The 121,896-nt window shown below is 35.2% G+C and overlaps 7 protein-coding genes and 1 long non-coding RNA gene across 18 annotated transcripts; 6 read left to right on the top strand and 2 right to left on the bottom strand.

Annotated features, from left to right (window-relative positions):
* Window positions 1–2,409: 2,409 nt before the first annotated feature.
* On the top strand, window positions 2,410–12,525 carry LOC120342714 (sodium- and chloride-dependent GABA transporter 2-like). Of its 5 annotated transcripts, none has more exons than XR_005569534.2 (15): window positions 2,410–2,618; window positions 3,082–3,188; window positions 3,637–3,767; window positions 4,494–4,620; window positions 5,390–5,555; window positions 7,298–7,433; window positions 7,564–7,698; window positions 8,739–8,842; window positions 9,172–9,296; window positions 9,555–9,667; window positions 9,911–10,045; window positions 10,908–11,111; window positions 11,203–11,267; window positions 11,532–11,699; window positions 12,020–12,525. XR_005569534.2 is itself a non-coding variant. In XM_039411672.2 (15 exons), the coding sequence occupies exons 1-15, from the start codon at window positions 2,539–2,541 to the stop codon at window positions 12,125–12,127; spliced, it is 1,812 nt and encodes a 603-aa protein (XP_039267606.2). In that variant the 5' UTR covers window positions 2,410–2,538; the 3' UTR covers window positions 12,128–12,525. The 5 variants fall into 5 exon arrangements, 4 of the variants coding, with proteins under 4 accessions (XP_039267606.2, XP_039267607.2, XP_039267605.2 ...); XM_039411672.2 differs by having other exon boundaries at window positions 10,908–10,998; window positions 11,203–11,288; XM_039411673.2 differs by having other exon boundaries at window positions 10,908–10,998.
* A 9,747-nt stretch (window positions 12,526–22,272) lies between these two features.
* LOC120341848 (GRIP and coiled-coil domain-containing protein 1-like) lies at window positions 22,273–30,929 on the top strand. 2 transcript variants are annotated; one of them, XM_078110658.1, is made up of 16 exons: window positions 22,273–22,426; window positions 22,691–22,824; window positions 23,456–23,555; window positions 23,926–24,110; window positions 25,154–25,243; window positions 25,643–25,771; window positions 25,961–26,152; window positions 26,763–26,944; window positions 27,331–27,536; window positions 27,806–27,897; window positions 28,207–28,389; window positions 28,788–28,987; window positions 29,060–29,189; window positions 29,683–29,819; window positions 30,215–30,280; window positions 30,591–30,929. In XM_078110658.1, the coding sequence occupies exons 1-16, from the start codon at window positions 22,339–22,341 to the stop codon at window positions 30,748–30,750; spliced, it is 2,274 nt and encodes a 757-aa protein (XP_077966784.1). In that variant the 5' UTR covers window positions 22,273–22,338; the 3' UTR covers window positions 30,751–30,929. The 2 variants fall into 2 exon arrangements, 1 of the variants encoding a protein (XP_077966784.1); XR_013474786.1 differs by lacking the exons at window positions 29,060–29,189; window positions 30,591–30,929.
* A 1,944-nt stretch (window positions 30,930–32,873) lies between these two features.
* On the top strand, window positions 32,874–37,318 carry LOC120342712 (methylcrotonoyl-CoA carboxylase subunit alpha, mitochondrial-like). The gene is made up of 7 exons (XM_039411669.2): window positions 32,874–33,187; window positions 33,548–33,683; window positions 34,061–34,253; window positions 34,687–34,925; window positions 35,078–35,323; window positions 35,651–35,743; window positions 36,162–37,318. The coding sequence occupies exons 1-7, from the start codon at window positions 32,985–32,987 to the stop codon at window positions 37,227–37,229; spliced, it is 2,178 nt and encodes a 725-aa protein (XP_039267603.2). The 5' UTR covers window positions 32,874–32,984; the 3' UTR covers window positions 37,230–37,318.
* A 13,804-nt stretch (window positions 37,319–51,122) lies between these two features.
* On the top strand, window positions 51,123–60,311 carry LOC144420969 (uncharacterized). 3 transcript variants are annotated; one of them, XR_013474816.1, is made up of 5 exons: window positions 51,123–51,361; window positions 55,004–55,153; window positions 56,980–57,072; window positions 58,092–58,265; window positions 58,970–60,311. It is a non-coding gene; the product is annotated as an uncharacterized LOC144420969 (long non-coding RNA). The 3 variants fall into 3 exon arrangements; XR_013474818.1 differs by lacking the exon at window positions 51,123–51,361 and adding an exon at window positions 53,062–53,153; XR_013474817.1 differs by lacking the exon at window positions 51,123–51,361 and adding an exon at window positions 54,610–54,673.
* An 11,943-nt stretch (window positions 60,312–72,254) lies between these two features.
* Window positions 72,255–77,625, top strand: LOC144421026 (solute carrier family 22 member 15-like). 4 transcript variants are annotated; one of them, XR_013474880.1, is made up of 12 exons: window positions 72,255–72,437; window positions 72,642–72,746; window positions 72,986–73,057; window positions 73,128–73,292; window positions 73,443–73,572; window positions 73,874–73,977; window positions 74,176–74,235; window positions 75,027–75,162; window positions 75,376–75,516; window positions 75,980–76,065; window positions 76,693–76,877; window positions 77,382–77,625. XR_013474880.1 is itself a non-coding variant. In XM_078111088.1 (11 exons), exons 3-11 carry the CDS (start codon window positions 72,991–72,993, stop codon window positions 76,764–76,766), a joined length of 963 nt encoding a protein of 320 aa, XP_077967214.1. In that variant the 5' UTR covers window positions 72,255–72,437; window positions 72,642–72,746; window positions 72,986–72,990; the 3' UTR covers window positions 76,767–77,207. The 4 variants fall into 4 exon arrangements, 1 of the variants encoding a protein (XP_077967214.1); XR_013474881.1 differs by lacking the exon at window positions 73,128–73,292; XM_078111088.1 differs by lacking the exon at window positions 77,382–77,625 and having other exon boundaries at window positions 76,693–77,207.
* A 3,800-nt stretch (window positions 77,626–81,425) lies between these two features.
* Window positions 81,426–86,104, top strand: LOC120342718 (transducin beta-like protein 2). Its single transcript, XM_039411680.2, has 9 exons — window positions 81,426–81,595; window positions 82,209–82,333; window positions 82,522–82,703; window positions 83,147–83,263; window positions 83,695–83,865; window positions 84,084–84,236; window positions 84,467–84,681; window positions 84,937–85,033; window positions 85,368–86,104. Exons 1-9 carry the CDS (start codon window positions 81,478–81,480, stop codon window positions 85,546–85,548), a joined length of 1,359 nt encoding a protein of 452 aa, XP_039267614.2. The 5' UTR covers window positions 81,426–81,477; the 3' UTR covers window positions 85,549–86,104.
* Window positions 86,105–90,021: 3,917 nt separating this feature from the next.
* LOC120342704 (uncharacterized) lies at window positions 90,022–103,439 on the bottom strand. The gene is made up of 18 exons (XM_039411658.2): window positions 102,914–103,439; window positions 102,638–102,705; window positions 101,186–102,559; window positions 100,927–101,011; window positions 98,242–98,327; window positions 97,870–97,983; window positions 97,569–97,675; window positions 96,371–96,520; window positions 95,634–95,714; window positions 95,302–95,380; window positions 94,666–94,818; window positions 94,403–94,515; window positions 94,154–94,238; window positions 93,641–93,730; window positions 93,061–93,192; window positions 92,798–92,928; window positions 91,636–91,738; window positions 90,022–91,203 (listed from the first exon to the last, which is right to left on the bottom strand). Exons 1-18 carry the CDS (start codon window positions 103,231–103,233, stop codon window positions 91,124–91,126), a joined length of 3,351 nt encoding a protein of 1,116 aa, XP_039267592.2. The 5' UTR covers window positions 103,234–103,439; the 3' UTR covers window positions 90,022–91,123.
* Window positions 103,440–105,683: 2,244 nt separating this feature from the next.
* Window positions 105,684–115,420, bottom strand: LOC120342709 (uncharacterized). Its single transcript, XM_039411665.2, has 16 exons — window positions 115,259–115,420; window positions 113,059–113,169; window positions 112,835–112,970; window positions 112,466–112,616; window positions 111,294–111,510; window positions 110,654–110,835; window positions 110,033–110,210; window positions 109,312–109,576; window positions 109,064–109,213; window positions 108,439–108,593; window positions 108,124–108,216; window positions 107,864–108,048; window positions 107,259–107,408; window positions 107,028–107,182; window positions 106,389–106,526; window positions 105,684–105,876 (listed from the first exon to the last, which is right to left on the bottom strand). The coding sequence occupies exons 1-16, from the start codon at window positions 115,380–115,382 to the stop codon at window positions 105,684–105,686; spliced, it is 2,583 nt and encodes an 860-aa protein (XP_039267599.2). The 5' UTR covers window positions 115,383–115,420.
* Window positions 115,421–121,896: the final 6,476 nt, after the last annotated feature.

Raw genomic sequence — 121,896 nt, forward strand, 5'->3', positions numbered from 1 at the left:
CTGAGACCGCTGTCTATTCAGCTGTGTACCTAATTATATCTGGCTAAATCTTACTGTACCATACTGTTTAATGAAGGCCGTTCGTCTGGCTGATTAATATTCAGATCAAGTTTATTGTGAGTATAGAACACCAGTCTAATCCTGACAAAAAGTTATCTTTTTTACAAACGCACTGAACTGCAATATATAAAAAATGAAACTAAGAGTGTCTTTTTAAGTGTGCAATAACTTGGAATATTACGGTACAAGTGTGCAACATATAAAATCCAATAAATGCAACAATAGCTTGAGAGCTCAAAGGTTGTTCAAATTTAGAGGAGTGGGAATAAATAATTGAGAAAATTTGACACAAAATATAGTATTAGTATTGTGTGAAGAACACTAACACGTACTACATACTATTATTAATGGAAAGGGACATTAGCTCACATACTGTTTTCATTTAAGGGCATGAACACCTCAAAAACAAGTCAATCCAAAATTGAACTATTACCATTATTCAAAATACTTGAACCAAATATCCTTTTTCATCTTCATTTTGAAAATTGAAAAATAACATTAAGGCTGGTCTAGTGTTGATTGTGGACGCTACTCTGCTTCGTTAAGTCTTTTGAGAATGCCTGTGGAAGGCAAAAACTGTGTTACTGATGCATTAATTTACAAATTTCAAGTTTATAAATATCACCTTTCGTTATCACCTGACGTTAAGCACCCTTTTGGCGCACGGGGCTTACACGTAACGAATTGTCGAAATTAAAACGATCAAAACCACGCATCCACATTCAGTAAGTACGCTACACAGCAACAACAATATCGAGAACATGCTAATTGGTGATGTTCGTGTATTATTCCGACAAACTGAGAGCAAAAACGTGACTTTTGGCTGACCGGTCGGGACGCCGGGACAAGACGTTGAAAAGTGTGACTGTCCCGTCTAAGCCGGGCCGTATGGTAAGCCTATATATATGTGTGCTTACCTGCTGCAATTTGGATAAACACCTTAAGCACACCCTGATGATACAATCAGGAAAGGTGTGAGGCAAACTGGACGTGTGCAAGACTAGCAGGACAAGGGTGGAACAAGTAGGGAAGTTTGGAACAAATAGTAAGCGTGTAGGACACCCAAGTTTGGTAGAAACAAGTCAAATGTAAGACAAGCAGAGCAAGTGTGAGACAAGCAAGACAAGTTTGGTTTAATCAGGAGAATTGTGAGAAAAGCAGGACAAGTGAGATACAAGTGTGGCACCAGCAGGAAAATGAAATACAAGCAGGACCGGTTTGAGATAAGCAGGACATGCGTGGGACGAGCGCGAGATAAGAAGAACAATTGTTGGATAAGCAGGACACATGTAAAATAAGCAAGATATCGTTGTGACCTTCAAAGTATTTATTTAAATTTTATACAGGAAGGCACCATAGTCTAACCGAATTCCGGCTGCCTTTCAAAAATCTTTGTAGTTTGATGGAGGTAGGATATAAATTAATAGATTCAAACTGGTGAGATATATAAATAGATAATCGTCTCATTGGCATTTATAATTGAATTAAAATAAGAGTGTATGATTCCAGTGGGACAATATGATTTGAGTACGATGTCATATTGTAATTCAGTACTATATATAGCACTGAAAAGACATCTTCATCAGTTATTATTGGTGTGTGTTAGACAATTGGACAAAAGTAGTCTAATCATGATAGCGATAATGTGCCAATACGTTTGAAAGTGACTTGTGTAATATAAGTGTTTAGTAAACTGGGTATTTTGAAAACTATTCAGGAAAAAAAGCAAAGAAAAAATACCCGAGCTCATATTCCACAAACCGGGTTTGAAACGAAAAATATGTCAACAAGGACCCAAATGAGTGTTTGTGAAAATTTGCTATAATAATGCTAAAAAAAATTTATCTGTTATTTATGCTTGGGTTTTAGTCAAATAAATGAGTTGACATCCAGTTTTGATAAGTTACATTACACATCCTTCGGAACACTGGAGGAAAGAAACGAACAGATACACTTTTGGTTATATTTTAGTTCAGTTTAGCCCGCGGATAGATAATGCTTATTTTAGTCGGCGATTAAAATAATAGACAACAGCGTTATGATTATACAAGTGTTCTAGACATGTTTCTATGCAAGACGTCATCATAAAAACCTTCTGATGCATTGAAAATTCAAAAATAGCCAATCATCCACGATAGGCCCACATTACGAAGAATTATTTGTTTGTTTTTTATATAATAATAATTATATTGACTTGAAAATACCAAGTTTAAAACCCGGTTCTGTTATCAGCCAAAATATAGAATACTCGAATATTATTATAAAGAGTATGAGATCGTTTTTCCGTAATATTAGCGTCTGCAATTTCATTCTTCTATTCAAATTTGTTACTATTTTTTGCACAGCAAGTCAGTTTATGATTTTACATGTCAAATTATGTTCAGGAAATTGTTTTAGCGTCACGTGAATCAGTGAAGTATTTCTGTGTTAGTATCATACAAGAAATCCAATACAGTTCTCCGAATTATCGTATTGAAAATGGATGCTAAGGTTCCGATCAGTGATTCTTCTGGATCTATGGCAGGGACTGAGAAGCCGAACGAAAATCCAGCCAAAAGGTCAGTACAACAGTGTCTAAACTAGGTGTGGTCAAGGTTTTTGAACCATGGACCAAAAATTTTGCCCACCTAGACTGGGGGCCATGTAAGTGTGACGTAAAAAGTAACATTTTTTGAACAATATTTAGAGTGTTGCAAAAGCAAAGGTGGAAAACAATATGCATCGTGCCAAATCTAAATTTAACCGCAATCTCAACAAATTCATGAGCTATTTTTTAGCTAAAATCAAAATTCGGTTTGGTTGTGGCAGCATCAGGCGGCCAGATTGAAGTACCCAGCGGGCCGGATTTGGCCCGCGGGCCGTACTTTGTCCATGTCTGGTCTAAACGTTGCTTTCATGCGATATTTAAGAAGTTGCTATAACAGTCTATCTCATATCGAGCATCTCAATTATCTAAAGTTACTTGTTTAAATGCTTGAAGAAGATATATAAAGTGCTTATATATGACTCTGTATCTTCTAGAATAACTTGGAACAACAAATACGAATTCGCATTCAACGTGATCGGATACAATGTTGGATTAGGAAATATTTGGAGATTCACTTACCTTTGCTTTAAAAATGGCGGCGGTGAGGACATTTTTGAGTAAAATGATATAATTGTATGGAAACAAACGCAATTTTGCCATCGTGGACGCTCGCAAAATTTCTATTACGGGCGTGGATGGTTTACAAAAAATAAAAAAATAACAGCCGAGAGGCGGGTAATAATGCATATGCTTACATTTATATCGTGATTAATTATATTTTTCCTCCTATGATATATTGTGATTACGTTTTATGTAATACTTTTAAATATACTGATTAATTGTTTCTATAAATTTATATATTTAAATTACAAAACGAGTTATAAAAGAAAGCATTTTTCTTAGAACAGGCGTGATTACGACCCGCGCCGTGGCTAATTCAGGGTTTCAGCAATGAGAAGAATTTTTGATTATTGGACACGAAATATATATATATATGGGTCGATTGTTTCGTTATTATGTTGTTGTTAGTATCTTATTATTATTTTCAGGAGCATTTCTCATTCCATACTTGTTGGTGGCGGCTTTTTGTGGCGTTCCCATACTGTTTATGGAGGTGGCGATGGGACAATATACAAGGAGAGGTTGTATTGCCGGATGGGACATTTTACCAATAATGAGGGTAAAATTATTACACCGTTTTTAGTATTATTTTTAACATGGGTATTATTTCCCCTAACAAACATATAAAAATATTTCTCAGCCATAAAATATATCTTATTTCCTAGCCTCCACGCCAAAGTACGCTTTTGAATTTGACTCGTACTGACAGTTTCGGATCAACTGCGGGTTATCCTATTGGACATGAAGTGGAACTATGAATCGTTTTGTTATCTTGTTGTTGTTGTACAAAAATCCCTTTTCTCTACAACTACTGGATTAATTGCTTTAAAATATTTTAGTGGTTAAATCTTGGTGGTTGTCGCTAAGAAGGCTAATTTCATTTATTTCAAAAATATATTTGGGAACTATGGGATTCGTTTTTCGCTTCGACTTTTTGTGTGATGACGTCGTCAAGATAATAAATTGCGTGCTGTGGTTCCCTAATCACATCTCAGTGATCTGGATGTCAGCCTTCCGGCACTGTAAATAGGTTAATGCTACTTTGTTTTGGACTTTGGGTCCATATATTTAAACTTTGCTCTCTTGTGTTAAATTGAACTCAATGTATTTTGATTTAGAAGTTTGAATTCCACTCTCCCTGGGGGATATTGCTTCCAAGTTATTTACAACATTGCTATCGAGTTAAAAGTACTTTACTTGCTTGTACAAATACAGTCAGATTCAAAATCCAAAACATGTATCATACGATATATTATACGTAACAAATTGCCCTTAATTTCTTCAGGGGGTTGGATATTCAGCGATGTTAATGTCAACTTATTTCCTTATTTACTTCGCGTTATCTATTGGCTGGTGCATCATCTACTTGGCAAAATCTTTCACGTTACAACCGTTACCTTGGGCAACATGCGGTGAGCCACTATACAGTATATTAAATTATGTAGTTTTTTTGCAGTTAAGTAATGAGTGAGTAATGGCAACAGGTGAACGTTTCACGATTGCTGTTTTGCTGTTACCCCAGAATATCTCTTATGAATATTGGCGGTCTTTTTCGAGTTCATTGGAAATATATCGGGCTTTCCGCTTTGAATCGTTATATCGAAAATACAAACGTCTCGTCTTTCATCGTATTAGTTCTTCATGTGTTAGTGGTTAATTTTCTGTGCCAAGTCTCGAATGGAAATTTACGGTAAATATATGTCAACACCTTGAAAAACACTCCCTTTGGAATTGAAACTAGATCTAAACTATAAATCACTCCGTTAAACTTAAACAAGTGTGATGAATAGGTACTCTCGTAGTATGTGTACCAGATTAGGGTTAAGAAATAATTTTATTACGATTTTCCTTATTTATATATTGATTCAATTTTACTTGATGTAGTAATGACGTTATGCTTTGTGAGTTTCATTGTTTTCTACGTGTGGTCGGTCACTCCGTTCCATCCCAGTCGGACTATTTCCCGTTGAATTGTAGGTTATAACAGCACACTTTTTCTGCACACTACAGCCATTGATAACTCTGTGCGGGTCGTAACATGTATGTGACTTGAATGAATTAATTGATCAACGAGTTTCCAATTGCTGTTAAGTTCCTGGCAAAAATCAGTCTGGAACAACGAAATTTATGGATTTCAAATTGTTGAGAGGCCGACATAAATATTACTTATTTTTGATAAAGATAACGAATGGAACACAGAAAACTGTGTTCCCATTACGGAACTTAAAGACTCATCTGTGCTGATCGGGCCAATTGAAAATGCAACTGAAGAATTCACAAATTCATCGCTGCACGCGATGAATGCTTCCCGAATCAACGAAACACTTTCTACGGCAGAATTTTGGAAGTAAAATATATTTTCATTTTTATTTTGCCCATTTTACGTGGAGATACCATGGTTTCTGGCCGTACATACGAAAATCTTTTTTGTTTTCCATAAGAATAATGCAAAATGATCTTATTGAGTTGCATTTTCTGAACCGATAGCTTCCAACCATTTTATGCGCCAACCATTGTCAAAGGTTCGGGTCTACAATATTTTGCTAAAGATTATTTTAATCATGCAACGCGTATTGAACAACCGCCTCGAAAACAAGAAAATATGACATGTAGTGCTAAAATGTTATTGACTAGAACAAGGTCGTCCAACCGGTGGCCCGTTGAAGGGTTCCGATTGGCCCACACGGCACTTTTCAAAATTTAATATACTAAACTTTTCCCGATGTCTCCCACAAACCTGAGCAAATATTACCACCTCCCATAAAAAAAACTATTCCTTGTTCAAACGCACGAGAAATGCTACTTTTTAAGTCTCTCTGCGGCCGTGATTTTCGGAAAGCGATATCTGGATTTCCGTTTTATCATAGTCAGATTGAAATGACAATTTTTCAATACATCGCTTTCAATTAGTGATACGAACGATTTGCCTATTTCAGTGTGGTGTATTCTACCGCCACTTTCCAATGAGCCATGAATGACAATTCAGATAAAAACATTTTATATAGGGTAGTAAGGTATGCTCCGTGATTTTGCTGTGTTTGTTTCAGCCATTTTTATCCAAATATCGGTTCGCCATATCACGCAGATATCAAGTCTTGCGCTCTGGTGGACATTGACGTTTCGGTTTTTCATATCTTGCGGAACTGCGCGATTTGTTGGACAAGCTCGAAAGCTGTTGTCCAAATGAATTTCATTCTTATTATTATCCGTATCGCCTTTGATATACCTTATCGTCGCCGTAAAATGAAAAGTGAACAATATATTTGCTACTGGGTCCGAGATTCGTTTTTTTTTTCTGTTTGTATTTTTTTAGCGTGTTCATGCTTATTTAGCGTTAAATAAAAATTCTGAAATTTAGTAACTGCGTATCCTTCTAAAAGTCTGATAACATAGACTTAATAGCATTCCTTCATATTCAGATATTTTATTTCGTCATGCATGAAACATTATCAACAAATAGTAATAATAATAAATTAAAATAAATCACAGACACAAAATGTTTCGCATTTGACGAGGAGTCGCGAAAGATTGTCGTGTCAGCGATGGTTCCATTACATTTGAACCCACGTACATTTGAACCCATGACAATTTCACCTGTATGCTATTGCACCTATGGAATTTTTTTTGTTTCACGGATAGTTAAACCCATACTAACCCTAACCCATGGGTTTTAGCACCCGCATATAGATTGAACCCGTGGATATACGCATGGGGTCAAATGTACATGGGTTCAAATGTACGGTCACCGTCAGCGATACATGTATGCTGAATTAGAGCAGCAGATATACGAAAGGAATTGGGCTTATAACATAAAATACTAAACAACATAGAAACAACAACAATAGAGTATAAATAAAACACGGAAAAGTGAAGAGGGATATCCAATATATTCGTTCGAAAATCTTAAAAACGTTGCTTTATTAGGTACTTGTATTGATGAAAACAGAACTTGGCTGGTATTTAAGTTTGGTAAAAACGTTTGTGGCCCGCAATGAATTCCTTATGTGAAAATGGCCCCCGACACTATAAAGGTTGGGCAGACCTAGACTAAAACATGTCTACGATTTGTAATTCCGTATTTTCTTTTAGCAATTACGTTTTGCAACGAAGTGATGGAATCCATGACATGGGAACGTTTACAAATTGGCCCATGTTGGCCTGTTTCATTGCCTCCTGGGTGATGAATTATCTATGTATTGTAAAAGGGATCAGAACTACCGGAAAGGTTGGTTTCTCACTGCATACAATTATTCGTTTTTAATGCGTAAGACAATTCAAGCACATCAAGTAAATGCAATGCTGGTTTATGAAACCAAATTTTCTTAACGCGTGTAACATTTCGTAATGTATTACAGGTTGCATATATCACCGTATTGGTACCATACATATTGATGATTGCATTACTAATCAGAGGACTAACTTTGGACGGTGCTGTAAACGGGATTCTTTTCTATATCACCCCAAATGCAACACGACTAGCTGATCCAGAGGTACCATAACGACGCATTACTAAAAGTGGTACTTCTGAAGTAATCGTATATATATACGATATACATATAGGGGAAGTATATCCGTTTTCGTTACTAAGTACGTGCTTCCATAAGTTTAATTAAACACTGTGAAATCAGTGCTTTAAATCGTATGTCATAAGCAATGCGATTCGATTTGTGCCACGCTCTTAATTAAGATTTTGAAGTACGACTTCAGCGATTATGAAACCATTAGATAGAGCGGTGTTTCCCAGCCTGTGGGTCGCGACGCATAACTAGGTCGCCTGAAAATCTTCTTGGGTCGCTTGCTTCTCAACAAAAACTCAGTGATTTTATGTTTTAGTAAATTTTGTTGTTTATTATATATTTGTTATGGAAGTGTTGCTCAATTTTAGATGTGTAGATCAAAGCGTAGCAACCATTCTGTGTGATGACTCGCTGATGACAAGTGCAGCCTTATCACTTTGAATTGGTTTATGGGAAAATAAATGTAAAATGATTGTTAAATATTGGTAATTCAATTTTTCAGCCTTTAGTACTACATGGCGTTTGTATTTCAGCATATTCTTGGGTCACGGGACTCAACAAAATTATTATTTAAAAAATTCGGGTCGCTTGAAAAAAGGGTTGGGAACCACTGAGATAGAGCATAAAATGAATATAGTCATCCTTAGTTACATGTCCTTGAAAATATAGTTCCAAAATTTGATGTGAATTATTTGCAAACTTGACCTATATTGCATTGCGACGTTGAACCACCAAACATAATTTGTTTAGTTTATTTTTGGTATTAAGCTTGAGCTAAACATATGTTCCTCGGGGAATAAGTTTTGCGCAATAGCAATTCACTTCAGAATTAATGATTGACATAAAGCGTTGGCCAGAGACCTCAAACGGAGGTCAACACATTGGCAGATTGCCGATTGAAGTAATGCTGCAGACTATTGGATATAAAAGCTGGCATACTATGTCGATAAAGATATGTTAATTGCAGCTGCTGCGTATATTGAAACATGTACAATACATAAATATGTTTGTAGGTATGGTTGGATGCTGGAAGTCAAGTTATGTATTCCCTTGGGTTGTGCTTTGGATGTCTAGTTGGATTTGGCAGCTATAACAAACCAAACTTTGACTGCTACAAGTATGTAACTAACTGTTCTTTCTGTTAAAACGTACATATCGAAAACAGATGACTGTTGTTTGTGATTTTATTCATTTGATGATATCTCCGATGCAATAAAGATAACTGATTATTCGATCACAACAAGTCCGGCTTACACAGAAAACCAAATTCTGTCGCAGCATGACTACTGATACAGCCTGTCATAAGGTGTTTCATTCTTTTGTGCCGAAACGCGAACAACCCATTATTATAATTGCTCTCCTTCCCATACTTTTTATGGCACTGCCGGAATAGTACATTTTTACAATAATTCCTACTTGTACTAAGCATTGATATTTTGTCGCCAGGAGCGCATATTTCTTTATCGGCACATGCTGCGGGAGCTCGTTAACATTTGGATTTGTGGTATTCAGTTTTCTGGGCCACATGGCAAAAGTACAAGGCAAACATATCAGAGACGTTGTTGAAGGGGGTAGGTTGAAGTAAATTAGCATCTATGGTAAAACATAATATTTTATCTGATAACCTACTTGACTGTCATGTGTCATTGGTTATCACTTTGTCACACGATACGAATCGGATGTTTCAATGGGATATCCGTGTTTATTACCTAAATCAGGTAGCAAAGTTACACACAGTACGACGGTAGCCTATTGATACTTTAATATTTCTGATAATAGTCTCCCAGTACACAAAATATGAGACTTAACAATCAAATTACCATTCTAAGGTCCAGGACTTGTATTCCAAGTCTTCCCAGCCGAACTCGCCTTGTTGCCGGGTTCTCAAATCTGGTCTGCAATATTTTTCCTTGCATTGCTTGGACTAGCTATAGATGGATCTGTGAGTATTTCTCAAAATATTTTAAATTTTTTATAGTCATTTCAATTTTAGTAGCATTGATATTAATCATAAATTCAATATTATTACTATTTGCATTGAACAAATAGTTTAACCTTCTTTATGTCTATTGAAGACTCTCTATGGCTTTATGCATATTTTTAAACAAAATATAACAATTTAATTGTATCTGTTCTATTTCAGGTAATGAATATCAATACAATAAATATTTTGTTTCATATTTAGTATGGAATCATTGAGGGATGTATCACAGCTCTGGCAGATTATTTTCCAAAATACTTCGGGCATAAGGGAACACACTTCTGGCGGGCGGGTTTGTGCTCCGTGCTCTTGATAGTCGGTTTACCACAGCTATTTGATGTGAGATGTATATTATTTTTCTTTGTATTGTGTAACATTATTAATGTGAGGTAGCAAGCATTACTCTTTTTTTTTTTATGAAAGCGATATTCGAAATTAATTTCTCAAGCTATATATCGTCATTATTGAACTCAACTCATTCGTATTGTAGAGCGAACTTATTATTTTTAGCTTATACACCTTTGCTTTCTGAAAATATTGTTTAAACTGAAATTTTGAATGGGTATTGTTCTCTTGGACAAACAGTTGCATTAAGATTTATTCCGAAACAACAACTTAAAACAACTTTCTGATGCAATGAATGAGGGGGCGCTTCAGAAGTATGTGTACCAATATGGAGGTACCTAATTTTGTTCGCTTACTTCACGCCAAGTTGTGCGAGGGGGCTGAAGCCTACGGGCAGGAGGTATATTCACTTGGCTAATACAGACAGTCCCCGAACCCATAATAGAACTAAAATGAGGAAAATTGTAACAACATTGTGTCCAACCCTAACCTGGTACACATACTATACGGGAGTACCGAATAATGAACATTGTTATATGTTGTAAATATTTTCTGTGGCCTGTCTACTTCACGCTATGTTATCAATGGGATTATATCGTCTTTTTTTATCGTTTTTAAGAGGCGTATATCCCGTTACATTACTCCCAAGCCAAACTCAAAACAAATGCATTTGGTAGCTTATTTTTTATCATCTAATTATAGTATTATTTAACCTATGAGTAGTTTTGAATGAATAGAATGATCGAATAATCTATTATTTTAAACTAAATTGTAATGATTTTTTTTTCTAAAAAGGAAAATAATTCCCATAATTAACTTTCCAAAAAACTCATTATGATGATTTTCTATCATCCAGGGTGGAATATACATTTTCGAGTTGCTGAATCTTTACGGTGCAAGTGGAATTTGTATCTTGTGGGTTGGGTGTTTCGAAACCATCGCGATAGGTTGGTTATATGGAATAGATCGATTTTTCGATGACGTTGAATTGATGATTGGATACAGACCTCCGATCGTTTTCAAGTATTGTCTCAAATTCGTAACACCAACAATTTGTATGGTATGTTTTCTGTGGTATAAATTCTATAGCCTACTCATTTTTTTCTTGCTATATTCTTATTTTCCCTAATCAATTGAATTTATTATTTAAGATTCGAGTTCTCCGAGTATCAGTGGGTTACGCTGGAATTTGCATGCCGGAAGAAAGCGTCCCGTGGTACAAAATATAAACACTGCAGTAATTTTATTTTATTTTGCAAATGTTTAACTTAAGTGGTACAATATCGGTTATTCCTATATTCTGATAAACATATCGGTATAAATGTTAAAACTTGATATTCCTAAATGTTTTGGGAAATAATATGCTTTGTTGTAATTATGCCAGACTAGCTCTATGTTTATTAAAATCCAACAGTATTATTTTTAGAATCCTGTGTAAATCTTCACTGTTCGTTTAATGAATGATTTATATTTTTCATAGGCCATATTCATTGCTTGTTGCATTGAGTATTCTCCTCTTAAAATGGGAAATTACGTCTATCCGTGGTGGGCGAACCTAATTGGTTGGATGCTTTCAGTTTCTGTGGTTGCAAGTATTCCGTTCATTGCAATAAAAACAATGTGGAGAGCCCCTGGATCGTTGAAACAGGTGCGCGTATTTATGAGATTGAGTTCACTATGTCAGATTCGACTACAGTATTTCTATTTTCATTCAATTTTCACAGCATAATTTGTAAATTTATATTTTGATCTCTTATCTGATGCCATCTGCTGTTGAAACTTGAAAATATTGCATGTGAAAAATGAATATCTGAACCTAAATCTGAATGAATTTTATTCAATAGAAGTCTTTCAAATCCCGAAATTAAATCCCCGCATTAGCGATCACATACCATTATTCCGGATACTGTCTTTATTACAGTCAAAAATTTATAAAATATTTGTTTAATATTTTTTTTCATCTTGTAGAAATGGCAACATAGCATCACATCGATTCACGTTAAAAGGGAGTTTGAGATACCGGATAAAAATATCGAGAACGACAGGATAGCAAACGAGTCGTCTGTCATGCTGTAACTCATCTCTTTTTATACATTTAACCAAGATATTAAATGTAGAATGGATACACATTGAATATATATGAAACTAATTTAAGAATCTTCAAATCAAATATTGAAAATTTTCGGAAATCATTGGGAAGCAAATCGTCACATAGTCGAAAATGTGTTTTCCTAATATATACTAAAAAAACGTATAAAAGCGGTTATATGTCTACACTTTTCAATTTGCTTACGGTTACCCTGAGTCGAGTGCAAAATCCTCTTATACTCAGTAGAAACATTAAAACAACGTAATTTATTAATTGGATGAATCGCATTTTGTTCCTTGCATATTTTCAATGTGCTTTTCTGTGTAAATTGTCAAAATGTGCCCAAAAATTGTAATTGGCTAATTGGTAATAAATATCAAATTTTCTTAAAAATTATGTTATTGTTTTTGGAGGTGTTAGGTTTCTAATATGCTATCCTGATACTTGGCAGGCTCATTAGAATATTATCTTTGTTATAGGTATATCCCCACCTTTACTTAAACTGAGATTCTTAAGTTAGTCAGACGGTATCACAATTACAAATATGATGAACTTCACCTCGTCCTATAACTCGTTCTCGCGCGGTGCGGACGTCTTTGAGCATAAAACCATGATACAGGCTATCTCCTTTTTTGTGGATTGAAATGGATATAACTATACATTAATAGGATGAGATCGTTTCTTTATAACCGATCTATCTGTGACCATGAAGTCGCGCACCAAGGTAAATAACAAAATTCCAGAAATACGAAAACCTTGTGATCATTCGACCTTGATTCCTGATAAACAGTTTTCTCTGATTCATCAACGGTTCTTGTGGTTGGTTCTAGAAAAGATGATAACATTCTAATATCAGCATGGGTCACCTGTTGATCTATATAGGTGTCATAATAAATTGCGAGTTTATCATGGTGCGCAACTTTATGCCATCCTGTATATTGCTGATATATAATCTAGTACACATTTTCATTTTGACGTGACTATTTATCACGGATAAAACTGTTTCATGTTATAAATTGGATTGCGAGAAATCGCCAACTTTTTCTGAGTAAAGAAGAGGGAGTTAATAGTTGTTCTAATGCTCAAGGTAAATTAAAAATCGACACATTAAGTCAAAAATGACGCCATATCGACCTTCGTTGTTGTACGGGCTACTCATAGCAAGATGAGAACGAACAATCCTATAGCTTTTCATAGGAATTTACTGAAACATTAAAATCAGTTCTTGTGGTTGATCCTGGGAAAAATTGAATATTTAAACGAAAAGCAAGTTAAACTATTGTTGGCATGCAATGATATCGGCGATAATACAATCAACATTTTAGTGGACACCAAATTATTTGTATGCAGTGACCAAAATATCAGAGTCGTAACTAGCGATGAGCCAATGACATAGCCGATAATGAATTATTGGACGCATTATCTGGAAAACGTGTTGTCTTTGTTAAAAGACTTGACAGAAAAATCGTAGGCAAGTTTGTACGAAGCAAATCAGTCTCGCTTTGTTCAGTTTCTGTTCAAGATGTATGAACTTTATTGTGGAGAAAGCCGCAGCCGACCAGCAGTTGCGTGAACCACCATACGGCGGCGAAGAGTTCAGCAATCCTCTCGCAAATATTCCGCACGGGAATCCTATCGAACATGCAGGGTAATCAGAGGTGTGGTGGTGAGCGTATTCCAAACTCTTAGCATGGTACGCCATACTGCTATATGTGAGGGGTTAATCATATTCCAATGCTTGGAACCAATGTAGTTGGGGGTTACTGCAGAATTCACATATATTGTTTGCAGAATTCACATATATGAATTTCCTAAACATGAACCAAGAAGAAAATTGTGGATCAAATAGGTCCTATTTGAGAAGACCAAATGATATTGTACGATTTTCGCGGCGGCTTTATACAGTGTTAAATCAGTGTATCGTGTTTGTGGCCAAATATACCTACTCTTAATTTTGTTATATACTCAAATATATTACAGCTTGACGTTCGATATCCACCCTCTGGCTTCATCCAAGTCTCTATAACAAGTGACTTATTTGATTCGGTACAACAACACGGAGAAAATTCCTATCAGACCTCATTGCTCCTCTTGACAAAGTTGGCACAAAATGGCGTTCATGGAGCCCTAGGTGTCTCCCAACGACTAACATATCGTCTCCATATCGTTACGCCACCTTAGGTAATGTTCTATGGTCGCGAACGTTCGCTTTCGATTGATACATTGGTCTTATGATTCATCTGTACCTTACCAAAATTGAAAAACAGCCATAATTAGCGCGGTATGGTGAGTTGGCATCTATCACCGTCTCGTACTTGATAAGAAATGAATCAAGATCAGGCGAATATGCACGACAAATCGACGTGAATAATTAATTCCTGTCAAATACCATACTGCCATGAGAAATGCATTACACGCCACGAAAGATTTGAAAGTCTGTCGTCGAAACGAGAGAACCTTCAATTGATCTCGCATAAATGAGAGAGAATCTCTTTTATATATAGCTTTGTTAAATGGGTAAGTAGTTTGCTAACTATGGTGTTATAATGGCCCGCGACAGCTGATCGTAATAACAGGAGGAATGTACTGTTGGCAACAACGACATTGAAATTCGCTGCCCAGTGACCTATTGCCCTGCCATTCTAAAAATGGCTGCTAAAATGTCTTTTGTTACGTCGCTCTTTACATCTTGCTGATTGGCAAATTTTACGGAAGTAAACAAGGAAGTCGATGTTTGGGGAAACATCCATTCCATACACAGCAATGGACTTTTCCTCGAGCATCGACTTCCTTGTTTACTTTGTGACATTGGCCAATCAGCCAGATGCAAAAAGTGACGTAACAATGCTTCCTTTCCGCATCCGCTCAGACACTTTTCTCACTCAGACAGATTTCCAAGATTGGTCGTAAACATTACCTCGTTTTTGAACTCTATTCGTTAGTTTTTAGTTGTGTTTCAGCAACTCAAATACAAATCAGATAATTCAATGATTACTCTGCCTTCCTAGGAGTTTTAATTTAATTGCAGTAATAAAAAATTAGTGTAGAAATAGCTGTGATAGACTAGGCTAAAATTCTTTATCGGTACTTTTAAAAAACAGATTGTTGTATGCGATAAATCATAATCATGGTTTGAAACACACACCCCATTTTACAGGCGCCAACTTGCAAAAGCACTCTTTAAAATAGCCCCGAAAATTTTTCAATTACCAACTTTCATAACCTTTGACCGATGGCCGATGCTGTCAGCTACGTTTTTTGTGCTATTTGAGGGTACGCTCGTTGCCGAGAACGGTGCGTCAGTTTTATACTTGCTTTGACTTGTTTGAATAGCTCGCTGTGTGTTAGCGTTTTTTCAACAGTATTTTTCTCATCATAGATTGAATACAGACTAGCTTGTATATATGTTATACATTTGAGCTGCTTTGTTACAAAGTATACTTTCACACAAATCAGACGGAGATACTTCAAAAGTGATGGTACTGGCAGACTGGATGCGTAGGCAATGGATTTTCTCATTGCACTGGAGTACACCGAGCACGATTTGCCTGATATTTGGGAAGTAAACCTACCAGAGGAGAAGGATTACATACCTAAGAGCTGTGAAATGAATTACTTTGCAAAGTAAGGGTAATAAACTGCAAAAGAATGTAATTATATGGAGGGAGGAAGCAGCTATCAGGAAAAGGAAATTTCACCCTTGAAAGTACCAATCATGTCTTAATAAGAAAGTTACAATTGAAAATTAGGATAAGAAATGAGCCCCAAAGTGTTTGGGACTCTGCAGAAATGCCCTCCTGCATGTGGAATTTGTTGACTAGATGATTGGGGTTGAAGCCTGGATAGCATTTGGATGCATTCTCGACATGCCAGACCAGAGGATGTCAAACTCACGCCCCCAGAACACTCACAATAATTGTAATATTTTTTATTTTTATTAAAAATACCAATTTACAGAAGTTGATTTATATAAATTGCAATAATGGTGATATGCAAGAAATTGATATGTGAATGGCATTTGAAATTTAAGGTAGACGCACAGCCTCCACATAAATTTTTGAAGAAAGTTATGTCTCGAGTTTACAATAAATTGGGATCTGGTTTTATTACACTGGCTTTGGATGCGACAGAAAGAAGAAACAGTTTCTTTATTCAAATTTGAACACAATAATATTTTTGCTTCATTTATAATTCCCAACATGAGTAGGTTCTAAATATATGCTCTTTTTGTGAGCGTATCATAACCATTTGAATTATTTTGAGAAAAACATACATGATAAATCAGGTGCAATGCAAATTTTTGAATATAAAACCTATGCAGAACAGCGAACGAATCATGAATTGTATGAAAATGGTGCTGATTTTAGGAATGAAAGTGATAAAAGCTTTTACAGTCGTGATGAATTGATTTGGCTTTATCAAATATGACATATCGGTACCTCAAGTAGCTTATTCTAAATTTTCTATTACTTATGTAATCACCTTTAGACTTATATAAAGCTAAAATATGTTTTTTTCCTGAATTTTTGATGACACGCAATGGCCCGGCTGACATTTGTTAGTTGGTGGCAATGAGTTAACTGAGGCTGTTTTCCTATTTCACCGTCAGATTTAAACTTCATCATAGTTCATGTTTTGGATGTGAATATTATATAGACATTATATAAAATCAAAAAAGGCAATGAACATTATATATGTTAAACAGCAATGTCATATCGGTATTTAAGAAACTTTGTGTCATTTCACCTTGCCATTAATGTACATATTGAAATTTAAACTATAATATATGGATGTTTGAAATCAACATGTTTTGTTATTTCAACACTGAAGTCTTTTGGCCCAATGCTATATTTGAAAGGTTTGTCATACTCTATTTCGTGAGGTTTCCGATTACAATTTATATTCACCTTGTGTAGTAAAGTCAGCAACAGCAAAACAGACGTCTTTCAGTCTGTGATTTTGCTCCACGAATTTGCCACCTAATGACCTAAGTTACAATCTCTTCTAATTTAGGCAATGGAGTATGGACTAGGTCTCATGTTAAGTGGATGGCTTATATTACAATATTTCTCATAATTCAGACTATGTCTTATTTTCAGTGAAACGCGGTAGTAAGCAGTGGTACGGTACCGGTAGACAGACTAACACAACTTGAAAAACTGTATGGCCTGCACTGGTACCGTACCGGACTTCAGTGCTGCCAGGTACTGGTACGCGGACATCCTGTCTAATATAGCCAACATAGTATGATACCTTACTTTAAACCTTTAAAGAGAATATTACAACATACCTGATCCAGTACACTCTCGGTGCAACATTGGCACTCAACGAAGCAAACACCACTATAGCTCAAACTCGCGAATGAAAAGCAAAATTGCCGCGTCCCCTCAAAGTAAGGTAAAAATAGTGTCTGGCAGCAGCCGTCACGCTCCGATGGTTTGTTTGAAAGTTGTTAATGCTGAAGCAGTGTTTCCCAACCCGAGTCCGCGCTCTTAAATGAGTCCGTGGAGCGCTTGAATGAGTCCGCAACCAGCCAGAAATTCACTGCGTGCCGCAAACGCTTTTGCGAAACTCAACTATCAGCAAGTTATGATTTACGTTAGAATTTACATAAAACATAAAAAGCAAGTCCATTCACATAACATTAATCAAGTCAATAAAACTGGTTACTGAGTAGAGCAGGTCATATGGTCGAAAATTCAACTATTAAAATAAAAATTTGCCATTTGAAAATTTGGTAACAGGTGACGCGACGGGCCACTTGCGCGTCGCTTAATTGAACGATCGGATTTCACGACTCACTTGCGGATTTCCGACGAAAACACGATTATGCACACGATTCGATAGATACCTAAATGGTGTTTCGCGAGTTCGAACAACGAGGAATAAATTTTTTTTTGATGCTAAGTGTCGATGGTGGCAACCCAAATTTTCTAAATTGAAAAGCGGCAATACTAAAAATAAAACGGAGCACAACTCAAGTTTTGTCTTATGATGGACGGCGACCGATTAAATACGCCCTTTTAGACGTTACGAATCGCAAAATTTCGGGTGCTACCGTAGTAACGTACCAGTGTTGTACGAACAGCTCAGATTTGTCGAATTCACAAAAATACGAATCAAAACAAAATATAATCAGGCACTTTACCACGCATTTTTGTGTCCACGCATTGTCATGATATTTTCTGAGTTTCTACACCCGCAGATTAAAATGATCGCAATTAAATTAATAATAAAGCAACGCGATGAATATTTGATTCACTGATATACTTTAAATATATTTTTATTAAGTGCTAAATCAAGTTGTACTTTCTGGAAATTTATAGCAGATAGTAGGATTTTTCTAACGGCGATAACAAATTCGCAAGATCGCAAAAAATATGTATCCAAACTAAATAAAATCGGGCAATATATTCTCACATTATTATAGTCGCAGATTGACGTGCAATTTTAAAGAAGTAATGCTTTCATCTTGTCGTACGTGAGTCGACGCAACCGCGAGTTAACATGAACAAAATTGAATTAAAATAGAAGGACATTTTAAATTCTCGTCGTTGTCATGGATTGAATATTGTGCGACAGAAAATACCATTATTCACTAAAAAATTCGGCTCATTTACCGAACGCGTAATTGCGGCGAATTGCCGATTTTGAAATTTGTTAAAATTCTGTTGTGTTTGGTTTTATTGCTTTTTCACACAGAGTACGGTTGCAATAAACGCACATTGATTCCGCAATGGTTTTCGCCGGTGAGGAAATATTCCGCGACCAAAAAAGGTTGGGAACGCTGTGCTAAAGCATAGGAAGAATTTTTCGGGCGTCAAAGGTCTACGGTCTACTCTATAGGTTGCTGTCTTTGATGTTTATAATGCCACTCGACAGCTGGTCGTTGATAACATATGTAGTATACAGCAAATCCCATGTATACCATACCGGTACAGGTGAGGTGAAAACAACGACGTCTAGTGAACTATTGTCTCTCTGGCAGTAAACTTTACAGAGTGCTTTTCTAGGACTGTAGGATGAGGCTATGAGTGCTAATGGTGTGCGGATTCGCTAAAAACAGAATCCGAATCCGTCCGAAAATATTTCTGTTATTTCAGAATTCATCCGAATCCGGATTCCTTGGAAAAATATTCCGAAAAATTCCTTTATTTCGGGTAAAGATTTACAAACCTCAGCAAATTCCTCAGTGAATCATAACATTCTGCATATTCTATTTATACGCACAATATCAAGTTTAAACTCTGTGTAACAAAGAAAATCAGGTGAAAATGTGATATCGGGAACGACACACATGCTTCTGTGGCTTGATATAAAGCAATCCTGGGATTGATGGTCAAGAAATGTAGTGCAGATGAAAGTAATATTTCTTCTATAACGATTAAATCATGTTAACCTGCCATATTTAGTTACATGGAAGGTAAGAAGTATTCTGGGGAGTAACAAATAGTAATGCAATAATATATAAAATATTCCTAAAACGCTATCAGACTCCAGTCGCGTTGTCTGTGATACGATTGGAAATCACTCGCAATATGGAAACCAACATATCTCTATCATTGCTCTGATAATACTGTAATATGCTATTACCCATGCTACCAAAACTGATTACAAGAATATTAAGGTTCATTATTTGTGTACCTACATGATATAGAGTAGACCACATTTCAGCATTTTCAGTTAAATCATGAAATATGTAAAATTAAATAAAGCAAATTATGGCTTGCATCTGTCTGTCTGTACAGCTGTATATTCTGACATTGTGGATTTGCTGTTGATTGATCAATTTGGATTATCCCAAATGAACTGTAGTCGGGTAGTGCATAGTCAGATAGTGGACAATTCTACACTACTAAGTCAAATCAGGCATGACATTTAATACTCACCACCTTAACACAAATCCAAAAGGACTAACGGTACCCACCTTCAAGAACAACTTACAGAATAAACTCTGAAACTACAAGTTCAAAATTCAGCAAGTGCAAAAGCTAAAAAGTGCTGAATTCGAAAAGGATTCTCAAAACAATCATTCAAATAATACTCACATATTTGAATTCCGAAATGAATTTGAAAACAACAACTGGTAAATTCCTAACCGAACGGACTCTTTAGTTGTTCATGATAATAAAATCCTTCAAAAATTATACCAAAACACAAGACCGAAGCTTGTTCCTTTGCTTCGAGATATAGCAAACCATGACGAATCCTTCGCCACTCAAGGGTAGCAAACTAGCGAAGCCTTCCTGCAATGCCCAAAATTAGAAACGTGTGGTGACGGCAAAGAGTAGGACGGATAGACTGAAAGTTTATATCTTCAGTCAAAATTGAAAAACATATACAAATTAAATCGATTTCTTTCAAAATCCGGATAAATCCGGCGCAGTGTCCGATTTTGGAATCCGGATTCAATCCGGTAGCGAAAAAAAAAAATCATGAAATCCGGCCGGATTTCAATCCGGCGACCGGATTCTGCACAGCAACTCGACTACAAGGACAACTCGTCTAGCAGACTACAGAGAGTCCTGGTGAGCTGTCTGTCTTTTCGCATTTTCTACGGCGGTGTTTTAGGTTTATAGAAATGTGATTTTGATATTTTTAGGGTTAAAATGTTGAGAAAAATACATAAATATTCTCTAGAAAGCATTTTTATTTGTGTAAGTGGCTTATTTTGCTCATGTTATAGACGAATACAAATACAGTCTACACCTACAGACGAAATTGGAGTAACGTTAGCGAAGTTAGACTGTTGACTTATAGGCTAGAAGAGAGAGAGAGAGATTTATTGTTTTGTCAACCAGAAAACAAACAATGGTATACGAAAAAATATATACACTATACACATATTCAATTCGGTATAGACTGGAGCAGGGGTCTCAAACTCAATTTACTTGGGGGGCCGCTGGGGCAGAGTCTGGATGAATCCGGGCCGCATCAGGTTTTTTACAATAGAAGCTTAGCAACTCGTTTAAATTGTATTCCTTGTGCACTGCAACTTTAACTGTGCAGATAAAACATGTCGGGATGCTCCTATGCTCAACAAAGAAATATTGCATTTCCTAGTTATTTGAAATTGTCTCATCACCAACCTTTCTGTTTACTGAAACTTCACTTCCAACGACACGTTTGAGGATGTGCAAAATTATAAAATTCCATCTTGTTTCAATCAAGCATTCAGCCGCTGGACAGTGATGTTTCGCCACATGGGAAACATGGTTACAATGTATCAAGATAGTGATTGTGACGTCTAAAATCATGAAACACTGTTTTTAAATTATTTCAGACGGTCCCGACTCCCGCGATCGAATATCAGGCCTACAGGTATGGTACTGGTAGGTTACCGCACCACATATTCCTTTCAGGGGATAGATGATAAAATATTTCGTTTTGCCCTACGTGAGAGTTTCCCTTTTCGGCCACGGAACACTTACACTTTTTATATCGCCTCGCGGAACACCAAAAAATGAAAGGGTGAAATTGATTGACAAACTTTCAGCATTTGAAAGTAAAACCTGGTAGAGATGGAGGAAGAACGGTTGACCTTCTGCCTTTATTCTTTAGACTTACTTGTTTGTCTTCAACAAAACCAAAAGAAGTACTGTAAACTTGATAATGAAATTGACAGTCAAAAAGATAAACCGACGGTTAACAAAAATGCCACCACCCTAACTTAGTTAGTCCACTTTAGGTCGACGGTGACGCGATCTTAAACGGTCAGTTTGGCAACAACTTCATGATTCTCACATCGCCATGGCGACCAATTTAGATGTATTTTTTATCCTTTTTCCACGCAACACTCGGGAGATGTTCGCGTAACATTAGTGTTCCGCGGAACACAGTTTGGGAAACGCTGTTATAATGAAAGCATTAATCATGCTGAGCTAAGTGACTTGCGGCCGCACTAACATTAAACTATTTTACCAAGGCAGGGGCCACAAAATATCATCTCGCGGGCCACAAGTTTGAGACCCCTAGACTGGAGGGAGCGATACGACCATAATTTTGTGGTCGCTGGCTGATTACCTAGGGTCCTAGACTATCTGTCTTTGGTCGTATCGCCAACCCTTAGTCCATCCCAAAATTATGTGGTCATTTAGTCTATTTCTTAATCAATATGATTTTATATTTCTAGTGACAAAAAATAAACCATCTGTTACTGTAACATTATTGAAACAAATTTCAGAAGCAAGTTCTGAAGATGTTTAAATTTAATAAAAACGCTGAGTTGTTGGATACAATAGAAAAACAGAAAGCACAACTTGGTCGTTATGAGAGTCGCTTGCGAGGTTTGTTGTATATATTCAATGATTTCCTTTCTTTAAGCAGTTCTACATAGAAGAAGATTAAAATGCTATATGCTGATATGAATGCTGGAATACCATAATATACAGATATTTGGAAATATGGTATCTTAGCCTGAAACTCTATATTAATCATATCTGAGTTTTTTTAACCTATTCTTTATTTACCTAAGTCTGTAAGTGTATGTTGTCGCTACAGCTATGAGCAATATCAAATTGCACAAATAAAATTAATTATTTTTATTTTAGATTTGGTTTCTGCTTACAAAAGTCTGCAAAATGAAAAGGAAGCGTTAGAAGCAAGTGTCAAAGCATTGTCATCATGTCATGCGAGTCCTAGTCTTGGAAGAAAGTCAAAGCCTAGTCTAGGATCCAAACCGTTGGTATGTAGCAAATGTTTAACAATCAATTATTTGCTAGCTCAAATAGTAAAATACAAGTGTATATTTTTTTATATTTTTCACTTAATGAATCAATTAGCTGATGGTTTATTGTTTGATAATGATATATGTTATGGCCATTCAATAAATAGGCTACAATATTTCAGTGGGTCAGTAATAGTAATGATCATGATAAATGGCATCAAAGGTAACATATGATGAAAATGTTATTAAGATTTAAATTGAATAAATAATGAAATGAAATTTTGGCCTCTATTTCCTTGGGGAAGAATTCTGCAATTTCACTTGATGAGTTTAGAATACCTATCAGTGACCTTACCCAAGCTGGTTTCAAGGGTTAAATTTTGGATATAATCGAAGTTGCATATTGGCCAATGAACAGTATGCTGTTACATACGAGTCTTAGACTAATAAAATTTGATGTAGTTCGTTTGCTCCAAAAATTTTGCTTAAAGTAATGTGTTATCACTGAAATTATGTGTGCATATGGAGAAAAAAAGGTCGTAGAAAAAAGAACAAAAAAAAAGATTATACACCGGCTTTAAAAGTTCCAAAAGGGTACATATCAATAAAACTAGAATGAAAAAAATTTCAAACTATAATTGAACCTTAGTTGGTGGGGCCAACAGGACAAAATTCACTTGATGTTGATGATCAATCAAGCGCCAAACACGATGCCACGGAGAAAGATGATGATGTTCCAGAAGAGAAAGGTTTGGTGATTGTTGTGTGAATATTTAGTTCGTTTTACTTTTAATTATCTATGTGACATGGTTTTTTGTAACTTTTGTTGGTTGGGACTCACACTTTGTACATGTTTTGTTTTGTATGCACCTATCTATATCCTGGAACAATTAACTTATTAGGTATCATTTGAACTATTAAACGAATGGGATATAATTTGCATACTATTGTAGGCTATTATGTGATAAATTTTCTGATACATATCTGAACTAGTTTATCTTCTATGATTTATGGGGTTCATATAGAATGGCTGTATAATATTATGTTTCAGATTTAATTCATATCATTGAAGTTGAAAATAAATTCATATCAATTTGATTCAAAACTGTATACCTTTAGAGAAGGAAAATTCTGCATCTGATGTGTCACACCAAGATGAGGCTGAAGGTGAAAATGATTCAACAGTTGAAGAATTGAAAAATTTGCAACATCAAATTGCAACACTAACAATGTCATTGTCTACTGTCACTGAGGAGAAATCAAAGATAGTTGCCACATACCAGGCTGAAAAACGAAAACTGAAGGTTTGCTATAAGTATAGTCTTGAAAATCCTTTGTTTTGTTTATATTTTCAACCTTTGTACATTTGACATTGTTGAGTTGTTTCATACAATTAAACAAAAATTTATTCGAAGGAATAGGAATATGTTGGCTGAATGGATGTGTGAATGAATATATCGCCACATTAAAACCAATCTAGCTTATGTCTCATTTCTCAGAAATGAATTTTTTTTTATCTTCTGTCATTATTTCCCAGCCATCTAATGGTCTGGGTTTCAAAGCTGTATCAGTTTTAGTTTTGATTTTAGATAGTAGTGCCTTTTATCCAATCATAGGTTTGGCTCTACAGATCTAAAAATGACAATAAAATCTATCTTCTTAAAATCTAAAAATGTGCTAATTTAATTCTCCTGTGTCGATATGCACAGGATTTGGGAGGCAGTTACTGAATAATAATGAATTGACGAATTGAATAATTATTACGCTTAGAAATCTTGCATTGTAGATAATATTCTATAAATTATTGGTATTTTGTTATAATTGTTCGCACACTAAACTGTGTCAATTTTAGTGTTCTGTGTCCTTTTTTCACAAAAATACAAAAGCCTTGGCATTTTTGAATTAGATTCTTCATCTAAAATTGCATGTCCAGGCCTCAGAATATTTTGTCCGGTATGGAGTAATTTGTTTATAAACATCTCTAGATAGTGGCATTTTATATAATAGAAGTGACAAAAATAAACCAGAGTGAAGCCAACTAGCATGTGAGACCATGCAGTCACTGATCCCTCAGAGTGACCACCGCTGCGACGCAAAATCTAGCTGTAAAGTCTGTAGCCCTTTCGAAATTTTCTGACATAGCATGGGAAAAGAAATACTCTTGATCATTCATCTAAACTCTGATAATGTGTAAAGCTGTGGATTTGAGATCAATGCTTTGTTGAATTGTTGCCATTCATTTGATTGGGTAAAATCTTACTAACCAGAATCTAAATACTAAAGCTACATCATGTTGGTAAATAATCGTTGTCTATTTGTGATTGTCAAAATGACCTTGTTTCAACAGCAAGAAACTGATACACAGTTATTAGAAATGAGAGAAGAGTTGGGAGATCTCAGAAAAAAGAATCAGGAATTGGAAGAGGAATTTAATATGGTAAAAAATGTTATTTATGAATTGTGATATATGAAGAATTTAAATAATTAAAAGTGTTTTACGTTATTGACAATTTTAAATATTATATATAATATACCAACTGGTTATTTGTGCCTGGAAACTTCCTGCAAAAAATTATGCCGACAGGCGACATAATAATAAACGTGTCAACCAAACCAATTATGCTCAAAATTTGTCAGACAATTGGCACTATAGGCTGGTGTTGGATACCGAAATTCTATGTGATGACTGTAGATTGGGATCATCAAGATGATAATGTTTGGGCAGAATTGATTGCCATGCAAAAATGAGTCATATATTATTAAATTTGCCTTTCAATATGTTCTGATTAAAGTAAATAGATTTTCAATAAAGGAATAATATTTATTCATATTTCAGGCAAAAGAGAAGATTAGATTACAACAAAATGAGAGAGAACAAGAACAATCAACAAATTCAATTATGTTAAGAGAACTGCAAAAAATATTAAACGATGAAAGAATAAAAAACGAACAAATTTCTGGAGATGTAAATATATGATACTGAAAAATTTAGTCAACATAAACATATATAATAATCAACAATAATAGAATCTATGCTGCAATATTTCTTGACTGTGCATTCACTTTATCCTGCATCACATAATCAGATATCATAAAAAAATCAATGCTTTCCCCATATCTTAAATTCCTTTATCAAATACCTTTTATTTTACAGCTTCAAGAAGCTCGTAAAATGGCACAAAAAGCAGCCTCAGTAAATAAAAAAACTGAAAGCAACGAGAAAGATTTGAATAGGTTAATGGATGAATTGGAGACTGCTTATGACAAACTCAGATTAGCAAAAGAAGAGGCTAAAAAACCACAACCTATTGTTGGGAGACTGCAGAAGGAAATTGCTGAAATAAAAGTAATGCATAGCCTACAACTTTCCTTTCTAGACTATTAGGATAAGCTTTGTTTCATTATTCGAATTCTTTATTGAGAGCTACGTTAAGGTTTCATTCTTTAACAACAGTTTTTCAATGAAACCTATTTAATGCAGCTGTTTTGGTATCAAAGGAAAAAATATCTGCAATTAGACCTAAACGCAACATATTGTTCAACCTCTAACTTCCACAATTTTGTACCCTCAATTTTTCTAAATGGTTCGCTATGCTCAGAGAGTTAACCTTGTGCCCACTCTGTCTGTTATAGTTTAAGCACAGTGACCTTATCACTGTAAAGTACAATTAATGTCCACCCGATTTTCATCACAAATATACAAAGTTAGAAGAAATGACCTAGTCAGCCATGTTTGCTTTTGGATCATAGTTCTGAGGCCCTGTACATGTGAATAGAATAGATTTGCTTTGAATTATATCTGTAGTCATCTCATGGTCAGAAGATGTCTGATAGACATGTTCACGGATGCTTTCAGCTCTACCCCACGCCATTGACCTTACTTTTATAGAAGTTTCATCTTATGTGAATCTAGCTTTGAATGGTTTGTTTATGTAGTTTCACAATCATGGTTACAGGCAGCCCATCGCATCCAACTTGAAAGTGAAAGAATGCAGTTTATATCAACTGAAAATCGATTAAAAAAGGTTGAAAAGGAAGCGGAAGAGCGTGTTGCATCTCTTGAAAACCGGATCACTCAATTATCAAATCAAATGGGAGGATATGAAAGGAGCAAAACTAATGACCAAGATCTAATCAGGTACAAGATAATGAAACTGCTTGCAGAGTAGAAGTGTGATTAGGATTTATGCTACTGGATCATTTTTGAAATTGCCTTGGTTCAATCAAGCATAAATTTGACGTAATTCTAATTCTAGAGTGACACATAACGAGAATTACTTCAGTGAAACATTCTGAATTAACTGATTCAGTTATTCATTGAATTGCAAAAAATACAATATGTTTGTGTATTACAAACCTATCTATAATAATGATGATATAGTTGATAATGCAAGGTATGGCTTCTTTGGATTTTTTACTATGCAATTGCCAAAGGAGTAGCGGTGAGGCATGCTGATTTTGTGGCATTGCATGTTGAGGATTTTGGATTTGAACCATGGTTAATCGGCCCACTATACACCTTAGGTCTCTGAAGGAGAGGATTGCTCAATCTGAGGCAGAAAACCGCATTCTTGCTAAACAAGCAGCTGTGTCGGCAAACAAAGATTTTGGAGGTTCAGTGGTTGATGAAAACAATATGGATGTTGAGTACTTGAAGGAACAGATCAGTAAATATAAAGGATTGCTAAAACATGCTGCAGAGAAATGCAATGACCCTTTTGCTATGTTTGGTATGTTATATTCGGATATTCTTGATTAGAATGTTTCTTTACCCTTTATCTCTCATCATAAAATAGGATACATATACTACGAAGTAACTGAGGTGCATTTTATATGCCTCACTCACATTAAATTCTTTTATGCTTTCTTTGTTCAATAAACAGTTTTTGGCATAACAATTTTTAACTGAAAAATATTTTGAGAGTTTGAACTGTGTTGCCTTTTTCACATGATATTTTTGATCTTTTCATATGATATTTCGGTTGATGTCTTGATTTAGAAGGAAAATCTGATGAAAACGAATATAATAGATTATATATGGAGTCCCAACAGGAACTTAGACAGGTCAAAGACGAATTCGAGAAGTATAAGGTAAATAAATGAATAATTTTGGGTACTCCCATAGTATGTGAACCAAAATGATAGACACCGGGACGTAGTGTGTCTACCAGGTTATGGTAGTCACTTGGCTAGTCTCCAAGCTCATAATAGAACTAAAATAAGAAAAATTGGATAAAAATTATGACCTAACCCTAACCTGGTACACATACTATATTCTGGTGTCCGCCATCTTGGTTCACATACTACATGAGCGCCTAATTTTGTCTATATATGCATTGTTCCTTGCTTGCGATTTTCTGAAGCATAAGTTAAGTGTGACGTTTCCATTTCGCATATCAGGTACGAGCCCAGAATGTCTTGAAAGCAAAGCGGGAAACTGGCATTACCAGTGGAGAGAATGTAACAAATATGTTCACACAACGACAGTTTCAAGAATTAAAAAATGAATTAGAAGAAGTTAGAGAGAGGCATTTTCATCTCCGATCACATTGCGATGGCTTGGAAGAGCAACAAAATAAATTGGTGAGGAATTATTTGAAATTGACAGTCTTTTTCATATTTAAATGCAAAGTTGTGTTACATAAATCTAGGTCGTACATTCAAAATAAATAATTTGGCAATCAATACCATACTTGTTAAACATCCGATTTAACGCCGGAGAACAAATCGCCCAATGAAGCAAATTAGCTACGTCTTTTGGTAACGAAGCAGATGCACTGAGTGCCGACGAAGAAGTAACAAAACAACCATAAATTCATTAAGCAGTCAAGTAGTTGAATGCTCAAAAAATTTGGTTATTGATTGCCACTCCTCTGCCGGATGCACAATTTTTCCTTATGGGCCGCATTTGGCCCGCGGACCACAGTTTGCACTCCTTTGGTTTAAAATATTGAAATTAGATGTCATTTATATCAATCTAGATAAAAGAGCAAGGTGAAGAATTGTTACGTTGTCATCTTTCCCATCAAAATGAATTGAAATTGGAAAAAGAAAATTATTCTGCAAGAGTACTCGATTTAGAGCAAGAAATGAGGTCACAGAGGGAAAGAACAGTTATGTTATTGGCAGAAAAAGACAAGGAAATTCAAAGTCTACAAGCCTATTCTACTGCTTGCCATAGGTGGGTGCAGATTACATCTAAAGTAACATGGGTTTCTCTCACTTTTGTCACTGTTCATATTTGGATGTTTAGAGAGTATCAGTCGGAATATGGCGGAATTGGTGAACCCAATCAAGAAACATCTACTAGTAGTGACAATACTCACTATGGACATGATAAATTAAAAGAAACACAAGATTCCGTCTTCGAAATAGTGAATCAGGTTAAAAGTATAATGGTACATTAAATTATAAATGACGTTAATACTCATTTCTGCCATCGTGGTTTGATGTTTACGTTTGGTTGACAAGCCAAAGCTTTTTGTGACACTATACTATGTCATCTAATAAGATTCAATTAAGAATCTTACTATATTCATTTTGTATCATATTTTTCAATATCAATCACCTGGCCAATTTTTTTTTTTATTCGATTAGGAAATAGAGAAAATGGACTCAGATTGATATGTAATTGATTAGTGATGATCTTTTGTAGGAAAAATTGATATTGATATGCAACAAGGTTATATATCTTTTTAATAGATTTGGTCCAATGGGGGCCCACTTTAGGATCAATAGTTTTTTTAGTGAAAGAATAAATATCCTGAAGAAGATCAGTTATTATTCATTTCATTTTTGTGCAAATATTGTAACATTCCCCTTGTTCAACAGAGAAAAAAATGTTTCGACATATATATAACATGATATTATTTCTAGGGCTCCATGCATGACACAACAATGATCCATTATGCTGAGCAGATGGCAAGAAAGGATGTTTTGATAAATGGTCTTAGACGACATAAAAAACAATTAGAGTTACAAATAAGGCAATTGCAGGATGCCATCATGACTAAGTATGCAATTAACTTGCCACCTTTGTAAATTGTAATTTCAATCATTCTATGTGTATTTTTCGAATCACATGATTACTCTTGAATAGTGTGTATTTCTTCATTAAGTCAGCTTTCTAATAATAGTATTGTTGATAAATTCTCAGGGTGTTAGTATCACACTTACTACCCTATTATATTTACAGTCTATTGGGTTCATGCTTTACTCCTTGTATGTACTTTAATGGATGTTAGCATTTTTACCTAATGTTAGGATACTAGCATGTACAAAGTTTTTACATGAGTTAGAATTTTATGAACCTGTCAACTTCAGTAGTGCAAATGAGAAAAATACAAAGTAGTCTAAATAGTAATGAAGCTAGCCGGTTTCATTTTAATCTATGATTATTAATATTCAGAGATGAGAAGAACTCAAGAGGAATTGCAGAACTTCAGGAGAAAATTGCGAATTTTGATAGAAGCAAGTATGACAAATATTAACTAAGATTTGAACATTACAGTCCTATGAAATAAATAATAAATATGTATGCCGTGCCGGAAATCATTTTTTTTTCATCAGCTAATTGATTGACCAATTTATTTTGTAGTTTTAATGATTTTTTCTCCCAATGTTTTTTTCTTTCGTACCTTACGCACCACCATGTGGCATTCTATCAGATTGTTTTGGCATATTTTCTAAAAACCAATTCTTATGGACCCAACGCGACTTGATTTAAAACATTTAGAATAGATTATTGATACCAGCAAATTTTATCTTTTGAGCTAATTTTACAGGTCCAGAGAAAATGCGAATCTGGAGTACCTTAAGAATGTCATGTACCAATACCTGACAACAAACCGGAACCAGTCAGCAAAATCGCGAATGCTAGGAGCCGTCACTACAATACTGCAATTCAGTCCAGACGAAATCAAAAACGTCCGCAAGAAATTTTGAAAAAAAAAACTTTTATGGCAGTTTTCTCATTTCTACAAAATTTTGTGTTTCAACATGTTCGGGAATCTTTCAATCATGTCTGATGATCATATATATCGATGTTCAAAGTCTGCATATCAAATATAAGGACTGAAATTATTATGGAAACTTATCTTGTGCAATAAATATCCTATATTTTATCTGTGTGTTGTCTATCTGTCGCGATTAAATTTTGTTTTCATATTTGGCAGTGAAGGTGACAAACTGGAAAAATACACGCAATTTGCTTCAAGGGTAGATAGTTTCAATAGATTGTTTGTTGCCCAATCTTTTTTCTAGGAATATTGTTGAATTAGGTTATTGACAAGGCAGAAAAATACTGAAATTGGTAGAAAAGAGCTGAAATTGTTTTTGAACAAAGTTTTAAACGTGTTTGCCTGAAATGGGTGCAAATCATAGTGCTTTTTGTGTTATAACCTGGCTTTTTTGATCACTGGGATCTGGCAAACATGGATTTCGTAGTGAGACTGTAGTTTCATTTGGATATCTATTATTATTACAGTAAGACTTTATTTAACAACTTCATGATGCCTGAACAAATGTTATTCAGTAACTTTTCCTGGGACTTCAATATCAGTCTAGCCTTTTCCAGGAAAAAGAATTGTAAATCTGACGTGTTTAAATATACCTGTGGGCATATGTTAATAAGGGCATTGGAAAATTATAAATTGATATATTTTAAAGTGAATAATGATAAAATCCTTCAATATTGTGATAATGTATGTGCAGTTACATGTGAAATACTGCTGATATTTTCAATAATTATGTTTACAGAGACTCTCAATACCTTATTTAGTCAATTCTAATGGATTAAGGTTTTTTGTCTAATTTTCAGCAAAATGATAAACAACCATCAATATAGATAAAATTGTTACCCGAGAAGTTCAATCTTGAATTTGGGAAGGTCACAAATTCGGGACTACTTCGAAGACATTATCGCTTCGAGCTACCTGTACCATGTTTCTGTGATCAACAACTCACCAGATTCAAATTGATTCTATTTATAGAACTACCGTTTTCTGTTGATACTAATTTTGCTTTTTTCTCATTGTGTACTCGAAAACGTTATATTAAATGTTACTCTGGATAATAACTTTTCAGTTATGATCATGCATGAAATAGCCAATCATTTTCCACCGATCATTCTATGAGAGACACATTTTTAACCCAAAATGAAAGCGAGAGAAATATAGGCGATCGCGATTTTAGAAGGGACATAGCCATTTCATTGGGGACAGCGGTTATAGCCATTTTAGTAGGAACCTGGAACATGTCGGGATCTCGATTTTGGAGAGGACATATCCATTTTAGTAGGAACATATCGGGGATCGCGATTTTAGAAGAGACATACCGGTAGCCATTCCATTAGGGACATTCGGTACGGTACCCGTACCGGAAATCGTTATTATAGTGGGGGCTTAGAACCTGGAACATGTCGGGATCTCGATTTTGGAGAGGACATATCCATTTTAGTAGGAACATATCGGGGATCGCGATTTTAGAAGAGACATACCGGTAGCCATTCCATTAGGGACATACGGTACCGGTAGCCTACCCGTACCGGAAATCGTTATTATAGTGGGGACTTAGCCATTTTAGTAGAAAAATATCGGGATCATGGAAGTCGAAACATAGTCTAGCTATTTTAGTAGGGAAATATCGGGATTTTAGAAAGGACATAGACTACAGACATACCGTAGCTGCATAGCGGACATCGTCATTTTAGTGAGGACATAGCCATTTTAGTATGGGCATAACCATTTTAGTAGGAACACATCGTGATTTTAGACGGGACATTGCCTTTTTAGTATGGACATATCGAGATTTTAGAAAGGACACAGTCTACCGTAATCATTGTAGTGAGGACATATCGGTACCGGTACGTGCATGGACTTCGCTGGCTTCATGAAAGTTCAGAAGTTTCTGTGTTAGGAAGAAGGCATTGTTTATTTAGCATCGCAGCAATGAATTTTCTGCAAACAACGGGATTTCACTTACGCACTTTGGTTGCACTTAGCCAGTCGGTACCGTGCATACCGGTACAGACATACGGTAATACTGTACGATACTAGAGTAAATTAAATACCGGTATTTCCTGATTTCTAGGTGTTATTTTCTATTACAGTATTATAATGTGTTTTTACACAAATATCTGAATACAATCTGCAGTACTGTGGGATGAAAGACACCTGACCATGCATCGATTTCGTGTTCGTCTAAAAAACTTTACTACCAACATCCATCGTGGTGCTTATCAGAATAAACATGGGTCTTTATGGTACTCGAGCAGTTCGAAAAATGTGCAACTGGAGAATGAAATGTCGACTCGAAATATAAGAAAACTAGTAATAGCTAATAGGGGTGAAATAGCATGTAGAGTTATGAAGACCGCAAAAAGGTAAGATAAATCAGAATGCATGGTGTCATCTTCTATATGTCTTATTATTAATGGTTAGTACAATTTACATCTACACCTGAGTACTAACAGGACTGCTAGCATTATTATCAAAGATGAAAGGTAATCTGTGTCTCAATTACGAAATTTGCCAAAGATTTGATACATTTGTTTGTTTCCTTGCTTTGATTCTATTTGAATGCAATATCACATCGTCATACCTAAAATTTACTTATTTGTTCATTATATGGACTGAGTGCAATACACCTTCAGCATAACATTTATATTATATTTTTTACAATATTGTATCAGGAATTGTTTGGAGATTTTGATTTGATGAAGCTTAGTTTCTATTTATTTTAGAATGGGAATTTCAACTGTAGCAGTTTACAGTGAGCCTGACAAACATCAACTACATGTTGAAGTGGCAGATGAAGCATATTGTATTGGACCTGCAGCCTCGCAGCTTAGCTATCTAAATACGGAAAATATATTTAATGTAAATTATTTTATTATTTGATATGTTTAATTCAATTCTATTGAAAGTGTATGGTATAGAATATATTAAATTCCTTATGATTTTACCTTTTCTGCACCACACAAGAACAGATGAATTTCTCTATAAAAAATTAATTCATATGAATTGTTTTTAGTTGTGCAACATATCTCAATTTTCACATACATCAATGGCAATGACTCTTTAATTTTGTAGATTAGAATAAAGTGTGAAATGGGGTTTGTATCATTTATATATACCGGACTTTTAGTACAATGCAATTTTGAGGATATGGATAAATGTGATTATCAAGCCAATGCAAACCCCTATTGTTGAGGTTATTTATTATTGGTAGTCTTTTAATATTAATATCTTTTCAGGTGATTCGCACAAGTGGCGCTGAGGCTGTTCATCCTGGTTATGGGTTTCTTTCAGAAAATGCTGAATTTGCTGATGCTTGTGAAAGTAAAGGTGTAATATTTGTTGGACCACCTTCATCTGCAATTAGGGACATGGGTATAAAAAGCACATCTAAGAAGATTATGTCATCTGCAGGAGTACCCATTATTGAAGGTATTTTTATTGCAATGAAATATGGAAATAATGTTCACTGATATACGTTTGTACAGGATGGACCTAGTCTTCATAACATTTCAGTCTCCTACATATCTTGTTTGTAAACGACCTAGCTAGAAGAATCTGAAAACTTATTGTATAAAGCAAATGAACTATATTTTTAATCAAGATATTTATTTTGAAAAATGAATACCCTAATTTTTTTTTTTAAATGGTAATCTGAGTCTGACATGTTTACAAGATCTTTCCGTTCTTTCATCAATTACTTCTTCCCAATATACGATTGATTATTCAACTAAATTAAACACAAAATCTCATTCAGGTATTGTAGAGTGTTCAGCTTTGTAACTAATTTCTATGCTAACATTTTTACCTTGATAACTTCCTCAGATGCAAATTTTTATTGGTATTTCATTTATTATGTATTAAGGTTATCATGGAGAAAACCAAGATGATTCTTTTTTACTGAAAAAAGCACAAGAAATTGGATTTCCTGTCATGATCAAGGCAGTTAGAGGCGGAGGTGGTAAGGGAATGAGAATTGCAGAAACAGAAAGTGAATTTCAGGAACAACTTGAGTCAGCAAGACGTGAATCCAAAAAATCTTTCAATGATGATATAGTTTTGATTGAAAAATTTGTAGAAAGACCAAGACATGTTGAAGTTCAGGTATTGCATTGTCAATGTTAACACAGTACCAAGTTCAATACTATCAAATCTATAGTAGATTACCAAAACCACAATATTGCTAGAATGTTTGTGCTGCGAATGATCTTCATGATCATGGTTTTGTTATATATTGTGTTATATATTATCAACAGGTATTCGGGGATAGTCATGGAAATGCTGTTTATTTGTTTGAAAGAGACTGCAGTGTTCAAAGGCGGCATCAAAAAATTATAGAAGAGGCTCCTGCTCCTAATATATTAGAAAAGACTCAAAAACGAATGGGTGAGGCAGCAGTGCGTGCTGCTCTGGCTGTTGGATATGTTGGAGCAGGAACGGTGGAATTTGTTATGGACCCTAATGAAAATTTTTTTTTTATGGAGATGAATACCAGATTACAGGTTGGTATAGTTTCAATGTTTAGTATTGCAAACTTCCTTTTAATGGGAATAGCATGGAAATCATTTCATTTTTGTGTAATTGGAATCGTTTTGGGATACACAATGACTTGAGAGAAAACTGGGCAGGACCAATTTGACTTATTGTTTTTTTTTAAGTATCTTATCCAGGTGTTCTCACTAATTTTATGAACATCGCAAATTTTAACAAATCCATTTACATGACATGTTTAATGAGCCAATTGAGAAAGCAATTGGACAGAATGTAACATACATTTTCAGAGTAGTAATTTTTTATTAGTTTGCCTGAGTGTTTTTCTTCCTATTCAGGTTGAACATCCTGTGACGGAAATGATATCTTCAACTGACTTAGTAGAATGGCAACTTCGAGTTGCTCAAGGTGAAAAAATCCCGATGAATCAGGTATAATAGTCGTTTAAACTTAGAATAATCCACAATTAGTTTTTTTTTCCTTCCAGTGGAAAACCCAAGAGATCATTTTAATATGCATTAGTAGCACGTTTCTCAACCAGAAAAATTTGCTTTGTAGAAGGAATTTTTGTATTTTCCATGGTATTGATTATATTCTTTAGTTATTTATTATTACTATAATGCCTATTTATGTACACAATATAAACTACTTGAGCTGTGCAAAAGTGGGAATGCAACTTCGCACTAGCTAAGGATCCATTAAAGATTGAATAAATAAAGTAGCTCTTATGCATAATGAATGAGGAATGGAGAGTTGCAATATAGGCGCAGGGGGGATTTAACGAAAAGGTCCAACCAAAGCAGTAATTTATCTGTCATGCATGCTATAGATACTTCATGCTATTTTTAGGAGCAACTCACATGCAGAGGACATTCATTTGAAGCAAGAATTTATGCCGAAGATCCTGATAACAATTTCATGCCTGGTGCTGGAAATTTGCAACATTTATCCAGTTTGACAGATATTTACTCTGATCCTGCTGTTCGACTAGAGACTGGAGTTAGACAAGGTGATGATATTTCACCTTATTACGATCCATTGATGGCTAAATTGGTCGTTTGGGGTCCTGATAGAACCAGTGCTCTTCAGAAGTTGATACAAAATCTGGATGAATATAGTGCTGTGGGTGTGCCTACTAACATAAGATTTTTGAAAAAACTTGCTACGCATCCGGAATTTGTGAAAGGCAATGTACACACCGGATTTATTGAAGAACATGATGCTGAACTATTCCCAAAAGCACTTTCAGTCGATCCAACAACGTTATGTAAAGCTGCACTAGCGGTTGTTTTGAACGAACAAAATCAAAATTTCATTTCTCCATTCGATCTGTCTACTGGATTCAAAGTCAATTTGCCATCACATCAAGTTATTCCAATTAAGGTTGATGAGGTTGAGTTGAAAGTTGATGTTGTAAAAAGAAATGGGCGTAATACGGAGTATACAATGAACGTTGACGGAAAGTGCTTTGAAGTATCTGGAAGTTTGGAGACAATTTCGGGAACGACCTGGGTGAGATCAGTCATCAATGGAGTTTCAAATAAAACAAAGTTGTTTTTTGACCAGACTGGGTCGAAAAAAAAGATAAGAGAGTCTGATACTCTCACACTGTTTTTGCGGGATGGAATCTGTCAAATACTTTTTCCTTTGGCCAAATTTTATGAATCTTTTTCACAAACAACAGGCAGTGGTGGCTCTGGAGCTATTGCACCAATGACTGGAACAGTAGAAAAAATACTAGTTTCTCATGGTGATGAGGTTTCAGCTGGGCAACCTCTCGCTGTGATGATTGCGATGAAAATGGAACATACAATACGAGCACCACATGCAGGTGTTATCCAGACTGTTCTTTTTAGTGAGGGTGACACAGTAGAACGTAATTCACCATTATTCACATTTAAAATAGGAGATGAGTGATATTATTTGTCCTTTTAGTACATTCATTTTACTTGGATATGCGTGAAATCTATTTTAGAGGTAGAATATAATATTGATCATGGAGCTAATTTGTCCTGTGAAGTTTTTTTTATGAGCTTAGCACAAACGAGGGGTCTCGCTCAATCATCCCAACCTTATCTTGTGGAGGAAAGCAATCGTTGTTCGGTCTCCCTGAGGTACAGTCAATTTATTTTCGATTCCTGCCATCAGATGCTAACTCAACTTAAAGATCATCGGCAATCTAATTCATAAGCGGGATCTGGATTGTTATAATTATTTGGTGGTATACCTTTTACAATTTTTCAATAATTTGTATACCTTACAAATACCAACATTTATTTAGGGCTTAAGTAAACATTAAATTTTAAGCACTTATTGCACTGCAATATCATCATGCAATCTAATAGGCTAGTGTCCACAAGTTATTTACTTGACTGACGGCCTTAGCGTCAACGGGAATAATGTTCAACGTAAATCAAACGAAATGCATGGCAGCCGAAATCACCAACCCAGGCACGTGACCGCACTATCTATATAATTTGTGGTGTGACAATGTGCTCACGTCGATTCTTTGCGTATACGATATTGATTACATTGAACTATTACGTATATAGTAGAATAAAACTCATCTCATGCTTGCATGTTTAAAATTCTGTACGCCGTATCGTTTCGAACGTTCTTATATCATGCCATGAAAAGTTTTGCAATACGAATTCAGTATGTCACATTTCCTTAGCTCAGGGCTTCCCAACCATTTTTCGCTGTGAACTCCTAAATTGTTATTAAAGGTCGTACGGCCCTCTAACCGCAGCCTCCCGTCCAGTTCCTAATCGATATCGGGTATGGGATTGGTTAGCCAGCGTTTTTGTGAACCACCCAACGACGGCGAAAAGAATTTTCCCGCACGGTTCCATTATCTTTGCACCCACATACAGATTGCACCCAAGACCATTTGCTCCCACGGATAATTACATATATGGACACTGCACTCACGAACTTTTGCACTCGTAAACATTTATTAGTCTTTGAAGTAAAATAGGTTATATTGCCATTTGCGCTCAAATATAGACTTCTTAATGTCATGAATAGTAATGAAGACGGACTCACTGCAAACTCGAACTCCATCCATTAACTCAGATCGGGGAAAACAACCCCCATTGGGATAGATACCTTATGACGCAATAATACAAAGAGTAGGAAAGTGCTGAGTGTGAACACCTTTTTACATATAAATCCTGCTTTCGCCAAGTCGACGTCATTTCTCGCTCTCTGTTTTTCTCTTATCTATTCTTTTTTTCTCGAAGCACCCTCCATTGTCTTGGTTTAACATTGACTTGATTAATTTATGTACGACCAATTCTCTTCGCCATCGTCTATCAACCACCCCACATTCGACCTCGTTTGCGTTATTTCATCAAAATGACCGACAAAAGTGGGATAGGATTATAACTCGCAATATCAGTAAAAACGTAGCGACCCTCACCGGGCTAAAATTTGTAATCCGCTTTCTCGAATATATATTTATTTGTCTAATACACGGTTATTCACAAACATGGCGGCGAATGCATATACGTGAAATGTCATGGATACAAATGTCCGTGAATGCAGATGTGCATTAGTGGAAGTGTAGCCTACGTAGGTGCAAGTGTCCATTAGTGAAAATGTACTTAGGTGCAAATGTACATGGGTGAAAAAGTCTATGGGTGTAAATTAGAATTCCAATACGCCAAAATTTTTCCTGACATGTCCGTGATTTTAGTGGTCAAATTAGCGTCAGGGAGAAGTGTTGAAAAGTTCTTAAATGTTAGGGATTTTCGAATACAGTAAGTCCCTGCCACAAATTCTCGAGTTTTCAGATATTGTGCATCCACGAAATTCTATTTTTAAGAGATATGTCACAACATGTCATCATATGACCACAGTTTACTGAATATATTTCGCTCACGGCCGGTTCGCTACGCATGAGTGATGCGTTATACGTCATCAGTTTGCTATATTTTGAAGCTTACGGAAGAGGATTTCCGTTTGAATTTATTTGCGTATTTGGAATGGTTTTGTTGGTTGAAATAACTGAAAAGATATACTGAGGCATTAGAATGAAGTAGGGAGTCGTGGCATCAGCTCTTCGTCGGTACCATAAGTTATCAAAGTAGAGTAAGGGCAGAGTAATTCTACCGTTCTGTGATTGCATTTATTGGATGGTAATTAAAGGTTTACACCAGAATTAGGGCCCGTTCACACTGACGCATGGGTTTGCGTTGCGCTGGGAACGTAATCCAACGCAATTGCGTTGGGGGTGTCCATACTTCGAATGCGTTAACGCAGCGTGCTACGGTTCACTTGTTACGTAACAATGGCGTGGAAATTTCGTGCCATCTACTAAATAAATTTAACTATCGCAAACGTAACTAATTAATAATTACGCAAAACCGAAAAATGGAAGTTGCAAAATTGATAGAGTTGGTGAGGGATTGTTTGGGGGCGGTTGGGGCGATAGATTACAGAAACAAGATTTTGAAGGAAAAAGCGTGGAAAGAGGTTGGCAAGGAAAAGGGAATGGGGGGTAAGTGTATCTCGCATTCCGGAAGACAGTCAATTTAGTTCAAATGTAACCGGAAATAACAGTACCAGTATTCTTGTTTTAACAGCGGAAGAATGCAAGACATGGTGGAGGTCGTTGAAAGATAGGTTTAGGAGAGAGAAAAGAGAGGAGGCGTTTGAGAGTAGGAGTGGGGCAGGGGTGGATGTAAAAAAAGATGGGAGTTTATGAGTTGCTTAGAGTTTTTAAACTCGTACTGCGAAAGCAGGACGTGGGAACAACATTTTTACCTGTACGTATGTCATTACTACAAAAGCCTTATTTTAATTTTTAAAAACACTGAATAAAACTTCATAAAATATTCCATGTCATACACTCCACTAAGAATACTGATATGTCAATAAATTGAAAGGACACTTTCATAGAAACAAAACTTTTTATTTGAAACGTATAATAAAGTATAATAATACTCTTTATTTGAAACGTATACCAATAACTGAAAACTTGCTTTTCCCAAACTGTAATCATCATTGACCTGTAAAAAACAAAGATACCTTACTAAGTGATGAGTATGAGGTAACATATGGCCCCTGCTTAATTTTAGAACATCTAGCAGTGTGCCTGAAGATGTCACCCTCGTTGTATATAAAAATGAGGGTGACATCCAAGTTCAAAGTCCACAAAGCAAAGTGCAAGAGAAGCTGGAAGAGTCTTATTCCAGCTTGGATATCGATCAGGCCATTTTATGCCTAATTAATAAAGGTCAGTAGTATTCATATTTATTGGTACTACAAAACTCTGATAGAGACAAAAGTAAAGATATCGATAATTAGAATTATTTGAAATGAACAGTATAGTTGCAGGAAAAATACACAAAGTAACGAAACAATAGCTACTACTCTAAATGCTTTTTTATGTTATTTCCAGAACAAGATGATGCTGAAATATTTGCCCAATCGCTTGTGCAGACATTTAGACGACCGCCAAATAAAAAATTTCAACAGGCAAAGATGGAAATTCAAAAAGTTTTGTTTTATTTAGAATTTAATACAGAATAGGCACATGCTCAAATATATACTGGTTTGTGGTACTTTTTATGTGTTACGAATATATTTGAGCGTTAGATGGAGGGGGGGATGACGCAACAAGATATGCAACTTCAATCTCGATATATAAGTATTGTTTATTGGGTAATGCTGTGTATAATGATGTGATCACCTTCAAACTTGGTCATTTTGCCACCCAACAGCTCCTCGACCACTAAAAAAATCAGTGTATGATTCCCGTGTAGCAATCGCTCTGGAAGTTGCACGAACCCCAATCTGGGGCAAACTTCTCAGTGAGGTAATTCTGTCAGCTTCTGAGGAAGTTGCCTGCACTCCTTCTGACTGAGTTTCTCCCTTCCGCAAGAAGTTATGGAGACAACAGGTTGCCTTCACCACCCCATCTGCATTTGTAGGCTGAAGAGGCATTACCCTATGAAACACTCTCCATTGGTTAGAAAGTATTCCAAACACACTCTCTACCATTCGGCGAGCCCTTGACAACCCCTGTAGTTGTATATTCTCTGTTTTGAGATTAGGTTGTTCCCACCATATGGTCGCATAATATTCTCTTTTAGGGGGAATGCCTCGTCAGCTACAAATGTAGTGCAGTCTCCATCACTCGTCCTTCCCAATGGCCTGGCAAAACAAAGCATGTCATGAGATGATTTCAGATAATAATTTTCTAATGTTACTATGGATTGTAGTGGATTTACTATGGATTCTCACTTATTTCAATGTATTATACTTAGTCATACCCAATGTGTAAAATAAAACAAACTGTTAGAGGCAAATCATGCCAAACTTACCTGAATTTCTAAGAATCGCACGATGCAAACATATATCTTAACTACTTGACAAAAAGGTTCCTGCACATATAACAAACACAAAAGACTCACACACGTTATACAAGGTGGTAACATATAACATACATACTATTGTGATACCAAACAAAATCTAACATGAAGTAAATTTTGGCCAATGTTAAAATTAGGCAATTAGCCTACCTAGGATTAGGAAGATTGAGGGTACCATTGGTCAATCTTCTGCCAAAACAGGAGTCTGCAAATATCCCACCATCACTGCTCCTTCCATACCCTCCGACATCAACTGCCACGAATTTATAACTGTGAAAAGATAAACATTATGAGCATTTGCCAATGATTCAAAAAAATTAATAACAAGTCATAATTTGCTTATTCTCACTTTGCATCCACCACAGCCATCAACACAATGCTGTGCGTCTTCTTGTAATTGAAGGACATGGATCCCGGATTGTTTGGGGCTTGAATGATGACATGTTTGCCATCAATGGCCCCTAAACAATTCGGGCATTGGTTGCAGTGTGTCCCAAATGGCTCTATACTATGTCAATATATATAAAATTATGACAAAATCGATAACAATAAAAAAAAACATTTCGAAAATCAAGAGAAACGAAATGCCATAATATCAAAATTGGGATTTATCAAAAATACAAAAGCTCAATATTATATTTGAAAATCATACCTGCATGTCTCTGGAACAATGAGGGAAACAGTGGAAATTCCCAAACGATAGCTGTTGTGTTGACGAATAAATGATGATTGATTGATTGATTGGCAATGGTACGATAGGAGTCCCCAGTTGCCAAGAATCTAGGAGTGACAAAATCATATTAATGAAAAAAGTCACAAAATCTAAGTCCACAACATAGAGAAAAAATGGACAAACCCTAATCAAATCATTAACTTGCCTCAATGTCACGGCCAAAAGCTCGGCAGCGGAAATTGGCCTTCTGTAAGTGGTTGTTAATTTTTGTATTTTCGGACCAACAATCTCAAATAGCTCATCCAACTGCTTTGTCGACATTCTAAAATATTCTTTAAAATAAGTCGGTCGCTGCAACCGCAACTCCTGGACCAGCGCATGGAATTCACCTGTTTTAGTTCAGAAAAAATTATAATTTAGGCAAGCAGAATGTGTCAAATATTAACTGAACACAAAGAAATGGTGAAAATCCTTCTCATACCTGCTTTCTTCCACATTTAGTTATAATTTCAATTTGTTCAAGATCATCTATGCAAATTGGATAAAATATTATAAAAAAAACAATAAAGTTCACACAAACCTGTACTTTATTCAGTGCTCGGGTTTAGGCCGGGGTCGGCAACCTTTTGTTGTTCGCGGGCTGAAATTGAGGGTTGTGGGTCTTAGCGGGCCGCACATATTTTTAGAAAGTTCAAAACCGAATGGATGGCCGATAAATCACATTTTTTCACACAGATCAGGGGATGAAATTTTTAATTTTAGGCAGCAAGCGATGACTGCGACAATTCGTGAATTCAACGTAGTCGTCTTACTTGAAGAAAAATTTTTACAAATAGACTAGCATGTAATGTGACACTTTTTGTCGCATCACCCTTATTATGTTTACGACATCACTAAATGGGAAACATTTTCTGTATGGGACACTGGATGAAAACATTTTATAAATGGGAATTCCTGATCCGAGTTCTCAGTAGGGTTAGTTCGGATACCTATAATTTTCACTATCCGGATAACGGATATATCCGGGTATTCCGTATTTTAAATATACGGTTAACCGGATAGTTACTGCTGATTTTAGAGAACCGATTTCGCAGGATTTTCGCGGTGAATTGAACGAATGCCAACACACAGTTCTATTGTAAATACTCACATATGTATTATTTTTCTTGAATATGAATTATTCTGCATTTTAATATTGCATGTGTCAATAAATAATAATTTAAGCTCAGTAGTCGTACCGATGTACAGCGGAATAATAAAATGAAACATTTTTTGAAAATATTGTGTCCTAATTTTTTTTCCCCCCAACTGCTAAGTTATTTTCCCTATTCAAATAATATGTAAAGATTTATATTATTTCTACTTTATTGTAAAGTTTTTTAAAAGTTTCTTTTTGTGTCTAGAGCCTCTTTTCTTTAGATTTTGACTCGTACTAAATTTTAGTGTCGCAGACTCACAATGATCATTTCTGATCATCCGCACCTTCCTATCAATTGCAATGAAATTTAATATTGTCATGTATAGTATTTTGTTTTCTATAATATTTGGTGATTTCTTGCACGACGAAATAAACTTTGTTAATATATACCACAAGAGCATACATATAAATGAAATCATGAACACAAAAAATCGTGCATTTCGAACATTTTATTTCGGTGAGAGAAGTATCCAAAAAATAGAATATAGGGGGAACAAATTCCGTGAAGTGTATAGGAAAATATAAGTCATTTGAACAAAAATTTTAATAACAAAGCAAATTGATGATTATGAAAAAACCGAAGTGGTCAGAAATTTCTTCTAATTTGAAAACTTCACTTATTTAACATGTCACTGCAAATATTCTCACGTTCGTACTAATTAGGCCACAACTTTAAATCTATTTCCATTTGAATACCTTTTAAACTAAATTAACAGAGCCAAAACAATGCTGCGCCAGTTTTTGAACAACTTTACTTACCACTCTAAATGAGTAAACGAAAAACATGACACGATACAGAGTCTGTCACATCAATGACATTAAACAACATGATAGGCAACTCTGACGTCACTCCGTAAGACTAGAAGCAAAAGATTGTATTTCATGATACGCTCCAATGCACATATTTCTCGTCGCCTTTCGCGACCGTTTTCAGCTCGCTTTTGCTACTCGGCGTCTTCTTTACGTGTAGTACCTGCCCTTTTGCGACTGTAACAAAAGAAAATAATCTCTATATCTAAGAAGTTTTACTCACTTGGAAAGCTGGAATGGCAGACAAGCTGTAAAGAGCAATTCTGGACATCATGGACGTTTTTTACCAGAGAAGATTACAAACGCGATAGCGGAAAGATTTGTGTGGAACATTTTGCAGATAATGACAAATTTCAAAGTTAGTAATTTTAATGTTTGCGCTTAAACATTGAAATTTCATTTGAAGAGGGTGTCATACAGGACAGCAAAACTGTTTTTACTTCTCCTAACGGTGCTGTGATACAATTCCATAACACAAAGTTTGCACCAATCGAACTTGCTTTTGTAGGTGAATTAATTAGACATATTACATATTCAGTTAATCGTAGGTAACATTGCTGGTACATAATGCCTCGTAGATAGGTTTGTTTAAATTTAGGAATTCAGCTCATAGCCCAATAATTAATATTATCTTCTGTGCAAGAGGTTGCAGAGCTGAATTCAACTTGCAGCCTTACCGATCACCTGACCATGCTCATTTAGTTTGGCTCGAGCAAGTCTTCTTGAAAGACTTGTGTGAATGGAAACTACCTATATGTTTTACCTTCCTCCGATTTTAGAAGACAAATTTATTCTGAGGGATTTCGCATATAATTCTCATTGATTATTGGCTGTTTATAATTCCTATTAATTGTGAATTCTGATTATAACAAAGAGTTAAAAAAAAAATTACGTAATTTACTGGCACCTCTTTCTTGTCAATACTCCAAGTCCAAGCTGAGGTAATAAACAAGACAATACATTTATGTCATCTGGAAGCAAAATATGCACACTAATTAATAGTTTGACACATTGAGATAATACATCATGACAGAAAATACAAGTTAAAGATATGTTTGACCGTCACATGGTAATTAAAATTAAAAAAAAAATTATTAGCGGCTATGGAGTATGAAAAGTTCAAGACAAAGAAAAGAACAAGAGTTTATAGCTCATGAACTCTCAATTTTGCCTCCATTGCTTTGTGAAGGCCAAAATATTTTGAGTGGCTGAATTGGTTTACCTTTATGATGGCAACGATTTTGTATTTAATATAGCAAGATTTTTTTCAATTTAATTAAAGTGATATTATTTCCCAGGCAATGCTTGAATCGTATAGAATAGATCAGTGGTGTCAAACTCATGGGTTTTTGAGAGCCGCATTGCGTTTTGGAAATTGTAAAAAGGGCCGCAAACAGTTTTCGATAATGTATACTTGAAAGATATTTTTAAGATAGTTTTAGTTTGTGACATATGTTGTGATGCAACTAAACAGTTGGATTAAGTTTCATTATTTTCTTTAATTTCAAATGCAATTACATATTAATATTTGCATTCCACTATTATTGCACGTTACTGTATTTATTACAAAAAATTATAAAATTCTATGTACAACCATCAAAATCATTTTTGAACAAACTTTGGATAAGGAAAGAATAATACACACTAAAAATGACTTAATTTAAATATATGAACCTAAAATTAACAAAAATACAACAGTATAAACTCAATGTTTTTTTAATTACATTTGTCCTGACGTTTGGTATCTTTTTTGTGTCACCAGCATACTAAGGCCAGGCTGAAATGATTTTATAGTACCAACTCTAACTAACGAGGTCACATGATCATGGGCTAATCTGGATCTTTGCGACTGTTTAATAAATTCCAGTAATGCAAAAAAGTTATTTTTATAATTTCATGTATAGATCAGTAAAAAAACAAATGACAGATTTTTTTGACAAGACATTTTGCACCACATTGCGTGGCATAGGATTGCTTGAAATATTATTGATATTGATTTTTAGTAACTAAGTCGTTGTATAATTATATTAATATACAAATACATGAAAATTTTCTGTTCAAAGTTGCTCTTCGAATTTGTCATATTGACTGCTGAGCTTATTGCGTTTTTTCATTGTATTGATGGAAATATGACAAATTAAACAATGTGCTTCAGAATTTTGTGAAATGCAGAAATATTGCAACTCTCCATTTTCTTTGAAAATACCACCTTCTTCATGTACTTTGCGTTTAATTTAATCACTCAAGTGTTTTATTCAAGTATTCTTTTGCTAGCTTGATGTGTATTCTTAATTGGGTGAAAATGTGAACAAAAAAAAATTAATATTTCAAAACTACTTTCAGTAAATTGTTTTCTGTGTGAATAATCAATTTCACTTTAAAAGGTTTGAAAAATCTATTACATTTAGATAGAAAAAAGCTTCCAAAATGCTATTACAATTATTGCTAAGCGTTCGAGGGCCGCACTGGAAGTTCTCTGGGGCCGCGAGTTTGACATCCCTGGTCTAGATTGAAGTTGTCCAAAATATATATAACAGTATTTTATCATGAATCATGATTATACCCTTTCCTGAATTTCTTCTATAGTACTACCAAAAGTTGATGGACCAAATATAACACAGGTGTAGTGAGTTACCCGTAATCCTCATTTTCCAAAGCTATTTTAAGTATGTCTTGCGTGTTTTGTACCTTTTTACAAATAGGACCGCTTATGCAATCTCACGCTTCAGAATTTTTAGTTATTTTCCTTAAGCCATGCAGGATGTGGGGGCCATACACAACTCTACCGGAGGGTCAAATGTCTTTGCATGCCTCCATAGGTTGTTCTTCTATTGCAAACATTTATGGAGTACTCTAATTATATTTCTTGGAATCACACGGTCACTGGTATGTCGCCAGACTTCTGATATCTTCCCTTCTGCTATAATTGTCCTGTGAATGAATGATAGGAAATTGAGATTAGACGATTAGTTGAAACTTTTGCTTTATGTCGGCTTAATTTCTTGATTGATATACGTACTATTTTAGCTATTGCCTCTTGTGCTGCAGGAGTCTCACAATGCTTAGACAGGTTTGTCCACAACATTCACATCTGAAGAAAGAGAGGAGATTTATTAATTTTCGTCAATAATAAATGAAGCAGTCTATATGATTTAGAATGGAAAAGCTAATAAATCCAATAAATCATGTTTAATGTAAAAAATGTTTTACTGAATTTGGTATATAAACCAACTAGTAAAGGGGTTTAGTCAGAAAATTACAAGCATTCGTGGCTCCATATACTTGAGAGATCAGACTATACAATATAGACCGGTATGAGTGAAATGTTAGGTGAACTTGTTAACCCTTTGATTCAATCCTCACTGATTAAAAAAAATCTAAATGGAGGTGCATGAACTATTTGAAACCATAAGGGGTAAGTAAATATGCAATTTCGGCAAATGGGCAACTACGTACCGTACTGAATTAATAACTTCGTAGTATATGACAAAAGCTGGCTTTCCCACATGTTCTTAACAGTGCGATGCCCGGGTGTGATATACAACAATAGTATTTACCTTACCTTTTTCCGATTTCTTTTTACCTCAACTTTCCAAAATATCATTAAAATCGACTGTCAAAACTGTCAAAGCAGGCACGAACACCATTTGTGCCACTGCTATGCCTTGAAAGCAGCACACATCCGCTCGTTTTCGTCTCGTCAAGTATGTGCATTGGAGCGTGCTATCGGATACGATCTTCGGCCAAAAATGCCGGAGTTGCGCATCATGTTGTTTAATGTCATTGGTCACATTAAACTTTTCTGAAATATTATAGACCATTTTGCAAACAAATTTGTTTGTGAAAGTTCCATGAAAACCATAAATGTAATAACAGCCTTTCCTCCTCATTTTGAAATTTTCGAAAACGTCACTAATAAAGGCGGTCGAATTTTACAGGCTAATTGTGTTATCATCGCCGATCGTTTTCTTCCGCATCGCGTTATTATTTGGGGAATTAACATCGGCATTATGCCAGTTTTAATTTGAAAAGAAGTTACACCCCGTGAAAAGTTACCCTTGTTGTAAATTCAGTAAATACGATTATTACGAAATTTTGGCGATTCAACAGCGCCTAAAATAGAGTCTTGTTTTATCTATCACTGGCTCATAAATCAAGAGTCGTGGTATTTTCGTTAGCATTCAATTCCTTATTGTCAGTCAAAAATGTGTGTTTCAGATCTACTCTCTTAACGATAGATAGATACGACGATAGATAACATACTGCGACCATTTCAGTTCCGGGCGAAATAAAACAATTATCGGCGTTATATACCGACGAAACTGAACCCGACTTTTCTCCCGGAAATGTTGATATATAACTATAAGCTAATTAATATCTGCATTTATTGTACTAAATAAATTATACTCATTGGAATTGCAATAATAGCTCAAATTTGATGAATTTTCAAGATAGCAAAAATAGGAAATTGGATTTGTTCGTGCAGCTTACCATTTATTTTCATATCTAGAGTAGAAATGCTTTTATTTTAAGGTAAGTCGGGCTCTTCTATACCGCAAATACGCAATAATCACATTTTTCTGCGTGTTTTGTGATGTAATACTATAGTCAAGTTCTCTCCAGCATTACACGAATGACTAAAATATGCAGAGTGGTGTGGATATAAGTGAATATTATATGCTCTGAGAGATGTCATTGGCCACTCAACAAAAAATATAAAAATCACTAATGCGCATATGCATTATTTATACTGCTCTATTATCCGGTTAACCGTTACAATAATATCCGGTTATCAGATAGCAAAATACCTCTTGGTTAATCGATTATCCGGTTAACCGCTATCCGGATAATCCAACCCTAATTATCACTCACCATCACCGAAGTGCTGTCCGCAAACAGTGAAACACAATCGAGATGACTTCTGGACTTGACACCAAGCAGTCCTGCCAATAGATGATATCTACATTGCGCGACGTTCCGGATCTTTTCAAAACAGAGGAATATAACTGAAGATCCATTTCGTTGTCTATACTATACGTACAGCCAACGGAACAATACGAAATAGCCATTTTCAACAGCCAAACAAAACGGAAACGTATAATCCGACTTGCAACTGACAGGAGCCAAATGGACGTTTTGGTTTTTTTGCCGTCCAGTAAACAAAGTCACGTGACCCGTGCAAGTCTTCTATACCAGGGGTTCTCAAACTTTTGGTGTTGCGGAGCCCTTGGAAAGTTGAATATTATTCGCGGAGCCCCAAAATAAATTTTAAAATTGTTACCTCAGATTAATATACCCGAGCAAGTTAAAAGTACTTTATTTATTTCAAATGCTGAACCTTTTTAATAGGGTTAACACAAGGCATAAATCTAAATTTTATACTAAAGCTGTAAATTTGACACTTGACGGACATATTAATAAATTAGGGATCGAATCTTTTCTTTTTTGACATTTTTGGAAGACTTAATTAAAATGCCGTTAGTAACGTGCGCTATTTCATTTTGTTACAATCGCCGATTTTTTCCGTCAGCATGGCGTGTTTTAAACATCTTTACGCCGCTGTTTATTCTCCCCAAATCAAAAATTTCACTCGGCATATACATGTATTGTTACACAATGACGACGTTAATTGCTTTTTTGTTCTCGTGGGGAATTATGAGTTCAATGTGAAAAACATGTTACCATATTATAGTCATCGGCGACAAAATGCTAAAAATAATAATCAATAAAGAGATAAATCCACAACTCAAATTTCTTGATTGAAAAACGGCATTCTAAAATATTAAAACTGAAACTTAAAATGGAAGATCACACTTCGGTTTCAGCAGACTCACCTCAGATTGAAAACGCTTCTATAGACATTGTAAATCACAAAATTTGGTGTTATGTTAGGTTTTCATCGTAGTAACTGCGAAATCGAAACACAGTCAATTGTGCGCGCGATTTACCTTTATTTTTCATCAATCAACCAATCAAATCGTTTTTTGTTAGCCATCTCGGAAAAGCATAACAAAATTGAAAACAAGTAAGATCACAAAAATATTTGTACCGGATGGCAGGATAACCGCGCATTCTGAAACTACCGACGGAGCTGAATGCAATAAAATAATTTGCAATTGTTCGTATTTTGCCCAGACATTGTGATTTTTTAAACGGCGATATCTTGCTTAAAAATAATCTCAAGTGCGAAAGAACAAATCAAGTTTGACAAATCCCAAGATCGCAAAAATACGACCCCAATTTATTTATAGTTGGCAGTTTATCACATATTTTATGTTATTTTAGAATAGTATTCTTACACTTTAGTAATCCTAATAGTAATCTCGAATCAAACGTGAGTAACGATGAGCACAACTACATTATAACGACGAGACACGTCAAATGCTCCATCGGTCATGGATTGAATATTTTACGCAACAGAAATCTCGTTATCCGTTTTTTTAATCGCGAAGAATGTTGCGCGGAAATTTCCGATTCCAATTTTGAACCACCTCCCTCTTAAGAATCCTGGCTGCGCTACTGCTCATAAATAATGTCATTTTTTAATTCCGCCCCTTTACCATATTTCGAGGCTATATTGTTGTCAGATTTTATCAAAGCTGTTATTGGTTCTTTGAACAGTTACAAAATTTTGAGTCAGTATTTTGAAGAGTAATCGTATAGCTCGCGGAGCCCCTGGGTTTCTCTCGCGGAGCCCTGGGGCTCCGTACGGAGCACTTTGAGAACCTCTGCTCTATACCTAGATTGCGCAACGATGTAAATTGGCGCCATTTTCGATCAACGTCGCCTGCGATCTTACAGCGGTTCTGCGTGATCCTCGCCCTCGGCTAGGCTGTTGCCTTCTGCTAATAAATGAAGGGTCGCTCGGCTCGGGAATGGCAAAACAGTGCAACTATTGAAGCTATCAACATACGGTATGCCGGCAGAAGAAACAAATGGGAAAATAATTGTAGGCGACGTCGAGACTGGAAATATGGATTCCCTGAGCCAGGTTAGTCAAACGAATGACCTAATATCAAGCTGATACCAGCGAAGACAAGCTAATGGTCTACAAATACCTCCAAGATGTACCGGGTCTAGTATAGTTTAGTACCACAAGTACTTCCGGTGGGCGTAGCATAACGAATTTTGCATATGCTATTCCTAACCCCCACCTGACTATGCCATCCAAAAATTACGTCACTACGACGTCACCATCACGTCATAGGGATTGCCAAAGTATAATTACGATCGCCCGAAATGTCATCTGCGCCGCCGATAACGAACTTGTTAAAGCCGGCGATCTCTCTCCTATCGTGATCGTTGTGACAAGAAAACGGGAGAAATTGCTTGCTCGATTTCGGGTGATCGTCTGCGTGTTTTGGACGACAATCCGCATACTTCGGTGGGCCTTATTACGCCACGGTGACGTAGTCAGGTGGGGGTTAGGATTGACATATGCAAAAATTGTTGAGCCAGGTCAACTAGAAGTACATGTGGTACTAAACTATACCAGACCCGATGTACCGATACTAGCACTATAGGTAGACTTACCATAATTTCTTGGGCATAATCCGGGACAAACTCAAAACTATGAATGAAATAACTGGACGAAAGGCCGGCGGCCTGAGCTTTGCAAATTTTTATTCCATATTTATATCTATAAGCTTTAATATTGCATTACTCTACAGAATCTCAAGTTCTAGATTACTTTCAGCATAATATGACTCAAACAAAACCAAATGAAAGTTATTATGCCTTCTCCAACTCCAAGCATAGTAAGGCTTCTGATGCAGCAATTGCTGTAGTTTCATTGGAGTCAATAGAATAATGACGAAATTAACGTCACTCAATATTCCCTAGCCAAAGGATTTCTCAAGATATGCGCGATATTTTACTCAACCTAATAAGCCAAAAAATTTAGATATAAGCCTCGAGTTAAAGTTATGCCTTTTGGGACGGAATTATTCATAATTTTGCATAAGGTCGGAGTTAATTTTGAAAATTTCACTAAAGTAAAATTCCGGGACATTTTGCTAACCGGGACGGGACACCGGGACAGACGTTTAAACCGGGATGTATGGTTGGTCTAACTATAGGCCCTAGTCTAATCTTACTCAAGGACATGAAGACATAAATTGCCCAATTTCTTGTGAGAATTGAATTTGAGCGGAACTTTTACACAAGCTGAATCTTCTAAAACATCCTCGCGAGACTTTTTGTCAGTTAGGTTATTGGTTTTAATAATAGGCAGAAATTACCTTCTTCTGCTTATATTTAAGCCAAGAGATTACTTCATTTTAAAACTATTGTGTTGTGCAATCACAAATAGCCTACAAATTTTATCAAATTTAGTTCACTAGATAAAATCAGGATTTATGTCAAAAGTTTCAAATGCCAAATTTGGCGTAATTTTTAATTTGTTAACTGTGAAACAGAAAGAGAACCATATTTGTTGCAATATTTTCATTTTGAAATTGTTTTTAAAATCAATGGAATAATTGTTATCCACAACCTGGCTATTTACCAGACATTTTATGTCCGCAGATTGCCCACACATTTTATATGCATTTTATATCCGTGGTATTTTGATAAAGTATGCTAGTAGGCCAAATGATTTTATTTTTTTCTATGCAGACTCAGCCATGGGTTACGTTAAACAAAATTAAATTAATATGGTAAGGCATTTTGAATGCTGGTATTGTTCTCGGATTTGAATATTTTGCGCAACAGAAAATCATCCTAGTAAAATTCGATACTTTTAACTATCATTATCAAAATTATTTGCCACGAAGCAAGAAAAGGTATAAATTATATTTATTTAGTGAAGAATAAATTTGACAGATTGCCATGTTTTGCTATACAACTTTGGAATTTGTATCTTGGAAATTGGTGTCCTAAAAGTAATAATAATATTTAATATTTGATCTAAACTAATCGCAAATAATATTGTAACATTTACCGCCTGGCTTTTGGTTTACATCATTTTTTGGGAAAACTCACAGGTCGCAAAACATAATATAATGTAAAATAAAGCAAGGCATTTCTATAAAATATTAATAAAGATTGCTGCAATCACGTTATCAGAATATCGCCACTAAGTCGCTGCTGTTCTGAATATGCCACTTGAGATTACCATGTTTGCTGATTTCACAGTTTTTTTTTTCGCAAAGGTATGCAAGTAATATTAAACCAGTGAGATTTCCACGTGGGAGAAAACGCTCATATTTGAATATTAAATTAGAAACCTGAAATAAAAAAATTGACGCGTGGTGATGAAGAGGCAGAAACCGCAACCTATTGTCAGATCCTGCTAAATTCTAATCCTCCGGATTCGGTATTCTGAATTGCCCATCCCTAACTATGATGGACATATTATTAAGCTAACCAATGTTATTAAGTATATTCAATCAATTATTATCATACTTAATTGAATGAAAAACATTTCTTGGGATTCTTCACGGATCTTTGTAGCTTATTAATAAATAATAACTTCACAGAATGGCAAAAATATGCATGAAAAATTAATTATAATCGGGCAGTTTACCACACATATTATGTCCGTAGATTGCTATGGTATTTAAAAGCAGTGGTTCTCAAACAGTTGGGTGTGCCCCGCTAGAGGTTAGTTGGAGTGCAGCTACTGTATAGCCTCACTTATGAGCCAATCTCACGTATAAGCCGACCTTCTAAAAACGACTTTATTAAAATAGTGAATTTATAAAAATTTGCGTATAAGCCGACTCTCCAAATCGTAACATGCTGTAAGCAACTATTACAGTCGATGATGTTCAATTCAAATTTAATATTCAAATATTGCTATACGCTATCTTCTAGTATCGTTTTCAGTGTTTATATTAATTGGGCATATTGCACACACATTTTGATTGAGAACATTTTTCGATTTTTATGTTTAATCGTATTCGTATTCGAAGACAGCCCCTTACGACACGACTAAATTACTGTCGACATGAGAGGATTTAAATGAGCGCCGACTTGAAGTACTTACAACACATCGAGGATGTTTTTGATTGAAAATATTTTACAATTAGTTTTGTATTTTTTACATAGTCAAGATATCATGGGTGACCACGACAATAAATTTAGAAGCAAATTGTGTCGTAATTCATTGTTTTCATCAATAGTGACCGAGCATACCGGGAAATCTTTGCATTTTCAGCCTATGAAATAGCTCTTAAATATTATTTAGTATCTATGGCCGATGTTATTTGTTAGCCTGGCGCCATTGATGATAATATCATTCAGTTTAGGTTTGCGGTATTAGTTTATGAAAAGTAACTCGGCTTATATGCAATTATATACGGTAATTAAAAATGAATATATTTGTTAGATTTCGATATTTACGTTCTATCCACATATTTTCAATGTGTTATCTTGTTATTTTTGAGTTTGACACAAGACTTGACGAATTTTATAAATGAGGTGCGATTTTAAAGGTTTGAGAACCAATGTTTTAGAGTCTTATTAATGCAAGACACGATAATGCAATACCTAGGTGCTGGTATCGGTCATATATGACAAGTGGGCAGTAGTTATCGCTTCATTTCAGAGCACTAGCTGAAAAAGTCTTCACTATTACTCAAGATCTCATTACCCTTCTACATTTTATGCTCACAGTTGATCTATTTTTTAGTACAAAGAGAGTGGGCCATTCTAACAGAAGATTAGCAGCCCAGATAGACAGAAGACCATGATCGGATGATAATAACCTCAACTCAACATTTTATGAACATCTGACTTGTTCATTACAAAATACCTTGTGTGATGATATGGCGATGGGAAGGTAATTTATATTTAGTATTTGATGACGGATTCTAGAGAGTGACATGATTTTACTGATATTGGAGTAAAGAGTCAAAATTTCAAACTTTTGGTGAAGACATGAATTTGTTATTTTTGAAAGAAACTGAAAAAGCATTGAATCCACAGTCATTATTTGATAGACAATTCAACAAATTTGTAATTGAGAGCCAAAGTAAGTTCTAATTTAATTCAAACGCGGATGGGTTCGAACCAGAGGTCTACAACCTATGGTGCCGGCATAATTAATAGAGCAATGGTTCTCCACATTAGCTCCGTGGCACTCAAAGATTCTGCCAATACAGTCCGCAAGGGTCCGCAAGTTTAATTTCAAATCCGAGAGTCTAAATTAATATATGTATCTTGCTTATAAATTATCAAATATACATTAGGTTTGCTACTACACCTCGAAGACCATTTTGTTTTGCCAGTTTTATAATTGCCTATTTACTGTTTATATCAGCGGTTTCCAAACTTTTTGTTCGTGCGGCACCAAATTTTTCAGGAAAAAACTCATGTTTTTTAGCTTACCGCACCCTTTCACAATATATGCTGATTTTAAATTAGTATGCCATACAAAAGAGAGGATGTTAAGCTTTATTGTTTTCTGCAAAATAGTTATCCTCAAATCAATTCAAATACTATCATTTATTGAATTACCCTGTTATCCCCAAAATAGAAATTGCACTATCAGTACTATTTGATGAGTACAGTATTTTCGGATATTAGGGCAATTTACAAGACCTACCGGTACCTAATTTATCAAACTGATTTACTGAAAACTGAAAATAACGGGAGTCAAAATTGACCAGAGTGGTAGCTAAAAATACGCTCATGAAAATGCATAACTCTGTACTTTCTTGTTACTCATTTCATAGAAAGTTTGCCTGACTCGATAGTAGAAGATGAACGAGAGGGCCTTTACAGTTGCGCAATTTCCATGCAACACTTGAAATTGAAAAAAAAAATGAGGAACATACTCAATTTTTGACGCTGCCATGTCTACAAAATTTTTTTGCCGCGACTGCTAAGTTTCTTGTCGAATAATACTCCAACGCACAAGTGGTAAAATGAGACACCTATCGCAATGCTTCCCAATCGGGGAAGAATTCTGCCCAAGGGAGGAAATTTGCTTTTTTATATATATAGTAAGCACTTCGAATTGTGTAGCACAAATATTCAGTTTATTATGATAAATCACCTAAACTGTACAAAAATGGGACTGGAAAGCGGCTCATTATAGATTCAATAAATAATATAGAATTCGTAGAGAGAGAGGACGGGTTCCAAAATAGGTAAATGGGGAAGTCAATGAAAGGGTACTGAACCACAAACTCATAGTCAAAATTAAAATGCATGCTGTAGTGTCAACAGATAATATATCACATTGGTAAGAGTGTTCTGAAGTGGGAGACCTTAGTTTGGAATTAGTCAACCTAAAGCTTCAAATATTGGTTTCCATTGTTCCTCGTTTATAATTTTTCCGGTTATATACAAATTTATTTTTTTCATCGAGATTTTATAGAAAAAAGTTGCACATTAAATTATGTTATCCCGCGACCCCCTCAAAAAATGCGACACCCAGGTTGGGAACCACTGACAATTATACACCAGTTAAATGTCCAATATCATCAGATATGCAACTCTTTGCCTGTAGTTCTTAATGTGTACGGATGAATAATAATGCTTTAGGAAACATTGATTTATCGTGACAAATGTTATTATAAACGGGAATCACTTTCGTACAATATAAGATTCCGTTTTGGATTTTTAAAACCTATTTAAAACTTCATTTTTTCGTATTTTTAGTGAGAACGTCTTCAGTCAGACATGATTGTCTATCCAGTAATTGCAATATTTCTGTTTGCAATACATTACAGTACAGCATTTATTGAATTACAGGTAACTAAAATAACTTTTCTTTGTTTGATTATTTATGTATTACTCTCTGTTTGATATCTGTCTAACTGATACTTCTGTGACCAAACTATTCTTCTATCCAAACATTTATAAAGCTGGAAAGTTGTTTAGGATACATTGCATCTCTTGCTTCAAAAAAGATTCTGTATGAAAAGCCACTTAAACATAGAATTATGTTTGAATTGGTGTGAATTTAATATTGATGATATAGTTTAGTCTCCAAATTTTTTACACTGCAGATAATATTTGTCTTGGACCCAAAATTTCTGGACTCTAGTATTCAATAGGGCTGTGTAGTTGACTCGTATTCTCAAAATTTTTAAACAGAGTCCGGTTTTGAATTCTCTAGAGTTGGGAGTTGGAATTTAAAATTTAAAATTTCTGACACGTGTATAATGCACTTAGTCGATTATTTTAAGCACTACTAATTAAAGGAGACTTGCATACGCCGAAGTTGATTTTCTCCTAAAATGGAGTGTTTGACTTTCAATAAGAATGTAAAAGAAGTTTTATCTCATAAGGGGCTTGAGTGATAAAAGAAAATACGTTCCAATCTCATTGGATTACAATCTACAGTTTTCTTGCATAAATGCAGCATTCGCTACTGATAGTTTCCTTCAGTCGAAGAATGAATATCAGTCTGATATATCACTATGAGGCATTTTTTCAACGCTACCACAATTGGCAAGTCTTTATTACCAACAACAAATCATGTATTTTAAATATTTCATTTTGTCTAGTTCTATTTACATATCTCAATTATACCGAATCTATACAGAAATGAGCATTATTATCAGCACTGACCAACTTCAATCAAGTATCCTAAACATGATTGAAAGTATGACTGTGGTAAATTATGTTGGTGGTGATATTAGGGGATAACAAACACAATAATATGGTTTTGACCATAAAAGCATGGCGAACTGTCTGTAAATTGACGCCTTATTGCCTTATTTCATTAATGCCTTACCAAAACAATTTATATTCGATACATATTGCAGACTCTGGTGCCAGTTACTGATAGTCATCAGCCTTAAACTTCTGAGTTCACATAACATCACATTACTCATGTATACTGTGCTCACGTTTCGACTATTTTTACAAAATATGTTGTCGGAAATGTACAAGATTCAATGTTGATGCCATATTTTCTAGTCATCATATTCATAGTAAAGGTTAGTATAGTATCTTCAGACTCTTTGAAATCAATTCATATACCTGAATAATCTACTATTTGCAATACATTCTAAATTATTATTTTCGAATATAAAATATCCAATATATTCTGAAATAAAATTAAGTAATATAATAATTAAGTAATTTGCATAAAATAAAAGCCCAAAGTCTGTAAAATCGTATTTCAACGAAAAACACCATAAAATATTTTGTGGATACGCGTATTCATTGCCGTACTCGGTCATATATTTTTGGACTAATGTGTACCGTCCACATCCACTTGCAGTCAATATACAGGAGTACTTGTAGTCTTAGATGGTATAAAAATTTGGGTCGTGTGAAAAAAGGTCCAGGAACCATTGCTATATCTGACAAGTGAGCTGTAGTTCGCCTCATATCAGAGCACTAGTGGAAAAAAGCTTCAATCAGCAATGTTTCTATAGACCCGCTCCACCAAAAAGGTGAAAAACCACTGCTCTAAACTTTTGTTTTTTCAACTACTCTACTCACTCAACTACTTAATTGAAATTTTACTTTTTTTCATGAGGTTTATCATTTTTGCGCTCTTGCTTTCAACCTAATGACAATTTGTTTTTGTCTGTTGTTTGTCTCTGTGATCCGAATCGTATTTTTGAAGAGAGTTTGATCAGTAAATCGTATAATTCAGTTCAAATTTGTAATGACTTGATTTATATTTTTTTAGATGGGGCAAACTGGTCTAACCTGGTGATTGTTTTATTATGGCATCAGATTATATGAATGCGAAAGGCGGATGAAGGATGTCATATTTCAAAAGTTCTAACTATGAAGAAAACCTTGGATCAACCTACTTTATCTGTAGATCTACTGTTCTATTCCAGGAAAGTTTGAATTTTGTGCAGCTGCTGAAAGATAATGAAAGTCATTGATGGAGTTCTATATTGGGTGTTTTATCGTCTGCACCTGTAGGAAAATCATTCTAATTGTGCTTGAAATATACAGACAACTCCATGAGTTGTGTATGAATGAACGTTACATGATGAAATTGTTTAACTGTTCAATAATGCCCCATCTGAACCCTTCGAATTTGCCAGGGATCAATCAGGAAATCTGCTGTTTGGCAGAAACGAAATTTCAATGTAACTGTCAAATCTTTGTTTTTTAATGTGGGGGATTTTGTATGGTATTTTTTATCCATGTAAGAATAGGTTGGTCAACTGGTTGGGTGAGACCCTTTAAAGTGTTATATTTTTTTTCACATTTTGTTTATTACCGGTATATCAAGAATGTTAATAATACTGGTAAACAGGGTTGTCCAAAACGATTCAAGTACCTTTCTGAATAATAGCCGCATTCAGCTGTCAGTGAGGTGTTTTGCCTCCTAAGTGAAATCTTCGAACAGTTTTCTGCGCTTTGTATTGTACTGACGATGAAATACACCTGGCACTTTGATTGTTTGTTATCTTCGGTGTGAACGTGCGCCTCATATTGTTGCACGATTGAGTGATTGACATAGCCGCTATTCCCCTGCAAGGCTTCTAATTTACACATTCATTTCGATGACGTCGAAAAATTTAAACTTACGGTATGTAATGCCACAAGTGTTACGATACCCAATAAATTGTCGCAAGTCGGAATTATTGGGAAATATAATTCATACTTTTTCTCTCTTTTCTGCAAATAATTTTGATAATGATAGAAAATAGTATAGACTTTTCACTAGGATGATTTTCTGTTGCGCAAAATGTTTAGATACCAGCATCTAAAATGCCTCGCTGTATTATTTTGATTTTGTTCAACTTATCTCATGGTTGCGTAAAATAACGAAAAATGAATGCCACGGCAATCAACATGAAAAGTTTTAAACTGCCTGATTATAATTAATTTGTATTTTCGTACCTACTACAATGTGAAAAACAAAACTACTCTAAAATATCACGGCGATGTGCGGACATAAAATGTCTGGTGAATAGCCAGGTTGTAGATAACAGTTATTCCATTGTTTATTGTATGCAAACTTCTTTATACACTAAAATATGCTTTCTTTTATTTGAATTTATTTTCGAATGTATTCGAATGAATATTCGAAAATAATAATTCCAAATGTTTTGAAAATGTGAACTATTCGCCATTCGGTATTGGCCATCTCTGGAGTGGAAAATATAGGATTACTTATGTTGATCATCTTAGATGGTATTAATTTGCTTGATTTTGGCTTTGAGAATGACAATATTGTTGATAGTAATGACATTATGGATGTAATGATATTCATATTTTAACCCTGGGGTTCGTACTAAGAGGACCAGAATAACCTGTTAAATATGACCACGGAATAATTCGTTGCTATGGCAGGTGTAGCGTAGTCCTGCCACTTGATTTATTTCCATTGTGATTTCATATTGTTTTATTTATAAGCTTATCGTGTAACTGTTTTTTGATTTTAAATATTTTATATATGATTTTTTATATTTGTACAATTGATTATAACTCCGATGGGATTTTTGTCATTTACGTGTTATATGTCTTAGCTGGGATTTATACTGTTATAGATTTGTAGTTACCGGTAGGCATTTTTTTATTTTAGAGTAAATTTTTGGGTATACTTCCTGTGAAAAATCGGGTATTGTGCCGGGACTAAATTTGGTTCTTTTTTATTGTTTCATTTATTGCAATTGTATTGTATTATGTGCGGGGGTTTGCGGAAGCTGCGGTTTGACCAATGATTTAATTTGGGTATATTTGCTCGACTCCGTCACCTCTGTCTATGTGACATTTTTTTATAATTTTTTTATTTCACTGCTTATGAGGTTGAGGTGTTTTTGTTTCTCTTTTTTATATCCGTTCAAATTTGTGCATTTCCAATGGGAAATGCACTTCCTTACCTGCTTATATCTCTGTTCAAATGAGATGAAGTATATATTTTTTTTTTTAGAAAAGTTCTTGATTATTAAAAAACTGCTTTAAAAACACATCCATTTATCTCAAATTATACCTATTTCTAGTTTTGTAGAGAAATATGTCCCATTTTATAGTTGCTTTTGTGTCGTGACGAATATTCTACATATTATTTTCAAGTACTAGTTTATTGTATATTAAGCTGCCTTTCCTTTCTCCTCGTCTATTAATCTATATTGCAGTAGCCACAAGGATACTTGGACGAGAAAGTATCATAATCTCATTCCACATTTCTTAGATTATAGTTGACCTGTATGAAATATTAACTATATACAGAAATAAGTTTTGGCTTCGACCCTTGGGCTAGAATCAAACAAAAATAAGTTTAAGCTTGACCCAACAGCAATAAGTTTTGGCTTAGACCCTTGGGCTAGGATCAAACAAAAATAAGTTTGGGCTTAGACCCTTGGGCTAGAATCAAACAAAAATAAGTTTAAGCTTGACCCAACAGCAATAAGTTTTGGCTTAGACCCTTGGGCTAGGATCAAACAAAAATAAGTCTGGGCTAGACCCAACAGCAATACGTTTTGGCTTAGACCCTTGGGCTAGGATCAAACAAAAGTAAGTTTGGGCTAGACCCAACAGCAATAAGTTTTGGCTTAGACCCTTGGGCTAGGATCAAACAAAAAAGTTTGGGCTAGACCCAACAGAAATAAGTTTTGGCTTAGACCCTTGGGCTAGGATCAAACAAAAATAAGTTTGGGCTAGACCCAACAGCAATAAGTTTTGGCTTAGACCCTTGGGCTAGGATCAAACAAAATAAGTTTGGGCTAGATCCAACAGCAATAAGTTTTGGCTTAGACCCTTGGGCTAGGATCAAACAAAAATAAGTTTGGGCTAGATCCAACAGCAATAAGTTTTGGCTTAGACCCTTGGGCTAGGATCAAACAAAAACAAGTCTGGGCTAGACCCAACAGCAATAAGTTTTGGCTTAGATCTTTGGGCTAGGATCAAACAAAAATAAGTTTGGGCTAGACCCAACAAAAATAGGGTTTTGGCTTAGACCCTTGGGCTAGGATCAAACAAAAATAAGTCTGGGCTACCCCAACAGCAATAAGTTTTGACTAAGACCCTTGGGCTAGGATCAACATAAATAAGTTGGGCTAGGATCGAACAAAAGTAAGTTTGGGCTAGACCCAACAGCAATAAGTTTGGCTTAGACCCTTGGGCTAGGATCAAACAAAAAAGTTTGGGCTAGACCCAACAGAAATAAGTTTTGGCTTTTGACCCTTGGGCTAGGATCAAACAAAAATAAGTTTGGGCTAGACCCAACAGCAATAAGTTTTGGCTTAGACCCTTGGGCTAGGATCAAACAAAATAAGTTTGGGCTAGACCCAACAGCAATAAGTTTTGGCTTAGACCCTTGGGCTAGGATCAAACAAAAATAAGTTTGGGCTAGATCCAACAGCAATAAGTTTTGGCTTAGACCCTTGGGCTAGGATCAAACAAAAATAAGTTTGGGCTAGATCCAACAGCAATAAGTTTTGGCTCAGACCCTTGGGCTAGGATCAAACAAAAATAAGTCTGGGCCAGATCCAACAGCAATAAGTTTTGGCTTAAACCCTTGGGCTAGGATCAAACAAAAATAAGTTTGGGCTAGACCCGAAATAAATAAATTTTGGCTTAGACCCCTGGGCTAGGATCAGACAAAATATGTTTGGGCTAGACCCAACAGCAATAAGTTTTGGCTTAGACCCTTGGGCTAGGATCAAACAAAAATAAGTTTGGACTAGACCCAACAGCAAGAAGTTTTGGCTTACACCCTTGGGCTAGGATCAAACAAAAATAAGTTTGGGCTAGACCCAACAGCAATAAGTTTTGGCTTAGACCCTTGGGCTAGGATCAAACAAAATAAGTTTGGGCTAGAACCAACAGAAATAAGTTTTGGCTTAGACCCTTGGGCTAGGATCAAACAAAAATAAGTTTGGGCTAGACCCAACAGCAATAAGTTTTGGCTTAGACCCTTGGGCTAGGATCAAACAAAAATAAGTTTGGGCTAGACCCAACAGCAATAAGTTTTGGCTTAGACCCTTGGGCTAGGATCAAACAAAAATAAGTTTGGGATAGACCCAACAGAAATAGGTTTTGGCTTAGACCCTTGGGCTAGAATCAAACATAAATAAGTTGGGCTAGAATCAAACAAAAGTAAGTTTGGGCTAGACCCAACAGCAATAAGTTTTGGCTTAGACCCTTGGGCTAGGATCAAACAAAAATAAATTTGGGCTAGACCCAACAGAAATAAGTTTTGGCTTAGACCCTTGGGCTAGGATCAAACAAAAATAAGTTTGGGCTAGACCCAACAGCAATAAGTTTTGGCTTAGACCCTTGGGCTAGGATCAAACAAAAATAAGTTTGGGCTAGACCCAACAGCAATAAGTTTTGGCTTAGACCCTTGGGCTAGGATCAAACAAAAATAAGTTTGGGCTAGACCCAACAGCAATAAGTTTTGGCTTAGACCCATGGGCTAGGATCAAACAAAAATAAGTTTGGGCTAGACCCGAAATAAATAAATTTTGGCTTAGACCCTTGGGCTAGGATCAAACAAAAATAAGTTTGGGCTAGATCCAACAGCAACAGGTTTTGGCTTAGACCCTTGGGCTAGGATCAAACAAAAATAAGTTTGGGCTAGATCCAACAGCAATAGGTTTTGGCTTAGACCCTTGGGCTAGGATCAAACAAAAATAAGTTTGGGCTAGATTCAACAGCAATAAGTTTTGGCTTAGACCCTTGGGCTAGGATCAAACAAAAATAAGTTTGGGCTAGATCCAACAGCAGTAAGTTTTGGCTTAGACCCTTGGGCTAGGATCAAACAAAAATAAGTTTGGGCTAGACCCAACAGCAATAGGTTTTGGCTTAAACCCTTGGGCTAGGATCAAACAAAAATAAGTTTGGGCTATACCCAACAGCAATAAGTTTTGGCTTAGACCCTTGGGCTAGGATCAAACAAAATAAGTTTGGGCTAGACCCAACAGAAATAAGTTTTGGCTTAGACCCTTGGGCTAGGATCAAACAAAAATAAGTTTGGGCTAGACCCAACAGCAATAAGTTTTGGCTTAGACCCTTGGGCTAGGATCAAACAAAAATAAGTTTGGGCTAGACCCGAAATAAATAAATTTTGGCTTAGACCCTTGGGCTAGGATCAAACAAAAATAAGTTTGGGCTAGACCCAACAGAAATAAGTTTTGGCTTAGACCCTTGGGCTAGGATCAAACAAAAATAAGTTTGGGCTAGACCCAACAGTAATAAGTTTTGGCTTAGACCCTTGGGCTAGGATCAAACAAAAATAAGTTTGGGCTAGACCCAACAGAAATAAGTTTTGGCTTAGACCCTTGGGCTAGAATCAAACATAAATAAGTTGGGCTAGAATCAAACAAAAGTAAGTTTGGGCTAGACCCAACAGCAATAAGTTTTGGCTTAGACCCTTGGGCTAGGATCAAACAAAAATAAGTTTGGGCTAGACCCAACAGCAATAAGTTTTGGCTTAGACCCTTGGGCTAGGATCAAACAAAAATAAGTTGGGCTAGAATCAAACAAAAGTAAGTTTGGGCTAGACCCAACAGCAATAAGTTTTGGCTTAGACCCTTGGGCTAGGATCAAACAAAAATAAATTTGGGCTAGACCCAACAGAAATAAGTTTTGGCTTAGACCCTTGGGCTAGGATCAAACAAAAATAAGTTTGGGCTAGACCCAACAGCAATAAGTTTTGGCTTAGACCCTTGGGCTAGGATCAAACAAAAATAAGTTTGGGCTAGATCCAACAGCAATAAGTTTTGGCTTAGACCCTTGGGCTAGGATCAAACAAAAATAAGTTTGGGCTAGACCCAACAGCAATAAGTTTTGGCTTAGACCCTTGGGCTAGGATCAAACAAAAATAAGTTTGGGCTAGACCCAACAGAAATAAGTTTTGGCTTAGACCCTTGGGCTAGGATCAAACAAAAATAGGTTTGGGCTAGACCCAACAGCAATAAGTTTTGGCTTAGACCCTTGGGCTAGGATCAAACAAAAATAAGTTTGGGCTAGACCCGAAAGAATAAATTTTGGCTTAGACCCTTGGGCTAGGATCAAACAAAAATATGTTTGGGCTAGACCCAACAGCAATAAGTTTTGGCTTAGACCCTTGGGCTAGGATCAAACAAAAATAAGTTTGGGCTAGACCCAACAGAAATAAGTTTTGGCTTAGACCCTTGGGCTAGGATCAAACAAAAATAAGTCTGGGCTAGACCTAACAGCAATAAGTTTTGGCTTAGACCCTTGGGCTAGGATCAAACAAAAATAAGTTTGGTCTAGACCCAACAGAAATAGATGCTATCAGGGGGGGGGGGGGGGGCGCGAGAGGACACAAGATGGCATCGAAAATTTTCATGCAACTTCTTCTGGAACGATCGTGTTTGTTCAAAATGCCGGCTCTTTCTAATAATAAATTTTTCTGCCCCCAAATTTTCAATCTATTAATCTCTATTTTACTACATTTGTGTTCAAGGTAACTCGCCTTTGCGGCGACTCATGACAAAATAAACTCATTACCGATCTAAAATACCACTCCAATCCGCGGACATAATAATGCGAGATCAACCGCCCAATTATATTAAGTTTTGATATGTATTGCGCTCATGCGAATTCGTTATCGTCGTTAAAAAGATCTGGTATAAAGTCACGGAAAGAATATTTAATTTAGTACAAAGAAAATAATATAAAGTATATTGGTAAATCAAAAATACATATTCTTCACACGCTCTTGAGTCAGTTGTCGAGATTACGCAACTTGTTAAAAGAGCCGACTTTTTCAACAGATATTATTATTTAATGGTTTTTCTGTCAATTCATGATCGATATACATATTTAAAATGGTTTCGTTATTATTTGTGATAAACTAAATCTGCGATTGTGTCGATAAAATATACATACGACTGTGAATGGCGAAGTCGTACTCTATAAGTTTTATGCCTAAACAATCAGAGCAATAACGCTATGAGACCAACACTCTTACAGCGCCATCTTAATATAAAGCGACATGCTCATCACAAAAGCATTTTTTCAATGCAAAAGGGAGGAGAGCGCGAAGTTTGTAAAAATTTTCAAACCACTGGCTTAGACCCTTGGGCTAACATCAAACAAAAATAGGTTTGGGTGACCCAACAGCGATAATACATCTCAAATTTGTCAAATTTGCAAGAATAGAAAGACTGGGATCCATAATTAGACTATGAGATAACAAGTGAACTTGGTATTACGTAGAATGAGATTGTGTTATTATTATTTTTTTATATTATTTTGTTATTGCACTCATATTTAGGATATATGATATTAGGTTGTGCACTGCATATAGAATCCGGGTAATAAAAATTTAAGTTAATACGAGCCTACTAAAGATTGTTTAGTCAACTTTTTTCTGTAGAAATTTCCCACTTCAATTTTCAACAACCTGAAAAGTCTGGAATTTGAAATGAAAATATGCTGAACCAAAACTCTGATTCGCAAAGTAGAATTTTTATAGTGCAATCGCCAAGTTGAGCTAGAACAAGTTTGCAAAATGCAATCAATAATATGTTGTATATTATGATATATATATATTAATGGGTGTCTTATGACTTGAAACCTAATACTGACAAAACAATATGATCTTTAATGCAGCAAGTTCAATATTAGTGACAGACCCATTAGTTATAATACATACAATAAAATAAACTCTCGGTTTTTAATGGGCACTTGCGGAACCCCAGATCACTGCAAACCCCGATTGAAAACCTCTGCGTTTAAAAAGTAGTTGACGATTACTCATCTCCATAATCTTAAAATCAATTCATTTGCCGATTCTATTTTTTCAATGCGGTAGCTTTTTTATCAATATTCACTTCACTGGTTCTCAAATTTAACACTTGTCGTTTTATTTTTTATACAGACATTCATTTCATGATGAAAATATTGTGGGCAATTTATTTGGAGCGTATATCATTCTTAGTTTGCATCTACACTTTGATGTAAGTAGAACTTTTATATTCTACTTTCCCTAAAGTCTAAAATATCTCTAGCTGTAGAAAATTAGAAATATAATTCAGGTCATCCAGAAATTATACATATATATGCTAAGGCAGTTTAGTATTCAAGATGTTTATTTGGTTGGGAAAAAAATACAACTTAATAATGGTAACCATGTGATAGATCTATCGTCACAAAAAAGCTATCCTTGATTTTGAAAATCATAAAAAATTTTTTTGGTGATTGCTGATCCTAGCATACTGAGCTTCTTTGTAAGTAAGTTACCTATTGCTAATTAAGACAGCAGTATCCGCATCGTTTTATAATATGACATTCGTGTTCATATATAGTTCGGTGCAAATAAGTAAAAAAAAAACTATATATAAAAGTTCTTAATAAAGGGTAAGCTTCAAGTATTCAAAGGCAATGCCCAAAAATGAATAATCTCTTGGAGTGACAGTAGTGAGAAGCATTTTTAAAAATATCGTATAAGTTCGTGAAACTGTATAAAAATAACGTTTCTCCAGGTTGTCAAGGATTCCTTGAAATAATAGTCTTCTATAACAGCGCTTTTCGAACTTTTTTATACCGTCGACCCCTTACAGTACCTCATACATTATCATTACCCCTCAGAAATACAATGAATTGCAAAGTTACAAACAAATTTATCGACAGTCATTTAAACACCGTAGATCTGTGGCTCTTTATCCTCGAAACTCTGGATCTCGTGATTCAAATTGGTTACAGGCTGTAACATCAGGGAAGTATTAAGATTTAAAGAAAGGGAGATCATAAAACCAACCCTGTGTATGAATATTTTGTCGAGTTTGTGCTGCAAGCCTGCGAAGCAAAATAAAAATTTTGTTTTTGAATATTTATACTAAGAATGAGTAGTTCAGGGTCTGTATTTTTCAATGTTATGAAGGCTTTTTTAGCAAATGTAGATGCAAAAGCAGGGCTTTTAAATCATCTTTTCAGACTTTTCTGCTCTGTTATAGTTATTTTGTAACCTTAGTTATGTTTATCCAACAATATGCTGCATGGCATGTCACATCTCTGTCTAAGCAAGTCGTTGGTATAAAAAGTGTTATTGGTAGGGAATAGGGATGGCCAGAACTGAATAATCTAATCTAATAATCTAAAATGATTTAGCATTTGATTTTGTGGAAACTTAAAAATATTTACTAGGTTCACCAGGTTTAGTAGACTATGTCGTTATGTCAGTCTGGACAGCGGAATGTCCATGCATCCGAAAACAAATAACTGACTATTTCCATACCTGACGTGGACTTGTAACCGGACAAGAGGCTGTGTTTTTTTTGCCATATGATTGAGCCATCTTATTCCCTTTCCTCTCTCCCGGAAAAAATATGAAAATTACTTTTATTTCAGTAGCCAAAGAGTGTGTTTGGGTGTCTTGCGGCATTGACCTAGCTCCACTCTGTTAGATTAGATCATTATACATGTAAGCTGACTGGGTAAGTGGAGCTTTTATGATTTTTATCTTATCAATTGTGTGACTTATATTTATGATTTGGATGCGCACACAATAGATAGCCTATCTGTTAGAATAGTCAATATTTATTGGGTCATCGAATCTTTCTTCGGATGACCCAATAGTGCAATTACATGTTTACACGCATTTCACATATTTACCATGGAAATACCTTTGCTGAATCGGATTCTAGTCAGTCTGGTTTTCATGACAAGTGTGCGATTTGGTAGCGCTGAAGGTAGGACAATGCATGCGAGCGAATGCAGAGAAAAATCACAATAAAAAATATTGAATAATACAGTCACTATAATAATTGAATTAAAGGAGCTAACAAATTCTAACATTACACAGTGACCAATCATAGAGAACACGCACCTTTCGAATCCTCATATAAACGCCAAAACTAAGTCTCACTGACAACTAAATGAGCCTCACTTGCAACGCTACTTTTTCGTGCCAGGATTCCGAAACTTGCATTTGTATGGCACTGCTTACACGGCGAAATTTTCTAATGGGATTCAGGAAATGGAATTCTGATTTGCCGCCCAAATTTTGTGAAAAAGGTCATGGAAGCGACTGTGGATTGGATCTGCCGCAATCGTTCAATATAATTTCGAGAGCAAGATAATTATTGAACTTATACTTGAAACAGCTAATAACAAATGCAGTAAGACAGACGCAATCCACTGTTGCTTGACGATAATCGGCGATCACACACACAAAGGAAAATAACGAATAATGATATACAGTAAGAGTTCGACGTAAAAATGTACCAATGTATCGGTATCGGCCATTTTTTCGATATCGGCTTAAAAATGAACCGATATATGCAGCTCTCTGATCTCATCCAGTATCCTTTGAACTATGAGTTATTATAGTGGGTGGACGTGGAACATGCATGCGTCATTTACTGCCCCATTCAATTCATTACAGTTAGTATAGTGGTTGGGTGATTGCCCATAGATGTTCATTGCGTGGTGCGCTTGTGCACAACGAAATGTCTGCTATAATTTGCCTAATGGGAGTGCTAATCATCTTTGCATACCTACAAAGATAAAATGCATATTACGATGCACTTGGTTCAAGTATTTTAATAAACCAATAGAAGTGAGTCTAGTGACACATTATTGATACATTTGAATAAAAAAAAGGATTTGAAGTTTTTGGGATAAGCGCTGCTTTAGAAGAAATAATGTTCACTGTAAATACTATTCGCAGACAAATATTTTGTCCCGTTTCGGCCACTCAACAAAATTGTATTTACATTGATGTAAATTACGTGTTATTAGAATATCGCTGATGTCGACAATTTCAAATATCGGTATCAGTGCCTTTTCATTGACATCGGTAGATCTCTAGTTCAAAGTGTAGAGCACTGCAACAGAAATAACTAAATTTAATTTTTGTAACACTATGAGAATCGCTGTATAGACAATAAAGACACAATGCTATTTCGAAGCCGATTATAAACAAACAACAATCTTCTTATAAGAACGTTGGTCAGATAGCGTGAGAATTAAATATGCAATTATAGTAAATAACGAAATCCACTTTATGGTATTACGCATACCTCTTCATATGAGTCCTGAACAAGTTATTGATCATTGAAAACTTTTTATATATACAAATTTTAGTGGTTAGGTGGAGATTTATTTTATTGCTGTTGTGTTTGGCCATGCTCACCCCGTTAAATTGCGCAGCCTGTGTTACTCACAAGTAAATTACTTCTTCCTACATCTAAAGGCAAAATTTATATTCCATGTAAAATTCAGCTCTTCTCCGTGGTTAACATAACTTGGAATAACAACCGCTTCAAACAAATCAGCAACGTGGAAAAACTGCGGTTTCGAAGTTCCATGATATCCCGGATCAACTTGGAAACCAAGCTATTTTGGGTTTGAAGTATATCCAGGATTGTAACCATGAAAAGATCTTGCATTGTAAATAGTTTGCTTTAAATCGGTAATAAGGCTGTAAGCTATTTGCCAATGCGAAGACCATCATAACAACACGCTCTAAAGCAGGTAATACTTGAACAAAACCCCACTTAAAATCAGTTTGTGGCGGGCTCGACAGTTCGATGAAGCGATGTTGACAAATGTCAATATTGCAATATTTTTTTCCGTGTACTCAAGGTTCGGGATGTATTTCATCAACCGGGTACCTTCCAATTCCACCCACACCCTTTTCGGCAAGACCAAGCTGTTTATCGGTTATTTACAAATGAATATAAACGATATAATTAATTACACTATGATTACACAGGAGTGTGTTCACTTGATGCGTCTTTATCTCTAAGTCCAACCCAACAGTCTGGCATTTGATATATATAGGTTAAGATCTGGAAGCTTCGCTAGCTTAAAAAATATTTTAAAACTATCGTTGAATTTTAGTTTGTTTTAGACTTAATCGTTAGTAGTTACAATTTGCCCCTGTTGCTTGTGCTGTGCCAGTGAAATATCACCTATTTGATATATAAAATGACATTGCTATGCATACATACAGAGTCATTTTTCTTTTTCATCAAACTTGAAACCCTGTCTTAATGTTTTTCCGACCAATACACATATATGAAATTAACTTACCAAAAATAGAAAACCCAACAACGATAAAATACAATAAGCTCTTTTGTAAACAGATCCAACTACATTCAGAATTTTTTCTATACTTCTCATTTTATTTACGACAACCGATCCATATACCTTGCAAGAATTGCTACTTTGGTCGTTCTGAATCGCCGTCGTCTACCTCCCTACTTTACGTCATTTCAACCGTAGCCTACTATTTAGTGCAATTATGCGTAATTTTCTAGAATACGTGTTGGAGTCGAAGGCAACGATATTTCAGGATCGAGTTTCACAACCGGTCAACAGCTTTGCTTCGTGTATTTATTTAATCGTGTAATTATCCGCCTTCTCAACTCGTTCAATCTGTCTGTTCTAATTTTGTTAGAAATAGCTAAAGCGACCGTGTCAGAAAGTTATTTCTAGATGTGACTTTAAGGCAGCAGATTTAATCAATCGACAAGACCGGAAACTACATGCACAATGTCAACAAAAAGTTGCATTGGTTAACAAGCAACGCTCCACTTCTGTGATAATAATAATTCTATGTTCGGCATAATATGCAAACAGCCATACATTAACCGAATTATCGACAGATTACGTGCGTATCGCTTCAAAATATATTTAAATTCCCCGTATAGTAATACCACGTACAAAGTTATTGGGTCGTCATATCGCCAGCGGCTTATTACAGAAAATTAATCAAAAGAATTTGTTGGCGTTATAAGAACCGAATCTAGACGAGATAGCAACTGAGAAATTATGTAAATATTTTAAATCTCCAAAATATTGAATGTGCTAAAAGGCGACCAACAAAAATCTTAACGTTTCACTGTCATTGTAATGATCAGATAAATTGATAGAGTATTCGTGGAGGTATTAGCAACTGAAGTTGAAAAGATTTTTCATACCAGCTAAGATAGCAAAAATATCATTATAGATATGTTGAAATAGTATGCAGTACAAAATTGCACTATACTATAAATGTTATCTTCATTTACCTTCAGGTTTAATTTCAAACTCTGGTGCTGAAACCTTGCCATGTATATGCAGACATAAAGGCAGTTAAGAGTGATAAAATTGATACTATAAATACTAATATATATATTTGATGAATAATATTGATGAGACTCTTAATAATGAAGTGGGGTCGGTCTCCAGTCGAGCGTATATTTTCTCTCTTCGTTGGCTTTCCTTTTTCGGTAAGAAAAATATAGTCATTTGCGAATAGCTGTAAGATTTTCAATTGAGACTTCAATAACTTAAATCTAACAAAGCATTGCATAATTAGTAGCAAGTATTGGCAAAAATATAGAATCGTATATATACTAAACAATACAAAATCGCATAGTAATGAATAATTTAAACAAAAATCTGACAAAGTATAATTATTTTTTATTATTTAGTTGTCGAAACCCCCTGATGTGATTTTATTGGTGTTTTCTGCTGCGCCGTCGACAGTCTTTGATGACAATCCACACGCTCAGGGCGCAGAAATCATTGTGTCCAAGGTAACGTAGTTTCATTTTATTAAGTGAACAATCTAGGGATTTCCCGTTTTTTTTTTATATACATTGATTTAGTAATTCACGTATTTTGGGATCATGTTATGTAAAATTTGATTTTCAACTAATATTCGAAATCACTATAGTTAGTCGTTATGCTTTCTTTATTGCAAAAATACTTTGGTGGGATTTAACTGAAGATCGCAGTTGGATACCAGGCTTCCTTCAATCAATTTTTTACGTAGGTTTTATGCCTGGGACTATCGTTTTTGGACAATTATCCGATCGCTATGGAAGAAAGAAAATTTCGGTTATAGGTGAGAAAATTTATTTGCGACTTCTGCGATTTTAAAGTAATTAAAAAGAGCATTTGAAATATATTTTCAGGATACATATTAGTTCTGATATTTCAAGTTATCAGTGGATTTTGTCAAAATTGGCAACAATTTGCAGTATGTAGAGCTATATCAGGCTTCCTTGTTGGCGGTTTAAGTGTTGTGACAACTATACTTATACAAGAAACTACGGGATCGAAGCTTTGGGTCCTGAACGGTGAGTACAAATGACTCCAATTCCGTTTACTGGTACAACAGGAATTGCTTATATGACTTTCATATGATTTTAATCCAAAATGAATAAATAATAATTGCGAAAACCAATAAGCTCGACAACAGCTATAGGACTGAATGAATCTATTTTCAGGTGCTCTCGGTGCAATAGGATTCACCGCAAATATGTTAGCGTTTCTATGGGTTGCCTATCTTTATCCTAGTTGGAGACAAATGTATTTTATTACAACGATACCTGGAATTCTTGGATTTGTTTTTTTATAGTAAGTGAAAAAATACGTTAGTGAATATATTTGAAGATATAAATTGCATTTTCTCAATATTGATAAAATATGGCAAAGTCCGAGGGAAAGCGAATGGATCTCAAGCTTTCATATCGAGGATGTTTAATTTTTTGTATTATTTAACGATGGTGAATTGGATATAGCATTGTGAAATATTTATATATCCCGTGCTAGTTCTGTCGAAATGCCAATATTTTCAATACTGCTAGTCCATACATTAGTAAAGTTTAAGTGCATATTACATGAAATTGATGCAGAAATTTAGCTTAACACCTTTCAGCATTGTCCCAGAGTCGCCGCGTTGGCTGTTGTCTCGCGGTAAACCAGACAGCGCAGAAGAAGTGATGCAAAAACTATCAAGGTGGAATGGATCGCCTCACACAGGTATTTTATATTATATATATATATATATGTGATTATGAACAAATATTTTGGATGCCCGCAAATTTGAATATCACTCAAAGATATTTGCTTACGAAAAACAAAAAGTAAATCACATGTGTAATTGCTGATACGTAAATTCTCCTATAATATGATTCTAATATTTCAATAACGCTTGATAATTATTATTAATATATTAAGAATATGCTCTTCTGCCGGGGAACGCGAAAGAACGCCAAGATGAGGGACATCAAAATGAAAGTACGTATCTATCAAACGCGGATTAAATAATTCTAGATATACGTTTTTTTTAAAACATTCTCACAAATGAAATTCACAAACACAGAATCTTCTAACCAGCTTCAGAAGATTTTAGAACAGCTATCTTGCCAATGTCGACATCAATAGAGATGAAAACGTCAATGAAGGCACGGGATGAAATTATTTTAAACTCGTTTTAAATACCGTTCCTGGATGAAGTCAGATCTAGATGAACACTTGAATGAATGTCAAGATATTATATTTTTAACTTCCCAAAAGAAACATTTACATCATAGGACAGAATTGCTGAACAGTTGCAAATGTAGGGATTAAACAGAATCCCCAGGATTGACTGACCAGAGTGTCGTTGACCTACTCTGACTCGTAATCTTAAGCCCACGCTTTACCTCTCAACACCCACGCGAATGAATAGACGTTAAAACCTCTATTTGATTTCATTCGTAGTTTTTCACGATATACAGAATACAATTTTAAAACTCCTTAAAACTAGAATCGGCTCACATTGAAAATCTATTGAACGGTATATATGTACGTTGATCAAATAACGAATTAACATTGAAAACGTGACCTCGTGATTCACGCCATGAACAGAAACTCTTATTAATTAACTCTATACGGGTAATTATGTACGTCGTGCGGATGGGATGTGTTTAAAATTTCTGAGAAAATGATATGACACAACGAAGTTGTTCTTGGAAGCTAAAGTTGTGTAACTTGTTCCTACGAAACTTAAAAGTTCCTACTAAACTTTAAAGGTTATATTTCACTAGATCGTCTAATGCTACAACAAAATTATGAATATGCACAACAAGAGCAAGATGCCTCAAGAGACGAGGAAGGCTCAATTATAAATTTGATAAGAAAACCTGTATTGCGATACAGAGCAGCCATTTTAAGTTTACAATGGTATGTATAATTTTGCATAGCTAAAATTGACATAATAACATCCGTAATGTGTATCTATACGATCAATCTAAATGAGAGTTATACCGAAATGAAATAGATTGACCAAATATTGTTCGAGTATTTATATAAAAAAATAGCCATGTGTGAAATCCGTCTTCATTGTATATCCGGTTAGGTTTGTCTATCTTGACTCAAATCACGTTGTATTTTCAGGTTCACCGCAAGTTTTGTATTTTACGGCATAACACTTGGTTCTGGATCTTTTAGTTCAAATTTTTATGTTGCATATTTAATATCGGGATTGAGTCAGCTTCCATCAATACCCTTTACGATTTATCTTATGGAGAGAAGATGGTAAGCCAATACCATAACAGGAAAAAATCTCGAACTCACCATTTGTTTTGAACTTTCCTAAAAATCACGTAGTCAAAATCTGGGACTGACAGGCTGATAACTTGAATGAGTCCACCAAAAAAAAACATCTATTCGTTCTACTGGTAAAAATTAACCTACAAAATAACCGCAAAATAAAGCGAGAATCGTTGAAAGTGAATGAACGAACAGATCATATGACCTTGAAAATGAGTAAAGGCATCGTGGTGAAATTATAAACCGGCCGCGGGATTATATTTATATACTGATATATTTGACTCCATAAAAAATGGCCACATCCATAGAAAATAAGCAGCAAATGCTATATTATTAGTATATAACGCAAGAAATTGAAGAGGTGTTGCTAAGTATACTCAGTTGATTGTATTTGTTCAATTCTTATCCCCATATATATATATAGTTTTAATCGATTTACTCAATACAGGGCTGGTAGAAGACGAACGCTGGTCTGCTTCATGGGTTTAGATGCACTGTGTATGTTCGTCATGTACATCGTTTCCTTCGGCCAAGGTAATTTCAAATATTTACCTGAGAATAGCAACCTTACAAATTTGAAAATATGTTTTTTAATGTAATTACTTGGATGCCTACTGAACAGAACAGTTTTCGTTAAGTCGAAATGATGCTTGCGGACCCACAATAAAGTGCTGTTTACGAAATTCTATAACATAAACAGAATTTCAGGCCAAATAGTCTGTCATGAAAATATACATTTAAAGATTCGAACGAAAGTAAAGTACATAATACATAAAGCGGGGCCTGGTTGGAGCAATTTAATTAACTGCTCTTCCATGGTAAATCCAGTTTTAATTGATCAAATGTATTTTAATTATATAGTGTAAATTTTGTCTCAAATGACTATAATACATACGTATTATAAATTGCTGTAACTGGAAGATAATCTGTTTAACTGGAATTAGCTATAGCCGATTGAATGAATTTTTTTATTTCTCGTTAGACATCGTAAAAATTTTTTGATCTTTCATAGAGCTTCAGCCTTCATAAACCATCCCGTTTCAGTCGACAACAAACCCGACCAAATTATTTTGGTAAAAACAATAATATTACTTTACTAAAATGTAAATCTGGAAATAAATGTAGATAAACAGAAAGATTAAATTACCGTTTTTCATTCAGATCGCTCAAACTACAAATTGACACTTTTGGTTTTCGGAAAACTGGGAATTTGCGGAGCTTTTGATCTTATTTAGATATATACTGCAGAACTCTTTCCAACAGTTGTGAGAAACGTTGGACTGGGCTCAATGTCGTTCTGGGCAAGAGTTGGTGGTGTAATTGCTCCATTTTTAGCAAATCTTGCGGTAAGTTTTTTATGAGAAGTACTATTGTGCAGCATCTGAAAGGTAACGGAACAAATATATCGTTGTCGTTATTATTGGACACGTTTAGTGGACATAACGATCGTTTTGTTGTTATGTTGTTCTTGTTCTTGTTGTTATTTGACACTTTTTGGACACCTAGTGGAAATATTAAAAAACCGCTTTTCTCTTTGATCACTGGACCAATTGCTTTGAAATTTTTAGTGGTTAAAGATGGAATTTTTCTCCAGAAGGCTATTACTTTTATTTATTTCAAATATTTCTGTTAGCTCTGTGAGATTTGTTTTTGTTTGCTATGACGTCACCGAATGTTCTGCGGGCATTGGAAGCCATTTTGTGTCCTACTGTACTGCTTCGCTTGGTGTGAATATATTTGTAGACTGTGATATGACGGAACGGAAACCGTACTGTACTGCGAACAGACGTGTCCATATATTTGGGCGTAGCTCTCTTGTTATCGTTTTGTGATTTCTTTTTCATTTGAAGGTGTTTTCTGGACCGAATGACCCATTTCTTGCCTTTGGTATTGTGGGATTATTGAGCAGTGTTTTTGCTGCTTTCCTCCCTGAAACCCGAGCCAAGTTAATTCCGAACACCTTTGAAGAAGCGGAACTACAAGAAGAAGACAACGACGAAAATAGTTGTAATTCGATAACATGCTAACATTGACTATGTCCTCTACACTAATTGAATATAGTTATTGTGTATCCTCTTGAATAAATTATTGTTTATCGTGTCTTTTCTTATTTTTGTTTTTCGGAATTGAAAAAAACGGCACGATGAACTTTGACTTGACTTTTCATGACGCAAATTAGCCGTTAGAGACAAAAATCAAGTTTTATTCTTCAAACTGCTAACAAGTGCCAACGGCCAACCAAAACAAACGAATATTTAAGGAAATGGGTCAATAACCAAGAGCAGTTGCCCAGCCTTCCCACACAAGCAGACCTGTATCATCAAATAAAACGTACAGGCGGACTACGATAGCAATTTTAATAATAACACGAAAGAAACAGAAGAATACGAAAATTAGATCAAACTGCATTTCAAAGGTCATGTCATGGCTGATTTCGCTATTGCTATGATTTTAAGCAGTACGAGCGCGGCCCCTCAATTTTTCAACTCAAATATAATAATATGGCGCGGCGTTGTGGATCATCATACGCTCGCCACCGCATCTCTGATTACTCTGCGGGATTCGCAGGTTCGAATCCCATGCGGGGATAATTGTGTGCAAGAAGATTGCTGGACTCATCGCGACTTCCTCTACCATCAAATCCATGCTACCGAAAACAAATACCGTAACTAACTAATCCCATACCCGACATGGAATGGTAACCGGACGAGAGGCCGTGGTTCGCCATATGGTTAAGCCGTCTTGTCGACTTTCCTCTCCCCAGGGATAAATATGTAAATCCTATAACAGACCTTCGGAGATCAGATTGGCGAACATTTTATTCCTCATAGACAAGCGGTCGGCAACCTGCGGTTCCTGAGCCGCATGTGGTGTGTTGTTCTTTGGCTCCCGTGAATCAAAGTGGCGGCTACAGCAGATTTTTCTTAGAAGCAGTGGGGATTAGGGTTAGTTCGGATACCTATAATTTTCACTATCCGGATAACGGATATATCCGGGTATTCCGTATTTCAAATATACGGTTAACCGGATAGTTACTGCTGATTTTAGAGAACCGATTTCGCAGGATTTTCGCGGTGAATTGAACGAATACCACCACACAGTTCTGTTGTAAATACTCAATTATACAATTTAAGCTCAGTAGTCGTACCGATGTACAGCGGAATAATAAAATGAAACATTTTTTGAAAATATTGTGTCCTAATTTTTTTTTCCCCAACTGCTAAGTTATTTTCCCTATTCAAATAATATGTAAAGATTTATATTATTTCTACTTTATTGTAAAGTTTTTTAAAAGTTTCTTTTTGTGTCTAGAGCCTCTTTTCTTTAAATTTTGACTCGTACTAAATTTTAGTGTCGCAGACTCACAATGATCATTTCTGATCATCCGCACCTTCCTATCAATTGCAATGAAATTTAATATTGTCATGTATAGTATTTTGTTTTCTATAATATTTGGTGATTTCTTGCACGCCATATTAAACTTTGTTAATATATACCACAAGAGCATACATATAAATGAAATCATGAACACAAAAAATCGTGCATTTCGAACATTTTATTTCGGTGAGAGAAGTATCCAAAAAATAGAATATAGGGGGAACAAATTCCGTGAAGTGTATAGGAAAATATAAGTCATTTGAACAAAAATTTTAATAACAAAGCAAATTGATGATTATGAAAAAACCGAAGTGGTCAGAAATTTCTTCTAATTTGAAAACTTCACTTATTTAACATGTCGCTGTAAATATTCTCACGTTTGTACTAATTAGGCAACAACTTTAAATCTATTTCCATTCGAATACCTTTTAAACTAAATTAACAGAGCCAAAACAATGCTGCGCCAGTTTTTGAACAACTTTACTTACCACCCTAAATGAGTAAACGAAAAACATGACACGATACAGAGTCTGTCACATTAATCTTTTCCGAAATATTATAGACCATTTTGCAAACAAATTTGTTTGTGAAAGTTCCATGAAAACCATAAATGTAATAACAGCCTTTCCTCCTCATTTTGAAATTTTCGAAAACGTCACTAATAAAGGCGGTCGAATTTTACAGGCTAATTGTGTTATCATCGCCGATCGTTTTCTTCCGCATCGCGTTATTGTTTGGGGAATTAACATCGGCATTATGCCAGTTTTAATTTGAAAAGAAGTTACATCCCGTGAAAAGTTACCCTTGTTGTAAATTCAGTAAATACGATTATTACGAAATTTTGGCCATTCAACAGCGCCTAAAATAGAGTCTTGTTTTATCTATCACTGGCTCATAAATCAAGAGTCGTGGTATTTTCGTTAGCATTCAATTCCTTATTGTCAGTCAAAAATGTGTGTTTCAGATCTACTCTCTTAAGTCTTAACGATAGATAGATACGACGATAGATAACATACTGCGGCCATTTCAGTTCCGGGCGAAACAAAACAATTATCGGCGTTATATACCGACGAAACTGAACCCGACTTTTCTCCCGAAAATGTTGATATATAACTATAAGCTAATTAATATCTGCATTCATTGTACTAAATAAATTATACTCATTGGAATTGCAATAATAGCTCAAATTTGATGAATTTTCAAGATAGCAAAAATAGGAAATTGGATTTGTTCGTGCAGCTTACCATTTATTTTCATATCTAGAGTAGAAATGCTTTTATTTTAAGGTAAGTCGGGCTCTTCTATACCGCAAATACGCAATAATCACATTTTTCTGCGTGTTTTGTGATGTAATACTATAGTCAAGTTCACTCCAGCATTACACGGATGACTAAAATATGCAGAGTGATGTGGATATAAGTGAATATTATATGCTCTGAGAGATGTCATTGGCCACTAAACAAAAAATATAAAAATCACTAATGCGCATATGCATTATTTATACTGCTCTATTATCCGGTTAACCGTTACAATAATATCCGGTTATCACATAACAAAATACCTCTTGGTTAATCGGTTATCCGGTTAACCGCTATCCGGATAATCCAACCCTAGTTCTCAGCTTGTTCTTTGTAATGTTCCAAACATTGATGGGAATTTTTCACATTTCCAGATATGGTAACCCTAGTGTAAATGTCCATGGGTGCAAATATGCAGATGTCCGTGGGTGCAAATGTATACGGGTGCAAATTTCCTGTGTGCAGTTTACGGGTGCAAAATGCAAATGTGCTGTCACTCTCTCGCACATAATTATCCCCGCATACAGGCATAGGATTCCAACCACACCTCAATGATTCCAACCTGCGAACACAGACGCAAGGTAATCACAGGTTCGCGGCAAGCGATGCGCCACATCACGGAGTCTTCACAGGGAAACCAGTCCAGGCTTAATTTCGTTTGAACTTATCTTCATGCTTTCCGTGCAATGATTCGCTTGAAAATCTTCCATTTTTTGCACCCCAGTTGTACATTTCTAGTCTCGTAGTCAAAATAAATTTTTGTTATCTTGTTTAAAAGTTTCAACAACAATTGTTTCTTGATACCGGCAATTCTGATTCTCGAACACACTCAATTGGCTCGAAGAGCCACGTCCGCATCGAAGGCGGTCGGAATCGGAACCAAAGCGACTACCGTACCGGTACCGTACTGTTTTTTTTTTGTAACGTGGCCACAACGAACCGCTGTATGTATTTATTTGCTTGTCCACATACAGACATATCGTGTTAGGAATTTATATTTATCAACGTATTTTCACATGACCATAAATAAATAATATTTCTACGAAAATTACGGTACAATTTTGTGAGTAAAAGATATCCTGATATCAGGAGTTTGCAAAAATACTGCAATAATCGTCTGCAGATCTGTGAATGAACCTGATGTATGCATGCGGACCGTGCCCACCGCAACCGTCATATTTATGATATTCAATATCATGAAATTAGTCTTGTAACTAGTATTATATATGTTTGTAAGTCTAAATCCTATCCTATCCTAAGTTCAGAAATTATGCAGGAACAAACCCTCAGTTCGTGGAATGTTGTGGCAGCCATAGCCCTTGTCTTTGTTTCTGCCTTTTTAATATGGTTTAAGCAGAGCAGGACTGAAGATAAGAAAGATAATTCAGGTATGAATTTATCAAAGGCTGTAAAGGCCTTTTGGTTGGGCCTACTCAGATTTAAGCCTATTTGAACGTCTGAATGTGTTTCGAGATTCATTCTGTCTTTTATGTTCATATTTATCCCTGAGGCAGAAAAGCCTATTCCTGATGTCTGCCGAAGCACTTCAGTTATACGATCCTGTTGGGGTAAGACAGTAAGAGCCTTGACCATCCAGGGCTGGTCAACCAACCACTTGTGTTATTATTATACATGTATTGTTTTACCAGAAAAAGAATGGGTTCATTGCCCAGAAATGCCCCTTAAACTGTTAAATAAGAAATACTATATAAACAATTCTGGAGATATTTTATACATAACCCCCTTGGCTTGCTTAAAACAAAGACTGAAAGACAAAATTGAAGAATCTGTTCACTATTTTACTAAGTTTCTGTAAATTATTGCATTGTGTATAATTTTATTCTATTTTAAAAAGGGGACTCTGTGCATATTTCTACCTTAGATAAGAGGATGAATAGCTTGATATTTATGTGCTTTTGGTGTTGCTTGTGGCATATTACTGTACTACTTTGTTATGAATGTATTATCTAGTCCTTGACATATTGCATATTCCTGGTTTAGAAGATGATTCGAGACAAGATGTGGGAACAAATAAGTCATCAAAACGTTCTCAGAAATCTTCAACTTCTAAGCAGTTGAAAAAAGCGTTTAACTTTACTCATGATCTTCTTCACACAAGTCTGAAGGTGACTGTTATGTTTTGACTAGTTCTGAAAGGTGACTGTTCAGATTTATTTAGTCTCAAATTTTAGTAGCATAAATATAATGTCCAAATAATAAAAAAAATATCAAATTAAAGAATATAAATAATGAATCACTTAATTTTTAAAAATGAAAGTAATACAAAAAAATATTCTTTTGGGAAATACTATAGGGTCATGCTGGAAATGTACTTGGAGTTCACTTCAGTATCAATGGAAAATATTTTGCTACTGCTGCTGCTGATAGAACTGTTAGGCTATGGAGTGTCAAAGATTTCGGTTTGGGCAACAAATGTGTTCATGTCAATGTTGAACTTGATCATGCCAAGTGTATCCAATTTAGCCCGGATTCCAGGTGGGACAAGTATTATAGCGCTTCATAGTTGAGGATATAGTATCGACGGTCTGGTAGCATTGATGTTCGGCACAGGTTTTTCGGTTTCTTGATAGTCAAAGTGCTCAAAAGTGTACTGACATTTTTACTTTCAGTAATATGGGTAACCAATGTTGTAAACTGTAATGTAATAGATCCGAATTCTCTGTCAAGCTCTGTGCATTGAAAAAAACTTGTAGGAATAAGTTCATCAAAGCTTGTGTAAATTTTGTAACAATATTTGTAAAATAATTCGTTTTATATGTGTTATTCTTGGACATTTTTCTATGGCCTGAGAAGTGTGTTCAGCCCTATTCAAAGCTGTCACTTGGACTGAATATTGCAAGGCTAACGTTTTGTGTGCTGGATGTGTTTGCTTGCATTTTGAATATTTTCAAATTAAGTTGAACGTACTATAATTTCAGGGCATTTGTTGTTGGCTTGGCCAGAGGCAACAATGTCAGAATATTCAGACTTGGTAAGAAGGACGACAGGACAACAATGTGCAATCCTTTGGAAAATGATTTCAAGGATGATTTCAAGTAATCTTAAAGTTCACAAAATTTTCATTTTGTCTTCCGTTGATTGTTTATCAATGTGTAAATGGCACTATAGATGAAAAAGATATATTAAATTACTCGGCGCTCCAGAAGGGTGTGTACCAATATGGAGGTAACTAGTTTTGTTCGCCTACTTTACATTAAGTTGTATAAAGGGACTTAAACCTATGGGCAGGGGGTTCATTCACTTGGCTAACACAGACAGTCCCCGAACTCATAATAGAACTAAAATAAGGAAATTACTACGGAAGTAGCCCACCAATCACTCACTATGCTACTGAATGCAAACAGTATGGAAAAGTCAACTAATACAGAAAGATGATGTAAATTGCAGAATTTGAGGGGATTTGGTGCCGTGTCAGCATTTGGCACTCAGAAATATTATTGTTTTAAAGAAATCATTTATTCTTCAGACAGGAATTGCTCAATATTGGTGTTGGTGCCACATCCAGTGGTGGAAGTTTTGTTATGACTGCATACAAAGACACAACAATCATTGTTCGTGATATTAAAGGAGAAGTTTTAAACACAATCAACACCAACTTGGGAACCAATAATTATGCATGTGTGTCTCCATGTGGCAGGTATATTTTGATTCTCCATATTATATAGAAAACCAAAATAGTATTTAATGCATTTTTAAACATTTACAATTTGATTACCATTTACCACCTAAATTAATGGAAAACCCAAGTAAGGCTATGAATAAATAATCAACACCGCCTCCTAACTTGATGCTATGTGTACTGTCCTCTCTAATTGTTACCAGATAATATTTTTTATTGTATAAATTAACTACTAGGTATGTTGGTGCTTGTGGATGGACTCCAGATGTCAAAGTGTGGGAGGTCAGGTTTACTAAGACTGGGACATATAAGGATGTTGTTCGGGCATTCGAGTTGAAGGGACACAAATCATCAGTATGGTCCTTTGCTTTCAACAATGATTCAACAAGGTATATCGTTATTATTATATGACTTATCGATGTAAATATAAGTTCACATTAGAGCTGCTAAGGCACTTGTCATTCTAGAAAAATTCTTTTATTTTCGTAGACTTCAAGTTGAATCTGCAATCCATATCTAATTAGGACTGGTAGAGACCCATAGTGCTGATTTATACGAATACAAAATACATTTTTAAAATAAAAGCTCATGGATTTACCCTTTTTTCTCATATTTTTAGGATGATCACTGTTTCCAAAAAAGGAATGTGGAGGTTCTATGACACTGATATAGAATATGAAAAAGGACAAGAGCCATGTTTGTTAAAGGAAGGCTTGTTCAATGTTGGCGACATTTCACCAGCCGATAATTTCTGTTTTACTTCTCTCTCATATGATGGTAATGTTGCTGCAATTGCATCATTAAATAGTTTTTGCGTTTTGTCAACTAGAACAGGTGAGTTATACATGTTTTCAAATTTTCCAAGTATGAATCTCTGGTATATATTTAATCAGTTTAATATTTTAGCAAGTCTGCCTTGATGTAGTCAAAATTTTTTATCCAATATAATTTGGCACTCATTTCATCATGTGAAATGGAAGCCTTATCATTTTAGTATGGGTTTCGCACTGTAGTCATTCCTTATCTGTGAAGTATCTAATCTCAACATCTTGAGTATACCATGTCAATATGTGCGTTATTTTAAACTAGGTGATATTGATCAGCAGTTTAAGGAAGTTCATTCTGAGTTGATAACCGCACTGGCATTCGATATTGGAGGAAAGTTTGTTATTTCTGCTGGGGACAGGTACATAATTTTCTTCCTATACATGTTCAATACTAACCAGCTGAGAGATGTAAAAAAGTAGTGAAAAAACTGGGGGTTTTATTTTTACAGCATGTTTTACAATTACTCCTTATGTCACTGGAGCTGAGCAGTCACCTGGAAAGGCTGTTACTGCTTTTCAGAAGGACTAGGAATAGATTAACCAATTCAGTGAGATGGTGGGCATGTAGATGGACTAAAAATATTTCAATTTTTCACCCAGGATGGCAACATAGGTCCAATGCTTTACCCATCACATTGCATTTTTGTTTTCCACACATAAAATGTACATTCTGTTTTTATTTATTTGTGCCAGACATGTCCGGGTATTCCATAACATCCTCGGATATAAAGAAAGTATTGAAGTGCTGAGAGAAACTCTTCGAAAACACCCGCCAAGTTCTGCAACTCGAGAGAGATTGGAGACTCAAATCAAACTTAAGCAATCTGAACTAGATAAAATTTTATTGACGACACAAGAAAAATCTGATTCTTAATGATGTGCAAGTGGATGAAGGGCGCAACCCAGGCATATAATTTTTGTTCTGATTGTTATATGAGGAAGATCATAAAATTTGATTCAGTTTTTGGTGTTGCTAGAAAGATGTATTGTCAGATTTTATGTAACTAGGTAGTTGTATTACATTAGTTCATTTCTCTTTGATTTAATACCGAAACACCACAAGCAAGGTCAATATTGACTATACTCCTGACTTTGGGTTAGTTTTATTATCAATGTGAACATTAAGCTGAACTTCTTTTGACACCGATGTGCGTCTGCCCTGAATTTATAGCTCTTAAACATTTTATTGGGCATTAGTCTGATATGGAAACTTAAAAGTTGAATACTCTGTAACTCCAATAGTATGATCAATCAATTCCTAATTACCTTATTCCTCATTAGGTTGTTTTGGTGCATTATGAACAATTGCTAGTTGCTTTCTAGAGTTAGTCTATGTGATGTTGTATTTATGTCAATCCAGTTGAAACAAAATACCTTATTAACTTTGCAAATGTTGAAGATGAAAAAGTGCAATGAAGCAACACGTGTTATTTTCAAGTATTGGTACCGGTACCGGTACCGTCTTTAAATCATTAACTTTTGCCTTTAGCTCAAAAGGTTATTGGGTAGCTTTTTGGTCATTGCTAGATGTCACTAGAGTGTTACAACTGGTCGCTAGTAATGTTACAACTGAACGGTAGAAGAGTTATCTTTGCACAATTTCTTGACCGAAGGGTAGAGGCGGTGCAGTTTAGTAACTACGGTTCCATTACATTTGAACCCACGTACATTTGAACCCATGACAATTGCACCTGTATGCTATTGCACCTATGGAATTTTTTTTGTTTCACGGATAGTTAAACCCATACTAACCCTAACCCATGGGTTTTAGCACCCGCATATAGATTGAACCCGTGGATATACGCATGGGTTCAAATGTACATGGGTTCAAATGTACGGTCACCAGTAACTACGACTTGGTAGGTAGAGCTTAGCCTTAGACAGTAAGTGTATGGTCTTCGCAGCTAGTTCAAACGAAATCTACCGTAGTTTGTTTGCTCCGGTCTCATCGCACACCAAACATTTACCGCGACTACGCCACTCGTTAAAAAAGCTGACCGTCCGTCGGATAATGTTTTTCTGTGGTTCAGAATACGATGCGATTCTATATAAATTTAATTGGGTCAATAGTTCCAACGATTTTTGCCAATATAAGATCACTGCTACTGTAAAGTATGCCAAGGCAATCTGCTAACTTGAAAATGCGTTGTAAACTGACCGATTATATTAAGTTTTGATTCGTATTCAAGAGCTGCCATAGAATAAAAAATTGATTGAATACATTTACATTAGTTATTGGGAAGGTAAACTCTGTGACTGTGGTCCAGCTTCCAACTTGGCATGATACATGGCATTGGCGCACAAAATTTCGCCGATTTAGAGTTTCTAACATAGCGTGTTTCATCTTTCCAGGGCTCCCTTAAAATGTATGGTGTTTTTTTGTTTTACCTTCAGCTTTTACTAGCACTGTTTTCACCCTGGAGTTAGAGTAGCGCAGTTTCTCCTTTAACTTTTCAGATAATCGCGTCGGTATGGAAATCCGCGTGTGAAGTAAGGGAAGTGAACAAGCGATGACTTAGTATTTTTAGCATGGTATGCAAGATATCCGTATCGGCAAACGTAGGGTATATATATATGGATCCCACTTCATTGTCCAAACTTGTATATAACTTAGCTTATCTTCTTCTCAATTTTGTCATGTAAATTGTAAGGCAACATTTCAACATAGTGCGCCAACCCATCTTTTCTACAAACCGTTAGTGTACAACCAAAATCAATCTTTGCGCACTTGTTTCGTATGCCATACTATTTCGACCATTTGTCGAATGTACATCTTCATACATCAGCAGCCTTTACTTACTTGTGATCGCATGATTTTATTTGGATTCACAAACTGCGCAACTAAATTTCCTTTTTGGATCGTTCTGTGTACAATCGTTGGCCCAATGGTAAATCGAGCGCCAGACATCACAACAACCCACTGAACCATCTTTTGTAAATGAATTCATTTTTCAGGAGACAATGTTTTCATGTAGCGAAATATTTCTTTTTCGGTACTTGGAGTATTTCATTTTCACTTAAACATGAAACTTGTCCAAAAAATTCTTTCATGATAGGATTACCTACCGCAGTTTCTGGTTGCTGTCCAAACTAATCTTTTATTATGTCGACTCATTTAGCACCGTCGAAAAGTTTATATGCCGAGATATAATCTGTCAAAGGCATCTCAATTTTTTTTCGACTTTGTATACAACCTCTTAAATCACGAAAAATAATCTCGGTCATTCTCGCTACGTTCTCTTTTGTTTGAAATGTATGGCACGCATCATATGCATGATCAACTTTGTATTCTCAAAAATGTCGCCCAATTTCTCCAGCAGAGTCGACTTCTTGTTATTTTTTTGTTTTCTGTTGTGCATCAATCTCCATATCACTTTCGTCTTTCCAACCAATCATATAAAAAAATAGCGATTGCCGTTTATGATTCGGGAGATGCCTTACCGGTGTCCACAAGGACACTTCATTTTTCCAATGTAAGGATTGCTATGTTTGAAACTAGGAGCATTTTTGTGTCTTTTTTCATAACTTGTTTTCCTCTTCTACAATTCGCCACAAAAAGTTAGAATTAGGTATTGATTTTGATCGTATGTGCTCATCCGTGGACGAAAAGGTTGAAAGAATTGACAACGAGAACGAAATGTTATTAGTTGCGAGAATTTGTGGCACCAACTGCATAGTCTACACTCTACATTACTGGCATCGGAGAGTTTTAACCATTTACGTAACTTATGATATCATAATTATCACAAACGTTGAAAATATAACTCGTGATCTCTAGGAATGAATGGACATTTTACGTGATCGACTTGTACCAATCTACGATACTAGCAGTTTACGTAAAAAACAGTGAACGAACATCCAATTTTGAATGCGTATACGGCTGCTCGGAAACATAACCACTTGTTTTCCTGTTTATTCTTGTCTTGACCCATGTTGCTATCCAACCGAGAAGGAGGAGTATCTTTAGGAGGAATATCTGCGGTAAAGTTCGACAACCGGTCCAAGATTTTTCTCATTCGTCACTGTAAATAAACTCATGTGGCTAGTTCAAATGGATTATTGTTTATGCCTTAGCATCCGCACAATACTTTGCTGAATAATCGCACAATTTTATTTGATAATTTTTCATCAAATAAAAAGAATCGTTTGATCAAGTTTTGCATAGGGCGACGATAATTATGCTGGGCAACACAATTTTTGTTCCTGGCTTCTATCTATTGTTATTTTCTAATTGGTTACACCTAGAAACTGAATAAAGATGAAATTATTTTTTTTGTTTAAATGCGTTTAATTTCCCTAAAACCGTGGGAAAATGTGACATAAAATAGCTTATTATAAAATTTCCATGACCAGATAGTCTGGTCTGGTGCTAATTCTTCAATGTTTTCAAAATTCTAGAGATGTATATATTCCTTAAAATAAAGACACATGTTGCATATTTTTGGCAACAAAAAAGTCCTAAAATTAATCAGAGTAAATAATTTTCTACATTTTATATGGTCGAAGTCAACATCACGAATTAAAACCCGTCGCTCGCTCGTTTTACTGCAATTCTTGACGAACATTCAAAATCCAACTAAACCATCCAACCATCTCGTATCATCGTCAATCAAGAGCTTATTTCGATATTTTGTTCAAGTGGATACCCCGCGGAAAATACACCACACCGCACATACTCCTCTATGGGAATTTCTCTGATTTTAGCTGCAATTTCAGCCTCGAGTTACTGATTGTTTGAGGATTGTTCTGATATAAGTGTGGAGGGTTCAATTCCGATGAATGAATGATATGCCCACTCGACGTCACTGCTGACTGTTGCCCAGCCTTTCCTGCTATCACTCTCTCGACCAGTCAATGGTGTGATTTGATGTGTGGGGGGTCGCCTCGTCATGCTGTAGCCTGTCACTGGTCATCTTTTTTCAATCCCCCTTTATCGTCCAAGTGATATCCCGAACTTCCTCGGCACCATCGCGTGACGTTCCGTATTCACCATTTGAGCTCTTTATCGTCTTCAAACCAATAATTAACCGATTATGCCACGGTTGGAAATCATTACCCATGCCGTGCATCATTTTTTTTTTGCATTTTCGTAGAAGTAATAAAGAAATTTATGCGTTCCGTTTTTGTTTTATGTCACCCTGTACCCACCACTTGAATTGATGATACTTGAAGCAGTCAGATAGATACGTGATACCCTCATCCGCTCGCGCTTAATAAAAAGCAATTCGGATTGCATTGTTAGCATATAATACAAAATAAAAAGTTGTCAATCAAATGTGCGGCTAAAATTATATAAAATCACCGAGTCAATGGGTTTCTTTATGTAAAATTTCGACGGTCATTTGGCTTCAGATAGTTAGATAACTACGACGGTTGGGCATTTTCAACCCTTCTGTTGTTATTCTTCATTAGTGTACTCAGCAAAGTAACTGTTCTGTTGTTCGTATGTGTTTCCCACTAGAATTAATACACAATTGACTTTATTTAATAAGTAAAATCGCTTCGGACAAAATCAGTACCAACGAAGCATGATTCTTGTCTAAAATGTGACGCAAAATCAGTTTCACATACGGAAGTTATCGTCTTCTCCGCTCTCCCGAAATCGAAGCTTTCAAGCTTGTAATAAAGAAAGATCACTAAAAACGTGTAAAATGAATGGCAGACGCCCTGTCTACCATTTTTATAGATTTTTCTTCTATGTGCGGGCAAATTTTTATACGGATTCTATAAAACGTCCGAAAATAATTTACGCTTTCATCTTTTGTAAAACAAAATGTAAAGAGAAAATAGACAGCAGGTCATTCATGATAATCGGAAAATTATACGAATCAAGTATAAATAAGCAAGCATAAACTTAATGTAATCGTGTCGCAGCCACAGAATCGCTGTTGTTGTACGCTATGAAAGTGAAACATAAATAAATAGTTTTAAATTTCAAACCGGTCAATGGAGGTAAATTGACTGGAAATCACGCTCTATAGATCGAATTCAATCTTGCTAAATTGCAATTTAAAAGTGGAATCAAAGTTTTGCGATAGGCATTACACATTTTATTTTGGGAATCAACTCAATTATCATTTTCATTAGAGCTTTTAACATCAATTGGATATACATGAAGTTATCATTATTGGAAAGCACAAATTCGTTGATATTTATTAGTTTCGAAGGCTTTTAAATCATAGATTATAAACATCCTGCATGTAGCGTTCGGTGTTAGCATTTGATACAAATGCATATAAATAGCGCGATGCTGTATTATTCCTGAGAGTTGGGTTGGATTCTTCAACATCTCAATACAAATGTTGGATTGATAGCCATATCGGACACACCGTCTCGAGTGTCGTCGAGCGATAACCAGTTTGGTTTATCGTTGTCACAACATATTCAAAACATTCCATCGTTTATGATGTTTTCGTCAGACGACAAACTAGGGAACGGATTGCTGAGAATTATTGACGATACGTTAGCCTTTGCTGCTGTTGATTAGGTGATGTCTCCGGATGTTCTTGTGTTATCAAAGAATGATTACCTAAGTTACAAAAAATAGGTATTAGACATATATATGTAAAATTACACGATGTTTCGTTCAGGGTATTTTTCCTTTACTGATGTAAATGGAATATATAATGCATACTTTGATAGGATTTGACACAAAGAATAGCTGTCTCTTTTGTGCGTGATGTTATAGAGAAATTGTGCCCCTTTTAGAGATATAAATAAATTGACATTGACGTGCATAATCGCATTCAATGGGAGAAAATATAAGTTAGAAACATAAAAATAATATTAGGATAAGTCATTCATAGGGAAGGAGATCGTTTAAGCACAAACATTTTGTGAGATGAATATGGAATAGGCAAATAGATAGATGGGTAGATATGACTCCATTAGTTATTAATTAAGTTATTCAACGTATAAATGTAAGGGTGAACACATCATCAATAATAATCAATGGACTTACCACCAGATATCAAATTTTCTTGCCGATTATTTTCTGTTGGAATTCTCATCGAATTTACTTGGTTTTCAGTTTGAGATGCAAGAATAAACTGTTGTATTCCACCCTTTGAAAATTTAACATTACTTTAAATATAGAATAAATGTGTGAATCAGCCGGGAAGAATACATTGAATACGTCGCAAGGGAAGATAATGTGCCTATTATCATTACATGATTATGATTGAATCCGTTCCACTTCAAAAAAAAAACTGTATCAGGCAAGCGTTGATAAGCAATTTTAGTAAAAGCATGTACTCGTTCCTATTCATAAATACGTATCCGGTTGTTCATTTGTCAAGATAAACAATATAACAACGGTAAGACGGTAGTGGTATAATTATCTAAAAACAAAGGTTTTTAAAAACCTGTTACTGTATTAAATATGATAATTAAATATTAACTGAAAATTGTTGTCTTATCTGGATTTACAGGCAATAGACAACTAACTGTAAATATATTGTTATGTACTATTACGGCTCTCTTTTTATTTGTTTCTTTTATTCACTTTTTTGTGAATCAAAGGGTGTTGTGGACCCGATGACGATGCAATCCATTCTTCACAACACCTGTCATTTCGGTAATAATTGTGGAAATAATATTTTTTGTTGAATTGACATATAAAATGACTCTGACTCTAATAATACGTAACTCTCAATAAATTTGTTAATTATTTAGTTATCCATTATGTATATACGCCATTACTTTTTTTTTGAGTTTTATTCGGACCGCATAAATTCGTCCGCATGGCCATGGCTTGGACACAATACTGACATAGATGATGTTATTATAATAATAATAAAATAATAGTTTCGTAAAATGTGAAGAAATAAGGCAAATTGTTGAAAAGAAAACCAGGAAAAAAGGATCAGTCCCAATATCTGATTAATATAGTACAATGATATCTAAAATGCACTGTAGCACTCTTCTTCTTCAGTACCGAAAATCTATTTTTCTCATCGACTTTCATTCAATTTTATAGAAATCGAATCACTTCAGATTTGGATTTTTATATAGAAAAAAGTTATATATACCAGTAAGTGAACTCGTTTCACACCTCAAATTGCTTTTCATGAATTTCAAATATTCCAACCTGAAACGTACTGACTATATCCTAATTAGCTCACCTCCGGGATTTGGATTCCTCCTGTTGTGCATGGTACAGATCCGGAGTACGGTGAAGCTGTTATAAATTGATATGCTCTCGTTGCGCCTTTGGTATGACACGTGACGGGGAATGCTGACTGAACGTAGTTCGCTGTGACGCAAAAAATTAGACGTGAATATTGCTTATCGAAGGTTATAATTACGCTATTCAACCATGTTTCGTTCTAGTTCTGTAAACTGTCTAAATTTGGCAAATTTACAACTTATTGAAGGCTACTTTTACCTGTTGAGTTTTGATATTGAGCAGCAAGTTGATGATGTTCATTCACGATATTTGCTGGCGACGGAGAAGACGAATTATTTGTCTGTCGTACAGTGGGCAGAGACGTCATTATGGTTCCTTGAGGAGGGAGACCTGATAAATAACATTGATTTTATTGATGGTTGTAAACATTGCCTCGTTTTCGCGGTTTTGCGTGTTATTTGTCAGATTTCAGTTGTGTTTCCGAAAAATAGTTGTAAAGGATTGTAACGAAGTATTTTAATTGGTAATAAATCTATCAATTAGCTTCATTTTAGTTGCGATAATCAAAAATTAATCCAAAAAAAGATGCCATGGACTATGCTAAAATTAGCTCTTAGTACCCGTAAGCGGCACATAGTAGTATATTTTAATGAAAATAATGGTTTTGAGCATACAAATCAGTTCATAAGTGTCAAATCTCGTAAACACTCGCATAATAAACATCCAAAATGTTGCGTTAGTAAAGTGTAGGGAGAATTTCAAGAAGGTCAAGAGTCGGGGAAACATACCGATCGTCGAATAAGCACAATACACTATTTCCACCTATCTCAATACCGACCTTGTGTGAAGATTCCATTTAAAATGAGCCCTTGATGTAACGGGTCTTGAGAAACCGCTGATGCATCGATACCATTGTGGCTATAATGACCTAGGATTAGTCAAAAACAAACTCCATAAAGAACTGATAACAGTATTAAATATACTGAATAAAAACTATACCAATACAATGTTTGCAATTGTGGCAAGTAAGCGCATTGTGTCTGATGAATATATACGGCTCAGTCACGACATATATATGGGGTAATAGGAACCGGTCATGATTACCAGAAATTACTCAAAGATTCCTCCACTGTGGTGGAAAAACTACTTACATTCGCAACAGAATCGACTGAAAAAACTCTGCCAGTAATAGCCGTAGACAGATTCTTAACCGACTGGGATAAAATCAAGAATAAGTAATTTCACTTATGGTGTCCGATTGGACTGCAAATAAATTGCTTTCTGTTGCACTCCTATATGCGAGCAGATCATACTTTTGCTGATCTTTTGCATGTATTTCTAGATTTTTTACCTGTGATAGCGCTTTGCTGTATCTGATGGGCATTCACAATTGGTGATAATGTATTGACAGATGGCAGCGAACACATTGTCGCACCCTGCGAAATCAATATTTATATTTAGTTACTTAAAAACAGTTTATTAACAAAATAATACTAATTGATAACATTTTGTAATAACTATAAAATATTGAAATTTTGGTGTAGTATCCCATCAAAGTCGTAAAATATTTGATGACTTTTCTCGATTTTCTCCAACTCACCTTGACTTGAGTAACATTTGTCATCATGCTATATGTATTACTAATAATTGCACCATTTTGTTCCAATCTTTGTTCAATTGATTCCTGCGGAAGTTGTGTAACGAAGGCAATACCTAAATTCATACATTTAACACACGGATTCGGTAAATATATTTAGTCGTGGGCATAAATATACACAAATGTGAAATTGACGTATGTCAAGAATAGTCAATGATTATTTTCTTAAGATAGAAATGAGTCATTAAAAAAGTTTTTAATAATACCTCCACCGCTTTGGCTGGAATGGTTGTTTAAATTGCCTGTTGCATTGCTACTCCTGTTTCCTTTCATTGGTTGGGATTTGACACTAGATCTTCTTGATGACTTCATAGGTTCTTGGCTCTGTTGGTGGTGTTCCAATGAATATCGCTGGATACCTTGAAACGTAAACGTAATAATGTTTTGCGCAATGTTGAAAAGCCTGGTTCTTCTAGTTAAAGATTATGCAATAAATTTGTTAGATGAGTTTTGTAATATATATAGTATATCCGTTACAGTCACATTTAATGCATTTTTAATAATGCAATAATGCATTTAAATACTTTAGTTGGGATTTCGTAGCGTTGTGAAACTACTATTACTTTTAAGCTAATTCAGGGAACAATGTTTTTATCTGCCGCCGCATTGTGAACTCTATTTTTTTCATATATATTTTGGATTATGGGGAGACACGTTTTTCATTATATGCCGTAAGGGATCTGCAACAATCAATTTCTGCTCAAGTCGAATCAGAAATTCTCATGCTCATTCAAATAGATTTCTTGAGTGTGCCAAATTTTTAAATAGTCAATTTGGGCTTGAACATCACGATACAAGTTTCATATTATAGTCACACAATACATTATTTATATAACAATAACCTTTTGCATAAATATCCCCCACGGAGACCTTCAAATCAGTTGGTCTACCGTCATTAGTAATATCGACTGGTTCTGCATTCTGAAAAAGATTGAAAATATATATTGAAGGTTAATATTCTGTGATACCGGAATGGAATAATTTATAGAAATATGTGTTTATGGTATAGTTGTTGGTAGGTAGATCGTGCTGGTACAGGGTGTCGTGGCTTGTTACCTAATTTTTTTATAGTCACGTCATATCGCACAAAATATAAATATTGTAGATTTGACCAATTATTTGGAGATAAAGATAAAAATATATTAAACTACTGATTAATAGATGAAGATTCTACCGCATATGATCCATCTTGAGCAAGTTTATGACGAAATGCTTCTTCTTTTCGCCTGTTTGCGAACCAGTTATACACTCTCACCTTTGGAATAAAAATAAAGTATTTGTATATACAATATTGAAAACGCAACAATGTTGGATTGATTTTCTGCAAAATTAAAGTTGGACAAATACATTTTACTGTTTATTAGATTAGGTTATTAAAATCATAGGTTCATCACGAATAGTCAGTAAGTCAATAACACGATTTCAAACTTTTTATGTCTCCAATAAAAATTGTCGCTTGTGAATGAAATTTTAAAAATGCATCAAATTTTTGCGCTTTTCCGGAATATTTCCCTTATATTTTTTGAATCGCATACTTAACGGATGGACAATCTTTTTAAAGTTTTATGGAAAGATTCCAAGAATTTCATTACACTTTACTTGATTAATATCAGAAAAGTATGAAATAGTGATCGTTCGTGTTCAATAGTGATATTCTATATTAAGTTATTAGTTGCGCGTCAACATAACAAGCTAAAATCTTTTTTACTGTTTGGCTATTTACTGTGAGAGATTAGTCAAGAACGGCTCAATATGAAAATAGGTGTAATATTTATATTGCTTACAATGTTGTTTTTGCATTTTACTGACATTCCGACAGTTTCGATTGGACGGTAGGCAATGTATTTCGACAAGCTTATTTGGCTCGGGTTGTTATATCCCCAGAATCAGTAGATAAACATTAATACGAACCTCAGTAACTAAGTTCGATCCCAACCCACTTTCATGAGAAGGAGACACTCCACGTTGGGCACACTCAGCTCTGTTACACAGTGTGACCAGGGTTTCTCTTTCATCTTTAGTTGGATTTCGTTGTCTTTCATAGGCGTCGTATAGAATTCTCTGAAAATGTATTGTTGTAAAATATTCCAAAATCATAGTTATGGAATCAAATTGATCATACAAAGTGTTGAATTGCCTATAGAAAAAAGTGTTATAGACGTCTAGGTAAAGCCTGTTCTAAGTATTGACATGACAGCAGTTAAAGTTGGCCATTTCTACTATTCTGTAAACATTGGTACTGAATGTACGACCTAGCCTATGTACCAACGGTGGGTGAACCGGGGCTCGCCAGAGATTGAATGCGGTTCTTCTCGCTAGTATTAATTACTATCCAAATTCAACTAAGAGAAACTGTATCAGTTTATTAAACGGTTAAAGAAGTTGATCAATGATTAGGACAAATTATGTTTTGTATGAAAATCGTTGTGGCGTGGAATTTCAAAGCAGTCAAGCGATATATCTTACGTCACACTGGTCAAATGTTTATTGCTGGCGGACGGCGGTATGCCGTGATGGATAGGATTTGCATATTTATATCGGGGGAGAAGACAGCTGATATGACGGCTTAATCATATGGCGAACCACGGCCTATCGTCCGCTTACCCGTCAATGTCGGATATGGGATTAGTCACCCTACGGCGGCGAAGACTCCAGCAATCCTTTCGCACATAATTAACCCCGCATGACAGCAATTTCTGATATCCTTTGGCAAGAAATCCGATGCAACAACTGGGCGCATCTTCCAAACAAAGGCGCATCTCCCAAATTAGTACTAATTTAACAGTTACAATGCAAAATGATTTAATGAGCTCCAATATTACAAATTATAAAATTTATGCGGCTCTCCCATATTTCTGACTTGCTGACTTGCGGCTCTTATACTAAATAATTTTGCCCACCCCTGCTATATACTCTCTCTCTGAATTTTCATGGAATTATTCATACATTATATTACCAGATACATGAAGTAATCGGCAGCTTTTTTCATAAATTTACCATACGAATATCACATTTAGTACGAATACTACATTTAGCAGTATAATACTGAAAATAATATCACCTGAAGCATATATACTCAAGGCTTGCCACTGACCAAACTTGGACGTACCTGTGATGCCGGTCCCCATTTGAATCGATTCCTCCTGGCTCTTTTGCTCACACCAGCAGCTTCTTCAACTTGATCTGGAGGCAAGCCATGACTAGCAATCTGAAATTCTGTGGAGATATTTTAATAGTGATTAGTGAAATTTGAGTTTCTGACATTTTCTTAAGACTAAGCGGGACAATAGATTTTGATTGAGTAATGGGCATATTTTTATATTCAATTTGATTGGTAAAATTGGTTATAATATTGAATTTTGCGTTATTCTGCATACACATATTGTAAAAATCAGCATCCGTATACTAACGAGCGTTTATTTCTTCCTTTTTCTTGATGAACCAAGCATACAGAAGCCATCTTTTCTGCTGCTTCATAGGTGTTCCCTTGTTCAAATGTTGTGATAAATGACTTTGATTTAGACCTTAGAAAAAGAAAATTATGTAATACAAGCATAGGTGAGAATAGTTTAAACCTAACTGATTAAATCTAGAAAATAGATGAAAGATTTGTGCAGAGTTCCATTCCGCTAATATAGCCGATTCGTGATCAATTATGAATTTAGTCGCATCTGTTAACTCGTAACGAGGTTGGTTTGTCACCTCTGATTACCGATCTAAAATGATGATAATGGTAGAATAAATAAAAGTGCAGTAAGTTATGAAGTTAATAGAGTTACTACCTGTTGAATCTACTACTTCTCTTTGAGGAATATTATGCTGAGCCATGTATGCCTTCACAGACTTTGCAACACGCCATGGATCCAAACTAAACACATGCATGATAAGATAAAGCGATGTGATTTACGCAATATTCAGATGTCTGATATTTCCATCTTATGATACCGGAATGATCATATACACTTTAAAATAAGGATACTCCAATAACAACAAGGGTTTTCATAATATAAAAGAAATTTCTTCATGAAAGATGCGTTCCTTCGGAAAACCGAGGTGATGCTATCATATGCCATATCAGCATTTATGGACGAATCTATACACAATATTACGCAAAATATAAATATCTAAATCAAAAAATATATATTTCAATATGTGTTTAATATACTATAAATTAAAGCTATCTTGAAATATTTCTAACTTCTATCACCAAGGAACAAAGAAACAAAACCACCTATCTAAATTGAAATCAACATTTCACGAACAGCTAGCTATATATATATATAGTTCCTTCACAAGTGAGACAGTTTATATACGTCGATTAACGGATTACCAACAAATAATTGCTTAATATATGTGTAGAGAGTTTAGATTAGAAATTCGAATTCGTTCGACGAAGCGAAAGAGAGAATGTTACAATCGAGCTATATGTGCAACAAGTTAAGACATTCTCGATTGATTCCTCAGCCTATAGCATTCTAAAATGGTACGAGATGAAGTGATGTTCCGAATGTGGAATAGAGACTATTTACTGAAAGAGTTAAATATTGTTCAATTGGTTAAAATTTTATCAGGTAACACAATTTGCTAGTTTATGATTGAAATGTCACATCCTAGTTACATATTTATTCTCGTGCTTTGCTCGACACTACATGAGCTATAAAAAACAAGGCACATAAGTCTGTTTAATAAGCATGCCTCATGCTCGCACATATCCCAATTTTATATATTGAATTGAAATTATTTGACATTTTAAAATTCCGTTATGCACGATTTTATCTGAAAGAACGAGTCTGTTAAAGTTTAGCTAGAATAACAATGTAACACGCGTAAGATGCAAACAGATATTATATTTACTGGCGCTTATGATCAAACAGAACATAAAGGAACCGAATATATCCTTTTATGTTATTTAAACTTCCTGAGACGATGGATCAATCGATCACTCGTCCCTCAGCCCAGAATATAATATAAACACGGAGCGGCTTTCGTTCGAGGATGACGACCGAGCCCGAGTGGGTTCTTTCTGGTAAATCATTTGCCCGAATTTTCATTGTGTCCAGATTGGGAGCGATTTGAACAAAATTACTCATTTACCAACGGTTTAACAGAAATGTGAAATACGCACAAAGACGACTTTCTTTGCCATTTCTGATCTGACTGTGGGCAGGGAAGTTTCTTCGCTTATTATCGAAACATTTAACGTCTTATGAAGTCTTGAGTATTTTCAAAAGTTCTTGTATTGCCAATTGAAATGTATCATTACAAGGATGTGAAAACAAAACATTGGTTATACTTTATGTCTTCAATAGTTTTTACTTCTTTCAGTAATATTGATACAGGAACCTATGTCGGATAGCATCAATGGACTTACATATACTGTAGCTAACGTCGAAGTTCATTGGAGAAGAAATACAATTACAAACAGAAATTTATCAGGTAATTCAAAATACATTAATTTGATGTTTCAAAATTTGCTTTATTTTAGCAAATTAAGACAATAAACGTTACCTAAGCTTACAGTACACCACGCTTAAGTCTTATGTTGGCACCTAAGATCGCGCCTGACTAAGCATAGTATGCGGGTTTCCGAGCAATCATGTGGGTACAGAGACATTACAGAAGCGATTGATATATATAGTGCTTGCTTGGGTAGTTCAACCCAAATCTATTCTATCTCGCTCTAGGTACCCGAGAGGTTATTCGCCTATTCTTGACAAACATTCGTTTGTTTGCTGTCGCGCACGCCTATGTTTACATTCATAGATATGGCATTTTCTCATCTAATTTTCTAGTATTCTGGTTATCGAATCTAGAGCAGCAGGTAAATAAATTCACGCGGCAAACGCATGACGAAATAAACGATGCTATCCATAAACCGCCAAATATATAAATATTGAATACATAAATCCAAAACTAGTAGTTGTCGTAAACAAAACTAGTTACTTGTGTGATTAACATACAATGCTATATATATATATATAAATATACATTTCGCAAATCCAACCTTATTTAATTTTCTATTCTACTATCAGTATATACTAACTTTTCGAGAGAGTTGTCGCTATAAATAAGTAATAATTGGATATATATTGTTTAATCCAGCCACAACTTTGCATCCGAGTTTTAAAACATTTGGCCCACATGAACGTTTCTTGTCATAGGTACGTTCTTTGCACGCAATTATCCCCATGACACTTTTGTTTACATACGCCGCAACGAAATTTTGGCTTTGTCACAATACAGTCAATAAATTTCTTGGTTGGGTATTGCTTCCAACGATCCAGATCAATCTCAAATTATAGCAGAATGTTGCTTAACCCACACTGACTGGCTGTAGAGTCAAACTGCCTGAATACTTGCGAATTAATAGTAAGGTAAAACCAGTATATATATTTGAGAAAGCAATCATTTTCAACTTGCTTCCATCGCAAATCTGTGTTTAGTTTCAAACATTAGGATTTATATACCTCAGTAAATGTTCCGCTTCGGCCTTTTTGCTCTCGTTCCCTGGTGTTCCTTGCACAATATCCGTTATACTTTGGTCCGGTTCAACTAAAAATGTATACATTTTTGAGTGGCAACAGTAGCTGGAAAAGTATGAAGACTCACAAAGGGTACAACATTGAGTGTAAAATAAAACATGTGAACTGCGAGGCGGAGTGATAATTTTAACAAAATTATGTTTTTTATAATTAACCTATTCATGAATATTCTATTTCATCTTACTTTCATTTAAATTAGAATCATTAAAAGACGCCGCATCATCAGAATCATTGGGTCTCTTTTTTCCTCTGATATTTTGGCCAAGGGTACCGTTGTCCAATTCCATTTTTTCTTGCTCATATAAAGTGTCTTGCTCAAGCTTAGTTTGGTGTTGCATTTGATGTTCAGACTCATCTTCCAGTAAATGTACTTCTTGCATATTTTGACCGCCGTACAATACGTCTTCTCGTCGTTTTACTTGTGTAACGACTTCGTGACTTGGTGCTTGCATCATGTACATATCTGCGTTCATTCCAAGCGATTGTTCTTGCAGTTGCGCAAGTAGATGATGTGAATGAGTTTGATCTATACCTTGTTGGTTAAGGTTGCTACATTCTAAATTAGAGTTTACACCTTGTCTTACATCGCCTAACGAGGTCATCACCATACTTGTTGGAAATTGTACTTGCGATGCTGAATATTCGTTTTGTCGTACTATTCCCAGTTCAACATCTAGCGTTCCGGGATTGGATTGATTATTTTGCTCTGTTTTCACACTATCCCCATATACGGCTTGTCGTTCTACACCCATGTCTTGGAAATAATTGTTTGCTGAGCCGGTTTGCATTGATATTGCTTCAAAGCCACTGACAGAAGAGGATGTTATAACTGGAGGAGGAGGAGGCAAATGCATTCTTTGCTGTGTCCCATATTCATTGTCAAACGATGGAGCACGCATTGCGTTAGAAAATTGCTGTTGATCACTAAGCTGCTGTTGAGCAGTTTTCAGTTCAGCATACATGTTTGAATTATCTTGTGTGGGCATGTGAATTTGTATATTATTGTCCTGTATTCTATAGTGAGTTTGGGTTACAGACGGTTGAGATGAACTAATTCCACCACTTGGCATGATTGATTTGTTATCTTCCTTTGATAAATTACGTCCCATCTGTCCAAATCTGATAACTTCATCAGTAATTGCTCGAGATGGTTGGTAGTTAGAAGTCATGTCCATGGCTAAATTTCGTGCTATATCGAGTTGAACGAAAGCTCCCTGTTGATGTTGAATATAGCGAGTCGGCTGAAGGTTTTCAACCCTGGCTGATGAACCGCTGTAAGTTGTGCCCGAATTTGCACCGTGTGCAGCTAACTTATTGTTCAGTGAATGTGAAACATTAAGTTCCATGGGTACAATATTGTCACAATGAACTGTTTCAATTGTAACTTTTATCCCATTGTCATCCTTGTCTTGTTTGCGACTCCTATTTGCAGTTTTCACGCTTCGGGTTTTGCTTAAATCCTGTGGTTTAGGTGACAAGTCGTGAGCGGAAACGGAACCTTTTCTTTTTCTTGAACTGTTTGTTGTCCCTTTATTTCTCTCAGATGGTTTCTTTTTGTCTGAAAAATTAACAATCTTTTAGTTCATAGTATTTTTTTTTTTATATATTTCATATTGTAGAACTGAAGATTAAATACCTGTTCTGTTTATGTCCTCCGCTGTAATGATCATTTCTTGCTTAATATTAACGCTCGTATCTTCACATCTGCATATTCAAATAAAATAACAAAGAAATAGTAAGCTGTACTTCGAGTACAATTTGGGTTGTGCTTTTCACTAAGTATATTTAAGTTCATACAAGAATTAGTGAACCCGTGAACGTAAAAATTAAACACAGATAAAGCTTTGACAAACTAATATCACTCATGAACTAAAAAAAAAAATTCATAAACCTGATTTTTGTTTTATCTTACTTTTTGAGTGTCTTGGTTGATCCAGAATTGTCCTTTGTAGTACATGACCCTTGATGTGCCTCTCCGTCCCTGGCCAAAATTTGTAAACTTCCTCCTCTTTGTTCGTTTGTTGTCTTATAATTTTCCTTTACATCTGATTCGTTTTCATCCCAAAGAGTATAGAGTGGTGTAATATCAGTTTGTGTTCCAACGGTACTGCCAGGTTTCTGCTGTTCTGTAATTTCCAAATACTGGAACAAACATTGACGTGATACTCCGCTATTGAAAATAGCGTCAAGAAGTTGTCGTTGAAGATGAGTGAGCTTGTTCAGTTTTTCCATAATATCGGGATTTTTATTCTATGGTTAAGAAATCATGCACGTACTATTGGTATATGAAAGTCAGAGTTAGCGCCAATTTGTCAAGTCGCTACTATTGATCTTGATCTTGAAAAATGAATTTGGAGGATATATTCTGCAAAGTGGAATGAATCATAGGCAGAGAGTATCGATGTAATATTAGTAAGATCAATTTATATTGGAAAAATAATTCTGTAAGACTGGAGTTGAAACATTTGATAGTTTTATAAAAAATATATATCTGATTTAAATTTCATCCACGATTCATTTGTAGTTGAAAGTGTCTGTTCGACTGGCTCAAGGCAACAATCAAGAACAATGTCTTTTATGACACTTGAAACAATCTACTATTACAAGAATTTTAAAACTAATGCTAAACTTCACATACCCCACAAATAAAACGATGTTGTTGCTACACTACCTGACGTTACATGTTCAGAACGCACTTCTTCATATGTTTGGATGAAATATCTGAGTCGGCTACTATCTATCCTCTACAACAATAGTTTTTTAATTGACATTTATCCTATCCGTATTTGAATCGAAGCTCTTTTGCCCCCATTTTAATTTTGACTTTACATAAACGTTCATGAAATCTTTTGGCACTAAATGACTGGTACCTTATGTTTACTCTTGGTACACATACCTATGTACGATATGTACATTGAGCGACAATATCGCTGAGCAGAATTGTTCGGTTGGCCTTTTATGGTTCATGGGTGACTAACGCTTTGTGATGCTAAAACCATTTACAATCCATACATAGCCAAATGTGAATAAGAATTTTGAGCGGCAGGGAAACTATACCTTCTCGTGAACTGTAGTTATATTATGAGACGGCGTATTACAACGATTAACAAATGGCTTATTGGTTTTCTACAATATCGTAATAGAATTGTATCTTATCGATATGTTTTTCGGGCACACTGAAGTGATATATTTGCAAATGCAACAATGCGGTATCATATAAAGTAGAATTTTCATTCTTATCAGTTAAATTGTGCTTTGCATAAGGGTTTTGTAAAATGAAAACGGAAGATCCAACTCGAGTTAAAATATTAGGTGTTTATTCTCGTACTGTGTGTTCTACGGACTTTCCGCCCAGTATTTCATGGAAATATGACATGGTCACGTATAAAAATATTTCTGAGGTTTTACGCTGCTTAAAATGATGTAGGAAATAGTCAAAAAAATTCTTGTCTGAGTTAAAGACAATGAGATATTGCAAATAAGACAATAGACCGGGATGTCTCGTTATATAAATATCTACTTGTATCTCCATATGTCTTTGAAATTTCTTTTGAATACATTCAACTTTTGCTTCGAACTATAATAGTTATTCCTGACTGAGTTTTTTTCGTGAAGCATTTTTAAAAAGTTTTCCATCGTTGCAGGAATCATTAAGCTTCACCAAAATTTTAAACTGGTTACAAATGAAGTGAAATCCCCAATATAGAAATTACACACTGACAGCTAAAATTGATTAGTGAAATATTTTGCTCGTTTTTGTGTCTGAATTTATTGTTATTGCCTAACACTGACACAGCAGAAAAAACGAACTTTGCTAAAGCTGGATGAGTTGAACATCACACAGTTTTTTGTTACTCTCGATTGCAAATATTTTTTTCTGTGACCGCTAACTTTTTATCATAAAAATAACACAGAAAAAATCAAACTCAGTTGTATGAAAGGAAGGTAATAAATACTCAACGTTTTATTATGATTGAACTAATGGGTACGTCCAATAATAAGTAAACTGAAGAAAATGAATTTGAATACAGTATGCTGCATGCGAGGTAGTTACAAATAAATCTGCCGAACAGAAAAAGTGCTGATGTTGAAGCAAACTGGAATCGATATAACACAATGATAAGAGTATTGAAGAATAAACGAATGAACTATAAATTTATATCAATCGGTTGAGCAATAATTCTGAACACTTTCAACTTTCGAGTTTCCCATTTTGTTGTGTACATATGAACAAAATTGGGTGCTCTCGTAGTGTGTGTACCAGGTTAAGGTTAGGCCATGATTTTATTCCGATTTTCCTTATTTCAGTTCTATTACGAGTTCGGGGACTGTGTGTGTTAGGCAAGTGAATATACCCCTTTCCATAGCCTTTCGTCCAATTACACAACTTGATGTAAAGTAGGCGAACAACATTAGTTACTTCTATATTGGTATACTCCACATACTTACGGATCGCCCAAAATTGGCCTCTACCTGTACTGACCCCATTTTCCTTAGTCATTGATCATTACGAAATAGATGACAAAATCCTGCGCACTGTTTGATTTCCAAGATTCATGGCGCAGTCTATATAATTTGTGCATTTTAAATTCCAGATCAACACCGTTGCAGTGTCAATTCCATCGAGAACCGACCAGACATTTGACTGAAATTTTGATTATCGCCAACTCAGAAGCAATAAATCAAGCAGAAGCGACACCATTCCGAAAGGCAATTTCTGATTGATATGCTTCAACGTCTAAGGATGTCACCATTTCAGAAATCTCTCGGAAGTCGTCTCCCGACGTCATCGCTACATCCATGTCTTTAACCAGTTGTTTGAAAGTTGGACGACTTGAAGGAGTCCACTTCCAACATTTGAGCATAATTCCATATCTAAAAAGTTTTAATGAAATTTACTTAGTATATAGTATACTCATACTCTGCTCATGTTATAATTAGAAATACTTTGAATTTTCAATCGTCTTCACGTGTGAATGTGATATTGCCAAATCAAGCAGATCAAAATATTGTCCAACTGTCGTCTTCAAACTATCTAATTATCTGCTATGCTATTGACAGATCCAAATAGGCTACTGTATATGTAAAATAGATTATCGGTATATTGATTGCGAGCGCATTTCAGAGGCACTTTCATGTGATCTTTAAAGTTTAGTTTAGTTAGACAATCAGCTACATATCCGAAAAAACTACCGGAATCTTTTTGTTTGACATGATCTAACCAATTTACTACACACTGTGTAATGTGGTTGACATGAGCTTTGAGCCCAAGATAAATAATCTCTAAAGATTACATAGTGAAGTTTCGCACTATAAACAACAGGAACAGGACATAATTACACATATGATTCATTATGAGGATATTCGCAATATAACGGTTAACTCACAGAGTTCCACTACAAGTTAAAGGTCTGGCCATTCTGTCTCCGCGTTCCAGAAATTGAAATATTTCTTCTTGAGGTATTCCGGGATATGGAGATGCGCCCAATGTCACAATTTCATATAAGAGTACTCCATACGACCATCTATGAAAGAGAAAAAATGTATTAGAACTCGGTGGAACAAATCAAGTTCACCTGATGAGCCAAATAGATGTCGATAATTCGGTACTCCCGAAATGTGTGTACCAGGTTAGGGTTAAGTCCAAATTTTAAATTTTCCTTATTTTAGTTTTATTTAGAGTTCGTAGACTGTCTGTGTTAGCCAAGTGAATATACCCCCTGCCCATAAGTTTCAGTCCTATACACAACTTGATGTAAAGTAGGCGAACAAAATTAGTTACCTCCAGAAGTGGCACACACACTTCTGGAGCACGAATAACTTTATGTCTGGCTTAATATACTGCAATTTTGCTGCATACCAATTTTTTCAATAAAACCAGTTTCTTAGGGAAATGAGTATAATAAAAGAAGCTGGTTTGTACCTGAACACGATCGTGAGAGTAATATTTGGCTATAAATTTAGCTCAGTTGCTTTACTTATTTAAAGTATATATTCTCGTTACATTTTCACACCCAATGACTTACACGTCGCTTCTCCATGTTATTGGTACTTTTCCATCCATCATACGTTCCGGACTGACCCACTTGATCGGAACACGTTTCTCCCAAGCTTCTTTTATCGCCCCATACCTATATACGTCATTCGCCAATCCAAAATCCGATATTTTACATAACAAATTCTGTAAAAAAATAGGAATTGTCCAACATTGGAATTCACGAATAAAATCAAGCTTGAGTTAATGAAAATTTGACAACCTCTCCTATAAGAATATTTCTTGCTGCCACGTCGCCGTGGATGATTTTGAGATTCGTTAAATATTGCATTCCTTCAGCAACTTCTTTTCCAATCTTATGAATATCTAGTTCTGTCAAGCAGTACGCCGGGTCCTGTGACCGCTTTGATTCCTGTAGTTAAAGTAATGGCCAGTTAAGAACAGATTGAGAGAAGAAAATGTTATGGCTAAGAAAAGAGAGAACAGGATAATGTTTGAATCAACCGTTTTATCGAAGTATTGTTTATGATAAACTTTCCAGAGTTGGTCAATGCCACATAACTAACGTTCTTGAATAAAAATAACAATACATATTTCGATTATTTAACAATTTACGAATCACACTAGTGCAATCGAGTACGACGGCTACAGAACAGAACCTTGGCAGAACAAAGTCATAAAACGCGTACAAACAGAGCATGTTATAATATATGTAGCATAACCGAGGCGCCGTTTCAAACTAATTATACTTGATTTTGAGTTCAGTGATGAGACACATGATAGATTTGCAATATTACTTTTGAAAGAGTTGCTTTAACTTTTGAACAGATATTTATTCATTTAGCCTAAATATATATTCTCTCTAACCTCTCGGGCATTCCAAAGAAAATGCAGAAGATCCCCATATTTCATAAGATCTGTGACAAAGCAAAGTGGTGAATCGCCTATGGTGCAACATCCGATAATCCCCATTATATTCCGATGGGTGCCAATATTTGATATCAAGGCTATTTCTGCTAAAAACGCATTTTTCCCAGACTCGTCGTAAGTTTCTGTGCAATAAATAATTATTAGGACGGTATAAAATCTGAAAAGTAATAATATTCTGAATGAAGAAGAAAATGTACCTGGTATCGATTTAACAGCGACTACTTTTTCTTCTGCTGGCGTTTTTAAAAGTGCTTTATGAACAACACCAAAGTTACCTCTTCCAATCACCTCTGCAATGAAAAACATACATGAATAAACTGAACATAAATGAGAACCACATTTTTTTCACAATAACAGCCAGGCTATATGCCTGGCTACCTGGTATAAATATTGTATTTCTAAGTATATTTTGAATAGATAAAGATAAGCCTTAATTGCTTGATCGCAATAGACTAGCTTAACGTTAAAAAATAATACACTTTTCTTCTTACTATAATTTATATGATTATCACCTTTGAACTCAAGATTATTCCTATCGATCTCCCATTTTTCGCCAAATATGCCCAAGGTTGCCGTTTTTTGCGTATGTCCATTGCCATTTCCATTTTTCATAATATTATTCGTCTCTTTAGTTACGATGAACTTGGAGAGTTTCAGCTCAATTTCTCTGCAACAAAAATATAAATTTAAATTACATTACTAATGTGATATTGCAGAAATTTAAGAAGATAATATAAATTGCTTCCAAGGATAGCAATTTAATGATAACAGTTTCAAGCAACCATTCCGTCGTCGATATCCAACAGAAAGCCACATAATCTTCTACATTTCAACGAATCATTCCTGAATTCTAATGAAAAGTCGAATATTCCTTGACTGCTTTTAATGATCTCCAAAATTATCTTTCTTACAGTTTTTTATTGTGTCTACATAAACCAGGTTAACTGTTACGTCAACTGAGTATTTACTATTTCTCACATATTACACAATTGATGTCGCACTATTTGACTGTTTCTTTTTAAAGTGGCATCTTACTCCGACGCTGTCTTAATCAAAAATTCAACTATGTATATATTTGTAGATCACAAATTTTAAAAGAATTATGTAGATTATTGCAATCGTTTGCAGCGCTTATACCTTTTTTTTGTCACTTTAAGTCTCCATGCAGCAAGCCATAACAACAATACTGTTAAAATTGCTAAAGGTAACCCGACGCCAAGTCCAAGTACCAATGACAGGGAGGTACAGCCTGTTCCATTGATTTGTCCGTCGCCAATATGTGTTGATCTGAGTAAAATATTTGAAAAAAAATTATTAATTTCCATAAATGATTTTGAAAAAAACTAAAAATTTGTGCTTTTATAAAATGGTAATGGTCAACTCACGGGCACGTGCAGATCGCACTATAATCAGGAGGGGGGAGGTCCTTACATATGGCTTCCGAAACGCAATTATGATCATCAGCAGAGCACGAGTCGTGATCGAAACATCCAGTTCCTGATTCAAATGAGTTATTCACTCCGTTCCCATCATATCCAGCAGGACAAGAACAAATTGCCGCTGTCGTGTTTTCTGGTGCCAAATCATAGCAAGATGCAATACTGTCACAATATCTTATTTCGTCGTTTCTGTTTGCACACGCGTCAATATCTGCAATATAAAAGAATTGAAGTTTACAGGAAGAATATTTTAAATTTAGCGAGTATTTGTCTACATAGCGCAGGGGTAGGCAAGGTAGTTAAACCAGGGGCAAAAAATGTTGCCCACTTAGACTGGAAGGCCATGTGAGTGTGGCGTAAAAAGTTATATTTTATGAACAATATTTACAGTATTACAAAAGCAAAAGTGGGAAACAATAAGCCTTATTTCAAAACTAAATTTAATTGCAATCTCAACAATTGTTTTTAGCTAAAACATCAATATTTGGTTGTTGCAGCATCAGTAGGGCCAAATTGAATTACCCCAACGGGCCGGATTTGGCCCGCAGACCCTGGTTTGCCCATGTCAGACATAGCGTGACTAACTGTCCAAAGTAGCTAATAAAAGTTTAGCCACAATACTTTGCCAACGATGTATGGTTTTATATTTATTTTAATTGATTCATACCTTCGACGAAGAAAGTGTGAAGTCTCGACACTCCGTGATTGACGCATTCAAATAAACTACCATTTTCTTTGCAATTTGATGTGAATATTGGCGTCACAGTTATTACACCTTTCTTTCCAAACTTTATGTTAGATACAATATCTGCATAATAATGTTCAGTGTTGTTTTGTAATGCTATCTGAAAAGCAATGTAGTGTGTATAAGCAATTTTTTGTTTTGTTTCCTCAGGTCTAGTGGAATACTAAAGTCTAATCCGTAAAACATTTTACCTGATTTTTCTGTGAATAAAAAGAGTGACACTATATTACAGAAGTACGATTAATTCTAGTGCAAGACCATTGTGATTTTCATAAAATTCCGAAACTAAATCACAGGTTAAACACCTAAAATTAGTTTGTACGTGCACTAACTATATGAAAATAACGTAATTTAATTCACGAACAGAGATTATTGCCACCAAACATGTTATGAGTATAGTTTATAATTATTAATATATTTATATTCATGAAAGTAATAGATTTTATAAAGCACTTCCACCCATAACTGATAGAAATTTAAATCAATCGCTGGCCGATAATTCGAAAAATTTATGTCAGCAACACTTCGAGTAAAGAAACTTACTACTCTTGTCTGCTTCAGTATACCATCAGTTACTGATATATCAAACGCGTTCAATGTTGTTCGATGTGATATATCGTATGGCGAGTGCCAGCGAAACACAATTTCTCCCCTATTGGTCTCCAAATTTCGAGAGATCCGTACCTCTTCGAAGTCGGCTGGTGGGCCGGAGGAAGATACTAAATCTAGAACCAGAAATAATAAATTAGTTCCAAGTACTGATTCTGATCTTAACGCATTGCATAACAGAAGCATTACAGTGACAATTCGGTATTCTTTTTTTCATAAATAATATGACAAGTAGTATTATATCATTAGTGTTATCAGTATCAGAGGATATCGTTATTATATAATAAATGAACTTTCATAAAGACCGAATTTACTGTCGCTGTAATCTTAATTGTGTGGCTATGTGGTAAAATCACATAACAGTGACCCATGTTCTATTGATAAAACACCACATGCGTATGCAAACCATTAGACTGTGTTTGAGGCTAAGAAGGATTTCCATTCGCATCGTTCCAACCGCTCAATAAATTATCGTCATAGTTGAATGATTACATAGCAGCAAATATTTAAATGAATTAATTTAGAATATAGCAATAACTGAACGTGTTAGATATTTGAAATTCATATTCTTCACCTGCAATCTTTTGCTCTTTTTTGCAAAATTCAAATGCTATGTCTTTCTCAATGCCAATTTCTTCAATTAATTTATTGTTGCAATATATTGGATCAGAAGACGGTAAATCATGGTTTTCAACATCGAAGTATTTTCCAATTGTTTTACCTCGATATGCCTTCATTTTTAAGTCATACACTCTTCCAAACTTTCCAGTTAATGTTACATTTCGAACACTCTAATACAAATATATATGTAATGTAATAAATAAATTGTCGGTGACACGATATAATAGTTTTTAATAGGATATTGCATAATAAACTTCAGTGAAGTTAATAGATATTTAGGAAGGTTGATTTATAAGATGATAAAACTATCATGCATTTGAGAGAAGTACAATCACACTCTCGCACATGACCATCGCCCTTCGGAACTTTCTACCTATACGCGGCATCCTAAAGGATGCGATGGCGAGATTCCTCGTAACTTTCCGTCACGAGAACCAACTGAAGAGTCAATTTATGCTATTAAGCGCATGTTTCGAATTTGACACTGGCTGAAATAAACAACCCATATTGCGTTTGTTTAAAATATATCTAAACTGAGCGCGTAAACAAGGCCAGATAATAGGTCTGAAACGTATTTTTCAATGCCCATTGCCGATGCAAAATGAATAAGAAGTTTAGTTTAACATCAGCGATATCATAAGTTACAAATTAGTAAAATAAAATTCCCAAACGTCATACGTTAGCCCTTCGTCCTTGAATTGAAATTTACACCTACTCTAATTATCGAGTATATTTTCCTAAAACAGTGTTAACTATGCTGGTTTATACTTATCGATTTTAATCGGTAAGTATGTTGATAGGTATTTGTCTGTCTGTCTGTATGTCTGTTAGATGCACGCAATATCTCACGAAAGCAAGATTGAATCTGCTCCAGATTTTGCATGTACATTCATCATATCTCGGACCAAAGGCCTATTGATTTTGGGCGAATTATGTCGTATAATTAGCGAGTTATTAATTAATTAGTGATGGGACACAAGGTGTCACTATGGAGTAAGAGCGCTGTTTTGGGGGATCCCCTAACTTTCGATCGATAAGTCCTCGGTCTCTGACCGATATTCTCGTTTTAAACATTGAGTGCGGTCAGAACTATCAGTCGTCAACCGCAACACAACTAGAATTTACCTTTGGTACTGATATATATCCGCTATTGAGTAAATTGCACAGCTCATCGGATCTGCATTCATTGGTTATATATTCTAAACATGGCATTTCACATTGATTTTCTGTACCGTTAGTACTAATCCATATCTCTTTTCCTGTTGCTTTTTTACATCTGTAATTTAGTATCGTTATTTCATGTTCCGGATTACAATAAAAAAACTTTCAGGATTAAATAGATGAGCGCTTGCTTGATATAAATATATTCCGCCACTTTTGCAATATCTCAAGTTAGCAATCATATGAAACACGATCACACGTCATTAAGGCATGGGTTCACTCAAACTTCGAAATCTAAACTTCAAACTTTGTATGAGTTCATGCGATACTTACGCAGGGATAATTCTGCTGAATCCTCTAGAGCCGAACGGCCTAAAACGCATTTTAGTTGAACTTTTTCTCTTTTGAACTCCGTTCAAAACATCATCCCTGTCTTCAAATTTATATAAAAAGCCATCATAGTCTTCATCTATATGAGAAATTAAAAAAAAATCTTGAAGTTATTTCAAAATTATTGAATACTTATATAAATGAATAATTTTGTAAACTTCAGTTACCTCCTTCGACATTCCATGAAAATGTTACATGAATGTTGTACTTTCCAATGTCGCTAACGTTAGCTAGATTAAATGTTGTGGAAGTGTTGAAAGTGATGTTTAAGCGTTCATCTAAAAAAATATCGTAAATGATTCCGTGATTTATTAAGCTTGAATAAAGAAAGAATAAGTCTCAAGTATTATGTCCAGGAAATTAGGTTTTATCGTTGATTAATATTGAATTTGCTGAGCTTCATTCACAAAACCTGATGCAAATATTAAAACTACGACAAGTTTTTTTTATCCATTTTTATTTGCTCGACTTCTATGCTCGTAGAATCACCGAGATGTGTACTATGTTGTATAATTCCCAGTCTTGGATGGGTTACAGATTATAGCCAGCAGTTGATTAGATAATCAGTACACGTCGTTTCCAAGCAATTTATTTCAAAATTTGCAGCTTAAAAAGAGGCAGTCCTGATGTCTATTACATTTACCCATTTCGGTTTGGTCAATACTATAGCAGTGACTTCTGATTCCGACTAGACCTCCAAGGTAGAAGGTAAATCGTGTGTGATTGCCAAAGGTAATATTTCTAATACAGTACAATTCCAATCATGTGTGATGTGCCATATCATATTAATTTTGATCATATCATATCATAATAATGTTTGAATAACTACGATTCTCATAAAGTTTTTCCAGGGGGAACAAAGCCAGAATTTACATCTGAAGTTATTCATATATGCCATGGCGTCTTTAGTCTTTTTGAAAAGTTGATGTCCTTAAAACTATAATCAATTGTAGAATTTTCTTTCGTTCCACAGAACACTAAATTTGAAATTACTCGCTGGATTAGTGTTTTACTCGACTTATTGAGAAATTGTCATCTTTTATTGATTTCCGTCAACTGCCAGTATATATATGCGTCTTGACTCAGGCTATTTTTGAATCTATTTTGAATTTATTTATCGAAACCTATCGTTTTATTTACTTTTCATAACCAAAATGAAATAATTTTGACGTTTTATTCACTCAAAATTATCTAGACATACCTAACACTTTTGCAAGTGCAGTTTTAGGTATTTTGTGGCATCTGCAGCTGCCGCAAAACTATAGCGAGATTTCCAAACCATGACCGCTATGGTCAAACCATGGCGACTGACTTTTTAACTGCCACAAACCAATGGCGTGAGGCGAGGTACCACGGCAGCAAATTGCAGACCATGTTGAGTAAAATTGTGCTGCGACAAACCAAGGCATGTAGGCTTTAATGACAGGACTGCCCCTGATGATGACAAACCTTGGGGAAGAACATTTTCCTTATCGATACAGTTCTGATGGATTTGGGGTTAGGTTTCAGGTTTAAGTAGCTATAATTCTGCATGATAAACTAAAATCTGGTACATGACTTTGTGAATATATTGGTAATACTGATTACTGAATAAAGCCATAAAACCATGGAACGAGACGCTGCCATGAAGTGGTAAGAACTGCGAATGCCTTACTATTTTAAAACAATAGTCATGCAAATGCTCGTAATATAAAAAGAATAGTTCTAAATACGTTTTATTGCTACGCACAGCAATCTAATTACTTTTGATTCTTTAGTTCTGGTCTATATATTATTATATATATATATCTAATTTGCATGTTTAGTGGTGATGTTAGGGCTTGTATGGTTTTCACGTCTATTTTCAGAAAACGAAATTGTTTTTCGAGCTTCAACGTCAGAAAGGCACAGTTGCATAGTATTACCTGCTCTTTTCATTCACACTTTTAGCTAGAATGTGTTTAAACTAAACCTTTTTTTAAATATTTGTGAAAAGTATTTGGAAATAAACTTTGATTCAAACAATCCTGCGTTGTGAATGTTCTATAATAATAATTGGAAATTAACTCAGATGTATATTGAACGCAATTTGAAAGTATCTGTGGACTGTAAATCAAGTGTTTTGTCTCTTTATGCCCTGCCATGTATCAATAGAATAAAGGAACCCCAGTTGTGAAATACTGTTTAATTAATACCAGGATAAATTCAATATTTAGTTGAGCGACATGCAAACTTTGCTAAAATATGCTCATATTTTAGTTTTGTTCAATGAAACGAGTAAATAATTGCGAAAAGCTTTAATGTTTAAATGAAATTTTGATAAATTGATCAAAATAGTAAATAGACAAAATCAACAGTGTAAAAGTAAGTAATCTTAATTGAACTTACCTATGTCACTGTGACATGGGTCCTCCATACAATGAAGCATAGATAATCTGACGATTAGTAAAAATAAAAGTACTATATTCCGGCTTGATAACATGCTAAACTTATTTACATGTAATTCCAACATTTTTTGGATCCTTATACAGCATGTCCAACACTATATGATAAAGAAATAAAAAGAAATTGTAGCGACGAATAATCGCAGAAATAACTAGAGTTCTATGAAATTTCAATACACATAACATCTTGTGATCATCAAATGCATTTTTTTAAATATTAAATTTTGAATAAATACATTCAAGCACATTATAATAACTATTACCTATTTTTACAAACTTAACGAGGACCATATTTGATTGTTAGTTATGTAGAGTCTTGAATAGAATTTACACAACAATTAAATATCAGGATGAAAATTTTTTTTTCATATCATTAAAAACAATGATATTGATAAAAATGGCTCAAGAATTTTGACGCATCTAGCTGACCTATCTATTTCTATATGCATATGAGACTGCCCGTATATTTCTTTCGATTTCATTAAACCATTTATACTTGACTGCAAAATATTTTAAATCCCAACTAAATCTGATAAAGATATATTAAAACAACTACATCTTACGTATTGACTACAGACTGATCTCGGAAGGCACTACACATAATCGATCGGTACATTCTCAATACTTTATTAGTGGCGTTATTTCATTCTATGTAATCAATAGCCCTATCTTCTGTTCGTCTTGCATGGAACTAAACTTCGCAGAAAGAATTTACGTGTTGTTTTATGTCCGATATATTCTAAATATATCTAAAACGTCAAAAATTAGATTAATGATAAATTTGCGTTTCAGCGCTCGGCACGTTTTCAGAGGTAAATTAAACTTTTTTATTTCAGACCTCAGAGTTGACCAAAAGCCTAAATTGCCATGTGTAATATGACCTATGGATTAACATGAGTTTGCCTATAATACATGAAAAGTTATAAGTAATTCGTATTCGCTCAGGAAAATGAAAAACATAAAGCTTACGACGTTATGATTATAATGTAATTTAAAATCGATTTGTTACAAGCAATACTATGCTGAAGAGATTCATCCACTGCACGATATGAACAGAATTACAACAATTTCTTAATAGTAATAGAAATATTAGTTGCCAGGAATGCGACGTCATGTATGCACGTTGTCTCATTAATTTTCAACAAATCCGTTTTGATGTTTGGACAGGTGATGATCAAACTCAACAATGTTGAATGTTATTCTTAGAAGTAGGTCGACACACAGATCAATCACATTAGTCATGAATGGATGATGAACACGAACCAATTCGCACATATGAGAATTAAAGTCTTCAGATTTGTGACAATAAAATGAGTGATAAAAATTGAACGGAAACACAAACTTAATCAATATCCTTTGACATACATAACTCTTCTTGATAAACTGCCCAGATAGTCTAAGTATTGCATAAATTGAAATGTTCATATACAAGGTGATCTAAAAGAATGTTACCATTTTTACATTCATTTTGGCCCATCCTGAATATTATTATCAGTGGCAAAAATATTTTCGATTTCTTCTTCATCAATATATCTCATCTCAATAATCATCTGACTAATGCACACTGCTGTATAAACCACTACGGATATGGTAAAACAAAAAAGGAAAGATGTTGGTTTCTGGTCTGCAGACCTTTCCACAGCGTAACGTTTCTCAGCTTCTTTGGTTCTGCATGTGGGAGCTATTTTCTTTTGGGTCTCAGGCTGAGACAATTTTAGAACTCGCTTTCAATTCAGAATCAGTGATATGAAGATTGAGTTTAACCAAAGATTTTTATTTAATCATGACACATTTTCAAGTTGAGATTCTTTTGGTTTTTGCTGTGCTATTTTTACTCTTCATAATTCTTCATGTTGTCAAACTCAGAATGAACCTTACAATTGCATACCAGCGAGACACATTGTAATCCGTAAATCTAACTAATTAAAAAGTGGCGATATAAAAGCCCATTCATCAATTAATAAGATGTGAGAAATTACCAGTGTCCAAGTTTGATATTCAATGCTTTCGTTACACCCATTACTATCAATTTGCATACTATATCTACACTTCTGTATAGCCTAAATTCTGAATGAATATAATAAATAATGACCGTTGAATGCGAGCAGACAATGATATATCAGTGTCATTTGCTTGTACGGTAGAAAATAGCGTACATGTAATAGTGGATCGTGACAACATCATACCATCGTGTGAGTTTGATTATAATTACCCTTCTTACAATAAACTACACATATAGAAGTTGATGAAATTTTAATGCATTAAATCATCTTTACCCTTGCCTGCTAACTGTATATTACAATTTCTGTGCAGCAAACAATCCCTATCCCCAAAAGTTCAAGAATCATTGGGGTGGTCTGAAACAATGTTATGTGTACCAGGTTGAGGTTCAGGTTGTGTGTCATCTTGGTGCCCATACTTCGGGAGCGCCATTGTTACATCACAATAATTTGCATAATAGGTGTGACATTTGGTATGAAAGATTCCTGGCCAGAATTTGCATAAAAAAATCCAACACAGTACGGCCAAGCAAACCACCGGGAATCGCGATCGTGAACTTAACATTAGAAAATTCAACTTAATGTCTGAATCTATTTTCTAACTAACTTGGGAATGCGTGTCGACAAATACTACATATAAAATTTGAATCCTAAATCGGAATTTACGTACATGCCTACGGACGGTAAATTAAGTAAAACGTTATATGTTAACTTTTTGGCGCACCAAATTGGATATTTATCTCACAAACTTTGCGCTACATGACAGTTTTCAGTCGAAACTCTCAGACTGCATTACAACACTCAACTAATGTGACTGATACAATATTTCAATGTTTTTATGTTTGATTGGCGTCGGAAAAAAAGAATATATATTATAGGAACGACTTGTTATATAAATTCAGTCTGTCTACATCCCAGACAAAGAAATAATAACTAGACAAACGAATAAATTAAAATGACAGCTACAAAATGTCACAAAAATCTGTCACCTGTTCATAAATCAAACAACGCTTTAGGAATCCATATTGTAAAGAGTCCATATGCGAAATTGTTGAAACACATATAAACGGACAAAAATGACAAAAAAAGTAAGTGGAGAAATAAATCTTCTAGTATACCTCTCGCTTTCGCCAATATGCGCTGGTGTGCTCTTATAATTCATAAAAAACATCGGTTATTATGCAATAAATTTACTGTTTAAAATATTTTCATTAAATTTAAAAATTAAAAGCGTCTCAAGAAGTATTGTATCTCATCTAAAATTAATTTCAACAGTTGAGTTTATGGGTGGATGATAAAAAGTTAATTATATATATATATTTGTATTATCACTTCAATTCAGTTCATGTATATATTCAATATTTTGTGATGACCTTCCACCTATTGCGTGAGATTTGAAACACTGCCCAAAATTTATTTCGTCTCTTTAAAATTAACTTAGGACGTATTAATCGCATTTAATACTAAATAAGTATGAACCATGGATAAACAAGCATTTTATGTTCGATTTATACTTGACTAATGCATCTCAATTATCGGAAATGATATTTAATATACGCACGCTTAGAAACGTGATGAATTGATTACTTTAACGCGAAAGTGTTCTGTTTGTCTGATCTGATTCTGCGTCATACGCCAAATTAATTATGCGAAATGCTCGTTTTGTGCTTCATCTTATAACATTTGTTATCACTCCATGCTTTCATAATGATTTATCACTTGATTAATTAAATACACTGCCCAGCTTTTGTCTTTGAAATTATTTGAAATTAAAAAAACTAATCGAAGTAAATTATGGTGATATAAAATAGTTATCCATGAGTTAATAACTTCTTTTGTATACATTCAAGGCGATGATGTTTTTAATCCGCGCAAACTTCGATCAGTATGAAGAGATGTACAGTGTGTGCGCATTGATCGATAAGCGACAACAAAATAAAAAGAAAAGTGAAATAATGTAATGACAACTTTGGAAGATTAAGTATAAATTGATCTCATCAAGGCTTCAATATCAGAATCAGACGTATGAAACAAATCAGGAAAACAAACAAACAGTTAGGCTGTAACAAAATCAGTCAAACCAACCAACTGCTTTTGGCCCAAACATATGTTAGATCTCATGTTTAAACGGCTGTGTCCCGTCTGGAGGCGAAAATTTTTTTTGTCTATTAATCGGGGTAACCGCACTGAAGTGTAAAATCTGTATTTAATTAAGGAGAAAGGGTCTTAATATTTACGATTTTGAAAACCTGTTCATCATAATTAAAACAATCATCCGGTCGGATATAAATTATCAATCAAACCATGTTTTAGTATATCTCTATCGCCAACACAAATGTTTTACAAGTTGATAGTTTTAAAATATGCTCCAATGTTTCAGAGAGATTTTTTTTTCGATGAATTTGAGTCTATATATTTTTTGGAAATTTTCGATGTTTACTATTTACATTAGGGGTCGGCAAACTTTTGTCGCTCGCGGGCCAAAATTGAAGATTGCAAGTCATTGGCGGGCCGCACACATTTTTAGAAAGTTAAAACCGAACAGAGGGCCGCTGAAACACCTTTTCTACACACAGATCAGAAGTTAAATTTTAAGCAGCCCACGAAAACTGACCATTTGAATATTTTCCGCGCCATTAAACCATTAGAACCTATCATAAACTTTTCTGCGTTTTGTTGCCATTTGTCTAATTATAATTAAATTACAGGCTGATTAAACAAGTAATTGTGAATTATATACTTGTTAGGTTATAATATAATTTATCTACACGTGTCTCAAAACAAATTCTGTTACGTAAAGAATAGGATCGCCAAAACTGCTGTTTTGTTACTATAATTCAGTGAAGCGTCGCGGGCCGGATTATATTGCTCCGTGGGCCAGATTCTGCCCGCGGTCCGTAGTTTGCCGACCCCTGATTTACATGAGGTCGACCTAGTTTTACACATATGAATTTTCAAAAACTGCTTCAACGAAAATCGAACGCTGTTAGGAAACGGCCTTTGATGACGTGGTACTGAAAACTCGTTCAATGCTTTTATTCATCGCGCGTTCATGAGTGGGGTGTCGTGTTCAACCTTTTGTTTTTGGCACTTAATTCTAGTTCCTCTTCGATTTGTTTCATAAAAATTGAAAGAATAGTGTAATGTTAAACGGAAATGCTAATACATAAGGCGCTCTGACTGTAAGGCAATCAATCAAGCAATGACGTTTTATGTAATGAGCTTACCCTTACTGATAGTCCGGCATTGGGCTTTGAAACATTGATTCTAGAATCTAGAGTACTTTTTTGCCACTCTATTTCGTTTCTCGGCTGTTTTATAAAATATTCAGTCAAGTTACGATGTTATCAATGCACACTGTTATATAAACCGACTTTGGACCGGCATAATTTATGCATTTCATGTTTTCATCAGTATAGAATCACGTACCGTTGGCGTTAAATATGTGAATACTGGAGGACGAGATATACAATGGAGATGTTATGGAATAGATAATGATTGACCTCAAGTATAATGTGGAGATATTGCAATCTTGCAGAGTGCGTTAAAAATGACTCTCAAAAACATCAAAACGACTTTTGATGGATGTGATAGCAGCATCATTAGTGACAAGTCCATACATGGTATTTGTGGCGTATAAGATATGAGATTAAGCCCCATGAGATAAAGCCCCACGACAGCTGATTGTAATAACATGAGGAATGTGTTGCTGCCAAAGACGACATTGAAAATCTTTTTCCAGTGAAGTATTCTTGGCCATTGGCAGTAAACTGTCGACAAACCAATCAGGTTGATGTTTGGTGCAAACTATCATTACTCACGTTACATATTGATTAATCAAGAAAGCATCGCCAGATTATTTTTAAAAGATGAGGTCATGTTCGTTGATGGATTGGGGTAGTGTGCCTACGCTTACAGAAACGCGAAAACGACTCTTGATGGAAATATGAAAAACGACTTGCAACTAGCGTAAAGCAGATGTAATGAAATGTCATGATATGAGTATCATTCAGTGATGAGCCTTAACATGTTGCTTGCGCATAATAAAGCATAAAGTTGCCGGTGCATGTGGTTGACATTATAGATTGCCGTCTATTGGACATTTATCAAAAACTACGCGCACCGGCAGTTTTATATTTTCCACTCTACGCTAATTCGATTATTTTGGGGACAGTTTATTGTCAGTAGCCAAAGAATAGTTCACTGAAGAGAGATTTTCTGCCAGGACATTATCAACGACCAGATGTTGTGGGGTATTATGATATTATAGATTGGTACCTATTGCATAGTTATCATGCACTAAGAGCGCTGGTAGTTTTATGTGTTTGTGCGCAATCAACATGTAAGTAAAGCCCTTACCCCTGTATGTTAACACCGTATCGACCACTAGCCGCTTTCGATTTTTTTTTTTACACTTTTTAATGCGCTAATTATATCAACGACCCGTAATGTACATATTATAGTTCGTAGATGCAACCGCATATACATAAATTGTATTCTTATGAAATGATCTGGCAGTATTCGTACATCCCTTTAGTGGCTGTATTTGTATTTTGAGTTGGCTACACAATATATGCATATG

Source organism: Styela clava, chromosome 3 (genome assembly GCF_964204865.1).
Source record: "Styela clava chromosome 3, kaStyClav1.hap1.2, whole genome shotgun sequence".
NCBI lineage: Eukaryota > Metazoa > Chordata > Ascidiacea > Stolidobranchia > Styelidae > Styela > Styela clava.

Excerpts from the sequence above, each read along its gene's own strand:
- LOC120342709 (XM_039411665.2), bottom strand. The coding sequence starts at position 115,382 with ATGTTGGAATTACATGTAAATAAGTTTAGCATGTTATCAAGCCGGAAT. Across the intron at positions 109,577-110,032 it reads TCACACTTTCTTCGTCGAAG|ATATTGACGCGTGTGCAAAC; the intron begins GTATGAATCAAT and ends TTTATATTGCAG. Across the intron at positions 106,527-107,027 it reads ATAACATGGAGAAGCGACGT|ATGGTCGTATGGAGTACTCT; the intron begins GTAAGTCATTGG and ends TCTCTTTCATAG.
- LOC120342718 (XM_039411680.2), top strand. The coding sequence starts at position 81,478 with ATGCAGGAACAAACCCTCAGTTCGTGGAATGTTGTGGCAGCCATAGCC. Across the intron at positions 82,334-82,521 it reads TTCTTCACACAAGTCTGAAG|GGTCATGCTGGAAATGTACT; the intron begins GTGACTGTTATG and ends GAAATACTATAG. Across the intron at positions 82,704-83,146 it reads CAATTTAGCCCGGATTCCAG|GGCATTTGTTGTTGGCTTGG; the intron begins GTGGGACAAGTA and ends CTATAATTTCAG.
- LOC120342714 (XM_039411671.2), top strand. The coding sequence starts at position 2,539 with ATGGATGCTAAGGTTCCGATCAGTGATTCTTCTGGATCTATGGCAGGG. Across the intron at positions 5,556-7,297 it reads TCTACGGCAGAATTTTGGAA|CAATTACGTTTTGCAACGAA; the intron begins GTAAAATATATT and ends ATTTTCTTTTAG. Across the intron at positions 9,668-9,910 it reads GACTAGCTATAGATGGATCT|TATGGAATCATTGAGGGATG; the intron begins GTGAGTATTTCT and ends TTTCATATTTAG.
- LOC120342704 (XM_039411658.2), bottom strand. The coding sequence starts at position 103,233 with ATGGAAAAACTGAACAAGCTCACTCATCTTCAACGACAACTTCTTGAC. Across the intron at positions 94,239-94,402 it reads CAAATGTTACTCAAGTCAAG|GGTGCGACAATGTGTTCGCT; the intron begins GTGAGTTGGAGA and ends TTGATTTCGCAG. Across the intron at positions 91,739-92,797 it reads GAGGAATCCAAATCCCGGAG|GGTGGAATACAACAGTTTAT; the intron begins GTGAGCTAATTA and ends AAATTTTCAAAG.
- LOC120341848 (XM_078110658.1), top strand. The coding sequence starts at position 22,339 with ATGTTTAAATTTAATAAAAACGCTGAGTTGTTGGATACAATAGAAAAA. Across the intron at positions 29,820-30,214 it reads CAGGATGCCATCATGACTAA|AGATGAGAAGAACTCAAGAG; the intron begins GTATGCAATTAA and ends ATTAATATTCAG. Across the intron at positions 30,281-30,590 it reads GCGAATTTTGATAGAAGCAA|GTCCAGAGAAAATGCGAATC; the intron begins GTATGACAAATA and ends CTAATTTTACAG.
- LOC120342712 (XM_039411669.2), top strand. The coding sequence starts at position 32,985 with ATGCATCGATTTCGTGTTCGTCTAAAAAACTTTACTACCAACATCCAT. Across the intron at positions 33,188-33,547 it reads GTTATGAAGACCGCAAAAAG|AATGGGAATTTCAACTGTAG; the intron begins GTAAGATAAATC and ends TATTTATTTTAG. Across the intron at positions 34,254-34,686 it reads AGGAGTACCCATTATTGAAG|GTTATCATGGAGAAAACCAA; the intron begins GTATTTTTATTG and ends TTATGTATTAAG.
- LOC144421026 (XM_078111088.1), top strand. The coding sequence starts at position 72,991 with ATGCCTGGGACTATCGTTTTTGGACAATTATCCGATCGCTATGGAAGA. Across the intron at positions 74,236-75,026 it reads TGAGGGACATCAAAATGAAA|ATCGTCTAATGCTACAACAA; the intron begins GTACGTATCTAT and ends ATATTTCACTAG. Across the intron at positions 75,163-75,375 it reads GCCATTTTAAGTTTACAATG|GTTCACCGCAAGTTTTGTAT; the intron begins GTATGTATAATT and ends TTGTATTTTCAG.